At 38.0% G+C, this 144,179-nt stretch overlaps 1 long non-coding RNA gene across 2 annotated transcripts; it reads right to left on the reverse strand.

The window, feature by feature from the left end:
* Positions 1-10,928: 10,928 nt before the first annotated feature.
* LOC147913349 (uncharacterized) lies at positions 10,929-97,321 on the reverse strand. 2 transcript variants are annotated; one of them, XR_015548835.1, is made up of 5 exons: positions 97,039-97,321; positions 41,196-41,247; positions 35,121-35,233; positions 30,796-30,943; positions 10,929-13,650 (listed from the first exon to the last, which is right to left on the reverse strand). It is a non-coding gene; the product is annotated as an uncharacterized LOC147913349 (long non-coding RNA). The 2 variants fall into 2 exon arrangements; XR_015548836.1 differs by lacking the exon at positions 35,121-35,233 and having other exon boundaries at positions 97,039-97,319.
* Positions 97,322-144,179: the final 46,858 nt, after the last annotated feature.

Genomic DNA, 144,179 nt, shown 5'->3' on the forward strand with positions numbered 1-144,179 from the left:
ACATACAGCAACTGGAAGGATGTACGACTATGACATACAACTATCTACTGGGGGTTTGGGGGAAAAAAAAGGAGGAGGATTGGCAATAGATGTTAGCTCAGAGCCGGTCTTCCTCAGCAAAAAGAGGAGGATTAGCACGGATGTTAGCTCAGGGCCGATCTTCCTCACAAAAAATAAAAATAAAAATAATGGCTGGTACTTTATGAAACTGTAACTGCTGGTAGTGAACGTCCACTGAACAAGAACTTTTTTGATTCTCCCTCTGTAAATGTAGACGGCATTTTAAGTCCAAAGGACTATTACTTGCACATCTGTTGGCATCTAGTCAGTTGCTGTTTAAAGTGCTCCCTGCACAAAATGTGCACAGCTGCCAATATTAATTATCTTATAAATTCTCCTGAAACCTGTAAAATAAATGAAGAGCCACTCTCCCTAGTATCATTAGCACCTCATTTCTTCTCCCCTTTACTACCATCCCCACCAACCTTAAGACTGGCTCTGAATCATAAACCATTCTCTTTTCTGTTCAGCTGAGCTCATAAGATCCTCTTTGATCATAAGGACAGGCTAAAGCAAGGCAGAAACATCCTTTTATGAGGCTCCATTAATAGGGAAAAGCTAGATAAATAATCCTTAAAGCTTTCATTTTTTAAAAAAGTGATTCCATGGCATTCTGATCAAAAGGAACAAGATAAGTGGAGAATTCAATTAATTATCATATAAAATCAAGTTATTTCAAAACCCTGGAAAGACTTTCTGTTTTAATATTCCACGATGATTCTATTTAAATATATTGTATTCTCACCTTCTGGAATGACTAAATTCATTTTAAATAGGCATTAACTTTGAAGATCAAAAATGATGAAAAGTTTAACCAATTGGCCTGTCATCATTGATAACAGTCTCCTATCAAACACGTTCTGCTCAACTCACAAGAATATGAGCTCTCAGTTCCAGGTTGTATGAGACAATTCTCAAATTTTGGCAAATCTCTCTTCCAATAGATAGCATTTTCTTTAAAATGGGCCTAGTTATGGGTACATGTCACATAGAGACAATGTCCACTCCAAATGAGACCTACATAAATGAACCTTGAAAGTCCCTCATCCCATAGCAAAGCAATAGGATGCTTTCTTGATCCCCTGATCTGAGAAAAGGAGTGTGTGTTTGTGTGTGTGTGTGTGTGAGAGAGAGAGAGAGAGAGAATGAGGGAGAGAGGAGAAAGAAAAGAGGGAGGAGAGAGAAATTGATTTGGTCTTTGATATGTTTATTCTCCAGTGTTTTACTGTTGTCATTGTGTCATGGATTTTGTATTCAAACATCACCAACACAGTGGCATCCAACATTAGACTTGAGGTGAAATATTGTTATAGATTGTAGGCATCTAATAAATAATTACCTCATCATATTAATGAATGATTCATTCATTCATCCATTCATTCATCCATTCAACAACTAACTTGAGAGCTCACTAAATGACAGCCTTTGGGCACAGAGAGCACAGAGATGAGTGAAACAACATCCCTAACCTTAAAGAATTAATACTCTAGCAGTTGGACAAACAAACCAATTTAAAGAAAAAAAATGCAGGGTCAGACATATAAAACAATGAAAATTTTATATGGTACTGTGAGAGGGAAGGTAACTTTTTCAGAAAAGTTGGCATTTGAGATGAATTGTAGAGAATGATTAGGAGGTAGTCAAACAAGGGTGGGGGGCAAAGGAAGAGCCTGTGTGAACGCAGGGAATGAATAGATGAATGAATTTTTTGGTATTCTTTGGTCAATGGGTATCATACCTCTACCAATGAGAACTGGTGGACTTATAGATCCCTCTTCCCCCAAAAACATAAATAAGAGCTAAGCTGTGATCATATTTATATTTGAAAACAATCAATTAGAAAAATACATTTTGATTTATTTAAAGAATCAATGCCCCTAATTCTAAGAAGATAAATCATTTTTCATCAAAAGTCCAATGACATTTTATTCTGTTGCTGCTACTGAATCGTCTACAACCAAACTCAGACTTTTCAAGAGAGCAAATGGGAAATTGTGCAATGTTTGAGGATACTGTACTATTTTTTTAACATAGACTATTATGTGTTTGAAAAAACATGGACTTAGGTTTAAATCCCACCTTCCCCACATAACAGCTGTGTGACTGAGCAAATTAACTTTTCTGAGACTCAGTTTCCTCATCCAATTTATTAGTGGCAAAGATTCCTTTACTATTTAATAGAGCTGGTAGGAGAATTAAATTAAATAGTGTATGTAAAGGTCCTAATATAGTATCTGGCACTTAGCTCATGTTAACTCTGTTCCCTTTCCCTTTTCTTGGTAATGGGGGTCTGAACAAAGGAAACAAGATAGCCCAGGTCATCATCTTGAAAGTATTGCCCATGTTCAGGCAACGCTAATATTTGCCTAGTTGGCCTCATGTAAGTCAGCCAAGCCTGACTCAGTCTGATCATGTTCCTTTTCACCACTTGGAAAAAAAGTAATATTTAGTTATGGATCTTGGGTGCCAGGAGAGAGCTAGTGCTCACCATTTCGTTTATACAATGGAGAGACACCTGCAGCATAGCTTGTAGAACAGAATAAAAATGTTATAAAAAGTATCTCCCATGGCAGCAAAGACACTTACAGTTAACGAGCTAATAAATATTGTCAAGCAACCTTTCTCTTGCCAAGTATTAAATCATAAAGAGAGGGGGAAGGGAAGGATTAGAACTGCATATTTGCTACAGAGTTCAAATTCTGGGCTTCTTCTGGCTAACTTTTATTACTATTGACCATACTTTAGGCTTGTCAGTCCAGTAAGTCCGCTTATTGCCTGATACTGCAAGTTCTTTAAGGCAGAGACCTCTTTCTTATGGGCTAGCATCTGGTAGAAAGTACAGTTTTCATTTTCTTCTCAGTAATGGCCCTTTACATGTTTGCTTCTCCCACTGCAAGAGCAGAGGATGGGGATTGGTCTTCTCTGCTGCAAATTAGCCATTTTCAGTCTCATTTCCAAGTCTCAATTCTCTGCAGAGATTGATACAAACAATCGTTCTCAATATTTGTCCAAAAAGGCCTGAATTTAGAATTTCCAATCCTGATCTTTCATTCTAAGTATGTAGACTATTCCAATTCCTTTTATTTTTATTTTTTTGTACCACAATTTTATGTATGCATATTAAATACATATACATACAAAACAGCATTACTGAATATAGGTATTCTGACTGTATCAGAGGAACCTTATTTCGTTTGTAATACTATTTTAATATGGGGCATACAGAGAGCATTAAATATTTTCATGTAGAACAAATACTGACCCGTTATGGAGATAGCCGGTTCCTGGAATATGAAGTTAGTAACAAAATACAGTCAGTCATTTTAAGCTAGACTAACGTGAATCAACCATCCTTTCTCACCAATTCTTTTTATTCTGACTGATGTTACAACTTACCATTTCTTCAACTTCTAATGACAGCTAATGTGGTGGTTTAAAAAGATGTTCACAAATTCTTAGACACATCTTCCTTCAAAAGGTGGAGCCTAATTCCCCTCACATTGAGTGTGGGCTGAATTTAGTAATTTCTAATGAACAGAATCTGGTGAAAAATGATGGTTTTAGACTGCCAAGATTAGGTCATAAAAGGCATTGTGACCTCCTCCTTTTGGTTCTCTCTTGGGTTACCCACTTTGGGGAAAATCAGTGCAATGTTGTGAGGATTTTCAAGCAGCCCTATGGAAAGACTCCTCATGGTAAGGAACGTAGACCTCCTGCCAACAGCCATGTGAGGCAGCCAGCTTGGAAGTGGCTCCTCCAGCCCCAATCAAACCTTCAGATGACTGCAATCCTGGCTGACACCTTGTCAGCCAGCTCATTAGAAACCCCGATCCAAAATCACCCAGCTAAGCCACTCCTGAATTTTTGACACAGAAACTGTGAGATAATAAACACTCATTGTATTAAGCCACTAAATTTTGGGGTAATATATTATGCAGCAAACTAGTAGAGGTAGATTATAAGATGGGTTCCTGTAGCTTCTGTGAGGCATAAGAGTCCATTAGCCTTCAGATATTATGTTGATTCCTCTCATGCTTACTTATGGATTGCAGAATCAATTTGCTTTGAACACTTTCATTTTCCCCAAGGAAATGGTGAGTTTCTCTTTATTCTTCTTAGAGTTATTTCAATGCCTATCTCTAAGAAATAGCAGAAAGAGAATTTTATTTGTGAGTTCTGGCCTTCAAATAGATTTCTGGAAAAAAGTGTAGTCCCAAAACAGAGTGTTATTCCTGAGTATGCCCACTCTTCCCTTGCTTATCTTCACTCTCCTCCTCTTCCTTTGGGACCTCCCTTGAGCTCTCCCTCTCAACTCTGAGGTCCTTCCTATGACATAAGGACTAGCTGGGTGGGAGTGCTTGCTGCAAGGAAGGTGCACCTGTGTTGGGGGACAGATACAAGGCAAGAGCAGCCTTGCCTAAGCCTGGAGGAAATGAACTGTCATCTCTAGAATGGAGAGATAAAAACTAGTCATATGGTCTGGGTCACAAGCTAGAGAGCAATAGAAACCTGCCTTCTATTTGGGGTGCAAGCTTAAGATTGGCTAATGGGGAAATAAGCAGTGAGAGAAGAAGGAGGTTTAGGAGGAATTTGGCATCTCCAATGGAAAGTCCTGAATGTCCAATTACCTCTTTCTTGAAAACATGCTATTTCTTCTCTAGTCTTTGGCGAGATCACCGGCCCCTGACTTTCCTCCTATCGAAGTTTCTGAATCTTTACTGTGTCCTCCTCCATTGGTGGATCTCTAAATTTTGGAATGCCCCGGGATTTCATCTTGGACCTTATTTTTCTATGCACTCACCTTAGGTGTCATCATCTTGACCCATGGCTTGAAATAAATCCATATGGCAATGACCTCGGATATACATCTTTGGACTTTCCTCTGGACTCCAGATCTATATATCCAGACATGTCTTTTATATCTCTACTTGGTTGTCTAAAAACCAATCCACTCCACAACAATTCCCATCCCACCACAAATTGGCTTTTTGTTTGCTTGCTTGCTTCATCAACTGCCCAAGCCCCAAATCTGGAAGTTATCCTTGATTCCTCTCTTTCTCTTCACTCCCACATTTAATCCATCAGCAACACCTACTTGAATTTACTTCCAAAGATCACCCTTTTCACTCACCTGGCTTGCTTATTGCATTAGCTTAGTGTGTCTTCTTGCTTCCACTTTCCTCTCAATGGTCCATTTGCCACTCCACAGTGAGCCATAAGCATAAACAATCATTCAAATCATGTCATCCAATTATTTGTTATTACTCTGAGAACAAAATCCGAACTTCTCACTTTGGGTTTATGAAGCCCTCCGTGATCTGCCTTCTGACTTACATACTTCCTCTCACACACGCTTCCTGAGCACACTGCCTTCCTTCTGTTCCTCAAACACATCAGGCATCTTCTTGCTTTAGGACCTTTGCGCTTGCCATGCCCTGTGCTTGAATTCTTTTTTTTTTTTTCTGGATATAGAATAATTTATAATGATGACATAAAAAATTACAGTCACTGGTAATTTTTTCATACCGTGGATGTTTTAAAGTAATTATATGTTGATTAAACCCAATTTAAATTGCATAATACTATATTGAGAAGGAAAGGGTTCTATAAGAACAGTCTCTAGTTGATGGAAGTGGATGTCTTTCATCTTTCCAAATTGTTAATCCAAAATTAAGTTCCCAAGGATACAGCAGTATGGGCCATTAATGATAAACAAGCTGGTGGCTTGACCATCCGAGATCCCACCTTTGACTCTTGGCCTGAGACCCAAGCCAGCCTGTTGATGGGGAGGAGCTACTGCTTCCCTGATGTGAATTACACGGCGCGAGGAAAGCCCATCCAGTGCCTCCCGCCCAACCGCTGATGCCTGGCACAAGATAAGGAAGAGACTAAGCCTTGTCTTTCACAATCAGATGTGAGGTTCAACATACAAATAGCCCAGTACAACATGTCATTTGTTCTCACACTCATTGGTAGCTGTTTTCTTCTTCTTATCAATAGATTGTTAATTCTTGAGAGCAGGGAAGGGAGGAAGGAAGGGAGGGATGGAGGATGGGGCTGCGTTGAGTGCCTACTGTGTACTATGAAATAGGGACTGTGGTTGGCTATCTGAATAGATAACACCCTGAAAAATTCAACCTAAGCTATAAATTCCCTCTTCTTGAGAGGGTTTTTTCTTTGTTTTTTTTTTTTTTAATTTTTTGTTTATTGCAGTAACATTGGTTTATAACATTATAAAAATTTCAGTTGTACATCATTATACTTCTATTTCGGCATAGATTACATCATGTTCACCACCAAAATACTAATTACAACCCATCACCACACACATGTACCGAATTATCCCTTTCACCCACCTCCCTCCCCCCTTCCCCTCTGGTAAACACCAATCCAATCTCTGTCTCTATGTGTTTGTTTATTGTTGTTATTATCTACTACTTAATGAAGGAAATCGTATGGTATTTGACCTTCTCCCTCTGACTTATTTCACTTTGCATTATACCCTCAATGTCCATCCATGTTGTCACAAATGGCTGGATTTCATCGTTTCTTATGGCTGAGTAGTATTCCATTGTGTATATATACCACAGCTTCTTTATCCATTAGTCCCTTGATGGGCACTTAGGTTGCTTCTAAGTCTTGGCTATTGTGAATAACGCTGTAATGAACACAGGGGTGCGTGTACCTTTACAAATTGGTGTTTCAAGTTCTTTGGATAAATAGCCAACAGTGGAATAGCTGGATCATATGGTAGTTCTATCCTTAATTTTTTGAGGAATCTCCATACTGTTTTCCATAGTGGCTGCACCAGTTTGCACTCCCACCAGCAGTGTATGAGAGTTCCCTTCTCTGCACATCCTCTCCAACACATGTTGCTTCCTGTCTTGTTAATTATAGCCATTCTGACAGGCGTGAGGTGATATCTCATTGTAGTTTTCATTTGCATTTCCCTGATAGTTAGTGATTTTGAACATCTTTTCATGTGTCTGTTGGCCATCTGTATATCTTCTTTGGAGAAATGTCTGTTCAGGTCCTTTGCCCATTTTTTAATTGGGTTGGTAGTTTTTTTGTTGTTGAGATGCATGAGTTCTTTATATATTTTGGAGATTAAGTCCTTATCAGATGTATGGTTTGCAAATATCTTCTCTCAATTTTTAGGTTGTCTTTTCGTTTTGTTGACGGTTTCCTTTGCTGTGCAGAGGCTTTTTAGTTTGATGTAGTCCCATTTGTTTATTTTTTCTATTGTTTCTCTTGCCCGGTCAGACATGGTGCTTGAAAATATGTTGCTAAGACCGATGTCTATGAGCGTACTGCCTATGTTTTCTTCTAGAAGTTTCATAGTTTCAGGTCTTACATTCAAGTCTTTAATCCATTTGGAGTTAATTTTTGTGTATGGTGTAAGGTAAGGGTCTACTTTCAGTTTTTTGCATATGGCTATCCTGTTTTCCCAACACCATTTGTTGAAGAGACTTTCTTTTCCCCATTGTATGTTCTTGGCTCCTTTGTCAAAGATTAGCTGTCCATAGATGTGTGGGTTTATTTCTGGGCTTTCGATTCTATTCCATTGATCTGTGTGTCTGTTTTTGTGCCAGTACCATGCTGTTTTCGTTACTATAGCTTTGTAGTATATTTTGAAATCAGGGAGTGTGATACCTCCAGCTTTGTTCTTTTTTCTCAGGATTCCTTTAACTATTCGGGGTCTTTTGTTGTTCCATATAAATTTTAGGATTCTTTGTTCTATTTCTGTGAAAAATGTTGTTGGAACTTTGATAGGGATTGCATTGAATCTATAGATGGCTTTAGGAAGTATGGACATCTTAACTATGTTAATTCTTCCAATCCAAGTGCACGGAATAACTTTCCATTTCTTTGTGTCTTCTTCAATTTCTTTCAGAAATGTTTTATAGTTTTCAGTGTACAGATCTTTCACCTCTTTGGTTAAGTTTATTCCTAGGTATTTTATTCTTTTTGTTGCAATTGTAAATGGGATGGTATTCTTAATTTCTCTTTCTGCTACTTCGTTGTTAATGTACAGAAATGCAACTGATTTTTGTATGTTGATTTTGTATCCTGCAACTTTACCATATTCGTTTATTACTTCTAAAAGTTTTCTGGTGGATTCCTTAGGGTTTTCTATATATAAAATCATGTCATCTGCAAATAGTGACAGTTTCACTTCATCCTTTCCAATTTGGATCCCTTTTATTTCTTTTTCTTGCCTGATTGCTCTGGCTAGGACTTCCAGTACTATGTTAAATAGGAGTGGTGACAGTGGGCATCCTTAGCTGGTTCCTGTTCTTAGAGGGATAGCTTTCAGTTTTTCACTATTGAGGATGATATTAGCTGTGGGTTTGTCATATATGGTCTTTTTTATGTTGAGGTACTTTCCTTCTATACTCATTTTATTCAGAGTTTTTATCATAAATGGATGCTGTATCTTGTCAAATGCTTTCTCTGCATCTATTGAGATGATCATGTGATTTTTATTCTTCATTTTATTAATGTGGTGTATCACGTTGATTGATTTGCGAATGTTAAACCATCCCTGCATACCTGGAATAAATCCCACTTGATCATGGTGTATAATCTTTTTAACGTATTGTTGTATGCGATTTGCTAGTATTTTGTTGAGGATTTTTGCATCGATGTTCATCAGTGATATTGGCCTGTAATTTTCTTTTTTTGTGTTGTCCTTGTCTGGTTTTGGTATCTGGGTAATGTCGGCTTCGTAGAATGAGTTAGGGAGCTTCCCCCCCTCCTCTATTTTTTGGAAGAGTTTGAGAAGGATCGGTATTAAGTCTTCTTTGAATGTTTGGTATAATTCATCGGGGAAGCCGTCTGTTCTGGGACTTTTATTTTTGGGGAGGTTTGTGATTACTGTTTCGATCTCCTTACTGGTGATTGGTCTATTCAAATTCTCTACTTTTTCTTGATCCAGTTTTGGAAGGTTGTATGATTCTAAGAATTTATCCATTTCTTCCAGATTGTAGAATTTGTTGGCATATAGCTTTTCATACTATTCTCTTATAATCTTTTGTATTTCTGAGGTGTCTGTTTAACCTCTCCTCTTTCATTTCTGATTTTACTTATTTGTGCCTTCTCTTTTTTTTTCTTGGTGAGTCTAGCTAAAGGTTTGTCAATTTTGTTGATCTTTTCAAAAAACCAGCTCTTGGTTTTATTAATTTTTCTACTGTTTTTTTTGTCTCTATTTCATTTATTTCTGCTCTGATTTTTATTATTTCCCTTCTTCTACTGATTTTGGGCTTTCTTTGTTCTTCTTTTTCCAGTTCCATTAGGTGCATTGTTAGATTGTTTATTTGAAATTTTTCTTGTTTGTTGAGATAGGCCTGCATCACTATAAACTTCCCTCTTAGAACCGCTTTTACTGTATCCCATAAATTCTGGCATGTCGTATTTTCATTTTCATTTGTCTCCACGTATTTTTTGATTTCTTCTTTGATTTCTTCCTTAACCCAGTCGTTTTTCAGTAGCATTTTGTTTAATCTCCACGTATTTGTGGCTTTTCTGATTTTCTTCCAATAGTTGATTTCTAGTTTCATACCGTTGTGGTCAGAAAAGATGCTTGGTATTATTTCAATCTTAAATTTATGGAGACTTGTTTTGTGGCCTAATATGTGATCAATCCTGGAGAATGTTCCATGTGCATTTGAAAAGAACGTGTATTCTTCGGTTTTTGGATGGAATGCTCTGTATATATCTACTAGGCCCATCTGTTCTAGTGTGTGGTTTAAGGCCATTGTTTCCTTATTGATCTTCTGTTTGGATGATCTATCCATTGGTGTAAGTGGAGTGTTCAAGTCCCCTACTATTATTGTGTTACTGTCTATTTCTGTTTTTATGTCTGTTAATAATTGCTTTATACATTTAGGTGCACCTACATTGGGTGTGTAGATATTTACAAGTGTTATATCCTCTTCTTGGATTGTTCCCTTGATCATTATGTAATGCCCTTCTTTGTCTCTTTTAACAGTTTTTGTTTTAAAGTCTATTTTGTCTGATATAAGTACTGCTACCCCAGCTTTCTTTTCATTGCCATTTGCGTGGAGTATCTTTTTCCATCCCTTCACTTTCAGTTTGTGAGTGTCTTTAGGTCCGAAGTGTGTCTCTTGTATGCACCATATATATGGGTCCTGTTTTTTTATCCAGTCAGCCACCCTATGCCTTTTAATTGGAGCATTTAGTCCATTGATGTTTAAAGTAGCTATTGATAAGTATGTACTTACTGCCATTTTTTAACTTTTTTTTTCTCAGTGTTTTAGTAGTCCTTCTCTGTTCCTTTCTTCTTCTATACAGAATTGATGGTCACTTTAGTTTGACCTCTGTCTGAAAGCTCTACTCTTTAACTCCCCTCCTCCCTCCTTTTATGTTTTTGATATCATATCTAACCTCTTTTTGTGTATTTGTATCCATTACGTTCTTATCATGGAAATAGATAATTTTTCCTATTTGTGGTCTTCTCTTTTCCACTTAAATCAGTCCCTTTAACATTTCTTGTAGCACTGGTTTCTTGGTGACAAACTCCTTTAATTTTTGCTTGTCTGGGAAAATTTTGATCTCTCCTTCCATTTTGAATGATAACCTTGCAGGGTAGAGTATTCTTGGCTGTAAGTTTTTTCCTTTTAGCACTTTAAATATATCATGCCATTCTCTTCTAGCCTGTAAGGTTTCTGCTGAGAAGTCAGCTGATAGCCTTGTGGGGTTTCCTTTGTATGTAACTTGACATTCTCTTGCGGCTTTTAGGATTCTCTCTTTATCTTTAATTCTGGACATTTTGATTATGATGTGTCTTGGTGTGGGCCTCTTTGGGTTTATCTTGTTTGGGGCTCTCTGTGCTTCCTGTACCTGGATGTCTGTTTCCTTCCTTAGGTTAGGGAAGTTTTCATCTATTATTTCTTGAAATAGATTCTCTGCCACCTTGTCTCGCTCTACTCCTTCCGGGACACCTATAACACGGATGTTAGTGTGCTTGATGTTGTCCCAGAGGTCCCTTAGACTGTCCTCACTCTTTTTAATTCTTTTCTCTTTTACCTGTTCACCTTGGGTAATTTCTTCTAGTCTTTTGTCCAGCTCACAGATCTGTTCTTCTGTATCCTCTACTCTGCTTTTGAGTCCCTCTAATGAATTTTTCATTTCCAGTATTGTATTCTTCATTTCTGATTGGTTCTTTTTTATATCTTCCATTTCCTTGTTGACATTCTCACTGAGTTCATCTATTCTTCTCCCCAGATCAGTGAGCATCCTTAACACTCTTAGTTTGAACTCTCTGTCGGGTAGGTTGCTCATTTCTGTTTCACTTAGTTCCTTTTCTGGGTTTTTGTGCTGTTCCCTTACTTGAAATGTATTCCTTTGCCTCCTCATTTTGCCTCTTTCCCTATGCTTGTGTCTACATATTAGGTAGGTCAGCTACGTCTCCTGCTCTTGGATAGGTGACCTTAGGTAAGTGATGCCTTAGGAGGCTTCCAGTGTGCTTCCCTCAGTTCTCAATGTTCCAGGGGTGACTCCTATGTGGGCTACGTGTGTCCTTCTGTTGTGGCCTGTTTGCTCTCCCTGTAGGCACCCAGGGAGGCTGAGTTATGCTCCTGGCCAGCTGTTGTAATGCTCAGCTGCTTGTAGTTGTTGTGGGCCCTTCAGTCTCTTTATCAGGTGTGGGGAGCCCCAGCACTGTTGGCTGCAAGTTCTAATACCACATTTGTGTTGCAGTCTTTCTTTTAAGTGAGTAGGCCCCCAGCATGGCAGGTTGTTAGGCTCAGGGCCTTACAATTGCTGTAAACCTCTAGCCTATTAGGTCTCTTGTCAGCTCTCTGAGGATTGCAGCTGGGTGGGGCTGGCCTCAGGCACAGGACCACCCAATTGTTTCAGGCTTTGGAAGGTGGGGCAAACCCCCTATGTGGGTCTTTGAGAAGCATAAGTCTTCTGCAGCTGACAAGCCCTGCCGCCCACAGGTCCACACACACAGTCAACACAGTCCTGCCCCATGTGCGCACCCCGACCTCCCCAAGCAGACCCAGTCTCTCCATGGTGGGAGCCCCACACACTCCTCCACTGCCCCACACTCTCCACCCACTCCTTGTGCACACCCTGCCCCGCTAAAGTTGGCTCAGTTGCCAGGCTGCAGAGAATCCAGTCACCAATCTATGCAGGCCCACAAGTTGCCTGAGGGTTTGTTGTTGGGTGGGGCCAGTCTCTAGGGTGGGCTGCCTGCCCTGGCTGAGCTGGATTAAATCCGTGCTCTAGCAGGTGGGGCAGACCCTGGGCTAGCAGGCCCCAGGGAGAACTCCAATGGCATCTGTGTCAGCACACCCACACCAGGCCACAACAATGGCCGCCGCCAATGTCCCGGTCCCTGGAGAGGTCTCACCCCTCACCGTGATGCACTCAGGCCTATTAGCTGAGTCTCTTTTCACCACAGCACTGTACACCTTTCTTTCTGGTGATTTTAGGATGCTTTCTGAAGCGGGTGAGTTTGCGCGCAGGCCCTTTAAGAGCCAGTTTTAGTTTCTTTGTGAACCGGGTTTTCTAGGGGTGCTCCCCAATGTTTTAGTAGCAGGCAAAGTCAGATATTATGCCGCTGGTCTCGATTGTGCTGGGTCCACAAAATGCCCACAGCGGGGGCGCTCCCCGGCTCAGGGCCCAGCCCCTCCAGGGAGGCTGCGCACCTGTGAGCTGCTCCCGGCGGCCGTGAAGCTGGCGGCTTGTGAAGGCGGCGTTTTTCTCTCCAGAAGGGAGTCTCTGCCTCTTCCACCTCAGTTAGGATTGTCCGTTGTTGCAGGAGTTCCTCTCATCCAGTTTTCAGTTCTGTCTCAGGGGTAATTTTTCCACGAGTAGTTGTAAATTGGCTGTGTCCACAGGAAGACGTGAGTTCCGAATCTGCCTACGCCGCCATCTTGACTTCCCCTCCCCTGTGCTTGAATTCTCTGCTTCCTGATCTTTACATGTCTGGTTCTTTCCTCACTTCAGTCCTCACCTTTAATACGAATTTCTCAGATTGGTCATTCCCAACCTACTCTCTAAAGTGGCCCATCAGCCTCTCACCACATCACCTAACTTCAGTTCTTTACTTACCTCTATCAAAAGTATCTTGATAATTTCTTTACTTCTTTATTTTATTTTTTGTAATGTTTGTGTTTTTTTTTTTTTTACTTTTATATTGCCTTCACCTAGAACAGTTCCTGGCACAAAGTTAGGGCTCAGTTAATCTCGTGAAATAAATTAATGAATGATGGCCTGTGTTCCTAACATGAGGTTCAAGAATATCCCCAATTCTCCTCACTATTAACTTTTTGGTGAAATTCTTTGACGTCTGGCAGTCAGCAATTTGGAAAGAAGCAAGGGTTTCTGTCTGACTGTGGGGCTGTTTGTGTCCTGAGAACAATACAGTGCCTCGTTTCCTGGAGGGCTTGGTGACAGGGCTGATACAGGAGGCTGCCATATGGCACACTGGTAGGACCTGCCTTGAGAACATACTTTATAGCACTCATTGGAATAAACAGGAAAATTATGGAAAGTGACTGGCTGCAGACGACTTGACATTTTGCCTCGAAGCTCTGAATCAAAAAAAACCAGGCAGAACTGTCGAAAAAGCATACATATTAATTGGCACGTCATACACCTCCCCCGAGTAACACTAATTTGAGAAGGAAAAAATCTTCCAATGTTTTCTAGAGCTGAATATCAAGTACTTTTGCTTTATTATGTACAGCAGGCCAAATTCTCACTATGTACACATCCAAAATCCACACGTGTGTTGCATACATACTAAAACCTGCAGGTTAAGCTAATAGCCACAGCAGAAAAGGTAAATAAGCATATCTCTTATTTATGATTATGTTTACACTTTTAGCTCCCAGGCAACTTAATTACTTGATTTTAATGCATATGCCCTTGTTAGGAGCTCTCAGCACCTGACAAAATTGACTCAGCCTAATGTCTTGATTTTAAAGTATCGCATGTCAAGCAAACAGAATGATGGAAATATTTTAGTCCTCTTTTTTTTTTCTTACACATGAGAACGAGGTTCCAGAGAGGTTACATCACTTCTCTAAAGTTCTGTAAGTCCATAGCTGAGACAAAGTAGAACACATGTTATAGAAATGTAAACACATCTTAATTTACTCATTAACATATTAAAAGTGAAACTCGGAACTCAAGCCAGTAATTTTGAAATTAAAAACATTCAATTTAGTTAATGGAGGGACTTTCTCTACCTCATGTATTAGTTCATTCTGTGACATAGAATTTGACTTACATTCCTATATACATATATCACATATATTGTATCCTGCCTTTTGTCTCTGACCTTGATCTTAAATTTGATAGTTACTAAGTTGCAGTGCTAGTCAAGCCATTCTTTTCTTCCATGACTCGGTTTTCAATCTGAGAAAGAATTAATGAGTGACGGTAAAACATTTAACAGATATAAGAGCCACACGCAGTGATATCTTAATGTAAAGTTTTCCAGGGACTAGTCAAAGTTACAAATGGAAAAATACTTAAGTGGCATATACCTCCCACCCACCTCTCTTGTAGCTCAGTTCCCTAAGGAACACCGACATTATTTACAAAAACTATGAGCTATCAAGATGATATAAAAAATGCCGGGTGGCTTAGGCAGAGGCATTTTAACTATGCAGATGGCTGGAAAGATCAAAGGCTAAATATAAAGTCATTTTTTGAATACTACCAATACATTAGAGAACTTTAATTGCTTAGTCTACCTTTAAAAATTGTAAATGTTCAGTAATAGCTGCTTTGACCAGAAGAAAACAGAAGGAAGAGAGAGGGAGGAAAGGAAAGGAAAAGAAAAGGAAAGAGTCAAAAAAGATTAGGTAGCACTTTTGTGCACCAAGACAATTAAAAAGACGTCTTACAAGAATGAAAAATGAAGAAAAGAGATCAGCTCTTGAAGCTGAAGTAACTGTGATGTCTGGTTTCCAGAAGCTGGACATTAACATTGCCCACTATTGGTGGCAACACCAGAATTTCTAAACAGACCTGACTTAGGAGCAACCATCCAGCTGGAAGAAGCAGCTAGGAGCTTGTCTTGAAGCTACATTTGCATAGTAAGAGCATTACTTTACCTAGGTTGTATCTTTATTTGAGTGGCCTCAGAACACTGATAAAAATTGAGGGGATGGAAGCACCCCTCACACATACACAACTCACCCTTTACCCCCTGATATACTTGTTTATAATGGAGAAACAACAGTTAGTGCAGGAACAAGTGAGCTGAAGAAAGACTCCTACCCTATTACAGATAGAAGGGACCTCAGAGATCATCAAGGCTGTGATCTGAAGGTCATACGAGGAGCCGAACAAAATAGTGATAATTATTGAATCTGAGTGACAGGAACATGGGGGTTTTATTATAGTATTCTCACTAATTTATGTATATTTGAAAATGTTTGTGATAAAAAATGAATGAAAGAGTGAGGGGCTAGAGAGGGTGATGGAGGGAGGGAGGCAAAAATGAAGAGAGAGAAAGGAACGAAGGACGGAAAGGAGAAAGGGATGAAGGAAGGAAGGGAGGAAGGAAGGGATGAAGGGAGGAAAAGAGGAATGGAGGAAGGTAGGTGGGCAAGGTTCAAGTCCTGTGGGAAAAAAACACTGGTAGTCCCCCCGAAACTAAGGATAAAGACTGGCCCCAGCAAAGGACTTCAAACTCCGCACTCTGCACTCACATGTCTAAGTAAAGCCGGGACCCATATTCTGACCCTACCTTTAAAATGAGTCTTTCTCTTTTGCAGAAATTGTCCCACCAACTGCCTCAGCTCTTGAGAACAAGTAGCCCCTTTGGAGAGGTTCAGCAGTGAGAGTCTGGATTTATCCAAAGGCAGAATATCAGATGTGAAGTCAAAATGCCCCATGCGTTCAGTCCTCTGTCAATCTTCTCTGTGCCACTGGAAACGCAAACCCAGCACATCTGCCTCCCAGCTGCACAGCTTCATTATAGACAACCAGATGGGCTCTTATTTTATGGATTCCATTTGCAATCATTGTATGGACTCTTTATTTCTTGAAAATCCTTCACTACTCAGCAGGCCCAGAAATCCATGTCAGCTCTTCATACGCCGAATTAATAACCTGCCTTTTCAGATGCCAAGTTCAGAAAGTGTTTAGAAGGAAAATCAAGGGAACTTGACTTGGTAAGCTGGGGGTGTTGCTTTGGTGGCAAACTGAAATGAGTAGACAGACCAGTCATATTCCAACCCAGGTGTTGTTTTTCTCTCTGCTTCTGGGCACTTGTCTGGCCTCACATAGGCTGCAAAACCACTGGGCATGTTGGTGAGGTCCCTTGAAAGTAATTTTATATAAGGTCCAATCAGTTCACCAAAAGGTTACTAAGAGCCTGCTGGGTGCTGAGTACTGTGTGATATGCTAGAAATAAGATACAAATGACCTCAAGAAGGTCAAAGTCAAGTGGGTAAAATTAAGAAAGAAATCAGAAATGATAACACAGTGTGACCCATGTATTGTTAAGTGCTTACACAGGAGAAATCACAGGGAGGCAGAAAGAAAAGGCTATAAAAAGGACATGGCATTTGAGCTGAGTCTTGAGGGAAGACTAGGAGGGCACCTATTGATGGTAGGGAAAGGAGAGCACTGCAGGAAAAAAGACAGCAGGAACCGAGTCCCTGGACCACACACACCACCCACGGGTGAACCAGTCTTCGGGCAAACATTGTGATGTGCTTTCTATGTTCCTAAGCTGGGTGGGCGTGATGCAAACAGGAATCAGATGTGGTCCCTGCACAGAAGTGCTCACTGTAAAGTCTCTCAGGACTTCTAGAGAGCCTCTCACCTGGAATTGGGCTGGAAGCAGAAGGGGTTCTACTCCTGCCGTGGGCAAGAGTATCTCACGCAAAAGAAAACTGAAGCCTCACAGGGCGTGGATTTGGGAGCTGGAGGAACAGATGGACAAAGTAAGCCTTAGGGACAATTTCCAGGTCAGCAAAATATGGCTCTGTTGGCACTTCCTCATCCCTTTCATTGGCTTCTCCTAGATCCCTTCTTTCCTCAAATCCGCTTCTTGACCACCGATCCCCCACAAACACACACTCGCCAAAGACCTCAGAGCCGACTTTACCCTAGATTACCTTTCTCAGAAATGGCCCTTACTTCAAAACTGTCAACCTTACCCCAAAAGTCTTCCATCCCTTCAACTAGAAGGACCTCAGCCTGATGTTAGACGAAAATGAGCAAAGTGAATAGTAAGATGTGAATGATTGAAATTCTCTCAAATCTCCCTGGGGACTAATTTTCTTTTTCAATAGCACAGTTTAACTCAAATTTCAGGTGGCGTTTCAGGCAGTTTGGAACCGACGTTTTAGGGTGGGGACTTGTTTCAGTGGTCTTCAGAGTCCACAGCCAGAACACTGGTTCCACCACTCACGTACAAACTCGGCCCTGGGAACAAAATGAGGAAACAGCTCTCCTACCTGAGGAGACACCCTCAGCTGTTCTCTCTCTCGGATCTGCTCCACTGCTTCCTGGTCAGCCCTCGGCTGCCCTAGGCTCATTTGTGTCTCTCCATGAAGGGCTGGAGAGCCCATTTGAGAGGGGCTGTGGGAGAGAGCTGCCCCAACGCAAGGTAACCCGTGGTTCTGGGACCCAGGTCTGCCTTAGCCAGTTCCCAACCACTGGAAGCCAGCACATTCAGCCAGGGACTTGTGCAAGCCCAGGGCCCTCAGTCAGAGCAGCTCTGATTTCCCCTCTATTTCACAGCCCCGAACCTTGCTAAATCCCCTACTTCCTTTCTCAGGTGACCAGGCATTCCACAGATGTTTAGGGGAACCTGATCCAGACTCTAGCATCCTCTCTGCTGCCCACCAGGCACAGCTCCTGCCCCTTCTCCTATTCTTATAGACATTTGATCAGGACTTCTTGGAGGCCTTGGGTCCACGGGCCCCCATCAGTTGTGTGCCGAATCCCATATCTTTTTCTGGGACACAGCCCTAACAAAGCCATCTCTGGCTCAAATCCTACCCCAGCTGGGCCTCCCCTGAGTAGAGAATTTATCTTTTGGGAACTGTAGCTCCAGGCCCTCCTCAGAGCCTCAGGTTACATATCCACTGATAAGGCCAGCCTGCGTCCTACAGGTTGGTCCTGTAGAATTGCCACATGGGTGAGTGGCCACTGTGGCCCGTCTGCCAGCAGCAGGGTGTGGTATAAGCCCCATAGCCTCACCACCAGGAAAGGCAGCTTCGAAGGAGACTGTGACCCAAATCCTGCCAAACTGGAGGATCAGGAGTCTGGAATGTTTTCACCTCTTTGTTTCTCCAGTTTCAGGAAAATAGAGAAAAGTAATCTCGAGGGGTGAAGGGAATCTTATCAGCTGAGGAGAACTCAAGGAAATCTCAGCTGTTGTGCAGGCTAATTCGTTTATTTTCTATGCAGTCACCCTTATAGTCCCCACTGGGCTCACGTCCCTTCCCTGTAAACAACTGGCTCTAATTAAACTTGTTCTGTTGGATAAAGGTATATAACCTTGGAGAGTCCGTAAAAAATGGCTTCACTCTGAAGACTTCAAAAAACGCACGGTCCCTTTGTCAGGCATTAGACAAGGTTAATTTATGTCGTTGCTATCTTACTCTGAAGGACTCTAGTTACTTCACATCTGTTCTCTGTCTAATCTTTGTACAAACGTTGTGGTGGTCTTGGCAGCTCGATGCATCTAGTGGTCTCTTAACTGTTTCCTGCCCAAAATGTCCCTGCTTTCAGACTTGATTTTCTCTCCCCCTCTGCCTCCTTAAAGCATTCAGTTTCCTCTCAGACAGTGTCCTGGCTGTTTTGTGTTCTCTGACTCGAGCACGGAGGAACCGTCCTGCTCTCCACACTGGCTGACTTCAAGTAAAGACCAGGAATCCCTACAAGATGAGAAGGCAATTATTGTTTCATTTCAGAATGGAGATAAAAGATGAGATGCAAGGGGCAATTGTGCCAGAAAATATGGATAGTAGACCACTGTTTTCAGTCTGCGGTTGCAATTAGAACTTTTAAAAATTCAGTAGAAAAAAAATATCAGAATATATTACATTAGAGGGGCATTCTTTTGTAAAAGCTTTGCTTTAAGTGTATGTGTATGTTCTGGATCATAATCTAAAATTCACTTCTTCCTATAAGTTGTGGTCAAAATAATTTGAAATTCTGGTGAGTGCATTTGGAGCTGTCTCAGCTCTATGGCTTTACTGTTTTCCACCAATGTGACTGTGAGCAAGTCCAATATCTTCTCTGAGTCTGTTTTCTCATCTGCAAATTGAGAACAATAATATGTGCCCTACCAACCTCACAGGGTTCTTGAGAGGCCCTAATAAGATAAAGCATGTATAAGCTTTATACCAAAGCTTTATACCAATCGAAATCCACCCCAGAGAGCAGAAAGGGCTCCAGGAAGGATCCTCAAGTTTGGCACCAGATGAGAGAAGGGGAATCACAGAAGAAGCCTCAGGCTCAGGCTCGGCTTCAGGTCCTCACACATTGCTTCATTTATTCAACAATATTTATTGGATGCCTATTATGCATCAGGGATGATTTTAGTGGCTGGGGATAAATAGACAAAGTCTTTTCCTTCATGGAGTTTACATTCTAGTGGGGGGAAACAAATGAAAAAACAAAAAAGATAATGTGTGATATGATGTTCATGTCTGTGGGGAATAATTAAATGGTCTACTGGTAGACCAGTGCATCAACTACCAATTTTATCTAAGATCCCATGCAAGTGTTTTTCAGCAAAGTTTCACGGCTAAAACTGTTGGAAATCACTGTGCAACTGTGTTACTTTGGAGTAATGTGCTGTGTAAGGTATCCAAAGACCCTTTTTGCAAAGGATGCCCTTGGAATGTTCTCTTCCTTTAAGAGCTTTCTGGGACAATCAACCATGGGCATCTCTCAGTTATGTCACCATCAGTTTTAATAAAAACAGGCTCTAAATAAATAGGAAGGGCTTCTTGTCTAGAAGAGAAGTAAACATATGGAATTCGTTACCTGAATTAGTAGAGTAAAGCCAAAATACAAACAGGTTCAAGACGGGTTTAGAAAAATACATGGATAATACATGTTTAACGCCATTAAATATTTTTAAGAGACATTATACAAAGTATGAGGAGTCCTAAAAGCCTGAGTGCTCTTGGCTGCTTTATACCAAGCCATCTGCTTACTCATCATCATTGTCAACACTATAGACCTGCTGCCTCGGGACTAAAGTCCCAAGTCACAAGCTTTTGTGGTCATTTTTAGCAGCAAAGATCAAATGTTGGGAAACCAAACTTAAGGTTGAGAAGCCTGGATGCTCATCCTCACTTCCAGTTTTAACAAGTCAGTTCACATTTCTAAATCTCACGTTCTTCTTTGCAAAACTAGTTAGTCTCAGTGACATTTGAGGCGCCACTCAGTAGAGGAGGAAACAAAAACAGAAAAACCTTGATATGAAATTCTATCATGAGATCCTTCCTTCTTTGGGGAGAAACCAGCACTCTGTTGCCATGATGCTTTATGAGGTAACAATGCACTTATGAATTAACTGTCCCCAAAGATCTGACCCTCAGTCTTACACACTCAGAGTCTTGAAATTGTCAGCACATCGAAAGTGAAACTACTTCTCAAAGGCAGTGCACGTTAACCAAACTAACCAGATTTATATATAAAAGAGAAATTCAAATTTTTATTAAAAATGCAAAAAAATCTTTTTTTATTGTCCCATGGTCTAGGACAAGGTCACCAAACTATGGCTTGTGGGCCAGCTCTGCCTGACACCTGTTTTTGTAAATAAAGTTGCATTGGAGCACAGGCAGGGCCATTGGTTTTCGTATTTCATTTCATATTGGCTTTCTGGCCATAGCAGCAGGGCTGCGTAGTCACAACAGAGACGCTATGGCCCACAAAGCCTAAAGTATTTGCAATATTGCCCTTTACAGAAAAAGTTTACCAAGTCCTGGACATGAATATTTTTGTCAATACGATACATTCTCTCCGTGAAAGACTAAAGTAAGCTAGAGTGAGAAATTTGCTTAGTGAGCACGGGAGCAGAATAGGTGGGCTTCCTTGAGTGATATTAAGGAGTAATTCTCAGCTAAGAAAGCATAAGTTAGGGCCAGCCCCGTGGCCTAGCGGTTAAGTGCGCGCTCTCCGCTGCTGGCGGCCCGGGTTCGCATCCTGGGCGCGCACCGACGCACCGCTTCTCCGGCCACACTGAGGCCGCGTCCCACATACAGCAACTAGAAGGATGTGCAGCTATGACATACAACTACCTACTGGGGCTTTAAGGGGAAAAAAAAAAATAAATAAAATCTTTAAAAAAAAAAAAAGGAAGCATAAGATATAGTTTTCTATTACAAAGAGCACCATGCCAGGGAAGCCACAAAATTAAAATCCACAGGACAAGTTTCTTTTTCCTTTGGGCTGTGTTTGAATGGACACTGCCAATATTTGTTTCTTTCTGTCTTTTGGTATTGTGACTCTGTTGCTGAAGATTCCCCATTGGATCAATACTTTATATAGCATGGATGAAATTTGTCATATTTCTTCCCTCCATAGAGCCCACCTCAACACAGTGACACATCTGAATGAAATACAGACATGAGTCCAAAGCCAAGAAGTGTAATATAGATATGGACATGAGGAGCTCTCAAACGGTGGCAAAGGGTGGCTACTCTTGGCAACACAAGGAATTTCTGAAATTAGCTATCTCACCAACGTTATACTTCAAAATATTCTTTCCCCTTCTTCACAATTCCACCTTATGCTAGCTTCCATCTTCAGAGGTTTCCCAATCACACAAATGACTGCCTTTCTCATTTTGAATTTTATTTCTCTCGATATTGCCATCCCTTTTCTTGCGCACATCAGCTTAGCTTCTGTCCTCACAAAGATAGTTATGTTCTTATTCCTCACAAAGATTTCATGGCTAGGCAAGCAAGAAAAAAAAGGAAGAAAAAAAGGAAAGAAAGGTGGTGGGGAGCGAGGGAGAGAGAGGGGGAGAAAAGAACAAGAAAAGAAACAGAGGAAAAGAAAGCTCCTACTTTTTAAATCTTACCCCTGCCATATTTCAATATGTAAATTGTTATGTTTTGAATTGTGTCCTCCCTCAAAAAAGATACATTGAAGTCCTAATGCCAGTACCTCAGAATATGACCTTATTTCAAAATAGAGTTGTTGCAGATATAATTAGTTAAGGCAAGGTCCTACTGGAGAAAGGTGGGCCCCTAATCCAATATAACCAGCGTCCTTATAAGAAGACAGCCATGTGAAGAAAGAGACACACGGGGAGAATGCCAGGTGACAAGGAAGGCAGAGATGAGAATGATGCAATTACAAGCCAATGCAGATCAAAGACTATTGGCAGGTGCCAGAAGCTAGGAAGATCTAAGGAAGGATTCCCCTGCACATTTCAGAGAGAGAATGGCCCTGCTGTCTTCTTGATTTCCTACTTCGGCCTCCAGAACTGTGAGACAATAATTTCTGTTGTTATAAGCCACCCAGTTTGTGGTGTTTTGTTACAGCAGTCCTAGCAAACTAATACATAAATATGTTGAACCAAGTCTTGTAGTTCAGTTCAAGACTGTGTACCTCAATCTATTTCAGGACATTGGTTTTATCGCTGAACCTGTTTCTCTTTTTCCAATTTTTGGAGCACCTCATGTTTAGCGCCACTTACTTCCTACACCTGGGAGGGCAGACATTTAGCTATAAGAATTGTTTATTTCCTGTCTACCTCAATAAATCCTTTTTAGAAAAGTTTTGCACAAAACACTGTGTCTTGTACAAGAGCACATTTACTAAAAAGGTGGAAGTACCTTTTCTTAGACATTTCTAACACAAGTAGTGTTCTCTCTTCTGTGGGCGTGCAGTGGGTTAAGAAACTAAAACACTTGCCACCACCTCCCCAAGGCACTTCTTTTCTATGACTGTGATTCACTGCACTACTCGTTAACCTTAGCGCCTGGAACTGGCCCAGGCTCCACCCCCAAATCAGACACAACCCACATAGATCAAGATCCTTTAAGAAGCATAGCAACTTCGGCAGGTTCTGGCTCCATCACTGGTAAATAATAGTGATGATGATGACAGCAGTCTTTGGCTTTTTAAGCCATAAACTTAGCTTAACAATTTTGATTCATAGCTGGATACAAAATACTGTGTGAATGTTGATTAGCAGGTGGTCCCATCAGGTGGATGAATTGCTTACACTTTCTCCATCGTTATTCACAGTTCATTTTCCCTTCAGAATTTTTAGGTAAGCGCTTGGAGCTCTAACGTTTGGGTTTTAGATTCTGGAAGGAATGCAATGGAATTTTTTGGCACTGTCTGTTGAGTGATTTATGTACTGCTCCCATTGGATAATTTGTTTTAGGCATGTGTGACAGGGCTGGTGCTGGACTTCTGCTTTGGAAACGTTTGTTTCAAATTTGCGTGTACTGGCCCTTCTGGACCCTGCAAGTATGTTTGAATGAAAAAAATCCTTCCCCGAGAGACAGTTACACTACATCCTAGGAAAAAGAGCCTGAGATCCTTTCTCTCCTTTTTTCCATTGGAAAAAAGCATTAAGAAGCAAAGAGTAGGAACACTGATTTTAAGATTGGCAGGGAAAATACCCAGCTAAAATAACTTGGAAATATGTTGGAAATTTCTTTCACGAACATGAGATATGGAGAAAAGATAATTAAAACAAGAATCTCGGAGGCCTCCAGGAAGCGGCAAAGCAGCAAACTCGACTAAAGGCACTTGGTTAGTTTCTCTTGATGATGGGAGATGACAGTGGCTCTTCCACTTCTGAGAGTGAGCATTGCCCTTGCTAAATGGAAAGATAACTGCAGACAATTCACTTCCCAATTACCCTGAAGGTAGCGGTGTTGAAGCATCAGTCCTCTTGGAATAACTCCTATTGGACCATCCTCTAGGACAGTGGCAAACTAGCTAGATTCATAAAGAATAATATCAGTTGCAGTGTCTTAGAATTTAGAGTTGGAAGATGGCGGAGATATTGCACTGGGTTTTAGACAGGTTGTTGAATCTATTCAATGTGCCACCCCTGTCAGTGATTAAGATAACGTCGTCCCAGTCTTTCTCCATAAGTTGGAAACCCAGCAGGCTGAAAGGTCAAGCCCACCTGCAATAATCAGAATACCAGTGCTAACAGAAGTCCCTCCTGGTAGTATGGTTTGTCAACAGGAACCTTGGATTCACACAGAAAAACTGAGTCTGCCTCATTAATAGCTTTCTCAATCTAGGATAACAAGTGATTTTGTAGTGGTCAGTCACCATGCTTGGTGCCATGGGAGACACAAATGTACCCAGATCCATCCCTATAAAGGCAAAGATTAATCTGGGTGCTCCTCAAGAGGGCATTGTATCCATTAAGGTCCATGAGGCAGACAGATGGTGCATTAAAAAGAGTTTAACAAAGAGAGTTTAATGAGGAAACAGGGTTAAGAGAACCATCAGGGATGTTGAAGTGCTAGGGGATGAGCAACACTGAAACCTGTCACTACTCATGAGCCTGAAATGACATAGGGAGAGAGTGGCATCACTGGAGCCTGGAGAGACAGAGCAATGGAAGAGGACACAAGTCCGTTTACCATAGATGATTGAGCCACTGCTGAGCTGCTGTGAGACAGGAAGAGAATAGAGATGAATGCTTGGCCTCTCTCTCTTCCCAATCTGCATTCTTCTCTAGGTGCCATCCTTTAGCCCAAACTCATGGGAAACGCTGGGCAAGGGTGCCCTGGTGTTGCTGTCTGTAGAATGCAGCCCCCTTAGGCACAGAGCAGGATAGAAAAGAGTGGAGAATGGATTTGGGGTTGAGGAGGAGGCAAACAGAAAGTAATTTGAGGCACAGACACCTAAAAATGAAATGTCTCTCTTTTATATAAGGTTGTGACCATAAATTACCTTAGGGTAAATCACTTTTGCTCTGCATAGCGTCACTTGTGTGATTCACTGTCCCTCCCCCATCACATATGCTCATTCTATTAGCTGTGTAAATATAGGGTAAATAGGTATTCCTTGCTGGGAAGAGAGGAAAATAATAAGGAAGCTTACTGTTGCCAGAAATAAATAGAGTTTAAATGAAGCTTGGTATGGAAATGTGGTTTCTGGAGAGGAAATGTACTAATTTACAGATAGGACTAAATGCCTCCTAAAGTGGAGCCAACCAAGAGGATAGGAAGTAGCTGAGCTGGTGACAAAGGCTGAAAACAAGGGCTTTTTTGAGGTTCTTATATGAGAGCTGATTTCTGCATCATGAGTGGCTGATGTAGAAGACACTCCAGATCTAGTCATTCAGAGCCAGCAGTATGCTTGAGGAACAATGGTTGGGTGTGGGAATGTGAATCAGAAAGAGCTGTGATCTTGGTACCTAACACAAGTCACTGCTGGGACCTAGACCAACAAGGGTATCCCAGCAGTAGTGGGCAAATAACTCATCAAACTGGCACAACCTGTCTTCAACCGCAAGCACAAGTGGCTGCAAGAAATAACAGCTGTTGTGCGCTGATCAGAATCTGGTTCTGTCTACCACATGTGCACCACAGGCTGGAGAAGAGGCCCATTGTCTCAGTTTTAAGAAGCCTACTACTCAGACAGGGAGACAAGACTTATACAGAGAAGAACACAAGAAAGTAAACAGGGCTGGCCCCATGGCTTAGCCGTTAAGTGAGCGCGCTCTGCTACTGGCGGCCCGGTTCCAATCCTGGGCGTGCACCGACGCACCGCTTCTGCGGCCATGCTGAGGCCATGTCCCACATACAGCGACTAGAAGAATGTACAGCTATGACATACAGCTATCTACTGGGGCTTTGGGGGGAAAAAAAAAAAAGGAGGAGGATTGGCAGTAGATGTTAGCTCAGAGCCGGTCTTCCTCAGCAAAAAGAGGAGGATTAGCACGGATGTTAGCTCAGGGCTGATCTTCCTCACAAAAAAAAAAAAAGGAAAAAAAGAAAGCAAACAAAATTGGTATTATGTTCCAGAGGAATTCAGGGGGCAGAGAAATTGCTATGGATGATCACAGAAATCTCACGGAGGTTGGGACGGGAACTGAACCCAGGAGGATGAAGACTGTTTAGGGAGGTAGAAGAAAATGTTAGAAGAAAGCCACATTCCAAGCAAAGGTTCTCTAGGTAGAAATGCATAAGGCATGCTGGGAAGATGGTGAATAACTCATCTGTCTGGAGAAGAGTGCGCTAAACGTGCTTGAGCTGGGAGACGTGATAAAAGCAGAGTTTAAAGAAAATTATTCTGGCCGTGGAGTGCCAGTCGGATTGCATTGCAAAGCAACTGGAGGTATGGAGACAAGTTAGGAAACTATTCTAGCTAGGAAACAGTTCAGGCATGAAGTGATAAGGGCTAAGACTAGGGTTACGACAGTGGGAATGGAAGGACAGGGCAGGCTCAAGAGACAGAATGATTAACAGGCCTTGATGACTAATTGAAAGTGGAGAGAGGGCCGAGGAGAGGAGGAACCAATGATGAACATGGGGTTTATAGCCTTAGTGACTCAGAAAATGATGATGTTATAAAGAAATCTGGCAAATTAGTTGGAGGGAGAGAGAAGCTAATAATTTAGCGCAGTAATTATGGTGAATTTAAGGTTTTAGTACATTGTTTGGGATGATATTCATTGGAAATATTCTTCTGCAGACGAATACCTCACCTGAGTTCAAGAGCTCATTAAATGACACTAATTCCGTCATTTTCCCAAACCCAAGACCCAAGAATTATCCTCATCAATTCTTCCTCCATTATTCCCAAAATTAATGTCTCCAAATTCTATTAATTTTACTTTTATTGTCTCTCAAATCTACCCACTTTCCCAATCCCAAACTCTTCACCTTACTTTAGACCACAGTCACCTTTCACCTAGAATTCAGCAATTATTTGCCAAATGGTGTCCTGTCCCAATTCAATCACTTTCCACAAAGAGGTCAGAATGTTCTTTCTAAGTAAAAAATCTGATCCTGCCATCTGCTGGTTATATACCTTTGGTGGCTTCCTTGGGGTAAAGCCTTAACAGAACATAATAGTCTTCTCATAGGTGGCACCTGTTTCATTCTCTGCCCTCATGTTTCATTATTCTGTGTCTCACATGCAATGTCCCAAACAAATTTACATTTTCTTGAATGTGTCATGCTCTCTCTCACTTCCAATCTTGCGCATGACTGCCCCCTCTGTCTGAAATATCTTCCTTCTCTCACGTTGCGTCATTCTTGACAATAAGTGTCAAAATATGCCTCTTTCAGGGAGCCTTTGCTGACATCCCAAGGCTAGTCTGGGTAATTCTTTTTTTGTGTTTCCTCAATGTTTTATTCATCCCTCTATCATAGTTTGTATTACTATGTAGAGTTAATTGGTTATTTACTTATCTGACTCCCACTCTAGATCTATGTGCCTAACTACAAAAAAGTATTTGTTTAATGAATGAATAAATAAAGCAAATAGAAACATGGTTCTGTTGAGTTTTAAATCAATTCAACAAGCTGGCATTGAGTACCTACTATTTGCCATGCCCTACGCTGGGGGTTGGGAACATAATGGTGAATGCACTCCCGCAAACAAGAAATACACAATCTAGTATTATAGAGTCAGTGATAATCAGCAAGCATATTATACAATGAAAGTCTTCAGTAATATTGAAGTGTCAGAAGAGTGCAATGGAAAAAGCTTATACTTTAAACCCAGACTGAGGTTCAAATTCATTCTCCAATCTTTATATGGCCTTGAACAAAAAGCTTAACCTCTTCATCCCCAGTCCTTTCATCTATAATGATGATATAAATCCTATTTTGGATATTATTATGATTAAATAAGGATCCTAGGGTTTCATGCAGTAGATGTTCAATAAATGCTATTTCCTTTCCTTTACAGGTATTGTTGTTGTGTTTGTGCTTTCATTTTTTTGAGACTTAAGACCTCTTCAGACACATCTTGTTAAAACATAACAATGGGCGAGGTGTGGGGATGGGGCAGAATTTAATCACAGAAGGAGGTTCAGATCTTTCCCGAGAGCTTCTGTTAGGGGAAGAAGGAGGGGTTCTCTGGGAAGTGAGGATGATACTGTTGGAGAAGAAAGAAGGGTCCAGAAACTGAGACAGGGAGCCTGAGACTGCTTCTCCAGGTTGCAGTGGACATGCAGAGGAGGGAGAACTGGTACTGATTGGCATGTTTGTCTATGGCTGATATGGGCCTACTCACTTGAAAATCACCGGTAGTTCTAAAGTCCACGGTGTTTTCTAGCCACAGCTGATACAGTTCCATTCACAGCTCTAACACATTTTCTCCTTCCTTCCAACCAGCTCAAAAGGACCTTGATGTGACTGACCTCATCAGTAACAGCAACAGCAGAGCAAGGCTAAAACTGCAGCCATGCCTCTAGCTAACTATACACCTTCACAGTATCTTTTTTTTCCCCCTAATCCACCAGCTATTTTCCTGCCCTTCAATGATCAACAGTTTGAAATCTCCACTAAATTTCACCAGGACAGGGTTTTAACATACTGTTGGGTTATCTCCAGTGAGCAACAGGAGAAAAAACGATAAAATGAGAATAAGAAAAAAAATTTAAAAATAAAAATAAATTGAAAGCAAATGAAGGCAGAAAGAAAGAAGAAAATTGGATCTACTTGCAGATGGCATAAATATTTATGTTGAAAATTCAAAGGAATCTACACGACAACTACTAGAATTAATATGTAAATTTAGCAAGGTTGGAGAATACAAAGTTAATACCCAAATATTAATTGTATTTTTATATGATAGCAGTAAACAATTAGCAAATTAAATTTTAAAAATTATACTTGCTAGAGTACCTAAAAACAAAAAATACTTAGGAATATATTTAACAAAAGACGTGTGAGAATTCCTCATTAAAACTACAGAACATTGCTGAAAGAAATTAAGGAAGAATCACATAAATGGAGAAATAAACCATGTTCATAAGTTTATTGGAAGATCCCAATTCATAGTACATTGGAATTCATAGGTTCATGAAAGATTCAATTGTTAAGATGTCAATTCCACTCAAATTTATCTATGCATCCAAAGCAATTCTACTCAAAATTCAGCAAATGTCAGCAGACATTGTCACTGAAATTGACAAGCTGATTCTAAATTTCCTATGGAAATTTCATGGCTCTAAAATAGCCACAACAATTTTAAAAAAGAAGAACAAGATGGAACTTGATAGTGTAAGAAGAACTTACACTATCTACAAAAATCAAGATAATGTAGTATTAACATAGTATACTATTAACATAAAAATATATTAATTATATAGTAATATATCATTATATAATATATTATTAACATGGTATTAATATAAAGATAGACATAAGAAACAAAAAAACAGAATAGAGTCCAGAAATAGATCCACACGTACATGGCTAATGGTGCTGGAACAATTGGATAGCCATAGGAAAAAAAAAAAAAGAATGTCAACTCAAACTATACACAAAAATTAACTCAAAATGATCACAGACCTAAATGTAAAGCCTAATACTATAAAATTTCTAAAAGAAAGCAATGAAGAAATTCTATTGACCTTGTGTTTTAAAAAGATTTCTTAAACGAAGCAAAAACCATGAGCTATAAAAGAAAACATCAATAAATTAGACTTATCAAAATAAAAATTTTTGCTCTTTGAAAGACATTGTTAAGAAAATGAAAAGATCACCAAAAGAATGTGAAAAATGTTTGCAAAGCATGTATTCAACAAAGAACTTGTATCCAGACTATGTAAAGAACTCTTATAACTCAATAGTAATAAGACAAACAATCCAATAAAAAATGGGTAAAAGATTTGAACAGACACTTCACTAATGACAATATACAAATAAGATGAAAGAGGTAAACCATATTAGTCATCAGGAAAGTGGAAATTAAAATTACAGTGAGATACCACCATGCATACATTAGAGTGACTATAATTAAAAAGATGTCGGCGAGGATGTTGAGCAACTGGAACTCTCATACCTCCCTGGTGGTCATGCAATATGGTTCAATCATCCTGAAAAAAGTGTTGGTTAATTTCTTAAAAAGTTAAACATATGACCTAGACGTTCCACTCCCAAGTATTTACACAAAAGAAGTGAAAACATATGTCCACACAAAGACTTGTACACAAATATGTACAGCAGTTTTATGTACAATAACCCAAAATTGGCAATAATCCATAGCAGTTTTATGCACAATAATCAAAAATTGAAACAATCCAGATGTTCACCAACAGGTAATGGATAAACAAAAAGTGTTGCATCCATGCAATGGAATATTATTCAACAAAGAGAAACAAACTACTAACATACAGAACAAACTGAATGAATGTCAAAATCCTTATGTTGAGTATAAGATGCCAGACATAAGAGTATGATTCCATTTACATAAAAGTCTAGAAAATGCAAAAAAGCTGTGACAAAAAAACAGCTCAGTGTTGACTGGGGCAAACGGTAGAGGGAGAGATGGACGGAAAAGAACCAAGAGGAAATTTTGGAGAGTGATAGAAAAATATTCTCTGTGTTGATTGTGGCAGCAGTTTCACAGGTGTATGCATTGAGTTGTGCACTTTAAATGAGTGCAGTATATTGTACATAAATAATATCTCATTAAGATTGATTTTAAAACAAAGGAAGGCTAGCCCAATACTATGTTTCTATATATAACTACCTCTCTACATATAACTACTAATCTCTGGAATCTGAACTAAAATTTTCTAAATAACATCAGTTCCCTCACCAGTCTCATATGATGAGAGATCCATTCCATGTCAATTTTTCTTTCTTTCTTCTCATACATATCCCTGCATTCCACGCCATCTGCCATTCTACTCGCAAAACAAAGGCCTGAAGGTCTCTTTCAATTAGTGCAAAATATTCAGGCTCTCCTGCAACAACAAAAACAACAGCAACAACATGTGTGTATGGTGTATATGCATCCTTTCCCCCCAAACATCCCTTTATATGGGGGCTATATAGAGAGGCAAGTGATGTAGTTATACGTGAAAACTAAATGCATGAAGAATTGCGAGTGTAACTGTTACTCTGTGGTCATATATAAATCATGCCACTTGGGGGTGGACTATTGAGGAGGAAGTGGACAACCATTTTCAGATCAGCTGAATCAACACCGGTCTACAAGTCTTCGCAGCTGTCCTCCACACTCTCACATCCAGGTCACCTGCACATGGAGGGTCAGCTAACCTAGCTCATTTCCTTCAGTCTAGTATTTTCTTCTGGTGCCGAATCTTAAAGCTGCAATTAGTTAGCCTGATCCTGTAGCTCGCTGTGACCCAAAGCCAGTCACAATAATTCCTCCTGATCCCAAGAAGGTACGTCCAACATCTAGAAAAGCTTTCTGTTATGGTTCTCATACCCCGTCCTATTATTCTGACCAGCTAATGATTGATATTTGTACAGGGTCTGAGTTCTGCTACTCTTAAGAGTCAACAGTATTTGCTGACTCAGAGAAGCCTCACTGCAGTTGAAGCCGGGGCCTTGTTAACCTCTGTCTCCCACTGAAGTCCAGCTGGAGTTGCTTCCGAGCTAGAGCATTGGAATCCTGAAATTTTGTTGAATACGATCATAACATATTTAATTCCTGCCAGTTGCCCTCTGGTCAGAAAGTATAATTAGAGGGTCTGCAGATGGTCTGGCAAGGTTTCTAGAAGCAGTAGAAACCAGCAGCTGACAGCACAGCTATATGAAATTAAAAACTGTTTCAAGATATGAACCATATGTACACACACGAATCCATTAGGAAACATGGTGAGCTCTTTGCGTTATATGGGTATTAGACGGTATGGGAAATGAATAAGGAACAATCAGAGAAATACATTGGAAAGGAAAAGAGAAAAACACAAAACAAAATCTTAACCTAGGATAGTTGGTTCCCAGACTTAGTAGGATACAATTTGGTTAAGAAAACATGGAGAAAACAGATGCAAGACATTTTTTTTTTCACCACACATTCTTAGTTTCAATTGTCAGATCCAATCATGACAGCTAATACTAATTTTATTGTTAAATTATGATTTTTTCTTTCTCCTCAAATACGCAAATTGTTCCAGTTTTTTCCATCTTTTAACTTCATTTTCCAGAAGAGAAAATTGCAAATCTCTACATTATTTAACCTGAACTTGCTTCCAGGACCGCAAAAAATACTCAGGTCCCCAAGTGGGAAAATAAGAGAGATGTTAACCTTAAATGGTTGTTCTCATCAAAGTTAACTTTCCTCCCCACGTGCTATTTTTTTTTTCAATTTATTTAAACTAAAAAAAAAAGCTCACTCATTAAGACGCAAGACTTAAAACTCAAAGGCTGTTCAGGGAGAATGAGTGAAAATGGCAATGCCTCTTTTCTAGAATCCTTAGAAGGTATTAGGTGTCTTGTTTTAAATTAGAGAGAGACTAAATTAGTCTCTTATGACAAGTCAAAAGTCTTTGTTATAGTAGCAAGTGCAGCACTATAGTTTTCATTTTATGAGTGTTACAGATTTGTACAATATTGTAGGAGCAAAGAGAATGATCCTTACACCCACCGAAGAAATTAGTGATAAGAAGTTAGACTAGCGGAGAAATGAAAGATCAAAGGGAATCTTTGAAAAGACAATGAGAGGGGCTGGCCCCATGGTTTAGCGGTTAAGTGCGCACACTCCACTACTGGCGGTCCTGGTTCGGATCCCAGGCGTGCACCCACGCACCACTTGTCCTGCCATGCTGAGGTGGCGTCCCACATACAGCCACTAGAAGGATGTGCAACTATGACATACAACTATCTACTGGGGCTTTGGGGAGAAAAAGGGAAAACAAGGAGGAGGATTGGCAATAGATGTTAGCTCAGGGCCAGTCTTTCTCAGCAAAAAGAGGAGGATTGGCATGGATGTTAGCTCAGGGCTGATCTTCCTCACACACACACAAAAAAAGATGACGAGATATTTGAATGTATTCATGGGGTATGAATTGAAATACATTGGGCTAAATGTTTAAAATCCCTTCACAAAGGATCTTTTAGTATGTTTTTGTTGAACAGACTGAAGGGATTCTATAAAGGGTGTCAAGGAAACCTGTTTACCAGCTGATCGGCTAAAAGTTCATTTAAAAAAATTCAGAATGAGGCCTGTACTATTTGAGACTGTGTGTCTTCAGGTGACCAACACTGGGGTTAAAACTGAGTATATTTTTTATCAGTTTTCTGAATATTGGGGCAATGTAGTGTTCAGTTTTAATGCATACACTTAGCACTTTTAGGGTCAGCCTTCTTCCTGGTTTCATGAGCCATTAGAGAACCTCTCCTTGTAGTTGTGTAAGCTAAGGCGACCCCTTAATAAACCATGGTACGCACTTAGTTTTTACACATTTTCAATGATGTCCCAGATCAGAGACAGATTTCTCTTGTCCCAGTTAGCCCTGACACTGATGGTAAGTATGGGCAGGTCTATGCTAGGCTGCCTGGTCTGCAATTCTAGGCGATGCTGGGCTTTTAGAGTAAGAATTGATCATGCTCTGACCTTCTCTGAGTTCAGAAACAAATCAGTAATAGACACGAGAGGGGTCAAGATGGGAACACTGGGAGTGGCAAAGAATGGTTCCCCCAGCTAGGGAATTGTCAGCAGAAGTTTTCCTTTGGCTCAAGTTAGATTCCAGAAGACATTTCTCTAAGGGAAAGCTAATATTATATGAGAGTTCTGAGAGTGAACTAAATTTTTAAAATACCGTAATCTGAAGCCATCTCTTTAGGGTAGCAAAATTGAAATCCATACCCCAGCCTGTAATCGTTGACTTAAACCATTTTAAAGGACCAACTCACACCTTTTAATACTCCCTGTTCTTATTAGTTATATTCAAAAACACATTTCTCATAGGTTCTTTGCACATTGTTAAATGTGCAAAAAAACGTAGACAAATTTTTCTGAAGTGAGAAGAATTTTCAAAGGCCTTGGGCTTAACTATTCAGTTTACAAAATAAGTGGGTGGGACAGTAGAAGGATGACCTGGGATTCACGGATCACTCTAAAAAAGAAATGCCTTAGAATTTGTTCCCATATTTTTTCTTGAATTTTGGTACCTGACTCTTTTTCACAGTGACATTTTCTATCTTATATCCCAATTTACAGTTCCATTTCTGCCCCTATGTCAATGTCTGACACATAGATGGTATTCAGCAAAGAGTTGTTGAATAAATTATTATTGAACAAACGTCTATTGAATAAATGAATTTTGTACCGTAAAGTAACAAATTAAGCACATAGTCCAAGTTACTGAGAATCAGAAAGAAGAAAACCCACACACCTAGTAAGAGAGTCTTCGGGCAGTGTTTTTTTACAGGACTAATTTTTCACCTTTAAATTTTTTCTTCTTTTATTTTTTCCAGAGATAAAACGGGAGTTCGTTGCTTAATTTTCTTTAGAGAGTTCTCAAGCAGTCTTCCTCCAAAGTCCAACACTTTTCTCAAATAGTCACTACCAACTTCTACACATACCTCAGAGCCTTTTTGAGGAACTAGCATGAAGCTCAAGATCTAAAGACTATAATTCAATTTTACTTAGTTACAATTCAAATTTACTTAGGGCAATTCTAATTATTTACTTAGGTCAGGAAAGTTCAATAGCTACTTGCTCCCTCAGTACCAAAATCTATAGTCTCCCCCTTCTTTACTCACAGGAATTGATGAAGCAGTGTGGAGTTAGAGGATCTGTCACAACTGGGATGTTGGACCAGATACTGCTTAACTACTAGGTACCCGGGATTTTTTTGTTGTTGTTTTTCACTGTTCTATCGTATCACCCAAAGAAGGAAGAGAACTTTGAACACTCTTCCTGAGAATAATTAATGATTGATTTGCTATGCCTGGAATGTGTAGTGGCATAAATTCCAGAGCATGTGACTACCCTTGTCAGTGGGAAAGAGAAAATGTGCAAATCTTTCTCAAGAAAATATCTCTGATTGGATATCCTGCTCAGGATCATGAGTGCTGTTTTGGGTTTAAAGCCTGTTCTGAAATTCAACCCTAAGCAGAAATTCTAATTTAATAGACCAGCAAAGATAAAGACTAAGAAAAAACTACCTTATCAAGTGTGTATTTGTAAAAACTCCACATATCTTTCTTTGCAGGAGTAGTCTTTGGCAATAAGTTTTATTCTGTTCATTAGATTATATGACCTTGGATGAATCAATAACCTGTAAAATAATTCAAAAAGTTGTTTTCAAGATTACATCAATTTAAAGATGTCAGACATTTAGCATTGTGTCTGAAATACCAAGCTATTCATTAAATGCTAGTTTTCTTTCTCTTCTCTCTTCTCCATATGTAGCATTTTAAATGTATTTTGTATGCCAGTTGGAATTTTATATAAGCTTTGGGAAAATACAGTTTAATGTCGGTGCTTTAGGGGCACTGTGAAAGAATTTACCCCCATTACACACCCCATTTACATGGTGAACAAAAGCATATAAAGTTATCTTAAAATCGGGGCCAAAGCTCTTTTGTAGGTCTTGAGGCCAGTTAAGTATTTCCCGCACTGAAACACATTGCTCTGCATCACCTGATCAAAGGGACGAGAGGTTAAAAAGAGTGTGCAGAGCACTTTGAGAATCTTGGGCTGTAGTGACCATCAAAAGAAAATTATCTGTATTACCTTCCTTCTAATGATGTCCTTAAGAATGAAAGTACATTTAGATGGATTCCAACAGAAAAAAAGCCCCTCTGTAAAATGAAGATTCTGCCAGCTCTTCTAAGACTTTTGCGCATATACTCAATGGGATTTTGTGCTATCTACTTGGCATGAAAAAGTGAGGTGAATGAGGGGAAAAAGAAAAAGGATTCTTCAGATTTTTCTCTTTTTTTCTGGGAAGAAAAGGATGTAATTGTGTATTTTTAAAGTTCTAATCATTCTGGCTGAATGATAACATGTTTGAAGGGCTATGTTGGGACCAACATAGATGTCTCTTTGTTTTGGGTCAAGGTTTAACACACAAAGGCCTTCAAAAAATCTGCCTCCTAAAATTGCGAAGTATCCCCCATTCCTCCAGACTGGTCTACAGTGAAGAATCCATCCATGTGTTGATGTCATTCAAAAGGAAAGGATTATCCTAGATGTGACGATTAGGGATGACACTCAGTTGCCTCCACATTTATTTCCAACCACTTCCTTCTTTGCTTACAGAACCTGCTTTCCACCAAGAAGAGTGAAAACACTTGAAATTTGCATTCCAGCCTCCCTTTGGGCCAATGCATGGGCATATGACCCAATTCTGGACAGTGATTTTGAAGAGGAGCTATTCTGGGGGTAGAAATCCCTAGGAAAGATTTTCCCTCCAATTGAAAAGACATGTACGATACAAAACTGCTCTTCCTTCTTTTCTCTGAATGTGGTTGTGTGAAGACATGATATACAGAGATGCACCAGCCGCTTTACAACCATAGGGGCAAACCCAAAGATGCAAGCCAACACAGCCAGGATGTCCCAGTGGAAAGATGATGGGAACACCTGGGTCCTTGATGACCTGATCTTAGCTCCAGACTTCTTGTCAAGTAAATCCATAGATTTCCTTATTGTTTGAGCTCTTTTAATTGAGGTATACTTTACTTACAGCCTAAAGCATTCCAATTGGCATAATAGTTCTTGTCAGAGGGTGAAAAAGTACTCCAATCAAGGCTGATAAAGCTTGAAAAAAGAGGAAGTAAGAGACTTCCCATGCGGTATGACTGAAAAACTACTGAAACACATACCCCTTACCAATTCACATTCTTTATCTAAAATTCCCACCAGAAGAGACTTGATGACGTACATTCATTCTACATTCTACAAACAAACTTTGACTTCCTGGTGTGTGTAGAGTTGTCAGATAAATATTTGTGACATACTCATACTAAAAATTTATTCATCATTTATCTGAAATGCAAATTTAACTGAACATCCTGTGTTTTTATTTGCTAAATCTGGCAACCCTACTATGTATCATGTCCTGAGGCAAGCTCTGGGGCTAAAACACCGTTCCCTAATTCAAAAAACTTATCTCCTTCAAAGACTCTAGGTAATTCTAATGTACAGACTGGGTAGAAACCCATTGCCTTTAGAAACTCTCTGCTTCAACTCCACATTCTACAGACTGTTACCGCACAAATGGGGTTCTCCTACCTGATGCACATGAAAAGAGCCAATTATTACGGCATCAGCTGTTGGGAAAAGAAACGTAGCTTTATTTTGTGAGACTGATCTGCAAGGAGACAAGAGCATATGCTTTCAGATCTGTCTCCCTGATCCAGGGCTTGGGGCACAATTTATGGGAAGAAGGGAAGGGCAGTCTGAACTGGGGAGATAGATGATTGCAGGTAAGGAGAAGAGAAGTAATTGATGATCTGCGCAAGCGTAGTCAAGCTTCTTGGCTCTTCTTAGGACGCATGTTCACCAAATGGCAGCATTACCATGGTCTGAGGGTGGAGATTTTAGTTCCTTGACGTAAAAAAGATCACTTATTGAGCATTCGCAGAGGCCCAGTTGAGGGGTTGGTGGTCTCAACCAGCCTGAACTGGACAAGGGGTCTCAGTTCCTGAAAAAACACTCTTAATTACTGTGTTGATGAGATGGGGTCAGTTGAACTGGTCCTGGAGGGCCCACAATTACAAGCCCAGGAAACGTGAAGAGCCTGTCCAAAAGCACAGAGCTGCTCAAAGGCAAAAGAGGAATCGGATTCTACACTTTAAGAATCTTTTTGGTATACCTCTTTCCAGTTGCCTCTTCCCTCCTGCTCCTGAGGGCTCTTTGTTTTAGGATGAAATAGGAGACTAATATTGTTTGACTTGGTGGAAAGAGGGAAGCTTATGATATAAATGGTCTAATTTCTTTTAAGCACACTTTAGTCACTTTCTTACACAGAAGAGTATTTTGAATAAGAAGAGAAAGATAGAATTATAGAGCAAGAAAATCTTGTCCAAATCCATAGAAACACTTTCTTGAAAAGAAAATTTTCCACATATTCTTTCATATAGGTGATATACGTATATGCATGTATATGTCACATGTACATATATATGTCATGTGTACATTTATATGTCAGATATATATATATAGCTTGTTACAGATAGCTCATATAGGTGACCCATAGCTCAAAGCTACATCATGACTTGCTGTAATTTGCAAGTATGAATGAGGAAGGCTTTTCTTTATTTCTCCTCAAGTATCCTTTGCTAATATTTTGTTCAAGACTGCCAAGTCCCCAGCAATGAGTTTTGCTTAAAATTTTTAAACAAGATCATGGAGAAAATGGGCAGCATTGAATTTAAAGTTCTCTGGATAGGCTGCTATATATCACATTTCCAACTTATAGATCTTCAGGGCAGAAAGCTCAGAGTTTTGTCTAGAAACTTTTCTTTTTTTACCTAATTCAATTCTCTCATTTTGCAGTGTTAGTCCAAATCATGTGATTTTCTCACTAGAGAAGATAGAGATCGGATTAAGTTCATTCTCTGTAGAAGATCTTAATCTGGCATAGTTTGCTTATAAGTCTTCTTTTCTCATGTTTCCTATAAGCCAAATCCAATTATCCTTAATGCAAATAATAAGGCAAATTTCACTTTAATAAAAAGTAATCCCAAAACATATTCCTAGAGCATTAAACTTTATTTAAAAAACAAAAAGAAATTCCAAAATAAATAGGATAAATTCAGATGATCTTTGGAATTCCTTATAGTGGAGTGTGACTCAAAATCTCAGATCTTTAGATCCAGGCATCCTCAACCAGTACATCCATTATGATGTACTGAGTCTTTTAAAGGTCTATCAAGTTGACTATCCAAGTCCAATGACTAGGCATTCTTTCTCATGGAATGTCCAGTTTGGTAGAGAAGCACACTTTACCATATCACAAATAACAACTCTCTATCTGAAACTGCTCTTACCACAGGTAGGGAAAGTCTTTGTGAAAAGCAAAAGAAGCTCCTATTTGAAAAAAAGTTTGAGCATTACAGCTTCAACCTTTCCAATTATTCAGCTTTTTAACTCATTCTCCTCTGCACTACCTCCAAGCTACGTACATTTTAGTTATTTCCAAAATTCAAATCTATTCTCAAAAGACAAGATTTATCATTTCTGAGAAGAGTTAACATTTACTTGATTGCATACATTTTTTTATGCTTGTTGATTTTTAAATGAATCACATTACCTTGTAGTTTCACCTTGTGTAGCTGAGAATATTATCCCATTATAAGAATTTCTGTAATTGAAATGTTAAAAGTACACCCTTAAGACTTCTACCTTCTACAGGATGGTGGATTCTGTCTCACCTGCCTGGGCATGTTGTACCAAGTTGAGTTCATAGTTACGCAAATAACATTCCAAACATTTTTCTCCCACTGAATTAAAAGGGGCAGTTCAAGCTTCCCTCTCTTTCATTGGTTACGAATTCTGACTCAGGGACCTAGAGAGCTCTCCAGTCCTAGAATGGAGCTATTGTTATTCACATGACTTGTGTGAGGGCATAAATCCTCTCTCCTACCTCCCTGCACGATTGCCCCTTAGTCAGCATGATTCAACACTTGAAAACAGGGCAACCTAAGAATGTTCTATTTGAACTTTGATTGATTTCAAAAGAGTGGCATGTCTTAAATGTTGACCATTTACTGATTAACTGAGAAGATAGAATTCCCCCAAACTGTGAAATAAAGTTTGAAGCCAAAAGTTTGACACAGGAAAACTATAGAGAGAAACATATTTTCTTAGGATCCCTGATATATACAAACTTTTTTAACAGATCTTGGCTCTAGATAATGGGATTACTATATACTATGTCTTCCGGTTATTTCTTCTTCCTCTTTTTCTTCTTTCCTAAGACTCCCTGGCCATTGGAAATTAGTCTCTTCCTTATCAGGAATGTCCATACATGAAAATCATAAAATAAAAAGTCTACTATTTCACAGTTGTAAAGTGATCCCTTTGATATCTATTAGGCAATCGTCTCAAGCATGTGATAATAAAAGCATTCAAAGTATGACTCAGGACCAGACATGAGCTGTGCTTACACCTGATGTAAGTATGTCTATTGGAGAGAATATTTCCACCCATGATTCCAAATGGCACCTGTAGACCACTGTATTTTAGTCTGAAGAGTGTGAGCTGCCTACTTGGGAGTGTTCTTTCTTTCTCAAGAGATTAAAGAAATGTAAAAGTGCATCATTCTTTAATACTATAAGAGTGAGTAAAGCTGCACTGGAGGAGGTGGGGATGTGTGGAGGAGATAAATGAGAATATAGGAAAAACAATAGAATAAAACAGAAAAGCCAGTGTTTGTTTAAGGTGAGTGAACACTACTTTCAGTGTACCCAACAAGAAAGTCCTTGCTTTAACTTCAGTTACTTCCTGTCACAAAAATTAATAAGAATTAATAATCATTACAATATTTGTTAATATTACTATCTAAAATCCATCCATCTAAGTGTTCCGTTGCCAAAAGTAACCCCAAGGAGATGACAGAATAAGTAGCCCTCTCTTAGTTAAACCTAAAATTATTTCGGCATTGTCAACCTACCCAGCTTTCTTTCAAAGCCATGTTTAAATCTGTCATTGATATACCTATCTAAGCTCTTTTGGAATTCACTTATCTCACAAAGAGGTTAGGCAATTCAATTGAGAATAAAAATATGTTTAGTTATTTTGATAGAATTTCTCACTGACTTTTTGTTGTTCTGAGAGTATATCCCCTCCATTTGCTATGGCTTAATTATTTTCCTTATAAAGATGATTGCTCTCAAGTGAGGGCTGAACAACACTGTCCCTAGATAGCTTTATGTTGTTGCTACTGTTAGCTGATATTCAAACAAAGGAGACAAAAAACTTTTTCAAAGATAGTGCTGCTATCACTAACTTCCGTTTACTAATATCTTTCTTTAAGTAACTAGTATTTAACTGGTGAATAAATGCCAAGTTAAAACAATTCTGATAAGCTTGTAATGCCATCTAGTGGACAATCCTCAAAATATCTTCCCACGAGCCAGTTTCTTTCTACCCATTAAAATACAGTCTTTACTCTTGAAGCAGTAGCCCGAGTTACTAACCAAGAATTATTAGTTAGTATCAATGAACCCTCAGACAAAGCCACGACAGCATTTCTAACATTGATGCAGTCTTAGAGGAAATTAACTTACCATCTTATGTGTCTTGGGCTCCTCATCTGTTCAATGGATGGAGCCAATGCCACTGGAAAAAAGGAGAGTTGCACAAAGTGGTTATTCACTGCACTAGTTCATTCTCATTAATGATATACTAGGAAGCTCATGCCTACCATCTGGAATACAATAATTCCAGTTATTTGGGAATCACTGGGAAAACTAATCACTCAGTTCTCTTGAACACCATAAGTAATAAATTATATGTATATAACATTTATTTTTACCATATAAAAATTTTACAATTTCATCTAATCCTAACAGTTACTTTGCGAATAGAGTGGAATGAACTCATATTACACCTGAGGAAATTAAAGTTAATGAAAACTAAAAGTGACTTGGTCAAAGTCAGATACCTACAAAAAGCTCAAACTCAATCATAAGTTTTCAAAATCTCAATGACTTTCAATAAGCCAGCAGTATATTAAAACGGAAATACTTCATGACAAAGGAGACCTTTTCTCAGAAATGCAAATGATTGAATATATGCTTATCTATTAACATGATTCACTACTCTAGCAGACATAAAAGGAAAAAATATCTCAACAGATGCTTAAAAAACAATTCATAAAATTCAACTCCCATTGTTAATATTAGAAGTCTCAATAGGCAGTAAAAGGATGCTGCCGTAGCTTGATAAAGATTATATACAAGAATCCTAAAAAAAAAAAATCCCCCCCCCCCAAAAAAAGAATCCTATCACAGTTCTCACACATAATGGTGAAACATTATGATTCTTTCCAGTTACATTCAGTAATAAAGCTAGTATTTCTGCTATTATAACTATTAATTCATCAATGTACTTGAAGCCTGAGGCAATGCAATATGACAAGATAAAGATATAATAGATTCTTTGATTGTTTACCAAGAAAATCCAAAAGAATTACCAAAAAAAAAAAAAGTCAGACCTCATAAAATAGTTATGAAGCAGTGCCAAATACAAGATAAATATACAGAAAGCAATAACTTTCCTATACAATTACAAAATGTAGTAGAAAAAACAATCCCATATACCATAGGAAAAGAAAAACTCTAAAAACACACAAAAAGCAAATAAAATAAGCAAAGCAAATGAATTGAAAATATGTAGGAATAAACCAAATGAGAAATGTTTAAGTCTTATATGAATGGGAGTTGAATTTTATCAAATGCTTTTCTAGCATCTGTTGAAGTAACTATATGTTGTTGTTTGTTTTTATATTTTGGATTTGCTAATGCAAATGTAGGGATGTTATTTGACTATATATAATTTGGAAATGAAATGCCATAAAAATTTGACCAAGAAGAGACTGAGAATAATATTTTGCAACAATTTAGTTCAAATATAATTTCTTCAGAGAAGCCTTCCTTTATATCCCCGTCTTTCTTATATATCTTCATTACTCTTTCCCAATTATTATTCTCATTATTCAGAACATGTATCTTACTGATGAATAAAACATTAATTAGTGTGAGTATTCCATTAATTTTTCAGTTAATTTCTCCTCTTCTATGAGAATATAAAGTTCCATAAGAACATGAACTCTGTTTTTCTTTACCACGCATATGTTTTGGAAAATAATAGGTTTAATGAGTTGAATAAATAAATGAAATTTGTTGAATAAATAAATGAAAATAAATCCACATAGAACAATTACAATTAAGAAGAAACAAAACAACCTCCCAAACATAAGAAAAGACCGTGAACAGGTAATTCCTAGAAGGATGTCAGTCAATAAACCCATGAAAAATTGTCATCTCACTCTAGGAGAGAGAATACTTTTAGATCACTTCGTTTCTTCCCTGGTATCTCATGATCTCAGAAAGAGTAGTGGTCAGGCAAATGCCAATGCAGAAAGGAGTTGATTTATCATGTAAAGAAAGTATCAGTCAGATAAAAAGAGAAATGGAGGCAAATGCCCATCTTTGCCATTCCCATGTGGCAAGGATGGACTAGATTAGAGAGAGGGAAAACAAGCCTCAGAGAAGTGTGTTATGGCTTCCTTAGCCAGCTCAAAACCCAGAAGTCATGATGTTAGTTCAGTTGAAGAGTAAAACAAAAGCACAAGAGCTTTTGTGCTCCACAGTTGATTTAGAAATCTATGTGTGGTGATGATAGGAGTGGGTCAACTGTGATGAGGAGTATTTTCTCACAAGGTAGCCTCATGGCAATATTGCTTGGTCATATCAAAGTTCAAGTAGTTACACAGAGAGAGAGAGAACCGGAGTTACAACACTTGATTTACCCTCTGATCCCATGAGACCAAGAAGTCTCTGGATGTGCTGACATGGTTGTGAAAGGTCACTGATGATGCAGGTTGGGAATCCTGATGGTGTGGTTTGGAGTTGTTGTGGTCAGAAGAGAGTATCACAACACTTCTGGGTTGCAAGGCAGACAACCCAGAATGGAGATCTGTTGGGGATTTCAGAAGACTTTGGGAATATCAAGTGCCAAACAAAGCTGATGTGGGACAGAATCACCTAGGAGGAAGAACAAGCCATGACAAAATCATGAAAACACTATATGCATGCGTGTTTCCGACTTCATCTTCAAACCCAGTCCAGGGGTCAGAACAGGCAGTCCTAAGCAGAGACCAATGAGGATTTAGAAGATAATGCAAGGATCTAAAGACCTTCGTCTCCACTACCATGAAGTCAGGTAAGCTCGTTTCTACCGTATTTATTTATCAGATGCTATCTTGTGTCAGAGAAGAAGGAAAGAGAAGAAATAGTCCGGATAGAGAGGTAAAATTTGAATTGGTCAGATAATTGCCTGAAATTACATTGTCTTAAACCAAAGGATACTGATATACCATTAATTGACAAATTTAAGTTAGATTTCTCCTAAGGAATGTTAAGTCTGTTACAGAAAATAAAAGAGTAAAGATGAGTTACTCTATTACTTTGTATTTCACCTACCAGATTGTCAAAGATGAAAAAGATTGATACTATTTATTGTTGATAAAAATGCAAAGAAACATGTAGTTTAGAATACTTAATTGGAAGTAATGTACATTGACAAAGTGTTTCTGAGGACAGTTTGACACAATCTACCAAAATTTTAAATAGCATGACTTACATCCATCAATTTCATTTGTAGACATCTGTATCTATTAGGATATTTTCAAATTTAATTATTAGAAAACCTATTTAAATTGAATTAAATAATAAGGATAACTTTTGACATAATCAATGAAAAGTCCAAAGGTAGTTCAGGCTTCAGCCAAGGTACAATCAAGACGCTAATATTGTTTCCCTCTGTTACCTTTCTCCAAGTAACAGCTTTCTGTTCAGTCTGGCATCCCTACTCTTCACGAAATGGCTGCAAGCAGAAACCAGGGTTACCAGCTTCCTCATTTACATCTGGGGGCGAGTGTCTCTCCCTACAATGATGAATAAAATTTTTGATCATCACCCTATTTAGACCATCTTAGGCTATAGGTCCAGTCACTTAGTGGAAGAAATGGAGAATCCTAATAGGCTAAGCCAAATTAAAACTCACCCCAAGGGTTAGAGGTAGAGGCAACCCCATCTAATAATTTGACTGCTATAAATAATATATTTGAATATGCACCTACGTGTGAATGGTGAGATGCTATTTTGAGATATTAAGCTATTTTCCCCATTGTTTCTGCACCACATGGTACTTCTTTCCACCCAGGCAACTGGGGAATTTGTCTTCATTGCTACAACAGAGGAGTGATATGACAGAGCACAGACTTCAAAAGAGTAAAATCTTGGCTTTTGGGTTGCAGAAGATTTTTGATAGAACATATGATCAGTCAGAGCAAATTTTTCTCTGAAGTAGGAGAATAAATGTCAAAGAAATGAGGTAAACAGGTTACGTATCAGTTAAGACAGAGCCTCTCACCATATCAGAGACGAAGGGAAGAGGAGAATGGAAATGATAGAAACTCTAGCAATATTTGAGGAATTCAAGGGAAGAGTGGCCGTGGGCTGCTCTCTATGGACCTTCCCAAGTAGGGCTCCTAAGTCAAGGCCACAGAGTTCCCTCTGCTCAAGACGGTGCAGGAGCACTTGAGTAGAAATGCTTGAGTGGTGAAGGGCCTTAGGCAGCCCCACTTCCTTTCTTACTGCAGCCCAAGAGATGTTCAGGAATGGTAGAATGATTCTAAATCTGCTTCTGAGGGATGCAGGAATAGGTAAGAGAGACCCAGATCTGGAAAGCCCTGGCTGTCAGTAAGTGATCCTTATACATAAGGATCAGGTGGAGCCATGAGAATCTCAGAGGATGAAGGCCCTGACAGCTCCCTGTATGTAGTACCTGGGATCCCCTGTGGAACCTAGACACAACCCAAGAAAATGTATCAAGGAGATGTGGATTTACAGAAGATTATATTTCTGCCATAAAAAAAAGACCAATGAAGTTCAGTTATAGAAATATAAAGCTGTATACTTCATGGAGTGAGACTCTCACCTGGTACTTATGCATGTAAATGAATATGCCAATGAATAAATCTCTGGAAAGATAAATGACCGAAAGTTAACAGGGGCAGAGCTGTCTCATATAACTGTGCAGGCACCATTTACATAGACTACTATATTTTTATTTCATATTATTCTATGTTGATGAGAAATAATGTAATATAGAGGTTAAGAGCTCCATCTGTGGAGACAGTCTGGGCAAGTTATTTAACTTTGTACGCTAGTTTCTTCAAATAAATGTAGATAATTATATTAGCTACCTCATGGAGTTGTATGAAAATCAAATAAGTACTTAAAAAGCTCTTTTTTAAATGTCCATCATATGATAAGTGCTCAACACTGCTAATTTTTATTATTTTGCATTTTAATGAAAATATATTTGTGTTATTTATATACTTCTCAGACTCCCTATTCTAGCAGAAAAATATATATGCAAAAGGGGAAATCATGCAAGTAATTGTGATTACAAGTCCTCAAAAGCAAAGAATTTTAGGAATACTTAATACATGTCTGCATTTTTAATTTATTTTTAAATGATTATATAAATTTTAATATAAAATATAAATTATATTTGTATAAGTTTTAATATAAAATTATTTTATAATAAAACTGGAAAGGAAATTAAAAACCCAAAACAGAATATAGAAGATATCAATTCAAAGTAGTATTTAGATAGTATCAAATATATAGCTAGCCCTTACATTGGGAAGACAAGAGTGTGTCAATCATGACAGTTAGATCTGCAGAGGTTAGAGAGAGTTTTAGAAGGTTATAGAATTTGGATTGAGCCTTGAAGGTTAAGTAGAATTTGGATGTGGGGGAAGCAGATTTTATTATTAAAAGAATGTGGTTGGCGAAGAAAGTTCCAGGGGTCCAAATGCCAAAGTCGTGTTTGAGAGAGTAAATGTCAATGGTTATAGTGTAGGTTTTATTTTAGACACTAGCTAGAGTTTAAACTGGAAAAATAGATTGAAATGATCTTGTGATTTTTATCCTTTATTCTGTTAATGTGTTATATCATATTAATTGACTTTCATGAGTTGAACCTTCCTTGAATCTCAGGGACAAATCACACCTGGTCATGGTGTATGATCCTTTTAATGTGCTGTTGGATTTAGTTTGCTAGTATTTTGTTGAGGATTTTTGCATTTATATTCATCAGGGATATTGGCCTGTAGTTTTCTTTTCTTGTGATGTCTTTGTCTGGTTTTGGCATCAGGGAGATGTTGGCATTATAAAATAGATTTGGAAGTGTTCCCTCCTCTTCAACTTTTTGGAAGAGTTTGAGAAAGATTGGTGTTAGTTCTTTAAATGTTTGGTAGAAGCCATCTGATCCTGGGCTTTTCTTTGTTGGAAGGTTTTTGATTACTGATTCAGTCTCCATACTAGTTATAAGTCTGTTCAGACTCTCTGTTTCTTCATGATATAGTCTTGGTAGCTCATATGTTCCTAGGAATTTATCCATTTCTTCTAGGTGATCCAGGTTGTTGGCATGTAATTGTTCATTGTAGTTTCTTATCCTTTTTATTTCTGTGTCATCAGTTGTAATGTCTCTTCTTTTATTCTGATTTTATTTACTTGAATCTTTCTCTTTTTTTCTTAGTCTAGCTAAGGGTTTGTCAATTTTGTTTCTCTTTTCAAAAAACCATCTCTTAATTTCATTGATTTTTCCTATTGTTTTTCTATTTCATTTATTTCTGCTTTTTATCTTTATTATTTCCTTCTTTTGCTGACTTTGTGCTTGGTTTGTTCTTCTTTTTCTAGTTCCTTGAGATGTAAAGTTAGGTTATTTATTTGAGATCATTCTTCTGTTTTAATGTAGGCATTTATTGCTATAAACGTCTTTCTTATTACTGCTTTTGCTGTGTCCTATAAGTTTTGGTATGTTGTGTCTTCATTTTTGTTTGTCTCAAGGCATTTTCTTTTTTCTTTCTAGATTTCTTCTTTGAAGCAATGGTTGTTTAAGAGTTCATTGTTGTATTTCCACATATTTGTGAATTTTTGAGTTTCCCTTCTGTTTCTAATTTCTAGTTTCATACTATTATGGTCAGAAAACACAGTTGATATGATTTCAATCTTCTTAAATTTGTTAAGACTTGTTTTGTGACTTAACATGAGATCTATCCTGGAGAAAGTTCTGTGTGTAATTGAGAAGAATGTGTATTCTGCTGGTACTGGGTGGAATGTCTTGTATATGTCTAATAGGTTCATTTGGTCTATAGTATTATTCAAGTCCTCTGTTTCCATATTGATCTTCTGCCTAGATGTTCTATCTCTTATTGAAAGTGGAGTATTGAAGTCTCTTCCTACCATTGTATTGTTGTCTATTTCTCCCTTCAGTTCTGTCAGTGTTTGCTTTATATATTTAGGTGCTCCTATATTGAGTGTTTATATGTTTAAGGATCGACCCTTTTATCACTATATAATGTTCTTCTTTGTTTCTTGTGACAGTTTTTGACTTAAAATCTACTAGGTCTAGCCACCCCTAATCTTGTTTGGTTACCATTTGCGTGGAATATCTATTTCCATCCCTTCGCTTTCAGCCTATGTGTGCCCTTAAATCTAAAGTGAGTTTCTTGTAGGCAACATATAGTTAGGTCTTGGTTTTTCACCAATTCAGCCATTCTTTGCTTTTCATTGAGGAGTTCAACCCATTTACATTTAAAGTAATTATTAATGGGGAAAAATACATAATTGCCATTTTTTTCAGTTGTTTTCTGTTAGCCTTTTCTCTTTTTCTTTCATGTAACTTCTATGTAGGTACTGTGTGTGTGTGTGTGTGTGTGTGTGTGTGGTGCACGTAAAATATCTTATAGTTATAACAGTCTATTTAAAGCTGATAGCACCTTAAGTTCAATCACGTACAAAAACTCTACACTTTAACTTCTCCCCCTGCACATACAATTTATGTTATTGTTATCACAATTTACATTTGCTGATTTCTCACTAAGGGAATTTGTCCATGATTTGTTGCTGAATCACTATGTTTGTGGGGGGAAGAGGGTCCAGGGCTTCCTGCTTTGCCACTGATGCTGATGTCACTCCAACTCAATTCTCACTTTTATTCAAGTATTTATTTTCTCTTCACCCTGCGTAATATGTCTAAAGTTTTCTTAGAATAGTCTAATGTTTAATATAGTACAATAGAATTTTTAGGCAGCTTTTTGGCTATTAAATTTGTTGCAAATACATCTAAATGGATAAACCCAAGGAACCGGAAGGCAAGAAAAAGTGGAGTAAGTCTGTCTATACATGATATAAATTAGGAGGTCTTGATATGAGGCTTTGTAATAGCCCTTTTTAGGTTTTTCAGGGTCTTAGACAGTGGTGTGATGACTAATGTTTAACAACCAGCTCTCCAATATTGGGAAAATAAATTCTAATCTGTGATGTTTGCTGATTCCTATGGTGCAAATGCTCCCCCCTAGGCTGATTCAAACTACCAACATAATGTCATGGAACGAGGAGTTTGGAAGAGATGCTGTAAAGATATGTGCACAGCTTGCTCTTGAGAACAAGCAGGACCCACCTTCAGCACACTTCAACCTGCCACCCCATTCTTTTTCCTTTTACTCTCTGATTCAACCAGGTAGAAATATATTTCTTTGAGTAAAAGTTTTTCTCTTAATATGTAATTATTGCATATGCTTTTATACATGTACTTATATATGTGTATATTTTTATATTTATTAATAGCAATGGACAACACTTTTATAAAAACACATAATACTTTGCAAAGTCAAATTTATATGTTAATATGCATCTAACCTGTATTTCTCTAGATACTTATTTAGCTAGATAGGTCATGATAAAAAGTTTGTGGCAAGGATATTCTCTTATAAAAAGATAAATTCCTCAGAAAATATTTGTGAGTACCCATCAGCATATAGTAATCAATTGGTTCAAAGGAGAACAGAGAAGAAAGATTCATCTATGTTCATCTTAGGCGAAATTAGCATGGACTGAAAGGCAAGCCACAGAGAAAATGTTTGCAACATCCTCTGTTCTCCATGTATATATTTAATAATAGAATTAAAAGATATTTTAGAATGATCTGTGTCTTTATTCCTCCTCCTTCCTCTCCCCAAAGTCCTGCTATAAAACGGCAGAATAACTCAGTGCATACACATTATTTTCTATTAAAATCAATTCATAATTTTAAATACAAAAAGAAAAGCAAAATAAAAAAGTGAAATGCTAAAGATTATACATTTTTATGTAAAATATGAAACTCCCATTGATTTTTGCCTTTGCCACTAGCCACATCAAATTATATACTAGATTTGTGGTAGAGGGAGGAGAGCTAATACTTCCCAACTTCTCTGCTGTTAGAGGTACTTCTACGGAAAACTTTGAAAAGGACTACAGCAGTAAAACACACATTATTCTACCGTAAATGTTCCATTCTGCTTTTAAGGAATATACCAGTGTAGATGCCCAAAGAAACAGTGGGTCTCTCTTAGTGTTTATTTTCTGTGAAGTTCCTGTGCTTTTGTTCCATTTGATTTTCCGTAGTTGAAGGCTTTGGTGATTTCTGGAGGATTTCATTTGGAGTCATTTTTGTAGAAATAAAAGGGTGCTAGAAGATCTGCCCTTCCTTTGCCTGCTTTAATATTTCCTATCATCTTTCCTATTTTAGGACAAGAAAGCAGCAATTCAAAAAAGCCAACTGACTTGTTCAAGGTCACAGACCCAAATCAGTAGCACAGCTGTGACCAGATGGCAGGCTCTGGATGTTTAGAGAGAAAAAGTTTGCCATCCTCTTGTCACTGGGCATGGGGTGGCATCCCAGACCCAGATGGATGAATAAGTGACTGTCACTGGGACAGCTATTTTAATATATTTGAGCTTCAGTTTCCTCGTGTATAAAGAAGAAAGGACATAGACTACATCATTGGTTTTCAAACTGTGGTGGTGTCTCAGTGACCTCCACTGGGAATGAGAGAAGAAGGGGTTCTAGGCTCTTTGCTCCCAATGCAACCATAGTGGTTCCACTTTTAAGTGTGACGTGTATTAAGGTCAATGATGGATTTTTATTAAAAGAAGAACTGCATATATATACACATACAAAGCGTGTGTGTATGATGTATATATGTGTATATACTGGACCATTACATTTCTTAAATTTTATGATAGTTATTTTTTTCTCTACATTTATTGTTAGAATTATGCCACTTGCTTGCATTTGCTTTCAGGAGGACTTTAACTCCTCCTAATAATAATAACTCTGATGACTATAGTAATATAATTCAATACTTGATGTGAAAGACAAAGAAAAATTATGTTGGCATATCAATTGTAGAAAAAAGAATGACATTATTAGTCTACATGTATGTATCATTATTAAAACCTGCAATAGAAGTGATATGAAATTAAAAAAAATAACTCAAGGAAAGTTCTCATCTGGAGTTTCCCCTTTGTTTAAAAAAAGTGTCCCAGGGCCAGCCCCGTGGCTTAGTGGTTAAGTGTGCGCGCTCAGCTACTGGCGGCCCCGGTTTGGATCCCGGGTGTGCACTGACACACCGCTTCTCTGGCCATGCTGAGGCCACGTCCCACATACAGCAACTAGAAGGGTGTGCAACTATGACGTACAACTATCTACTGGGGCTTTGGGGGAAGAAAAAGGAGGAGGATTGGCAATAGGTGTTAGCTCAGGGCTGATCTTCCTCACAAAAAAAAATAAATAAATAAAAATAAAATTAAAAAAAAAGTGCCCCAATCACAGCACAGCAATGGTGTGTTCCAGACCTCCTCCGTTCCCTTCAAGCCCTTTTCGGACATCGTGACTGAAAGTAAAACATGCAATTGAGGAGAATTTAACTTCCTTTAGAGTTCAATTCTAGTGGGATGAAGGAGCAAGGTCTATAGCAGTCTTCTTCAAGAGCTAAACAACTCAAGGAACATTCTTTGGGGTTTTTAATTTATTCCTATATTTTCTTCTCTTTTTTCTCTTTGCAAATGTTTTTCTGGATTAAAAAAATCACTTGTTTCTCTACTGGATTGTATTCAGTTTTAATCTTTGAGACCAGCCGTCCCTATAAATTAAACAAAAAGTTAATCTTCTTAACAAAAGCATATACTTCTTTGTATATTTAATTTAGTCCATGACAAATTAAAATGGGCATTTCTTCCTCTGCTTGGAATGTTTTCATCTAATACATAGATTATTTGTAAACCTATCTCTGGAATCTTCTTCTCCTTCACTACTGACATTTTATATGCCAGCCAATTCACATTAATGCAAACATGGATGAATCTCTACTCCATCCATCTCTTAATTATTTTGTTTTGACTATTTAAATGATTCCAGTTACTTATAATACATGTCAAAAGCAAATTTTTAGATCTTGGGGGAAAATTAATGGTTAATATGATTATGAGTATAATCTGTAGATCTTGGACACTATTTTAAAGAAAAGGAGTCACCAAAACACTCTTTGCAAATATTTAAAAGACAAATGACGCGTAGGGTGCTCATATTACTAAAAACATCATTATTCTTACAAAGTATACTATAGGACAATGACTAGGACATTACGATGCAATTTCATCAATAATTAATACTAAAGTACTCTTGCTGAGATACAAAGTTAATTTGGAGATGCCTGGAATCATAGATCTCAGATCTAGAAATGAACTTAGAGTCCATTGAATCAATTCCATTATTACAGCTGATTTTATAGTTGAGGACACCGAGGATCAGTTAGGCAACTTTCAAGGGCATGTGGAAATTTACTGGTAGATCTGGGGCAAAGATTCAGGCATATGTTTTTGCTCAAAAGTATTCATGAAAATGAGTAAAAACGATGGGAGCTTTGTGTTACTAATATCTGTGGGAGGAAGGACAGGTAAACTCTGAGCTTTTCCTTCCAATCAGAGTAAAGGACGTAATTATCACTGTCTCCCAGCATTGTTGTGAGGATCATTTGAAGTAACTCTGTGAAAGCACCCTACAAATATAGCAGTGTAACTGGTGGAATACTAAAGCGTGTTTTGATATCTAAAATAGAGCTATTGCTAATGAGCTCTGCAAGAAACCAGAATGTTATGGTGCCCCTATCCAGGAGCACTTTACTTCTTACCAAGATTAAAAATGACTGATATGGATATCCCCTTGGTTCCTCGGGTTGCCTTAAAAACAGGAAATTGGTTCTTTCAAATCAATACTTACTCTAGCCCTAACTATAACTTCAACAGCTGTTTCATGTGTCTTAAATAGAACTAGCTACACCACTGAAATCTGAGCATACTCCATGTGACTGATAGTTTTTTCCTGACACTATAACTGAGCCAGTTGGATAAAGGTTAATTGCTAACTGTGGAGTGCTAATGATACCATATTGATGAAATTACGGGATCACTGATAGAAAAAAGACTCCTAAAGCACTGGAAGCTAGAGGGAACCTCTAAATAATAGGTATTGATTTGTTTCTCTGAAGGCCAAGTAGCACAAACTACTCAGAAAAATAAAAATCATCCAGTTTCCATTCTTTTTATAATTCATGTCTTTGCTTCCAATTTTCTACCTGCCAATAGCCAATTATAATTTTAATAATTGTATGTCAAAATAAGTAGTTTATTCCTTGGAGAAAAAAATACTACAAATTATTTTATTTCCTTTTATTGAGTTTCATCTCGTCTGTTGAGTGTGTGTCATAAAGCATAATAATCAGGCAGCAGCTCCTAAGTCTCATTGCTTTAAGACAAATGAAGCAGCAAAAGAATGATGGATTGAAAGTATTTAAAAACAGTTAACTTCAGAAAATGCCCTATGACCCTTCATTTCCAAGTTAGGCTTCACTCTTGCCTGAATTTGGACCTGGAATTTATCTCTATAGCTTGTCCCATCCGCCAGTAGATCAACCCCACTCACTCTCAGCTGGTGCTTCCCTCCAGTATCACTTTCATTATTGTTAGCACGTATTGACTAAGTACCTCGATCGAGGCTCTGTTGAATTTTATATGCATGTGTCATTTAAATATCTTACTCACCCTAGGAGCTTGGTATTATTATCTCTATTTGATAGTTGAGGAAACTGGAAATCAGGGAGCTTAATAAGTTCCCTTCAGTTTGCAAAGTTGAGAATGTTAGAGCTGGAACTAGACTTCTACATCCATGCAGGCTACCCAGGGCTGCAGCATGGAAAATATTCCTCTTTTCCACTTACCCAGCTCCTTCCCCAGGAATCCCAGATTTTTCAGACTCAGACACTCATTTTCCTATGAAACTTATTTAGTCCGGCAGAGAGATCCGTACCAAGTTCTCTATGTGGTTTTAGTACATATTTTAATTTATGTTTTTAAAATAGTAGACCCAATTGTTTCAATGTTTGGTATCGACTTAGATCATATATTATGTAAGATTGCTCACTTACAGCTAGAAATACACTAAAGGATAATAGAGAAAACAGTGATGATTTGTAGGATCAAAGAGGATGGAATAATTAGTTATAATTTAAGGGAATCAAGGCATTCTTCACAAAGGAGGCAAGGTTTAATCTTTATATATATACATAGATATATATGTATGTATCAAAGGGGTCCAAATCTACTCTATAGTCTAACTTCCAATCACCAGATTTGGAAGATATCAGTAATTATCATTCTGCTAATAGAAGTTTGGAAAAAAACCCAAATTACCTGAATATTCCAAATAAACAAACTAAAAAGTCTACAATGGATTAAAAGATCATTGTAAAAAAAAGCCGTGCTTCACCAATTTATTTTAGACCTGAGACTTCAGTGGTTTAGGGAATCAGGACTGTGGTCTACAGCAATGACTAGATCAGAAAAAACACAAAACAAAAGGCAAAGTTCTCAAGTATAAGGCGTTTCACACATGGAACTTTGCCATAGTGAAATTAGAACAGTAGATAATTATCTATACACACAGCAATCATATACACGCACTATGTAATGAATTCTCTAGTGAGTTTTTACAGTTCTCCCCAGCTGTTCTCAGTTCATCATAGCACTAGAGAGAAGAAAACATTTGCTGCAGTCATGAAAACACAAAATTCCCAAGCTAGATAGGACTTTATTTCTAATCTAGTTTAATGCCATTCTTATATGTGATGAAGGACACGAAGGCCCAGTGAAGTTATCAGTTCCCAGCCACTTAGTGGTTGAGCCAGGAATGCAACTAATCTTTTGGGTTCTAGTTCATGGCCCTTTCAGCTCCACCTTGTTTTTCTCCATCATTTTCTGTCCTCTTGTAGTTCAGAATAGGCATCTGAAACAATGTCATCTCTCTCTTCCCCAAGGGGTCATCTAAGCAAAATGAGTAGGAGATCATAGAAGAACATAAATCTGCTTGCACCATGGGTCAATTTTATTCACTTTTATATTGGTGCTTTATAGCAAAAACAAAAAACACACATGTCTCAAAATGATCTCTGCCTGTAGAAATTGAGAAACCTTTCTAGCGAGTTTCCATAGAAACGGTTTCCAAAAACAAAAAATATGACTCAATTTTGGGTGGTAGGGCTACATGTCTCCTCTTACTTCTTACCAGAGTGTTTGGCCCTCCAGTGGCTGTTCTAAATGCCCTTTTCTTGGGGTTTCAGGTGCCAGTATTGTCACCTTCAGCTTTCTCCTACTTCTGTCACTTCTCAGGTCCTTTAGAATTGTTGGGGAGGAAAAAATTTCTCCTCTACCCTTCTAGGTTCTTCTGGATGGTCTAAGAATTAAATTGACATGGGACAGATTAACAGGATAAAATCAAATTTAATTTCGTACATACAGGGGCTCCATAAGAATATGAGGCCCAAAGACAGTCAGGCAATTGAGGCTTATATGCTACTCAAAGCTAGAGAGAAGGGGTTAGGAGTCTGGAACTTTAAAGGAGAGGAAGAAAATTCACAAGGTGATGGGAAGAGCAAATGTTTGGTAAACAAAGGTTTGCCATGCCATGTAGAGACAAAAGGACACAGAGAGGAACAAGAACAAACAGGCCTTGCCAAGCTTCCCTCAGTTTACCACACCTAGCACATATCTTTGTAGTTATCTCTGGTAATAGCTCTTCTTCCTGGAATAGGCCCTCTATCTAAATTCTTTAGGCAGTTAAGGGGGAGGTAAAAAGAAAAACTTCCTAGGTCTTCTATTTCTTAAAAACAATCAGCCTAAAATAGTCCTCATGCCAAAGAGATACATTTTGGGCTGGCAAATTTTGCTCCCCTACAGAATGAAATTACAAGGGATATAATCAGAGGGAATTTGAGGATCATTTTCTCTGCCCAGCAGTGCAGAAGCCCATGTGAGCCACCTCCCCCTATTAACCTTATCTTATTTTGCTGAATTTATAGGCTGCACTTCTTTAGCTGAATTTTATATTGTTCCCCAGTCAAAGAATCCTCTCAACAGCTAAGATGTACTGGTTCCAAAGGCTGCGTACTGACCCGGCTGAGCATTTCTGAGTACCTTGGGTCACCACTGTGCTTAGAGAATGGCCCCTGGGAACTGCTGAGGTGCTTGTTAGAGAAGCCGATTCCTGGACCCAGCCCAGGTCCACCAAATCAAACTTTGCATTTTTTCAAGTTCCCCAAGTGAGTCTAGTGCACCCTAAATCTAAAGACCCTCTGCTCCAAAGATAGCAAGTGGAGAATTGGGGCAAAATCTGTGAGTAAGCAGATGTTCTAAAACCTCACTACTCAACGTGTGGTCCACAGACCAGTGTCAGCATTACCTAGGAGCTTGTTAGAAAAGCAGAATCTGGGGCGGCCCTGTGGCTTAGCGGTTGAGTGCGCGCGCTCTGCTGCTGGCGGCCCAGGTTCGGATCCTGGGCGTGCACCGACGCACCGCTTCTCCGGCCGTGCTGAGGCCGCGTCCCACATACAGCAGCTAGAAGGATGTGCAACTATGACATACAACTATCTACTGGGGCTTTGGGGGGAAAAATAAATAAATAAAGTTTAAAAAAAAAAAAGAAAAGAAAAGCAGAATCTCCACCCCCCGCCCCAAACCTACTAAATTAGAATCTGCAGTTTAACACGATCCCTAGGTGATTCTCTGCACAATAAAAATTCAGAAGCACTGCTCTAAGAAACTTTTGCCTGAAAAGTTAGGTAGTGAAGGCCAATTTCATTTCTCTTGCTTGAATCACTTCGATAATTACCACTATCTTCCCTTGCCTTTTATAAGATAGATAGAGCTTTAGGCAAAAGATATCTTTGATAAGAGGATTTCAAGAGATGCCAGGTTCCCTAGGGCTGCCTGAGGAACTTTTGTTTTAAGCCATATTCTCAGAGCACGGCTGGCAAAGAAGACAGCCTCCGGCTACTGCAGACAGCTGCTCCAGGAAAGTGAATTTGCCTGCGGAAAGGAAAAGCAATAATCTCCTTGCCCCAAATCCATGAATCTGGTTGAAGGTTGATGAGGTAAAGCTCTACTCTGTTTATTTTCCTGCTTAAGTCACTGAAAGTCTTGAGTAAATTCCGAATATTAATCCCAATTAAAACAGTCATATATAGGTTTAGCTGGTCCACAGTATTGGGAACACAGCTTGTCCAGGCTTCACTCTCCTTCTGTTAAATTGCAATTTCGCTTTATTTTCAGTGAAATCAGTCATTAGCCAACTTGGCCAACTTCATTTCCTTTTAAATACAGCTATTTTCTGTGGTATGCTGGAGATAACTGGATTTCAGGTCAGAAATCCTTGCTTATTTATTGAATTTATTGTGAGGGCTTGAGCAAATCATTTAACCTCCCTAGGTCTTTTGTTTCTTTACTTATAAAATGGGGGTGATAGTGCCTAACACGAGTTTAGTGCTAGGTTTTCATTTATTCTTTTCTTTTTTAGGATAAAGGGAAAGTCTTTTTGAGAGTACATTTGAAAGTTGTAAGGTGTTTCACAAATGTGATTTTTTAAAAATAAAGAATAATTGCATTTAGTTAAACTAAAAAAAAAGACAAAACACAAAAACACTTAACTCATTTCTCCTCCCCAACCCCCCAGATCCACCAACCACCAATATGTTCTCTGTATCTATGAACTTGGTTTTGTTTTTATTTATTTTTTTAGATTCCACATATAAGAGGCTTTTGTCTTTCTGTGTCTGACTTATTTCACTTAGCATAATGCCCTCGAGGACAAATGTGATATTTTTTATGCCAAAGTGATGAGCTTCAAGTCACACCTCACAGATTTCTATTCTTTTTCAAGTATTCCTGGACTCTCTCCTTTTCTGTCTCTTGTGATCCACTAATGTCAAATGTAGATCTAACACTCTTACCCGTGGTGCCCTCCCAGACACCACTTGCATACTCAATTTGCCATCCCTTATCTTCCATCTTCCAACCACACTTCTGTAAGGCAACACCACTAGTGCCAACACAGTCACTGACACTACATTTTGCAAATGAGATCCTTTGAGATGCTAGATCAGATATTTCCCTGAAGTCTAGACACATTCCAGGGAGGCTACTCCATTCATTATTTATGCATGGATCTGCCATTTGGTTGCCCAAGGTTTTTAGGATAAAAGCTTACTTTCCTACCCCCTTTAGATGGTACAGATTAGCAAATCAGAGAAATTCCTGACACCGGTGTAGTCCTTTACATTTTGTACTGGACTGTAACAGGCAAGATCTCATTTTGACTTTTATAGAAAAACCCACGAGATCTGCAGGGTAGGGATGTTTGAACCCATTATGTAAACCTAGATGCAACTTGCCCCAAAGTCACCAAATAATAAATGGCAGATGTGGGTCAAACCCAAATCTTTGAGCTCTGACCATGATCCCTAGATATCTTACAGCATAAATGAGGGCCGGGGGAATTGCAGAGCAGAAAGTGGAGTGCAGCTAGGCACCCCCACCCCTCAGTATTAACTCTTTCCAAATGTACACACACACACACTCACACACACTCGCTCTCTCTCCTCTGGGATCCCAGACTGCTATTTTTATATTGTCATTTTTCCACTTATCACATTTTGTAATCTCTTTTTATGTATTTTTGCTGGTGTCTGAACTCCTGGAGGGAAGGTAATATAGCTTCTCTATATTTGTAGCTCCAGAACCTCCACAATATCTGGCACTTAGTTTCATGCAGTACCTGTTTGTTGGATGAATTTCAAGAGTTCACGTGTATGTATTGAAAACAAAGCAAAGACGCATTATGTTCATGTGCTCTGATAACAGGAGGCCCAAGTTAGAAAGTCCATTTAAATTCATATCAGTCCCCTGTGAGGGGGAGTAGAACACATTACCCCAAAATATGCCACTTTGGCATGTGGATTATTTTGAGCTGAAGACAGCCAAGGCCCAACAGACTCAGAAGACCTGTCTACCTCTCCCTTGACTGCCTGAAAGAATTTAGATGGAGGGCCTGTACCAGGAAAGAGCTAAAACCAAAGATAACTTTATCAGAAAAACTTATCTGTATGGCATGGCAAATGTTTGGTAAACATTTTCCTGTGAATTGTCTTCCTCTCCTTTGAAGCCCCAGACCTCCATCCCCTTCTCTTTAGCTCAGAATGGCATATAAGCCTCAATTGCCTGAACGTTTTTGGGTCTCTTTGGGACTCCCATACATATGAAATTTGTTTTTCTCCTATTAATCTGTCTTATGTCAATTTAATTATTAGACCAGCCAAAGAACCTAGAAAGGAAGAAGGGAAAAGTTTTCTGCTACTATAACTGTATTATAGTTCGACCTGTAGCTTTAACATCCAACATCACCCATCATTAGAAAGGGCATCTACTCATCTAGACATTATATCATAGAGGCTCAGAGCACAGATGAACGCAGATGACCTGGGTTTGAACCTGGCTCCACTAGCCGAGTGTCCTTGAGTAAGTTATCTTGCCTCTCTGTGCCTCAGTTTCCTTACGTGTAAAAGGAGAGGAAATGATATTACTTACTTCTGGTGATTGGGAGAATTAAATGACTTCATATTTATAGAGAATTAAGCACATTAATAAGAGTTTAGTGGTATCATTAGAGCCACCATTTCCCATTTCATTTTGGTATTAGGGCCAACAACTTCCAAACTGGTCTTTCCTTTTTTTTTTTTTTCCCTGAGGAAGATTCACCCTGAGCTAACATCCGTGGCCAATCTTCCTCTGTTTCATATGTGAGCCACCACCACAGCATGGCTGCTGAGGAGTGGTGTAGGTCTGTGCCCAAGCCACCGAAGCAGAGTACACTGAACTTAACCACCAGGCCACCACTGCCGACCCTCATGTTTAACGTTGGATAATACCAAATTCTATCTCTGTTTTATCCCAATGTCATCAAATGATGCCGAATCATCAAATAATTTCACCTACCTATCCAAACACTACACAAATGTTTATTTAGCACCTACTATTGGTGTGGCACTATCCTAGGCTCCACAATTACACTGTCCAATATAGTGTGTCGCCATATAAAGTTACATTTAAATTACGTAAAATTAAATAAAATAAAAAATTCAATTCTTCAGTTGCAGTGGCCATATTTCAAGTACTCAATCACTACATGTGGCTAGCAGCTACAATACTGGATAAGATAGAGAAAATTTCCTTCAGGGTAGAAAGTTCTGTTATATAGAGCTGTACTACAGATACAGAGGTCAGAGCTGACATTGTACTAGGGAAGACAGATAATAAACAAACACATAATAGTTATGAATTAATAAGTTTCTATGAAGAAACACATTGTATTCAGTTACTGAAATATATTGTTAGAAAAATTAATTTTGATATATTATTCCTGAATGAACTGCTATATAATTATATTAGAATTACAACTGGTTTACCAATTACAAAAGTAAAATATGTTTATCGTAGATAATTTAAAAATAAGAAAATTACAAACAGTAAAATAAAAATATACAATAGATTATTTTACAAAAGATTCATACACATATGTATCCTGACTTTTTAATTTCATTTTTTTAGTTTGAGCATTTTACCATGTCATTCTTTAAAATGTTATTTTCAGTTCTACATAATAGTCCAATTTGTGAATATATTGTTATTTATTTTGTCACTGCCTCACTAGAATTTAGATTATTTTAAAATTTATTCTTCTAATACTTAAATAACATCCATATACAAAATTGTTTGCCTATCTTTTTATTATTTCCTCATGAGAAATTCTTAGGGTGTCATTTGTGGAACAAAGTTATTAAACATTTTTAGACTCTCAACTCATATTGAGAAAAGACTTTACAAAATATGAACTTATTTGTCTATATATTTGTTCACCCTTGGCAGCAGTGTATATTTTATTTCCTTTAATACTGAAAAGAAGATATTTTGTTTAAATTTGTATTTGATTAATGGTGAGAATGAACATCACTTCATATATTTATTAACCATTTATATTTCTTCTCCAAATTATTGATTTTAGTTTTATACCAATTTTTCAATTGCAAAATTATATGAGCTCTTGGTATTTTAAGGATATTAATCATTTGTCTTTCTTATTTTTGGCAAATATTTTTCCCAGTTTGTTGAATATCGTAATTGTATTTCAATTTTTTTAATATGCAAAAATTCTGAAACTCTTATGTGGCAAATTTCTTTCATTGCTTTTAAGCTTTGAAAAGCCCCTGTGTTTAGAAGAATGCCTGACATACAATGAATGCTTAATAAATATATGATAAATGAATGGAGGAATGAATTCATGAAATATTTGACCCATACTGGCAAACAATAGCCTCATTCTTTTTCCTACAGATGCAGGTCAAACCTTCCTATCATTTGGATATAACCTGGAACTAGAAGAAAAACTTGGGATTAGTGTTGATTTTCTGATGTCACATACTCCATGTCTGGGGAATTACCACAGCACATTGTCTCCCTGCAAGGAGGCTCGAACAAAGCCCATGATCCTGCATGTTGTGTACATTCAGTCCCTGAAATCACTCTAGATATTTTCCATCCCACAGGATCAATGCTTTTTGGTTCTTGTATTTTTTTCAAGTGATGTCTTCACCCATTATTTAATAAATGTTTAAAATCCACTTCTTCTGAATATCTACCTGGACTCTTCTATCCTCTTTCTTCTACTATAATCTTGAGCACACATGCATGATAAAGAAAGATAATTGAAGGTCAGCGGCATGAGGCATAAAGAAAGAGATAAAATGTTTCCTGCTTCTCAATATTTTATCATGAAATCATAGTGATACAATTTGTATTTGGGAGGAAAGGACATAAATCAGCGTATACATGGGCAAATAAACCTGTGTCCGTTGAACGTCCGTAGAGATGGTGATGTTCATTCAATCATTCATTAGACCCGCTCTCCCATGGTACCACAGATCTTGTTCATAATGAACCACTTGTCATTCTCCAAATGTGCTCTTCCCTCCCATTTTCCTCTTTTTTACACATATAACTCCACAAGCCTGAAATGTCCTGGTCAGCCTTGTGCTTTGCCTGACAAACATTCGTCCTTCAAGTTTCAGTGCAAATGTTGCCTCCTCTGTCAAGTTTTCCTTGATTTACATTAAACTCGGTCTTTACATCTCCTCATTACCACAGTACTGGGTTCATATTTACTTTATAACTTTCAAAGCATTGTTTTTTAATAACTTATTTTTTAATTTTGATATAATTATACATTCACAATAATTTGCAAAGATAGTACAGAGGAATCTCCTGTACCCTTCATCCAGTTTCCCCCACTGGTTATATCTTATATAACTATAGTGTAATATCAACACAGGAAATTGACATTGGTACAATGTACGTTTATAGTTCTATGCTATTTTATCACATCTGTAGACTCATGTAACCACCATGCAGCTAAGTTACATAACTATTCCATCACCACAATGATCTCCCTCATGCTACCCATTTGTAGTCACACCCACCCCCACGATCCTCAACCCCCAGCAACCACTAATTTCTTGTCGATCACTATAATTTTTCATTTTGAAAATGTTATATAAATGGAATTATACAGTATGTGATCTTTTGAGATAGCCTTTTTGTCACTCAACATAATGCCTTTGAAATATTATTGGTATATTAAGGATTGTGTTTGTCATTTTGTTTTTTATTTTCCATTTGTTTTATCTGGGTTTTGTTTCAGTTTCATTTATTTTTTCCTGCATTCATGTGGGTTACTTGAACATTTTTTGAGTTCCATTTTGATTAACTCTAGTGTTTTTAAGTATATCCCTTTGTATAGCCTTTTCAATGACTGCTCTAGGTATTACATTATATAAACACCTTACCATAGTCTACAGCTGTCAACATTTTGCCAGTTTAAATGAAGTGTAGAAACCTTACCTCTCTTTACATCCCCTTATCCTCTCCCATTTATAACATAATTGTCTAAATAATTTCCTCTACATACACTGAGAACCAAATTGGAAAGTGTTAAATTTTTTGTTTCAACCATCAAATGTAATTTGGAAAAGTAAAGAGAAGGAAAGCCTGTTGTATTTATGCATGATTTTACTCTTTCTGTTGTTCTTTCTTCCTTCCTGATGTTTCAAGGTTTCTTCTTTTTTCATTTCCTTTCTGTTTGCAGAACTTCTTTAAGTGGTTATTTGAGGGTAGATGTGCTGGCAACAAATTCTTTTAGTTTTTCTTTACCTGAGAATGTCTTGATTTCCCCTTTATTCCTCAAGGCTGTTTTCACCAGCTATAGAATTCTGGGTTGACGGTTCTTTTCTTTCAGCAATTGAAAACTGTGCTATTTCCTTCTGGCCTCCATGTTTCTGACAGGAAATCGTCTGTTATTCGAATTGTTTTTCTCCTTTAGGTAAGGTGTCATTTCTCTCTGGCTGCTTTCAAGAATTTTCATTGTCTTTAGTTTTCAGAAGTTTGATTATGATGTGTTCTGGTGTGGATTTCTCTGTATGGGGTTCTCTCAGCTTCTTGAATCTGTAGGTTTATGTCTTTTGTCCAATTTGGGAAATTTTCAGCCATCATTTATTTTTTCAGGCCCACTCTCTTTCTCCTCTCTTTCTGGGACATGAATGTTAGATATTTGGTTATAGTCCCGCAGGTCCCTGAGGCTGTGTTCATTTTTTTTTTTTTTCCCAGCCTATTTTCTCTCTGTCATTCAGACTTGGTAATTTCTGTATTCACCTTTGCTGATTCATTCCTCTGTCCACTCCATTTTGCTTTTGAGCCCATCACTTGAGTTTTTTATTTCAGTTATTACATTTCCAATTGGTTATCCTTTATATCTTCAACTTCTGTGCTGAGATTTTTTTTTCCCAAGCATGTTCATAAATGCTCATTAAAGCATTTTTATCATGGCTGCCTTAGAATCCTGGTCAGATAATTATAACATCTGTTTTATCTTGGTGTTGGCATCTGTTGATTGTCTTTCCTCATTCAAGTTGAGATTTTTGTGGTGCTTTGTAAGATGAGTATTTTTTGTTTGAATCTTAGACATTTGGACATTATGTTGTAATACAGTGGTTCTTATTTAAATCTTCTGTTTTAGCAAGCCTCTCCTGAAACCACACCAGCAAGAAAAGGTAGATGCCACTTCATTAGTGCCCAAAGGGGGTTGAAGTCCAGGTTTTCCACTTGGCCTCCATTGACATTGTAGTTGGGGAGAGGCAACTTGTTACTGCTGGGTAGGGGTGAAAGTTTAGATTTCTCACTCTGGGAGGGATAGGAGTGCCTAGTTACTACTCCCCATGTGGCCTCCACTGACATCATGGCAGGGAGAGTCCTTGTTACTACTGATGGTAGTAAAAGTCTCAGCTCCCCACTTGGTCATCTCCGACACCACCCTGGTAGGGGTCAGGGTGAGGGTTGGCTTACAGCAGTCAGGCAAGGGAGTAGTCTAGGCTCCTTATTCAGCCTTGGCTGATTGGGGTGGGATGATGTTAGAGTCAAGTAGAGTTGTCTGCATGTTTTCTGTCTTGCTAGGCTGCCCCTTTGCTTGGACTTTGGCTAGAGAGAGCAGGCTTTTCTTGCTGCTTTTATTTGTCCAAGTTTGTTGGCATTTTGGCTTCTTCAGGCCAGGATACATGAGGCAAAAAGAAAACCCAGGGAACTCACTGCTATATTCTTCCTTGGATCCTGAGGTCCCTAGCCAATATGCCTCTTCTCTCCACCTGTCAGAGTCTTCTTATGCTTGTTTATGTATAACGTTCAAGGATTTTAGTTGTACTTAGTGAGAGGAATAGGGAAAAGTACATTTACTCCATTTTTACACAAGTGGAACTCTTAATTTCTTACTTTAATGCTACTAGATTTTGGACACTTTGATGACAAGAACAATATCTAAGACAGAAACATGCACTCAGGTGATCATCAAAGACACAATAAGTGAAATTGTGTCAACATTGCTACAAAGAAAAGATGATGGCATGCTGCATTGATGTATTTTATTATGGAGAAAAGAAGTTGATGAAGATCTAACAAATAATTAGGAACCCTATTTATTGAGCACCTACTATTTCCTAAACACTATACTCCAGTGTTTTACTTCCATTACCTCACCAATCCTCATGTAACATTGTTTTGTACTTATCACTAAAATCTCTTCCTTGTGAGGAAATGACCTGCTTGAGGTCATAACTTTAGTGGCAAAGTAGGAATTTGAACACAGTCAGCCTGCCTCCTAGACAAAAGGCTAATTGTTGAGCTAAAAAATATCAAAGGCCAACCATGTGTCAGGCATCACGAGAGATGCTAGGAATACAAAAATTAACAAGATGTTTTCATCTTCAAGAACTTCACAATAGAATCGAAAAGAAGAACTTTCAATCTGTGTTTAGTGCAGAGTGAGCTGTTTATGTGCCTATATTCAATTTCTTAAGTGCTTTTCAGTTAAACAATTTGTTATAGTAGTACTTTATTTTACACATACGGAGACATCAATTTACAAGAGTTATGATTATATCAGTTTACTTTGAATCAATAGCATTTCTTTAACTTTCTGTTATGGAAATTATAAACATGTACCAAAGTGGAGAGAATAGTGTAATGAACCCGCGTGTCATTGTCGCCAAGCTGCAACAACATCTAAGCCAATCTTGTCTCATATGTCTCTCCACCTGGTTCCCACCCACCCCAGGCACACATTATTTTGAAGCAAATCTCAGACATCCTATTAGTCCATCTTCAAGTATTCTTTTATCTATCTCTAAAAGATAGTATCTCTTTTTTAAAAAAAATAATCATGAACATAATGCCATTATTACAGACTAAAAACTTAAGCTTTTCTTAATATTCTTAAATTTTCACTTAATTTTCACACATATAATTATCTTATACATTATTATTTTTAAGTGTTTGACTCAGGATTCAAATAAGATCTATAAGTTTCAAGTAATTGAAATGTCTAAGTCTCTTTTAATCTATTAATTGCCCCTCCATCTCTCTTTCTTTCCTTGCAATATTTTGTTGACCAAATAATCTACCAGTTCCATCTCTGTAAAACAGCCTTCTAGGGCCGGCCCCATGGCTTAGCGGTTAAGTGCACGCGCTCTGCTGCTGGCAGCCCGGGTTCGGATCCCCGGCGCCCACCGCTTCTCCGGCCATGCTGGGGCCGCGTCCCACATACAGCAACTGGAAGGATGTGCAGCTATGACATACAACTATCTACTGGGGCTTTGGGGGAAAAAAATAAATAAATAAAATCTTTAAAAAAAAAAATAGCCTTCTTCCTGCGTTTTATGTAAATTGATAGATCTAGACATTTGATCAGAATTAAGTACAATGTTTCTATAAGACTACTTTACTATTTGAAATACATTCTGAATAGGAAAAAGAGCAAAAATGCTTGGTTCTATTTCTTTATTTACTACTTTCAGAATTATAAATTGGATTTCCAGCATACTGCAAAGGTGGCCAATGAGGGCTTTATTTTTTTATTTTTTGAGTATCATATGAACTCATTTAATTTGATGTGTTTTAATTCATTGTGATTATTATTCTTATTGATAGTCAAACTGTCCCGTTTTGGGGCAATGACGACCTATCCAAGTTGGCTCCTAAGTCACTTTTACATGATACTTATAGTCTTTGATAATTTTCTTGCTTTCTAGTATGGCAGGCTATTCCAGGTTCATATTGTGTATTTATGACCTGAGACCTGAAATCTGAATTTTCTCATAGAGTTCGAGTATTTTTTTAGAGGGAAATGACATTTAGAGACCACTATCTGGGCACAAGGGGGTCATTGCTACTAGTTGATCACTATTTCCAGATCTTTTTAGTGCACCAAATTCTGGATTACATCCATATTTATTTTCTCCTGTGCGGAAAATCTTGGTTCACTAACTTAAATACTCATTAGCTTTACCCCATATCACACCCACAAAAGTCTCAGAGAATAATGCCAACACTACCCCTAACAATATGATTGCTGTTTTGGGGGGAAGCAGTTTTTGTGCTTTGTTTTTGTTCATACAGTGGGTTTTCTGTCTCTAGGGATGTACAGTCAAATTACTGTGTTTTTAAGTCACTTGAAAGCTATTATATGTCGTTATGCCATCAACTGAATATACAATTAAGATCAGCTAGTTTTATTTTACTTTGGATTTTTAGGATTTGCTTTTTTATTTAATTTTGATTTATAGTTATGTAAAACATTTAATGGATCCCCAATCAAAGGTATATTCAGAGAAGTCTAGCTTCAGTATCTGCCCCCACCATACTTACTCCTTCTCCTTATGGGTAACCATTTTTTGAAAAGTGTAAGATTTTAAAAATATTTTTTAAAATATAAGCAAATAGTCATATATATTTATATAACTTCCTTCTTAGACAATTGCTTGCCGAATATATACACCTCTCGCTTCCTTGCTTTTTTCATTTAATGCACTGGATGTATTAAGATATACGTCCCTCATCCCTTTTCTCTGCTGTGTAGTATTCTGTTGAATAGTATATTATTGTTATATTCTACCAGGGCAATAAATAGCCTGGTCCATACAGTCTTTTTTGTATTTTGCCAATATATCTTTGGGCTAGACTGCTCAGACAAAGGAAAATTCAATTGCAAATTTGCTAGATATTGACAAAGTACTCTCTATGGATATTGTAACAATTTGCATTCCCAGCAGAAATGTAGTAAAGTGCCTATGTACCCAGAGCCTCCCCAAATGCGTTGGTAAACATTTGGATTTTAGTCAGTCTAATGGGTGAGATATTACATCTCAATGTAGTTTTAATGTGTATATCTTTGAATATGAGCAAGTTTAAGCATTTTTTAAATTTGGCTAAGAGCCATTTGCATGTTTGTTTGTTTTTTTCTGTGAACTGTCTATTCATGCTCTGCTTGTTTTTCTGTCAGGTTCTTGGCTTTTCTAAACTGTTTTTTAAAAAGCTTTTTATATATTAGGGTTATCAACCTATTTTATGTAAAATAAATTGCAAAATTCTTTTTCAAAACAAATATTTATTGAACATTAATGTCAGGACTTTTTGTGTTACAAGCAACAAAAATATGTAACACATACTTGTTAAAAAAAAAAAAAAGAGAGAGGCTGGCCCCATGGTGTAGTGGTTAAGTCTGGCATTCTCTACTTCAGCAGCCTGGATTCTTGAGTTCAGATCCTGGGCATGGACCTACACCACTCGTCAAGTTATATTGGGCAGTGACCCACATACCAAATAGAGGAAGATTGGCACAGATGTTAGCTCAGGGCTAATCTTCCTCAAGCCAAAAAAAAAAGAGGAAGATTGGCAACAGATGTTAGCTCAGAGTAACTCTTACTCACCAAAAAAAAAAAAAAAAAAAAAGAAAGAAAACAGGGCTGTATAACTGAAAAGTCCAGAAGGAGGACTGGCTTCAGACAAGACTCAATTCGTGGGCTCACCCAACAAGCAGTTAACATCACCAAAGACTAATTCTCTCTCTCTCTCCTCTCTGTCTTTCATGCTCCCCTAATAATAGCAAAATGGCTGCAGCAGTTCCAGCCCTCACATCCTCATGGGGTCCCATCCAAGAGAAGTGTAAGTGCCTCTATTGGTAGTTCCAACAGAAAATAAAATTTCCCCCTGCCAAATCCCAGCAAATTTCTCCTTGGTTATCTTTAGCTTGGATTGACTTACACGCCCATTTATGACCATTTGCTATAACAAGAGAAGTAGGATATTGATGAGATGAATTCAATCATGAATATTCTAATGTCTCAACATCTCCACACACAATGACTGAAGCAAGCAATACGCAATGTGCTCTACAAGAGCATGGGACTTGGAGTGATACTCTAGCTTTGAGTTTTTCACATAATTACAGGACCTTGATCAAGCACGTGACTTCTCAGAACCTCAGCGTCTTCATCAGGAAAGAAAATAATGATCATCATCATCGTTATTATTATACAAAACATTTAAAAGGCCCTCGCTATGTGCCAGGCTCTGTCTTAAGTACTTTAAATGTCTTAATTCATTTTGGCTTCACGGCAACCCTTTCAATAAAAACTCTTATTAGATCCATCACATATTTGAGTAAGCTGAGACATAGTGACGTTAGGTAACCTTCCCAAGGCCTCCTAGTTTATAAGGAGAAGAGCTGAGATTTGAACCCAAGCAATCTGACTCCAATTAAATTGTATAAACAGGTGAAATTTCCTAGCATAAAGAAGCTGCTCAATGTATGTTACTATCCCTGAACCTAAATAATAACTATTCTACTTCACAGTGTGGTCATGACACCCTATGAACCTTATCTTAATTCTAAATAAGAGAAAGGCTGTAGAAGTGCTTCATAAAAGCAATTTTCTGTACAAATATAATGTGTAAGTTCTTATTATGATGTTTCCTCCTTTCCTGAATCTCTCTGGACCATTGGCTAAAATATTATATGGATATTCAGTCACTCTCATTTTTCACTAGAGCTTCTATACGTTCAATTAACATAGCTTGTCTTTTGTAAACTCCTCTTCGTGTTAAAACCTTCAGCAGCTCCTCAACTCTTCTTTTTTGCTCATTTTTTCTCTTGCTGCCAACCTTTTCTCTGTGAGGCTTGCATTCCCAGACTTGATGATAATGAGCACGTCCTGACTATATTTGCTCTAGTCGATTACTTTTTTAGATAGTATATGGAAGTTTCAGACCTGGGTTAATAGTTTCAGTAACCTTCCTTAATTTTTTTTCCTCTGAAAATGGTAAAACTTTTCAACGCTTCTGGAAGCCACTACAGCGTTGTATAGGGCTTTAGTTTCCTTAAGTAGGTATGATTTTGAGTGGTTCTGCAATTTTCTTTAGCACAGTTGTTAAGAAATTAGCTCGATAAATATTTATTTAATACATACTACATCATAAATGCCATAAAAGATGCAGATAGAAGATTAGTTTCACATACGTCTCAAAACCATCAGTAGTGAGAGACTTCTAACATTGCTACCAAGCTGTCAGTTCTTGCAAAAGAAACTTGTTCTTCCTGAATTGGTCACTCCCCTGCATCTTCTTTGTTTTACTCATTTTGGATTCTAAAGAGATTGTGTGTGTGTGTGTGACAGAGAGAGAGAGAGAGAGAGAAGCCTACAAATCAGTAGTACAAAACACTTGAAGAATTTGAATGCTAAGAAAGCCATTACAATCAATACTCAAGATACTCAATATAAAATTCATTTTATTGGATAGCTTGATAAAAACTTTAAAACAAGTACATTAAGTCTGTTTAAGGAAATAAAGGTGTACCTGCCATCTTGAAAAGAACATCAAGTTTTGAAAAAACATAAGCAGAAATGAAACAAAATCATGTTGATCAATTGATTTCAAGAATCAATTAGATAACTTGAACATCAAACATATTAATCATGAAAATTTTAAAATTCCAATAGATGAGCTAAATTCTAACTTGGATTCTGTAAAATAGCTAATTAGTGAATTTGGAAAATAGTACTGAGAAGCTTACCCAGAACACAGTCTAGAAAGTCAAAGAAAAAAATATTGAGGAGAAGTTGAGACATGGAAGATGGATTGAGAAGCCTAAATATCAAATGTTTAATAAAAATTGCAGAAGCAAAGAAAGGAAGGAATGGTAGCATGCTACATTTGAAGAATTATTTGCTAAGAATATTCCAGAATATTGATTAAAATACATATACATGGATATAGAGATTTTCTGCTAATGTCCTTTCTACACTTTGTTTTTTCAGTTAAATACATGACATGGGCAAGCAAGGAGGTGAACGTTTACACTAAATTTTTCTTTCAACTATTTTTACATATAGTAGAGACTAAAAAATTGGAAGGTACCTACCCTAGAGGATCTTGAAAATCACTCCTACTCCTGCTCACCTCCTAACTAACTTTTCTCTCACATAGAGCTCCTTATGTTCAAGTAAGCTGCTCCAGAGATTAAAAAAATCATTATCAAGTTAGTCCCTAGGTGATGTTATAATCATAGACAATCATAATTTATACATTTTATATGGTCATTTTAAAAACAATAGAAATCTTCTCTTTTTGACATGGTTGTCAACATAATGAAATAATCTCTGGTGATTGGTAATATCCATTGGCTAAATTGGAAAAGAAAGTCTGACAAATTTTAGGGGAAGAGCTTTACTTTTTTTGGAATGAGAGTTGGAAAACAATGTTATCTTCCACTATAAAAATGAAAGCATCTTTGCTTCAGAAATGGATCTCATTCCCTTTTCTGAAAAATTCTTAGAGGCTAGAAACTCATTGCTGGTAATGTAGTCACAGCAAGCTAGTATGTTGAGTATGTCAGGGTTTTCTTTTGTTCGTTTAGTTTTTTGAGGCTTTTTCCCCTTCTTTTCCCACCTGTCCAGAATCTCCAGAGGCCAATTTGATATATGATGCACATTGCTTACTTTAGCTGAGGACTTCCAGTCAATTTTAGGGAGAATTCTTGCGGGAACCCAGAGGCTTTGCAAACTCTAATGCCTGTGAGATCTCTCCTTTTTGATAAAAACCCAACCATTTCTGTTGGCTGTATGTGTTTGTAGAGCCGTCTGCATAAAGGGTTCTTAACATTGCTGAATTATTGCTGGTAAACTCTGGAAAACAAGCCCACTGAGGGTGTTGTCTGCCAACAGTGTCCCAATCTTCCCTAGTTAGTCATATCCAGAGATTGAGTTGGCCAAGGAGATTCTGGAAAACTCAGAATATCTCTTACTTAAAGAAATGTTTCCCCCATTGTTTGCCAAAGGAATGTCTGCAATGCAAAAGGGAAAAAACAAACAGTGGTCTGTAACTATTAATGGGAGGTCTTAAGCATGTAACAACAAATCAATAATGATTTCTGAAAACTAAATAGTCTCCACCCACTTGGAGATGGCAAATTGTTTCTCCCATGCCAACTCCAATTCACTAGTGGTGACTACCTAGAGTGCTGTGTTAAAAAATGATCCTAATGGGCCAGCCCCAGTGGCCTAGTGGTTAAGTTCAGTGCGCTCCACTTCGGCGGCCCAGGTTCGGCTCCTGGGCGCGGACCTACACCACTCGTCTGTCTGTGGCCGTGTTGTGGTAGTGGCTCACATACAAAAAAAAAAGAGGAAGATTGGCAACAGATGTTAGCTCAGGGTGAATCTTCCTAGCGAAAAGAGAAAAAAAAAAAACATCCTGGAGCTACATGCATGCTCCATGGAAAAGAGTGTGGTCATGCATAAGCAATGTCTGCCATGAGCAAAGAGAGAGGAATAGTGGCCTGTATGTCATGAAGTTACCACTCCTGTGCTGAGGGTTCAATGTTACCAATAATCACTATAGAAACTCACTATGCTGGAAACTTCAGGTCAGGAACTATAAACTTTAGTAGCTCCAAATAAATATATACCAGTCCAAAGAGAGAAGGGAATTTGCTCATTTTAATAGATATCTGTTTGTAGGATGACATTCCTATAATGGTGGTTTTTTAAAAATGAATACTGTTCTTAGTTAATGCTTAATTAATTAAAGAATGAGCTGTATGGGCTCAAACTAACTCAATGTCAGAGTGAGTGTGGCTGACTGCTAATTATCCTCCAAAGTCTGTTTCCCCTTCTATAGTAATAGAATTTTAGCGAGGAATGGCCCGGCTCAACTATACTTTTCATAGCCTCCCTTGTGGCTAGTTGCAGTAATATGACTAATTCCATTTTTTTCCAGTGGAATGTGAATGAAAATTGTATGTGCAAACTCTATATCACTTGCTTCAAAGGGAATTGCTTGTCTCCCACTTCTGCTCTTTCTCCTTCACCTTGGCTGGAATGTCAACTTGGCAGTGACTATGCTTCAACTCTACAATCAAGAGCAACACCTCAGAAGGTGTTAATTAATTAATCAATATAAATGGAACAGGCGTAGGTCCCTGAATGGGTGCATAGAGCAGAGTTGTCCTGCCAACCTGGACCACTCCCCTCTGGACTGTTACTGGACCTTTAGAGAGAAATAAAGGTCTATCTTGTTTGAGCCTCCATATTTTGGGGTCTCTTTATTATAGCAACTTAGCCCAGAGCTAACTCGAGTAGTGATCAACAGGTAGTAGGGTGTGTAAGCAAACGGGCAGGAAGATGGTGACAGGGATATCTATGCCTAGCCAGGTCCCCCTGTGGCTACTGGGGTTCAGGAGCAGGAGGCAAAGCCCTGAAAGATCTTAAAAATAAAAAGGACTATTTTTTGTGATAATACAATTTTCTTTATTAAAAATAATTTAGGGCATCAATAACATATGCAATTGTCATCAACTGAACTATGTCTCCAATATATTTCTATACAATACTTAACATTATTGAACTTAAAGCTATTATGCTATTTGGTTGGCTTTAAATAATAGACAATGATTTGTAATTACTTAAATAAGGCATATGGTTTCATAGCTGCATACTATTCGTAAAACTGATAGAAACATCGGCACTATCACACTTCAGGGGACAAAGCCACAGAAAAAGCCTAAGTCCATCTCCTTCCCTTTCTTTTATTATTCCAAATCAAATAAGATAGAGTCAACACCCAGTATCTTAGTACCATCTCCTAAACCTAAAGACACAAGAAAGGTGTCTCTTAGTTCATCTATAGAAAAAATGTCAGTCAAACCATTCCTCCTCATCGTGTCACTCATCAGTGAGAAGGCAAAGGCACTCAATGCTGTTCAAACAACTATGACTCTGATTTAGGTCTTAGCTGTACTTGTGTTTCCTCTTGTACCATGGAAGTTTGATGGCCGGAGAAAAACTGAGAAATCTGGCTAAAAGAGTTCCGATACCTGCGTAGGGATTAGGACATGGGCTATGAGAATCAGACAGACCTGAGTTCAAAACATAAATTTTCATTTGTAAAGCCGGGAAAATGACTCCTACTTCTTAGACTTTTGTGAAGGTAAATGAGCTACTACACAGAAAGCACTGGCACAGCGCATGGCCCACAGCTGTTTCTCAAAAAAGATGTTCACTCTTTACATAAGCTAGTATTTTAGAATTTGATGGGGTGATTAAAAAAAAAAGGATGAAAAGGACTCAATTCCTGAGCGGTGCTGAGCACAAGTCAAGTAGCTAAGTCAGTACGTTAGGCAAAGAGGACAAGAAAGGGCGCTAGTTTCTTGGTCAGAGTAGGATGAGTGGCGAGGCCGACTTGATGCTGTAAATTATTTTTTAAGTAGTTCTTCCCTGCTTCAGAGCTGGATTGGTCTCAGCTTGGGCATGAATGAAGCCATATGTGGGAGTTAAGACATCCTAACTGTAAAGGTTGCAGATCTCGCAGGGAGCCAAGCATGTTGCTATGTAAATTCTTCTGGAATTCCCATTTTTGCCCATATCTTTATATCCTCCCACCTTACCCACTCAGCCACTTCTACTAGGCCTGCTCTGTGAACTCCAGTTCAAATATCCTTCCCAATCCTGGAGCCTTTTGAGCCAACATGGACCTCTTAGTTAACCAACAAAAAAATTTTGGATGGCACCCTAAATTAACTTTCTCTTCTTTTCCACCTCAAATTCAGTCAAAAACTATCCATAAAGGAATTTCAATGGAAAATATATTTGTTGAGCACTTATTTCTTTGAAAATCTGCTTCTTCTGTTTTTTTTCTTTCAATGACATCATCCATTCTAGATTTTTCCTTCTTTTTTCCCCAACCCTATGATTCTACTTCAAAAATACTTCTTGGACCATCCTCTCTGACACCCTCTAGACCAGGCTTTACAAGAACTTCTTTTCTTCCTGGCTCAAATTCCTCCTTAGTCCAGTTTATTTTATACCTGCCAGATAATTCTTCATAAAATACAGATATGGTCATCTTACTGCTCATCAACTTCCCCCTAAAAAATACTCACATAATTATTCATTTATCTCAGAAGAATATAGTCAAAAGTTTTAAACCTGGATTTCAAAGTCTTGGCAGATTAGCCCCAGCTCCCACTGTTTACTCATAGGATCAACAGAAAGCCAGTTCTCCTGCCTTCAGACTCCAAACAGTGAGAAAACGAGCTAGGTTGACTTCATTTTCTGACCTTCTGGAGAGCTCACTGTAAGTGTATTGCCTAAGACTTCATATGTTACAGTAAGTCCTTCTTTTGTTAGACACAAAATTATAAGAAATCATGGCAGAGATTTCTGCCTTGTATTATGTTAGTAAATGTGCCCAAAGCCTATGAAGAAATTGCGTACTTCCAATAATATTCTCCATGCATTACTGCACAGAGTTATTTTCCTGAGGCTTATAGAAGAGAGTCTTTTATTTGATATTTTCAGTTATAGGGTGTTAAGATATTATTCTGCCACGTTAGCCATATCATATACTGTTTTAAGTTACCCTTTCTGTCTATCAACTTCTCTTATCTTTCTGGCTCCAAATCTTTGTGACCAGTCGCCAACAACAAAATCAAACTGCAGAAAATAAACTAGAGATAAGGTTTACTGACATGGTAATGGGCTCTTCACTGCTTTCCTTGAATTTTCTATTTCAATAATTCTTGCTGCGAGAAATTTCCTTTGGATCCTCAAGTCAGAAAATTCTTTGATGTAAACGGCAACTTACCATATAACATCTAAAAACTAGCAACTTGTTAGCCCCTAATTTTTCCTTTGGATTTTACTGCCTTTCACACATCAGTAATTTTTTATCTTGCGATTACTCTTTGCACTGATGCAGTTAACGTGTATCATTTGCTCTATTATTTGTTCTTATCAATAACTTATTTTACTTAATTGTTTTGAAGGCTCATTAAATTTTCTTTCACCCGATACTATCGTTAACACACTATAAATTGAACCCAAAATGTATGCAGTATTGCACTGCTTGCTGCTCTCTATCAATAGCTTAAATAAATTCATTTAAAATTTTATCTTGAATTTCCCATCCACTTTCACTTCTTATGTCACCTTTACCCCCTTAGGTGGCTAAGGATTGAGATAAGCTATGAAATTGCTGGGGCTGTGTGGTTACAAAAATCTTATGCGGCTGTTCTATTCAATTGAATATATTGGAAGTTGCTTGATATAATGTACAGCCAAGGGAACTAAACTGTGTTATGTTACCTTTCCTCCAGTGTCACCAGTTCTCAGTCCTCCCTAGTAACCCAACAAGAAGGCCCTTGCTACATCTCAAATCCAACATATCCCTCATTGACCTTTCTATCCTCTTCCATTACACATCTGCTCCACCTCCTAGCCTTTCTATTCTTATTAATATCACCCTAAACCCTGGTATCCAGAAGAAAATCACTCCTTAGACTGGCATTCAAACCTATCTTCAATCTAATCACACCTACATTTCCAAACTTATTTCCCATTCTCCTCTTCACATATCATGTACTCCAGCCAAACCAAACCATTAGTTACTCCCACATCTATTGTTCAGTTCTGTGCTCTTGTTGCGCCTTAGGAAGTAATGACGTTCTCTCTCCCCCATTTTTGTCTGTTCAAATCCTCTTCATCCTTAAAAGCTGAGTTCAAATGCCTCATGCAAAACATTGTGTCTTATAATCCTAGAAGTATTCTCTCTTCTCCAACCCCCCCTGGCATTTCACCTGTATTTCGCTGACGTGCATGCCACTTTCTTTTTCAACTTTGGGTGATTTATGAATGTACTTTATTTCTCTTACTAGACGGCAACTTTTTGAGGACCTGATCCATTTATTTATAAAGTCATCTTTTTTCATCCTGCACAATGACTGACAGGTACTTTATACAGAGAAGGGAGGAACTTTCATGCATTTTCTTAATTACTTCTGTAAAAACTCTCTAAGGGCGTACTACTTTTGGCCACTTTACAGATAAGGAAGTGTATCATCAGAGGAGTAACTTGCCCTTAAATGCGTTAAATAGATACTTAACTATATTGAGTAAATGACTGAACAAATAGATCACTTCACATGAGGTTTAGAGGGATTTTATACTAAAGAGAAGATGTGCCTCATCTGCCAAGCAAGTTCACAAGCACAACTGAGAAAGAAGTCTGTTCTTGTTTTGTTTTTGTGAATTGCTTCCATGAAGTGAGTAAGTGAAATTACCATGCTTACCTATGATTTGTTCCTGTGATGAGACAAGTATCACAAATACACCTACTGAGTCAGTAGACATAAAAAGGAGTGTAAATTTACATATGGAGCCAGGTCTCCAGTAATGGTTAGGTATCTCTCTTTTCAGTAACAGTGTTTTGAGTAAGCACTTTTAGTCAGCTGCCAGTCTAGAAAGTAGGCAAACACTTTCTTTTTTCTGGAAAAATGGATGAGTCTTCCTAGTGTGACTTAAGTACCTTTCTGATGATTGCAAATGGGTGAATTGACTGATGGTTGGACTTGAATTCATCTTGATGTATGAGAAATTGATATGCACCATTACACACAGCTTCCTGAGTGTGTATGCCAAACAGGGAAGTTTCCCCACTTTTCCTTTTAAAAAAGAGTTACCTACAATGAGGGAAAAAGCAAAGGGAGCCATTACCTGGCAATGGGAAATGCTCATAGATTCTTTTTTTTTTTTTTTTTGTGAGGAAGATCAGCCCTGAGCTAACATCCATGCTAATCCTCCTCTTTTTGCTGAAGAAGACCAGCTCTGAGCTAACATCTATTGCCAATCTTCCTCCTTTTTTTCCCCCAAAGCCCCTGTAGATAGTTGTATGTCATAGTTGCACATCCTTCTAGTTGCTGTATGTGGGATGCGGCCTCAGCATGGCCGGAGAAGTGGTGCGTCTGTGCGCGCCTGAGATCCGAACCCGGGCCGCCAGTAGCAGAGCGTGCGCACTTAACCACTAAGCCACCGGGCTGGCCCAACTCATAGATTCTTCACAGCTATCCCAGTGAGGAGTGTGGCTGAGAGGATGGCACGTCCTGGTCCTTGGGCTAGAGAATTGTCAAAGCTGGTAGACATCTGTGAGCTCATCTAGTCCAATCCCATCATTTTACCATTGGAGAAACTGATTTTACCCAAGAAATACAGGGACCAGGGCTCCAGTGTTGCCTCAAAGAGCATAAAATGGAAGAAAGTTGAAGAAGCTGTCATGTTAACTGTAAGAGGAAGAGCAGAATGTCAGTCAAGCTCAAACCCAATGTCAAGGATGCGTACATCTCTTCTAGGGCAAACAGCACAAACTTTGCACTGAGAAATACAATAAGTTTTTGGTTCTGCCATTTACTGTATCCCTAAGCGAGGTAGTTTCCTCATTTGTGAAATGTGATTTTTACAGTTATTTCCTTTACAGGGTTGTAATGAGGATTGTAAGAGATGAAGCATTTAGACAGGTCTGGCAGACAGTAAATAATAAATGTTGGTTCTATCTTCAATAAGCTTAAAGTTGAAATTCAAAAAATAAAATTAGGAAATTGAAAGAGAAAAAGAAAGCCAAGATGTGTCTACTTCAATTAGCGGAGGCCTGTAAAGACTCTGAATAATATTTAGTCTCTTGGACAAGTAACAGAGGATATAAAGGAATTAATGTAATATAATTTTTCATTAAGTGTTTAAGACATATGGACAATCCAAGCCTGGCCTTTTTCCCTTTGCCCAGAAAACAATAAAACTTGGAGCATGATCAATCTAATATCTTCAATAGAGTTTCTGGTGTGTGCATACTTTCACGTAACTTTGTCTGAAGGGCTCTCAGTGGAGTCTCTCACCACCTTGATCTAATGGGCAGCAGCTGCCTGGAAACAAGCCTTCCATATTACTACCTTATCAGGCCACAATAAAACATCTCCCCTCATTCTACCCTGGGAAGACTATCTCTTCTTCTTGCTATTTGTAGTGTTGACAGTCCTTTTTAGGGTAGTTTTTTCTACACCAGGTGGTTCTGCCTTTTTAGTGTTTTTCACTGAATAGCGAATTCCTCTCTAAGTTTACTTGAATTTTTGTTTTTTTATGAACAGCACATTTGGATTATCTACTCTCTACTAGACTCCTACTTGGCAGCAATAATGAGAAGCAGCTGTCCGCCCTGGGAACTGGCATAGAGATAGTGGTGTCATCATTATGGTGAAAGCTTGTCATACCCACCTCAATCAGCTCTCTGCTTTCGTCGTTTTGCAGATTTCTGATACAAGCTCCAGATCAATTTTTGTACTGACAGGTACTATTGAGTTTTTTCCTACTGTCCTCCCATTGGATATCTTTCATTAGATATGGGGAAAAGGAGGTAAATGATGTGAGTTTGGTCTTCGTACTTTTGTAATTTTTAGAAAATTCAGCTTTCCACCATATCTATCTATCTATCTATCTATCTATCTATCTATCTATCTATCTATCTACCTACCTACCTACCTATGTATGTTTCTTTCTAACTCAATTGCCAGGATGATTATAATAAATCTCTAAGTCAATCTGATAAAGAAATAATTAATACAGAAAAAAAATTGGAAGAAATGGCAATGGTAATACAAAAAGATCCCAATATCTGATGCCCTTGTGGCTCTAAACTTAAGATATTTTTCTAGATATTTGCTATCCACTACTAGAATTTAAAGTAGAAATGATAATGATCAAAAGTATTGACTCATGGACCTTTTGTTTTCTTCTCTATAAATCTGAGAGTAAAATAAAATTAAACCATTTAGTGGACTCAAAGTTATATATCCTAGTCTTAAGTTCTGAATCTGGCCCTAACTATGTGACCTTGAATTATACACACACATACACACAGCTATGTTTTATATGCATATATACATATATGTATATATGTATGTGTATATATGTGTATAAGAACATGTATATACATAGAGAGAATACATGTACGTGTGTGTATATATATATATCTTAAAAAATATACACCAAAATTTTAATAAGGATATTTTAGACACAAATTGGGATCATTTAAGAAATTCACATATGTGAAATACAAGTAATGCAACAAAGGTAAAAGTAATAAAAATTTTAAATACTATTGAAATAGTTGGATAATTACATGCGTGGCAAAAACTAGCTAGCTATTCATCTAACCTATTCTTCTTCTTCTTGGCCTCAAAGACAGACCCTATTTTCCAGCCTCCTTTGTAATTAGACTTGGCCATGTGACTGAGTTGGGGCTAACAGTATACGAGTGAGGGGAGGTGTACCACTTCCAGGCTTGGCCATAAAATCCTCCCCCATGAATCCTTCATTCTCTTACCCCTTTCAGGGAGGATAGCCAACTTGAAACCACAGGTTGCAGATCCATGAAGCCTGAGTCCTGGCATCACTGCCTGGGAGATGTTGCCTGTCATTTAGAGCACCTGTTTAGGATGACATTGGCAAGAAATAAAGTTCTATTGGGTTAAGCCTGAGATTTGGGGGTTTATCTGTTCAAGCAGCAGAAGTGACAGATGGTAGACTCAAGAGGCAGGTTGCCAAGGTGCTGGAAATGAAATTAGTCTAATTTTAATTGGGAAGAGCCCAATGCTGATGGTTAACTATGAAAACAGGGCTGTATGAGGCCCAGCCAGGGACTGGTCGAAACACAATCTGGTCAAATTAGCAGTGTCAGAAGGGACAAATTCTGAGACCCTTAGAAGAGACCTTTGTCAATCCTATAGGCCAGTAAATTTTCCTGAACCATGGGTGATTATCTCAGAGGATCCTGATTATCCCTTTAAAAAATCTTTGCTCATGGGTATGTCCATTGTGGAAAAATATTCCTGTGAATATTAGATGGAATTTGAATACTCAGAATTATCAAGAATGGCAGGACTCAGACTGTCTCCTTTTACTTGGATTCAATTTTTTATATTTCTGTGAAGCCTTAATCGACCATGGAACTAAAATCCTGCACAGCTACCAGTCAGCCTTTTTACTAACATTCTAAAACCATTGGGAATAAATTTAAAAAAATCCCAGACAACAATTGTAAAAATAAACAATTTCCAAGTTTAAATAGTCTTCACATGCCAACTAATGGTCATAAGTCTAAACAAGAACCTAAGATTAGAAAACAGCCCCTCTCCAAAATAAACTCTTCTAGTTCTGGTTTCTGTGTCGCAATACTGTTGACTGCTATTTCATATTTTCCACCTCATTATTACCAAATGTGAGGCCCACAGAACTTGTATTCATTAAATTCCCAGGAATTTATTTGTTTTATAACTAATTCAACAACTGAGCGTGTAGCCCTTTCCTTCCTCTTTGTCTAAGCTCTTGTATGTTTTAATAACACACGGGTTATTCCCCATGCCAGATTAGTAGAGATTTGACACTTTGGTAGGGGTAAACTAACTCATAAAAATTAAAGTTAAACCCAAGGGAAATACTGGGAGCACAGTCTGGTGCTTCTGGTATGGCTGTCTGATTACTCCACAAACCTACTACCTGATATTGCTCAAACACCACACTATTGCATAGGCACAAAGTGACAGCACTGAAACCAATTGATAACATCAGTGAAAATTGAAGCATGCCAAAGATTCAATTAGTAGTGTAACTAATAACATCCAAATCTGATTTGTTCACTCAAAAATTCGTTGAATTGGAGGATTCCAAATTATTCTAAACATAGCTTAGTATTATTACTGCCATATATATTCTGCCTGCTAAACTCACAACTCCAGTGAGGACGTTGGCAATGAGACCTATCCTGATATTGGGCATCCCTCCAGTCCCCCCTACACACATAGCCAATGCAGCCTTCAGACTTCATTGGACTTTTAAGGTTAAATGTGGGGGGTATATTATTCAGTGTTTTTACTTTTTCTAAATAAATTACTGTCCATCTATATAAAAGAATCCTTCCATTTTATTCTCTAAGAATCAATTTAGTAACAGTGTCTCAAATTGGGAAATGCTTTTTTCTCCATTAAGATACAGGGGCGCTTACTTTTGACTCAGAAGATTGCAATAGGTCCAAACCTTACACTGAACAAATTCTGGATAACTAGTAACTTTTTCTTTTTGATAGTGGTAATGCTTTTTAAAAAACACTCCTAAAAAAAAATTAGACAGTATGGGCCGTTGTAAGCATACAAAAAAGATTTTCCCTTATCTTTTTAAACTCAAAATAAACTTGCCAAAAAATCAGATCTCTAAACAAAAGATGTTGTATATGCAATGTTAATCTCTAAAGCAATCGTCTTGCAAGTTTAACAAATCATTATCTCTTGCCAATATCCCTACTTGTGATTCAAGTTTTCTAAAAAGAAGTTCAGGTTAGAATAGACATCTCACCGAATTACATGATTAAGTGACAAAAATCTCATATCTAAATCAAATAACATCTTGCATTTGCAGAGTTGATCTAGAAGACCTGTCACCTAATATTAGTTCCTTACAGATTTAAAATTACTGTTGCCATAGCAGACACATTTGTACAGGCAGGGGCTCTCTTTTCTGTAAAACTCTCTTAGTTGTAAGAGTTCTTCATTTTGTTCGATACAAATTGTTTTAAATTAATGTATGATAAAAAGACAACTGTATTTTAAGTCTTCTTATCCAACCAAATATGTTCTTATGTTAATACTACAGTTTAAATTTAATGTTGACACAACATATATTATTCTACATGTGTTTTGCTTCTGATTAGGATAAAGTTGTGAAAGACTATTGCTTCCGCCATAAATATCCCTTTGCAATCCCTGTTTATCTTCAACCTGGAATCCAGGTTAAGGTCCACCAAAGAGAAATTTTGCTAGTCTGTGTTAAATGGGATCACACCGGGTTCTCTTACCAACTCGGATTTCACAAATGAGCAGACCGAGGACCATGTTCTTTCCACTATGGAGTAGACTTTAATTCTTAGACATGGATCCTGACTTCAGCATTAGCACTGTCCTTTTATTCCTCAGTATTGTCTGCTTATTCCCTCTTCTTCTGAGTCCTTTGTCTTAGTAGTGTTCAATTTCCAGCATGTAAGCCAAGAGAATCAATCAAGACACAAAAGTAGGCAAGTATTTGGGTTTTTAGGACCTGTGGATACCTGGCTCAGATACAATGCTCTGTGGGCATTTCCTCACCAAATCTCGGTCACTTTTAGTAACATTGGCAAGCTGGGTGGAGCAGTACCACTAACTGTGCACTGGGGACAGATCTGGTGTCCTCCATGCAATTCCTCCCAACGCAGAACCCTGAAGTCTGTTCTCATACTTGAGGGATATGGTTAGTATTAATCTTTTGATAGGAACATATTTCATCTTTTAAATATATAAACTAGCCTTGTTTAACAAATGCAAATACAAAATGAACATCATAAGAATGGGAGTGTTTAAAGTTGAACATCCCCTAAATAGGTCTCTGACATGATATGGGATTTGGGATTCTTTTTAATTTAAATGAAGATGTCAATTCAAGTCTACGTGTGTAAGGATAGGCTCTGTGGCACATACATAGATGACTAATTACCCTCAAAGGTATATAATCTTATGAAAAGTGCCTTCTCTCAGGTCCTATGTAAATGCTAGAATTGACTGAAATAGAGTTTCATATAACTTTTAAAAGTTACATCACGATGTGCCTATATTAGTTTTCTATTGCTAGGTAACAGATTACCACACATTTAGTGGCTTAAAACAAGACCCATTTATTAAGCCACAGTTCTGAAGGTCAGAGTCTAGACACAGCATGGCTAGGCTTTCTGCTCAGGATTTTACATGGCTGAAATCAAAATGTTGGCCGACTGTGTTCTCATCCGGAGCTATGGGTCCTCTTCAAGGTTATTCAGGTTGTTCGCAGAGTTCAGTTCCTTGTGGTTGTAGGACTGAAGTCCTTATTTCCTTGCTGGCTGTCAGCTGGGTGCCACTCTCAGCTCTTAGAGACTGCCCACAATCTTGCAATAAGCAATGGACCCCTTTATCTTCAAAGCCAGCAATGAAGAATCTTCCTGTGTCAAATTTCTCTTGTTTTTTGAATCTCTTTTGCTAAAAAGAGCCCCATCCTTCTTATGTCTCTGATTACATCAGGCCGATAGGGGAAGATCTCCTATTTTAAGGTCAACAGATATGGGACCTTAATTACATTTGCAAAATCCTTTTGCAGCAGCACCCGAGTAGTGTTTGATTGAATAACTGGAAAAAGTGTGTGTACACCAGGATCTTGGAGGTATCATAGAATTCTGCCTACTACAGTGCCAGAATGCAAGTTTTTTAAATAATTTTTTTCTGGAAGAGATTGTTCAATACAAACATTTCCCATCCAACTTTCTTGTATGTTTATATATAGTATTAGCTTTGCATTGCTACCATCATAAATTTCCCCAAACTGGTGACTTAACCATTACAAATATGCTATCTTACAGTTCTGTAGGTCATAAGTGTGAGACAGGTTTTACTGGGTTAAAACTGAGATATGAACAGGGCTGTGTTCCTTTCTTTTTTTTTTTTTTTTTAATTTATTTATTTATTTTCCCCCCAAAGCCCCAGTAGATAGTTGTACGTCACAGTTGCATATCGTTCTAGTTGCTGTATGTGGCACGCGGCGTAAGCATGGCCGGAGAAGCGGTGTGTTGGTGTGCGCCCGGGATCCGAACCTGGGCCGCCAGCAGTGGAGCGTGCACACTTAACCGCTAAGCCATGGGGCCGGCCCGCTGTGTTCCTTTCTAGAAGCCTTTTCCAGTTTCTAGAGGCTGCCGGCATTCCTTGGCTCATGGTCTCCTTCTCCCATCTAAGTTAACAATGGTGGGCTGAGTCCTTCTCATGCTACTGTCTCTCTGGTTGTCTGCACCAGGGAAATGTTTTCTACTTTTAAGGACCCAAGGGATTAGGTTGGGCCCACCTAGATAATCCAAAATAATTTCTTCATCTCAAGATCCTTCACTTAATCAAATCTGCAAAGTCCCTTTTGTCATATAAGGTAACATATTCACAAATTCTAAGGATTAGGGCATGAACATCTTTGGAAGCCATTATTCTGCCTACCACACCTATCTTTCTAAAATAGAGGCCTATGGGCCTCTCAGCCCATCTCATTTCTTCTGTTACTCAAACCATATATTCAAAGATGGAAATATTATGGCTTAGAGAGCATATGATATACCTACCTAATGGACAATTTTTTCTGGAATAGTGGATATTGGGCATTATGTAATGGCATGCATCATAATTGATACAGCACAATAAGCCAGCCAAAGATAAGAAAAATTGTCAGAAGATATAAACTTCCAGTTATAAGATGAATAAGTTCTGAGGAGCTAATATAGAGCATGGTGATTATAGTTAGTAATACCGTATTGTATACTTGAAAGTTACCCAGAGAGTAGATCTTAAATGTCCTCAACACAAAAAAGAAATGGTAATTGTGTAATGTGATGGAGGTGTTAGTTAATGCTATGGTGGTAATCATTTTGCAATATACAAGTGCATCAAATCAACATGTTGTACACCTTCAACTTACACAATATTATATGTCAATTTATCTCAATAAAGCTGGAAAAAAAAAAGAGAGAGAAGATTTGCTTAAGAGGAAGAAAATAAAATTCAATAATATGTGCAAATGAAATTTTGATCTCCAGTTTTTCCTAAAGTGTGTGCTATGGGAATTAAATTACTATGGCTATTAATCGTTGTTACACAAGGAACCATGAGCACAGACATTTGGGAAATGTCAAGTTAAACAAAACTGACGTTTTCTCAGAGTCCTTAATGTGCTAATGTGCGTTGTGAATCTATAAGAGAGCAGCATGTGCACTTATTTTAACAAAAAGAAAAGTTTTTAAAGGACATATCAAACTTTGGGAACTGGCAATGTCCATTTATTTTGCTGCAGCATCCTTCCACTATTGTTTTCAATTGGTCCTTCCTTCCTTATTTCTCTTCTAGCATTTTTCTTTCCTTCCTTCCTTATTTGTTTCTTATCTCCTTTCTTACTTCCCATCTTCATTCCTTCTCTTCTTTTTTTAACCTATAGTCATCCCCTCATATAAATGTGACTTAAAATGCATAGAGTTGCAAAGAAGGCTTGGCCTGGTTAAAATCAGAAATACAAAGAACTGTTGTTTAGAAAGAAAACAGGGGAAAAAATAAGACTGAGTTACAGAGAGGATGATGCTTTTGGAATCTGTACATTTTGATTGTGCTTCCCTGACTTATTAGACACAATAAGACTAAACATTTCCTGAACAAGGATTAGGGATTTATTTCTTTTGCTTTACCCCTCTCCTTTTTAGCTTCATAATCTTTCCAAGCTTTTGTCCATTCAGTCCCAGTTACTCTTGGAGGAGCCTTAACAACCCAAATAAAAATACCACTAACCTATAATATAGGTTCCTTTACATTCTATTACCAGGCAATAAGCTATTCTGATTCATTGAATATTCCAGATAGCTTAATCCTAACCTTAAACATTTGCTTTTCAGTTTAATAGTTTTTGGTACACTATAAAATTTATAACACCATTCATTCATTACTAAGGACATGTTAATTTTTTTTTGATGACACCATTTTGAAACAAAATATCATAATATGATATAAATCAAATATATGTGTAGGGGATGTGGACAAGTGTAAGCGACTCAACACTATACTAAATGGCTCCAAAATATTGTGTTTTCCCATTTGATCCAAGTGTTTTCTCCTTCTATCCCATTTTCTGCTCTGTCACATTGTCTGCTCTTGAGACTATCTACTCTGCTTTGATCACTCTTATTCTATCAGCCCTATTTTAAATATCTTCTGGATCTATTTATTTACTAGACTTTTCCCCTTTCCTTAGCAGCAGATGTAACTCTGTAATGGTCTACTAAAAACCCTAACTTCTGTTCTAATATTCTTTTAATCTGCCACCGTATCTTCCTCTTTTCTTCATAGACACAGCTTACTATATGGGAAATATTACATGCTTTACATATTTTAACTCATGTAACCCACACAATAATCCCTTGGTGAAGACTTTGTCATTAGACTCAGAGGAGTACTTCAACTCACATAGCTTAATAACAAGTGATGTTGGAATTCATATGCAGATATATCTGACTCCAAAGCCAATATGTAGTCTTTCAAGTGATACCAGTGTCTTCCTAACTGTCAAATCCAGCCACCATTTCTTCCCCTTCATCCTTCAGGAGCAGCATTACAATGTAATGTTTTACTTCAGTAAAAATAAATAGATAGATGGGTGATAGAGAGATATACCAACAAAATAACAACAAAAAATGTAAGAATACTGGGCCCAACCCTCTGGCCTAGTGGTTAAGTTCAACATCCTCCACTTTCGTGGCCCAGGTTTGGTTCCCGGGTGTGGACTTACACCCCTTGCCAGTGGCCATGCTATGGTGGTGACCCACATACAGAATAGAGGAAAATTGGAACAGATGTTAGCTCAGGGGGAATCTTCAGCAAACCAAAAGAGGCAGATTGGCAATGGATATTAGCTCAGGGCAAATCTTCCTCAACAAAAAAAGAAGCAAAAAAAATGTATGAATAAGTCTAATAATGTCTATGAAGAAAATTACAACACAATATTAAAACATCTAAAACAAGATCCAAATAAATGAATAGTAATGCAATTTTCACAAACTGGATGATTTTGTGTCAAAAAAATGTCAATTCTCCTTCAAATTAATCTACAAGCTGAGTTAAATTTGAACCAAAGCTCCAACAGATTTTTTTGTGTGGAAAACTAGATAAGGCAACTAAAATTCATATGAAAGAGCAAAGGACCAAGAATAGTCAAGTTAATTTTGATGAAGAACATCATAGGGAGACTTGTCCTATCAGATATGACTACTTTCAATATTTGGTAATGAACACCATGAGGCAAGTATAGACAAAGTGACTAACGGATTAGAACAGAGAGCCCAGAAACAGACCCATGTATATATGACAGAGGTGGGAAATACAAATCTATGGGGAAAAACAGACTGCTTAACAAACAGCTGAAAAAACTGATTATCTGTATAAAAAATTATAGTAGATTTCTATGTCACATCATATACAAAGATCAGTTCCAAGTAGGTTCAACTCCTAAATGTGAAAAGCAAATTTTAAAAATTTTAGAATAATATATATGAGAATATAGTTATGATGTTGGGGTAGGAAAAGGTTTAACAGATAAGACGCACAAAAAAGACCAACTAGAAGGAAAATAATGGTGGCTTAACCATATTAAAAATTTAAGTCTTATGAAGAACAATAAAGTGAAGAAAGAAAAGAATAAAATCCAGAATTTGCCTTGTATACCTAATGTTTATGGACATCTGCCAAATTAAGAATTTTCTTGTGAAATAGAGATGGGTATTGTTATAACCCATACTATAGCTGGGATGTGTTATTTTGGATAATCTTTATTTTTTAATTTATAATTTTTTAAGTGATGGTGCTGTGTATATGAACATGCACATGTATGTGTTTTGTACTTAGCATGTATAGTATTCATAATAAGATTAAGTAAATAAAATATTTGCATAATATTTAATAGTTTGAGAGAAACAATATTTGTGGAGGATTCCATCAAGATATTTAGTCTATTCATCCCTCTGGTAGTCTAAATTTATTCTTGAATTAGGCAGATAAAAAGCCTCCTAACTATAATTTATTGTAATGGATCCCTACAGAGGCACTCTGTGCTTTCTGGAATTCTTATAAGTCAAAACCTGTTATAAGTAGCTCCATGAAGCTCAACAAACAAGTGGGACTCTTTCAATGCAAGTGACAAAATCTTTATGCAATCTGGTTTAAGCAAAAAAGAATTTACTGACTATTTTGCTGAAATGTTTTAAGTAAGTCTGGGTCAAGTATGAGTTTCCCCAAGTTGAGGAGACAGAACTGGGAGTCTGAGCCCTGGGCTAACATCTGTGCCCATCTTCCTCTACTTTAAATGTGGGATGCTGCCACAGCATGGCTTGATAAGCAACACGTAGATCTGTGCCTGTGATCTGAAGCCGTGAATCCCAGGCTGCCGAAGTGGAGTGTGCAAACTTAACCACTATGCCACCGGGCCAGCTCCTAGTTTTTTAGTTTTTTTTAACAATGACTACTCTAAGACATTCTCTGCTCAATAGCCCCAGTATGCTCAAGACCTAACATATAGGGTTTTTTTTCTTTTAATCTTAAAAAAAGTATAATATGAGATACTGTGTGAAATTTTATGGATGCTATGACAAGGTTTAAGAATTTTTAAGGTATTTCATTGCCTAATCTCCATAAGTCTTTGGAAAACTGACAGCAATTATTATTCCTTTGCCAAAGATACCAGTGAATTCAAGCCACTTCTGTTGAGTCATCCAATAGCTCGTCTTCCAGCTTTCCTTATATTCTAAACCAAGCCAGATATTTACCTAATTAATAGATCCAAAAGACATAAGTCTGCTAAACTGAATAGTGCTGATAATTCCTAAAACAAATTATATTTTCTACATTGAAGTTTTCTGATTGAATTTTTTGAAAATCACCTTTTCAAATCATACTTTATAAATAGATTGCAACGGATTCTCTTTCCTTAACATACAATTCTAAGATACTTTTACCTGAAGGTGAGAATTGTATGTGTGTTTCTTTGATTATAAATATTAATCTTTCTGATAAGAATTCAATTCTCCTACATAGCAGTAAAATACTCCTTACAATGAGTTTAATTTAAAATCTATTACCTAACAGCATGTTTGCTGGCAGCCAACATTTTCTCAAAAAGAAGATAATCTCTCATTTAATTGCTTGGAAAAATGGTTATTCACACACATTCTAATTGGAATTTTAATAGCAGTTAACTGACAACTCACCCAAGGAAAACAGATCCAATTCTAGTAATAATTATCCAAGAATAAGAAACATTGGAAACAGGTTTTGAGTCCAATATATACCCTGAGTTTCATCTTTTTGTTAGGTGTTCTAATTAACTTAGGTGGAAGAAATATTGATCAGTAGCAGGTAACCAGAGGAAGAAAAGGAGCATAAACTAATAGTCAGACGAAGTTGAACTTGGATTTGAATCCCAGCTCTCATAAATACTAACCATTTGACCTTGGGGCATAATCTGTAAAATTGTAATAATAAAAATATGTTTTCCTACAAGACCATTGGGCAGATGCTATAGTATGTGGGGTTAGTTCTCAGTAAGCACTCAACCACAGCTATTATTATTAATAAGAATAAAGAAGCTATTTTAGTTTGTAAGAAAAAACACAAAGGTATTACTTTTGGTGATAGGGATTTATTGTGCGAGAAAACAGAAAAATCGTCTCAGCAACTATGAAGTCACTCTGGACTGTGATATATTTAAGATTGGGATATCAGGCCTCATGTAAAACCAAAATAATACCTCAATTTTTTAAGACACAACCTGGGTTCTACAGGCCATCCATTTTTATTGGCATTTATGCTTTTAAAGAGAGAAGATCTGAACTGCTCAATTAGTTACTATCCAATATGGGGCAAGATTTTTGGGCAAAGTTCTTGCCAAGCAATGCCTTTATTTTCCACCTCAGCATGAACACTGATCCCTGGCCTAATCAGTCAAAACCAGAGGATGAGGGATAGGTTCACTGATTGATCATCACACACACTGTGCCATGGCAACTTTAGGCAGAAAGACTGGGAGAGGGCTACTTTCCCCAGAAGAAGGATGTGGGCATGGCCGAAACATAAACCCTCATGGAAATATCTCTAGTACAAAAGTCCAGCTGGAAAATTTACAAATGTGATTACACAGTGTCTAGGAATTGACTATAATCTGTTCACTTGGGCTTCCTCTTCCCACACAGTGGCCTAAAACTCTCTCTAGGAAGTCAGCTGGGGCAATCAGAGGGTCAGCGTATGGGTTTGCCCTCTCTTGGGGACCACTGCCTTGTGCTACCTGATGTCCAATGTCTGAATACTATTGTTTCATATATTTTGTCCTTTTTTTTTTTTAAGTTGTTTTAGTCAAGAGGATAAATCTGGTACCTGTTACTCCATGTTGTCCAAAAGCAGAAGTCAGCCCAGTATAGTTGATGAAAATTTTTTGAAAATATAAAATCTCAAAAGTAGGGGTTGGCGAGGAGGATGCCTGCATGGAGATAGAAATTCTCAAAGGAGGTTAAATTTTAGATAAATTGGTGTTAGACAAATTGGTTTAAGGCAAAACAATGTGTTTCTAAGTTTTCGTTTAAGCTATCATTTTTCTATCTGAAAATGATAGTAGCATCCCAGGAAGCAGTCAGGGGCTAACTAGAACTACAGTTAGACCATGAAAAATGGCAGCCCATCCCCACGGTCGACTGAATGCTGCATTTTTCCAGGTCTCTCTCACGAGGGCCCAAGAGGGAGAAATTGTAGGTGTCACTTTGATGGCAGGCCTCTTAGAATCTTTCATCTGTGAAATGTGTAGATTAGACCAGAGTATAGAAAGGAGAGCGTACTAATAATCCAAAGACATTCAGTGAAGTGAGAGAATTCCATACAGGTAAAAGCTTCTATAAACTTCAACTGTAATTAACTTCAGAGACACAAATCTAGACTACCTTCATCTCCACAGAAAAGCCTAAGGAAATTCTATCGACATTTGGTTTCTAGTGGCAAAATACTAGTAATACTCAACCCCCTTGAAGTGTGCAAACACGTGTCCACAGGTCACAGACCATTGCTTCATTTCCTTCCTGGACAAACAGCTCTGCACAAGAGCCATAGCCTTCACTCAGCCACTATTATTGCAATCACGTAACCAACAATTGCTCTATCAGACCTTGTGCTGCAGGCTGGAGATGCGATTACAACCAAGACATTCCTCACATACTTTTCTCTTCTTCCCAAACCCATGGGGAGGATGGACCTGCCAAGCCTGCCTGATAAGACTAATTCCTAGAGTTTATTGAGAAGAAATTAAGTTCTACGTAATTCAGGTATTTTTTTTGAAAATCTTGCTTAAAAAAAAAAAATAAAAAGCTACCGAACATATACTGTCACCCCCACCACCACCTCCCAACCAGTTTTGAGCAGTCAACTTAGAAATGTTCAATATTTATCCCTGGGCAGTTGCCCAGTACCTGCTCTTACTCCTGGCTGAGCAGTGGTGAGGGTCCTGCTTCAGAGGTGGTTTGCTAAACTCTCTCATCTGGTGTCTTCTTCACTCACCCCCTTTTTTTTTCCTTCCACTCTCAAGGAAACTATGCACATCTTGTGTCCTCTCTATTCATTTAGTTTCTCATCCTACAGAGAAATGAAAACTGTCACATTTAGTTTATTTTTATTTTTATATTAAAATTGCAAATTTATTGTTTTTAATTATTTTGTATAGCAAATATAACTTCACTTACATTTTGGGTTAAATGAGTTTAGTAGATTGCCCCAGTACCCCGAGTTAATGGGAACACCTATCCTAAGTTTCAAAACCCTAATTCACAAATGAACCTTTGTAAGTCAGCCTGTTGCAAGTTGAGGATGTTCTGTGTCTATACATACAACTCTCCTTACATATTTTCTAATTGCTTGCTCCTGTGTCTCATGAATGTGGGGAAGGATGCAGTGTGGTCAGGGCAAGAAGGGAATGAATAGGCATGCCTGAAAGAAACAACACCCTGTAAAGGAGCCTTGTACATTTAAATTCTAAAACTTTGAGCAAAATAATTCAGAGAGAGAGCCTATAAAGGAATGGCCTCCCTCAATGAAACAAATTAGAAAATGCTTAAGGTTTTAGAAGGGAAGAGCTCTAGAAAGATGTCTAGGTGAGAGGAATTACAATTTAAGTAAGCCCTGAGTCTCTCACCTGAGTTTATTTTCCCTCCTGAGCTGTGCTGTTTCATAGTGTGGCCACTAGATACCTGTATTCATTTAAATTAAAATTAAATAAAATTTAGAATTTAGTTCCTCAGTCACACTAACCACATTTCAAATGCTCAGTTAGCCAGTGGTTACTGGCTACCATTTTGGACAGCACAGATTTAGAACATTTCCATTGTCAGAGAAAGTTCTGTTGGACAGCACTGTTCTAGAATTCTCATTTGATTGCCAGCTTCCATGAATTCACCAATTGCCTAAACATGGACAAAAATACTTTTATTTAGCAGAGACAAGAGAATCCTTCAATACTAAGAAAAAAAAAAAAGAAATTATTCTAGACAGGAACAAAGGAATAAAGATAGCCACATTCAAGGTAGAGGTTTCTGATATTCCAAGTAAAGAGAAAAAACTGGAACAGTTTCACAGATCCTGGCTTACTTTCTCACCCTGAAGAGTGAGTCTCATCTTCCTGGGCCCCTCAGCACTAATTTATACCGAAACTATTGTTCTGACTCCTACCTAAGCACAAAAAGTTTAATTTCTTATGGCCTCTGCATTTTTCCTCAGATATCACAGGCAACTGACAAAAAGACCTTACCAGTCATTTTCAAGTTTATCTATCTATCCTGCATGACCTCACCCCCAGTTTTATCTGAATCTTATCGACTGAGATTATTAAAGCTCTAGCCTAGTGATTCTTAATCCTGTTTCAGCTTTAGCCCAACCAAGGACAGCACACTCCCTATGGTAAGAAAGAATCTTTGCAAAGATGACTCTCAACCCATACAGGTGGGACCACCAAAATCTTTGTAAGTAAAACTGTTGTATATTTTCAAAAATTCATCTGAGTAAGTCTGATATGCCTCTCTGGGAGGAAAAACACCCATCTTCATTAAAAATGTCTATTACAAAGTTGCTCACAACAAAACTCTGGCAAGTTCTAACCCATCCCATCATTTCTAGTTAGTTTTTCTCTGGAGCATTTTTTAAGCATACAGTCAGCCCTCCTTATCTGCTGGTTTTGCATCCGCAGATTCAACCAAATGCGGATGGGAAACATTTGGAAAAAAATTCCCTAACTCTAAACAATACAGTATGACAACTATTTACATAGAATTTACACTGTATTAGGTATTATACGTAATCTAGAGATGATTTAAAGCATATGAGAGGATGTGCATAGGTTATATGCAAATTCTATGCTGTTTTATACAAGGGACTTGAGCATCCGTGGATTTTGGTTTGGGAGGTAGGGGTCTTGGAACCAATCTCCTGCAGATGCGAGCGACTACTGTACTCATATAAAAGTTCTGTACTTGCTTGGGCCTGGTCCCATGGCCGAGTGGTTCAAGTTCCGTGCTCTCTGCTGCCGCTGCCTGGGTTTGCGATTCCAATCACGGGAGCTGACCTACCCTACTCACCAGTCGTGATGTACCAACATCCCACATACAAAATAGAGGAAGATTGGCACAGATGTTAGCTCAGGGCTAATTTTCCTAAAGCCAAAAAAAAAAGAGGAGCGTTGGCAATGGATGTTAGCTCAGGGCGAATCATCCTCAAGCAAAAAAAAGAAAAGTTCTGTACTTGCTTATAGAGAATTAGTCTCATACATTGATAATCCCATATGTAATAAAATCACCATATAATTAGTATAACTAGTATTTGTTTTGAAAAATAAAAATCATTTCAGTACTCATACGTGGATAAATAATAAAGCATCTTTCATATATCTCTCCTCTTTCTGAATTCTCTACCTGCATTGAGTTTGCAACCTCCAGCACTTAGACACTACCCTGAATACCAGGCATAAGCCAACAGATACCAAAGGGCTAGATGAGGTAAAGAAAAAATTACCACTTGCCGGCACACAAACCCTAGTCAACACTCTAGTAGTGGATGAGTGGGTCTGGGTCAGCCCAAGGAGAATAATATGAAATTGCTGTTTCTACTAAATTGAGTCAGCTACGATGACAGCATTCCCTTACCAAAGAGGACATGTACTGGTACCAACATGAAGAGAGTGGTGGTACATTATGTTGTAAACTAATATCACTACCAAAGTGCTCGTTGTGTTTTATGGATGCAACTAAAGGAACACACATAAACATACAGTCACCCTTTGAGGTTTGCCATTGACAGGAAGGTAATAAATCTCGACACCACCTTTTTTCCCACATATTAGTCAATGGGAATTAATGAGAAGGATGTCATGTCAAAGAATTTAATATGGGCCAAAGTAACAACAACAACAAAAAAATAGAGTCCGTTTCAAAGCCTCTTTTGGGTATTTAGCTACTTAAGGGTGGCAACAGGTCTATACGGGTCTGTGTCTGGCAGATCAATGAAACAAAACTCTGAAGCCCCATATCTTGCCATCATCTGCAAACACTAGATGGGCACCGGAGATTCTTTTGCATGATAATATAAAGCATTGTTTCCAAAGTGAAGACAATGGATAGGGGATTCTATACAGAAGACAGTGTGTTTTGAAAATGTTTCTCTTAACTTTTTATGGAGTTAGGCTGCACTGTTTCTAAGAATTCTTGTTTGTATTTAGGAGATGTGTATGATTACATACTGCATGATTCCATTCACATAACATTCTCGAAATAACAAAATTGTGATGGAGAATGGATCAACAGTTGCCAAGGATTAGGTTCAGAGGAAAGTGTGACTGCAAAGTGGGAGCACAAGGGAGTTTCTTTGTGGCGATAGAAATTTCATACCTGATTATGGTGGTGGTTGCACAAATCTATACAAGAGATAAAATTTTGTAGAACTATACATAACAAAAGTGCGTACAAGAACTGGTGAAATCCAAATAAGGTCTGTACTTTAGCTAATAGTTTGTATCAGTGTCCTGGTTTTAAAAATTATACTATGGTTTTCTAAGCTGTTATCAATGGGAGACGTTGGGTGAAGCCTACATGGAAACTCTACTTTCTGCCTTTGCAACTTCTATGTAAGTCTGAAACTATTTCCAAAAAAAATTTTAAAGAAAGATAAAAAAAACCCCTAAACCAAAAGTATATAGGAATTTCTTGTATATTCTTGCAAATCTTCTGTCATTTTATGTCATACCAAAATTTAAAAGTTAACATAAAGGATGTTGAGTTACTTATAGACAACCAGGCTCTGGGGCCATGCAACCAGGCATAAAGCCCAAATAATGCCACAGAACTGGCCAAGACATCACTGTGGCTGTCACTGTGAACGACACTGTAGCTTCCAACACTGGCACCACAGACACTGGACACCTACCACTGCCATGGTTGTCCTGGGAGCTGCCTCCACAGATCTGTAACTACCTCTACAGATCCCCGGAAGAGCTTCTGAGTAGTCCTACTTCTTCACAGAAGCAGCTTCTGACTCAGTCTGTGTATTTGATGGATGGTGCGTAGGCATGTGCTATAGCCCTAGCTGAAAGAATGAGGGGAACATGATTAAATAGCATACTTTCATAGTGAAAAGCAGGCTCTGCCTCAAGAGGTGGGTGATTCCCCAAACACAGTGTGGAGGTTCCGAGACCGGGTCATTGAAAAGAATGACAAAGATCTACAAATAATAAATGGAAGCATGGCCTTTCTCACATCATTCTCCTGCTAAGGCCAACTGAGCCAAATTCTTAACCCTACTGAGAGGGTGGTCCTGGAGCTCAGGGTACCCAGTGATGCCAGGAACCCAGGCTACAGCACAGGCTTTCTCAACAGGGATGACTCAGGGTTGGATGTGGCACAAATCTCTTTTCTTTCCCAAATATATTTGAGAAGGCAGTTGATTCTTAGGGGGAAGGAAGCTAATATCTTTGGGTTTGTGTGTATATGAATGCGTGTCAGAGATGCTGAATAGGAAAGTGATTTTCTCACCCTTAGGTAAACACAAATAGAATTTGCAGATCTCCAGCACAGAAAGTCAGACTTAGTTCAACATTTTTTCTTTTGCTGAGTGGATAATTGATAACAGGTATGTTCAGGAAATGGTAAGAAATGAGATGGCCAGAAATTAAAATGTGAAGGAGAGGGAGAGGAGTCAAGATGCTGGCGTAGGCAGACTCTGAACTTACCTCCTCCCGTGGACACAGCCAATGTACAACTACTCGTGGAAAAATCACCCCTGAGACAGAACTGAAACAACGGACAACGGACAATCTTAACTGAGGTGGAAGAGGCAGAGACTCCCTTCTGGAGAGAAAAACGCCGCCTTCACAAGCTGCCAGCTTCACGGCCGCTGGGAGCAGCTCACAGGTACGCAGCCTCCCTGGAGGCGCGGGGCCCTGAGCCGGGGAGCGCCCCCGCTGTGGGCATTTTGTGGACCCAGCACAATCGAGACCAGCGGCATAATATCTGACTGTGCCTGCTGCTAAAGCATTGGGGAGCACCCCCAGAAAACCCGGTTCACAAAGAAACTAAAACTGGCTCTTAAAGGGCCCGCGCGCAAACTCACCCGTTTCAGAAAGCATCCTAAAATCACCAGAAAGAAAGGTGCACAGTGCTGGGGTGAAAAGAGACTCACCTGATAGGCCCTGAGTGCATCTCGGTGAGGGGTGAGACCTCTCCAGGGACTGGGACATTGGCGGCGGCCATTGTTGTGGCCTGGTGTGAGTGTGCTGACACAGATGCCATTGGAGTTCTCCCTGAGGCCTGCTAGCCCAGGGTCTGCTCCACCCGCTAGAGCACCGATTTAATCCAGTTCAGCCAGGGCAGGCAGCCCACCCTAGAGACTGGCCCCACCCAACAACAAGCCCTCAGGCAACTTGTGGGCCTGCATAGATTGGTGACTGGATTCTCTGCAGCCTGGCAACCGAGCCTGCTTTAGCGGGGCAGGGTGTGCACAAGGAGCAGGTGGAGAGTGTGGGGCGGTGGCGGAGTGTGTGGGGCTCCCGCCGTGGAGAGAGTGGGTCCGCTTGGGGAGGTCAGGGTGCGCACACGGGGCAGGACTGTGTTGACTGTGTGTGTGGACCTGTGGGCGGCAGGGCTTGTCAGCTGCAGAAGACTTGTGCTTCTAAAAGACCCACATAGGGGGTTTGCCCCACCTTCCAAAGCCTGAGACAATTGGGTGCTCCTGTGCCTGAGGCCAGCCCCACCCAGCTGCAATCCTCAGAGAGCTGACAAGAGACCTAATAGGCTAAAGGCTTACAGCAATTGTAAGGCCCTGAGCCTAACAACCTGCCATGCTGGGGGCCTACTCACTTAAAAGAAAGACTGCAACACAAATGTGGTATTAGAACTTGCAGCCAACAGTGCTGGGGCTCCCCACACCTGATAAAGAGACTGAAGGGCCCACAACAACTACAAGCAGCTGAGCATTACAACAGCTGGCCAGGAGCATAACTCAGCCTCCCTGGGTGCCTACAGGGAGAGCAAACAGGCCACAATAGAAGGACACACGTAGCCCACATAGGAGTCACCCCTGGAGCATTGAGAACTGAGGGAAGCACACTGGAAGCCTCTTAAGGCATCACTTACCTAAGGTCACCTATCCAAGAGCAGGAGACGTAGCTGACCTACCTAATACATAGACACAAGCACAGGGAAAGAGGCAAAATGAGGAGGCAAAAGAATACATTCCAAGTAAGGGAACAGGACAAAACCCCAGAAAAGAAACTAAGTGAAACAGAAATGAGCAACCTACCTGACAGAGAGTTCAAACTAAGAGTGTTAAGGATGCTCACTGATCTGGGGAGAAGAATAGATGAACTCAGTGAGAATGTCAACAAGGAAATGGAAGATATAAAAAAGAACCAATCAGAAATGAAGAATACAATACTGGAAATGAAAAATTCATTAGAGGGACTCAAAAGCAGAGTAGAGGATACAGAAGAACAGATCTGTGAGCTGGACAAAAGACTAGAAGAAATTACCCAAGGTGAACAGGTAAAAGAGAAAAGAATTAAAAAGAGTGAGGACAGTCTAAGGGACCTCTGGGACAACACCAAGCGCACTAACATCCGTGTTATAGGTGTCCCGGAAGGAGTAGAGCGAGACAAGGGGGCAGAGAATCTATTTCAAGAAATAATAGATGAAAACTTCCCTAACCTAAGGAAGGAAACAGACATCCAGGTACAGGAAGCACAGAGAGCCCCAAACAAGATAAACCCAAAGAGGCCCACACCAAGACACATCATAATCAAAATGTCCAGAATTAAAGATAAAGAGAGAATTCTAAAAGATGCAAGAGAATGTCAGGTTACATACAAAGGAAACCCCATAAGGCTATCAGCTGACTTCTCAGCAGAAACCTTACAGGCTAGAAGAGAATGGCACGATATATTTAAAGTGCTAAAAGGAAAAAACTTACAGCCAAGAATACTCTACCCAGCAAGGTTATCATTCAAAATGGAAGGAGAGATCAAAATTTTCCCAGACAAGCAAAAATTAAAGGAGTTTGTCACCAAGAAACCAGTGCTACAAGAAATGTTAAAGGGACTGATTTAAGGGGAAAAGAGAAGACCACAAATAGGAAAAATTATCTATTTCCATGATAAGAACGTAATGGATACAAATGCACAAAAAAGAGGTTAGATATGACATCAAAAACATAAAAGGAGGGAGGAGGGGAGTGAAAGAGTAGAGCTTTAAGACAGAGGTCAAACTAAAGTGACCATCAATTCTGTATAGAAGAAGAAAGGAACCAAAACATTGAGAAAAAAAAAAAAGTTAAAAAATGGCAGTAAGTACATACTTATCAATAGCTACTTTAAACGTCGATGGACTAAATGCTCCAATTAAAAGGCATAGGGTGGGTGACTGGATAAAAAAACAGGACCCATATATATGCTGCATACAAGAGACACACTTCAGACCTAAAGACACTCACAAACTGAAAGTGAAGGGATGGAAAAAGATACTCCACGCAAATGGCAATGAAAAGAAAGCTGGGGTAGCAGTACTTATATCAGACAAAATAGACTTTAAAACAAAAACTGTTAAAAGAGACAAAGAAGGGCATTACATAATGATCAAGGGAACAATCCAACAAGAGGATATAACACTTGTAAATATCTACGCACCCAATGTAGGTGCACCTAAACATATAAAGCAATTATTAACAGACATAAAAACAGAAATAGACAGTAACACAATAATAGTAGGGGACTTGAACACTCCACTTACACCAATGGATAGATCATCCAAACAGAAGATCAATAAGGAAACAATGGCCTTAGACGACACACTAGAACAGATGGACCTAGTAGATATATACAGAGCATTCCATCCAAAAACCGAAGAATACACGTTCTTTTCAAATGCACATGGAACATTCTCCAGGATGGATCACATATTAGGCCACAAAACAAATCTCTATAAATTTAAGAAGATTGAAATAATACCAAGCATCTTTTCTGACCACAATGCTATGAAACTAGAAATCAACTATAGGAAGAAAATCAGAAAAGCCACAAATATATGGAGATTAAACAAAATGCTACAGAACAACAACTGGGTTAACGAAGAAATCAAAGAAGAAATCAAAAAATACCTGGAGACAAATGAAAATACGACATGCCAGAATTTATGGGATACAGCAAAAGCGGTTCTAAGAGGGAAGTTTATAGCGATACAGGCCTATCTCAACAAACAAGAAAAATCTCAAATAAACAATCTAACAATGCACCTAAAGGAACTGGAAAAAGAAGAACAAACAAAGCCCCAAATCAGTAGAAGAAGGGAAATAATAAAAATCAGAGCAGAAATAAATGAAATAGAGACCAAAAAAACAATAGCAAAAATTAATAAAACCAAGAGCTGGTTCTTTGAAAAGATCAACAAAATTGACAAACCTTTAGCTAGACTCACCAAGAAAAAAAAAGAGAAGGCACAAATAAGTAAAATCAGAAATGAAAGAGGAGAGGTTACAACAGACACCTCAGAGATACAAAAGATTATAAGAGAATACTATGAAAAGCTATATGTCAACCAATTCGACAATCTGGAAGAAATGGATAAATTCTTAGAATCATACAACCTTCCAAAACTGGATCAAGAAGAAGTAGAGAATTTGAATAGACCAATCACCAGTAAGGAGATCGAAACAGTAATCACAAACCTCCCCAAAAATAAAAGTCCAGGACCAGATGGCTTCCCTGGTGAATTATACCAAACATTCAAAGAAGACTTAATACCTATATTTCTCAAACTCTTCCAAAAAATTGAGGAGGGGGGGAAGCTCCCTAACTGATTCTACGAAGCTGACATTACCCTGATACCAAAACCAGACAAGGACAACACAAAAAAAGAAAATTACAGGCCAATATCACTGATGAACATCGATGCAAAAATCCTCAACAAAATACTAGCAAATCGCCTACAACAATACGTTAAAAAGATTATACACCATGATCAAGTGGGATTTATTCCAGGGATGCAGGGATGGTTTAACATTCGCAAATCAATCAATGTAATACACCACATTAATAAAATGAAGAATAAAAATCACATGATCATCTCAATAGATGCAGAGAAAGCATTTGACAAGATACAGCATCCATTTATGATAAAAACTCTGAATAAAATGGGTATAGAAGGAAAGTACCTCAACATAAAAAAGACCATATATGACAAACCCACAGCTAATATCATCCTCAATGGTGAAAAACTGATAGCTATCCCTCTAAGAACAGGAACCAGACAAGGATGCCCACTCTCACCACTCCTATTTAACATAGTACTGGAAGTCCTAGCCAGAGCAATCAGGCAAGAGAAAGAAATAAAAGGGATCCAAATTGGAAAGGAAGAAGTGAAACTGTCACTATATGCAGATGACATGATTTATATATATAGAAAACCCTAAAGAATCCACCAGAAAACTTTTAGAAGTAATAAACGAATATGGTAAAGTTGCAGGATACAAAATCAACATACAGAAATCAGTTGCATTTCTGTACACTAACAATGAAGTAGCAGAAAGAGAAATTAAGAATACCATCCCATTTACAATTGCAACAAAAAGAATAAAATATCTAGGAATAAACTTAACCAAAGAGGTGAAAGAACTGTACACGGAAAACTATAAAACATTGCTGAAAGAAATTGAAGAAGACACAAAGAAATGGAAAGATATTCCGTGCTCTTGGATTGGAAGAATTAACATAGTTAAGATGTCCATACTTCCTAAAGCCATCTATAGATTTAATGCAATCCCTATCAAAGTTCCAACAACATTTTTCACAGAAATAGAACAAAGAATCCTAAAATTTATATGGAACAACAAAAGACCCCGAATAGCCAAAGGAATCCTGAGAAAAAAGAACAAAGCTGGAGGTATCACACTCCCTGATTTCAAAATATACTACAAAGCTATAGTAACCAAAACAGCATGGTACTGGCACAAAAACAGACGCACAGATCAATGGAATAGAATCGAAAACCCAGAAATAAACCCACACATCTATGGACAGCTAATCTTTGACAAAGGAGCCAAGACCATACAATGGAGAAAAGAAAGTCTCTTCAACAAATGGTATTGGGAAAACAGGATAGCCACGTGCAAAAAACTGAAAGTAGACCCTTACCTTACACCATACACAAAAATTAACTCCAAATGGATTAAAGACTTGAATGTAAGACCTGAAACTATGAAACTTCTAGAAGAAAACATAGGCAGTACGCTCTTAGACATCAGTCTTAGCAACATATTTTCAAGCACCATGTCTGACCAGGCAAGAGAAACAATAGAAAAAATAAACAAATGGGACTACATCAAACTAAAAAGCTTCTGCACAGCAAAGGAAACCATCAATAAAACGAAAAGACAACCTAACAATTGGGAGAAGATATTTGCAAACCATACATCTGATAAGGGCTTAATCTCCAAAATATATAAAGAACTCATGCATCTCAACAACAAAAAAACTACCAACCCAATTAAAAAATGGGCAAAGGACCTAAACAGACATTTCTCCAAAGAAGATATACAGATGGCCAAGAGGCACATGAAAAGATGTTCAAAATCACTAACTATCAGGGAAATGCAAATCAAAACTACAATGAGATATCACCTCACGCCCGTCAGAATGGCTATAATTAACAAGACAGGAAGCAACATGTGTTGGAGAGGATGTGCAGAGAAGGGAACTCTCATACACTGCTGGTGGGAGTGCAAACTGGTGCAGCCACTATGGAAAACAGTATGGAGATTCCTCAAAAAAGCAAGGATAGAACTACCATATGATCCAGCTATTCCACTGTTGGGTATTTATCCAAAGACCTTGAAAACACCAATTTGTAAAGGTACATGCACCCCTGTGTTCATTGCAGTGTTATTCACAATAGCCAAGACTTGGAAGCAACCTAAGTGCCCATCAAGGGACGAATGGATAAAGAAGCTGTGGTATATATACACAATGGAATACTACTCAGCCATAAGAAACAATGAAATCCAGCCATTTGTGATAACGTGGATGGACATTGAGGGTATAATGCAAAGTGAAATAAGTCAGAAGGAGAAGGTCTAATACCGTATGATTTCCTTCATTAAGTAGTAGATAATAACAACAATAAACAAACACATAGAGACAGAGATTGGATTGGTGGTTACCAGAGGGGAAAGGGGGAGGGAGGAGGGTGAAAGGGATAATTCGGTACATGTGTGTGGTGATGGGTCGTAATTAGTATTTTGGTGGTGAACATGATGTAATCTATGCAGAAATAGAAGTATAATGATGTACACCTGAAATTTTTACAATGTTATAAACCAATGTTATTGCAATAAACAAAAAATTTAAAAAAAATGTGAAGGAGAAAAAGAAGAAGATGAAACAGTTTAACTAAGAGGCTAAGACTTAAAGAGGCAATAAATAATATTTGTAATGGTAGAATTGAGGCAAAATCATTGAAGAAATAGTGTTTGTTTTGCAAATATAAATGGCCTATATGAAAATTATTCAGGCTTAATAGCATAGAAATGCAAATATAGAAGTTCAAGTCCCACTGAGTTTCACGAGAATCATGCATGCTTTCAGTCAACCATTGATCCCTAATATAAATATAACCTCGCTTGTGCAAATCCTCTAATACTGGAGTATTCAACAATCAATATTTTGTCATTGATCTTTCTAAAATAAATATCTTGAAGAGTTATGGCCTTAATTACTTTACGCAAATACGTGAAAGTCACCAAAATGGTGATAAACCATTACTGCCGTGCACTGTCAAATAATTAATATTATGCCACTGTTTGTCTTGTCCTTCTGAGACTAATGATAGCATCCCATTGTGAAACTAAGGAGAATTTTGATATTAAAGACAAATGTGTTTCTATATTGAGAACATAATTAAATAATACATAAGTCAATTTTCAAATTCATTTAATGTTATAGTAATATCTAGATACATTTTGTCTTTTATTTTAAAATTTCCCAAGAATATTTGCCATAGGGGTTTGCTTCTTCAAATTCTTCTAAAATTGAGTTCTGTTATTGTTAGTGGATTCCAAAGAGAAATAAATCATTATTTAAATTATAGAACTATCAGGCAACACATAAATTTTGACTTGCAAGATACTTTGATTACTTTTTATTTAATGGCCTAAATGAGGATATTCCATCACTTCCTAAAAAGAATATTTAGAGCCACACAACTTTGTGATTATTTAATTTCACTTTTGGGAAAAAAATGTTTGCCAATTGTCAAACATATTAAGTTTCTGTGCAGCCTGCGTACAAAATCAGAAGGTTTTAATAAGAAGCTTGAGGTGTTGCTGAGGAAAGACTCATGGCTAAAGAGAGGACAGGTGGAGTCTAAGAAAGAAGTTGGAATGGGAGTCTGTGGTAAACCATGCTCTGCAAGGCATTCTGGGGTCTCCCAACTAGCCAGTAGAAGAGAAGGGATGACCCAGAGTTTTGGGTGATGGAATTAAAGAACTAATTCAGTGAGTAAGCTGCTTTCCCTGGAGGGGAGGCTGGTACCTAAAACTCTAATCTCCAAGCCTAGAAGCAAGAACTCACTTGACTCTAACACGGGAGGTGAAAGGACATGACGACAGGATGCTTTAAAAAACATCTAGATCCTAAGCCCTAGAGAGTTTCTCAAATATTCATAGAGATGTACCTGGGAATATTCAGCCAGCAGTTTGGGGTCCTGGGGACCAAGTTCCATTCTTGGGCAGAGATAAGAGGGAGGTCAAGAGCATTAGCCAATAAAGCTTAGGTTCAAGGTTGAACTCCTGTCCCAGTGATGAATTGTATTGGAATCTGATAATGATAATTGGGTCCAAATACCCAGCAGCCCAGACACACAAATGCAGTAAAGGAAAGCAGAATTGAGTGAGAAAGAGATCATTTGGGCCTCAGATGGGTACACAGATGCTTGCCTAAGGTATGCCAGGCATGAAACTCTAGATTTTAATATGCCACAAGGGCTGGTTCTTAATGACTCATGAACTGACTGATTTTCATTGCTAGTAAAAAAGGCAGGAATTCGTGATCTAGTACTATTATTCTAGTAATTCATATTAGTTATAAGAGCATTTGAAAAATATAGAAAAACTTTAAAAAGAAAATAAATATCTCATAATTCTACAATACAAAGATGAGACAAACACCATTAAACTTGGTATATATAGTATATATTCTTTTAGTATATTTAATATTCTACACACACACATATACATATACTATTATTGCAAAAATGGGAATATCTATTATATACTCTTCATCAGTGATCACATTATTGTAATTGCTTATTTAGTTGTCTCCCCTGCCAGCAAGGCAGGGACAATATCTTGCTTACTGTCATATTCCTACCACCTAGCATAGTACCTAGCACAGGAAGACAGACGTTAGCTGATAATGCATACTTCTACGGTTTTTTATAAATATGCCAAGTTGCCCTTGTGGCAGTCGTACCAATTTATAAACCCATAAGCAATTATGAGAGGTTCATTTCTCTTCATTCTTAACAAAACTACATCTTATCACTTTTTAAGAATCTTTGCCATTTTGATGGGGTTAATTTTCTCTCCTTTTTCTATATTTGCATTTCTAAGCTATTAAGCTTGAATAATTTTCATATGAGTCATTTGTATTTGCTAAATAAACACTACCCATTCAATGATTTTGCCTCATTTCTGCCTTTGTTAATATTATTTATTGCCTCTTTAAAAACTGAGTTAATCATTTTATTTGTCCCGTCATCAGCCTCCCCAAAAAATGATGACACTTTTCAGGCAGTACCACATTTTTTTGTTCTTTTCTGTTCAATGCTCATGCAGAGCATTGTGTATACTGGGTATCTAATCCGTGTACTGTGCAGGGGATCCTCACTGCCCATGGAGTAAATGATCACAGAGCTTAAAGCAATATCTTGGATAGGAAAATCCCGGGTAAAGGTGACAGAGAGATAGGGATTCAAATCCTGGCTTCTCTACTGACTCACTGAATGACCTTAAACAAGACAATCAACCCCTATGAGCTTCATGTTCCTCATTTAGAAGAAATAATGCCAATTTGTCTTGCAAGATTGCTACTAAGATTAAATAGTATAAAATACGTAAACGCACTGTATAAATGTAGGTTATCGTTATCTTGCTGCTACTATCTCTGAGGATAAGTATTATATCCATCACTTGTTTTGAGACAAATTGGCAGAGCTTCCTTGTCAAGGCTAAAAGCACAACACAAGAGAGATTCGGTGCTGCCCAGGAGAATGTATATGGCTGTCAAAGTTTACACTTTCTAAGGTAGCTAATAAAACTAAATAAGAACTTATTCCACTGACACCTTAATGTCATTCTTAGTCATAACCCAATTTGTTCTACTCGTTTTCCTACAGAAGTGGAAATTTGTACTGCAAAGAAAAGCACATTTGACTTCCTCTCAGGGGTTATTCAAACATAGAGGGCAGTGACTGACGTGAAAAAGAAGGCTAGAGCTGAGGAAAGTACTGAGAAGGAATCCTAAACGAGCTAGAGCAATCATGAGCCTGACTTTCCTGTTTAACATTTAGAGAGCAAAAAAAGAAACTTGAAAAAAATGTCTCTTGTATCCAATCTTCCTCGACAGGCTTTACACAGTTCAGACAACTGCTGTGAAAAATGATTCTTACCCTTGGCTTTCTGACCATTCGGAAAAGTCTGTAATTACCTTGAACAGTAGTGCCTAGTTTGTCAAAATGCTTAACAGCAGATTATGTTTATTTCAGATTCATTTTATGGTGCTTGAATATATGCCTTACAATAATTTTAGAGGAAACGAGTATTCTGAAATCATTCTGTGGTACACATTCCTCCTTATTCAAGATGGGGGGAATCACTGCAAAAAATTCTTGACTAGAGTCAGGAGGGACCATCTAGCTCAGGTTTCCCAAATTATGGTCCTCAGACTTTTAGATTCCTATCAGCTATTTCAATGTTTCAAAATGCAGAGTGGAGATTTTATATTTATATGCCATTAGATTGCCCCCAATGGTCTTAGCAGAACCTGTATATCCACTTAGCACCAGTGACCCCACTTTAATCAGACACTGTTTGGTAGGTAACGCAAAAATGAATAGTTACTACTTTATAAACAAAAATAAAAAATTGGTGAACAAATGACTCAAAATTAGTTCATGACGGCTAAAGGGTTGGGAAAAACAAGTTAGATCATTGACCTAATTTTATGATGAGGAAATTTACACTTGATGTCTCACACTGAGTTAGTGGCCAGCCTGGGATTGGGACGTGGATCTCCTGTCTCCTGATCCAACACTTTTCCCTCCAACCAAAAGTCACTATTTGCATGGAGTTGAAAAGGGGCTGTCTAAACAACAAAATAAATAAAGAAGACCTTCAGTATTTATTTATACATTCAACAGCCAGCTATTGGGCCCCTACTGTGTGCATGCTATGGTCATGCCTGCCTTTGTTGGGAAATACAAAGGCGAGTGAAACAAATTCCCTGCCCTTAAAGAATTTAAGGCCCAAAGTAGATAATGCATTTACGTCAATAAGGAGTGCAAAGAATAAAATGGTAGTTTCTGTCAAAGAGATAAAGATGATGCACTATGGAGGTTAAAGAAAGTATGAGACTTAGACTGTTTTGGTTTCAGGCCAAAAAATGTGCTAACATATGAAAAGGCATGTCCTATCTGAAATGCCCAGTTGTGCCCAATATTGGTCACTTTTCACCCATGAATGCAAATTCTTCTCCTTCCATCATTTTCCTTCAATCTCTGATATGATAACCTTGGGTATTCTTAAATTAAGGCCCAGTTCAAATATCAGTTACATTATGTGTTTTTCCTAATCGTTTCAGTCATAAGCAACCTCTAGAAACTTCTAGAGCATTGAGCATTCCCACTACACACACGACACTTCATTACGTAAAGCCTGATATTGTAGTTATGCATTTATGGGTGCTGTGGTCCTGCCTACCTTTCTGACTTCATGTCTTAGAACCCTATCATATTCTCTTTACATTCAGCCCCAAATAAATAAACAACTTGAGATTCCCAAATATCTCATTTATTTCCCATTTTCTTGCTTTTGTCCCTACTGTTCTTTCTGTCTAGAATGACTTTCTTCTTTGTTTTCTCAGCATTATTTCCTCCAGCAGACCCTTCCTAAGACCCTACCCAATTCCCCAATTCCCCTACCCTGTCAGATGGAGTCTGACAGGAGACAGAGCTGTCTGGAAGGTCACATAAGGGCCAGAAGCCCTGAGACAGATTTCCTCTTACCATTGTCACCATAGGTGAGGTAGAGGATAGGAGGTCATGTCCGACAGGTAAATCCAAAGGTAAAACCAAAATAAATAGAAAACGAGGTGATCACTACAGAGGAGCAGGCAGGTAGGAGGAACCAAGAAACAGAGCAGAAGTGAGTGGTATAAAAAACCTGTAAACCCAAGAGGAGGAATATCAGAGTGAGCAAATAGCAAATACCACGAGGTAAGAGCTTGAAGAGCCCCTGGAAATGGTTCTTCAGTTTTCACTATGAACAGTGTGCTTGAGTTAGAAAAGAAAATGGTATGTGCCCTTTGTATGTCCTTCTTCCAGGATCTCGATTAGGATAACATAATCCTATAGCAATCTTTGGAACTCTAGAGTTTCCCCCAGAGATACTTGGACCACAATCCTCTTCTCAGTATTGGCTAACTTCTGTGGCATGAGAGATACAAGCAGGTATAGGGAACTAGCTGGAAGGAGGCTGTTGCTGCTGTGAACAGGAGGGGTGGGGCTGCCCTGGGGGTGTTTATGAAGTAAACAGTAACAGGCAAAACTTATGGTGTTGAAGTAGGTGGCCAGTGGAGTTTTGGTGATAAATAGAGGTTCTTTGCAAAAATGAATTTAAGCTAGTAAATTAGAAAGATTAGATTTCAATGATGTTAACCTAAAATGTAGAGGGGTTTTGGAGAATCTGTCTCTATATAAACAAGTTGAATCACCTAACATTGCTCTCACAGGATTAACTCAGGAGAATTCCGCCCATTAAGTAAAGTGGGGAAGGATCAAAATGTCCATGATTGAGGAACAACCATCATTGTTAACTGAAGGACATTTCAGTTCAAACCAGAGCTCAATAAGTAATAGTGCATGTAAAAGACACAGCCCTCCAGCTCAATCCATGTCTCACACTAATGGCTCCTCTCACTTTCCCAACACCTGTGATTTCCTCAAGTTAATCTACTGCCAGGCGGTTGATCTGCAGTGTTGATAAACCTGACTGATTGGGTGCAGACATGCAAAACCTCAAATGATTCCCTCTAAAGCCAAACTAGTGCCACTAATGGAGACCAGTGGTCCGGGTAGTCAATGAAGGCAAAACAATCTCTTGGATGAGCAGTCATAGCTATGGATTTGAGAGATTTTGACCCTGCACTCATGTCTATCACCTGTGCCTTGTGTTGACAGAAGAGAAGGAGGTTTCTGTGGCATTGCTTGTATACTTACATCAAAAGCTGAGGATGGGTGGGAATCTGACTATCTACAAAATTTTGTCCAGTTTCCCGGAGGAGAGGCAGATTTGGGAGTGACAGGAAGAGTGAACCCATGTAGGGTGTGGCCAAGCACAGAGATAGGGCATCCCTCATCCAAGTAATTTTCTGTCTTAGCTACATATTAGAATCACTAGGTTGCTGTAAAGAATTCCAACATTCAACCTGCAACTCAGAACAATTGAAATGGAATCTCGCCAGGGACCCAAGCATCAGTACGTTTTAAAACTCCCTAGGTAATTCTACTGTGCAACCAAGGTTGAGGACCACTGTCTTATCCATTTAGTGTATGAAGCTGTGAAGCAGAGTGTTGTGACCTGGAGGGGACATGAAGGTCAAGGCTAGAAAGCAAAGTCTATGTTTGGGGGTCAATTCAAGGTGCTTGTTCCTGAATGAATGCCAAGTCTATCTGGAAAAAAGTAAGCCCAGTGTGAGGTGTAGCAGAGTGGACAAAAGCAATGTGACCTGGAGAATTTCCAAAGATGGAGTGCATTTATGTGTGCTGCTTTTGTATACAGGTGTCACTAGAGCATGTGCAAGTATGCCAGCAGAAGACACCGCCAGACAGTTAGTCCCTCCTTCCTCTCACTTCCCAACACATCTCATGTTTGTTTGTTTACCCTGAGACCCATCATGTTGTATCCTAATTGTTTACATGCCTGTCTTTCTTACTACAAATCCTCATTGACTTACGATGGTGTTACAATCCGATAAACCCATCATAAATTGAAAATATCATACATCAAAAATGCACTTAATATACCTAACCTACCGAACATCACGGCTTAGCTCAGCCTACCTTAAACATGCTCAGAACACTTACATTAGCCTACAGCTGCGCAACATCATCTAACATAAAGTCTATTTTATAATAAAGTGTTGAATATGTCATGTAATTTACTGAACACTGTACTGAAAGTGAAAAACAGAATGGTTGAATAGATACAGAATGGTTTTAAGTGTATCGGTTGTTCACCCTTGTGAACACAGAGCTGATGGGAGCTGGGCTTGCTGCCACTGCTCAGCATGGAGAGAGCATCATATTGCATATCGCTAGCCCAGGAAAAGATCAAAATTCAAAATTTAAAGTACAGTTTCTACCGAACGTGTATTGCTTACAGACCATTGTAAAGTCGAAAAATGATTATGTAAAACCATTGGAAGTCGGGGACCGGCTGTAGACTAAAAGTTTCCTTCTTGAACCGGAGACTGTTGTCTTATTTATTTTTTTAATATCTTTGCCTACCTACAATGTTCCCCAGCTTAATAAATCCTTGTTGAATAAATGAAGTTGTGTCATTATTACTCACGGAGATTTTGCATGCAGTATTGGGAACTCTCTTTCTCCTGTGCCATTTATAAATTAATAAATTTGAAACCCTTAGATCAAGGACACAAACGAAATGACATAAGCATTTCCCATTGAGAAATCTAGAAAATCAAGTAAAATCCTTCCCTTTAAGCAGCTCAGCTCATGTGAGGTAAATACATCTCCTGTATCAGAAGAGGGAGACATTATGTTCAGACTATGCATCCTTTGATGCTGTGCAAATACAAAGGTTAAAGACAAGGCAGGAAGATATTTTAATTCCAATCTATAATTTATAACTAATTTATAGGGAAAAGTTGCATTATTAGAAATGCCTCTAAAAAATTATCTGTTTAAATAAGGTGGCTACGTGGTGTAAAGGAGAGTAACAGAGAGATTATTCCAGGTTCAAATGCTTCCAAGACTTCCTCAGCCATTTTCAAGTTGTACTGGTTTTCTGACAAATAAAACTAATGTGTGTTCATAAAAATAATGACCTGCCTACCTGGTTACTGTTGTTAAATTTAACTACTTTAATAAAAGAGATTGTGTGTATAGAATAAAACTCTGCTATTTCAATCAGCTCAAATTTAGTTTACTTGTTCATTCACTCAATATTTATTGAGAATTCACCATTAGCCATGTCCTTACACCCAGCATACATAAATTCAAATGAGTAGTTACTACACTTTGCCTTAAGTTTTGTTAGATGGGATTCAATGGAAGATTGGCAAAAAAACTAGACTTAGATGGGACCCAATTCAAAAATTAATTCATTCAATCATTCATTCAACAAATATGCACTGAGAACCTACCATAGGCCATGCATTGTATTAAATAATAGGGATACAGCAGTGGATAAGGTAAGCCTGACCCCTGCTTTAATGGAGTTTACAGATTAGTGGGGGGAGAATGAGACAGAAATCAAGTAAAACAACAAACAAATCAATAAATGCAAACTGCAACAAATACAATGAAGGAAAAAAACAGGTATCTGTGAGATAATAAGAGGGGCAGCTAGTTTAGATTGAGTGGTCAAGAAAATACGCTCTGCAGAAGTACAACTTAAACTAAGACCTGAGAATGAAATGGAGCATGTGGGAGAGATGTAGATAGGGCAAGAACGGTTACTTCTAGGGAGTAGAAATGTGGCCAGTCACCCTGACCCTGCAGGACGAGCAGAGAAGGTAGTCTTTTTTTTTTTGTGAGGAAGATCAGCCCTGAGCTAACATTCGTGCTAATCCTCCTCTTTTTGCTGAGGAAGACCGGCTCTGAGCTAACATCTATTGCCAATCCTCCTCCTTTTTGCCCCCAAAGCCCCAGTAGATAGTTGTATGTCATAGTTGCACATCCTGCTAGTTGCTGTATGTGGGACGTGGCCTCAGCATGGCCAGAGGAGCGGTGCGTCGGTGCACCCAGGATCCGAACCCAGTCCACCAGTAGCGGAGCACACGCACTTAACCGCTAAGCCATGGGGCTGGCCCAGAGAAGGTAGTCTTGAGATTTATCATGAACAGGGATTGAGATAGAGATCAGGAATCCAGACCAGTGCAGGGCTGGGTTGTCAAACATAAATCAAGCCATAGAGGCTCTAAGGCAGGGTGGGAGGCCAGCTCAGTTTCAGATTCAGTGAGCTTTTGCTTGATCAGAAACTTGGAACAACGACAAGTCTTTGGTCTTCCTCCAAAGACACCTTCCCAGGATAGTCCCTCCTTGACAAAAGAGACCAAATCTATTAACACTTCCATACCCCCTATACAAATCCCTGCCCAAGCTGACCAAGAGTGTTACATCTTCTCTGCAGATTTGGAGCTCAATTTGGAAACTCAAGTTCCCCGTAGACTGGGAAAAGCTGGTCTTCCAGTTCCATGGACTCTTTCTCATTGATCTTTCTTTGGAGCCCACCATTAACTTTCTCCTTTGGCTCTAAGGCAGAGGCTCTAAGGCATCTTAGGCAGAGGTTCGACAACAGCACACTTGATATAGTCTTGTCAGACTAAAGGAAAATAAATCTCCAAGTGCTGAAATTGCAAAACTCTAAAGCAACACAAATAGTACAAACCCACAGAATGGCATATCAAGTACCTGCGTATTTCAATAGGGTTATTTTAAAGTGTTTTGTACAAATGGGTGACATTGGATGTATTTGTATGAGGAGAAGGAGAAATTTAATGTATTTAAATATACAACTTTTGGCTTAACTAAGCACCGGAGCACATTTTCTCATGCTATATTTAAGCAGTGGGTTTCCATGTTTAAGGAATTATGAATTATTGAAAAGCACTTTGCAAAAATTTGGCAGCAATCCCTGAGCCACAGTCTGAATCAGATTTTTTAACTTCTAACATTTCTTCAGTGTAACCCTCTATGAAAGTAGTGCTCAAGAGACATCAGAACACTAAATGGAGTGAGGATTTTGTAATTAAATAACCAAACCAAGTGAAATGGCAAAATCCAGAAGAAGGAATATCAGACCAGAAGTGAGAAGACCTGTTTCCTGTTTCCAGCTTTACCATTTCAAAGCCGTGTGCCCTTGGGTAGCAATTAATCCCTCTGAGTCTCATTTTTATCAAAGTGGAGAAAACAATGTCTACTCTTTCTAGTCTATTGCCAGGATAATGATGAGAAATGAATGTGTGTGTGTTTGCATACATAGAAACTGTAAAGCATCAAAAATGTAAAGGATAATAACAATGGGGATGCTATGAGGAGAACACTGAAGATATTCTTCCTTTAACATTTTCAGCTTCAGAGATGAATAACCCCCATCATACCTGCTCTCCAGGTGATATTCAGGTGTGACCTCTGGGCATAACAGGTGCCTAATCCTAATTATTTCTCTAGTAAACTATTTCCTGAATTCCACAAAAGTTTGCTTTTCTGGCAATCTCTCTTTATAGCTCCTTTCTTGACCTGTATAAATCCATTTTTGTTCTAGCTCTTGATTTGAAACGTTTTCTGCTGCACCTAAGAATCCCACATTCACCTCAGGCTCCTTGGCGCAGAGGACTTCTCTCCCTGTAGGTGTCCCTCTAGGTGTTTGGACAAATTCTGGGAAGAAGTAGTCCTTCACAAAGTAACAACTTCCTCCAGGTTCTACCACTGAGAAATTCTGTCACTTGTCTCTTGTCCTCTATACTTCCTAAGTTGGAAGTTAGATCTAATCCTTTCAGCCTTTCAGCCATTAGAGGGGAGGGGATTCACACCTGAGCTCCCTGGATGGCTGCCTGCAAGTCTCCTTTACCAGGTGAGAGATGTGCTTTACAGCATGTTATTATTGACAGTTGTTCTCCTTCAAAAATCTTCCATCATTGTTTTGTATTCCCAAATGAAATGAAGGAGATTCAACTGTTGAAGAACTGGTATGTGAAATTTCCTTTGTTAAATGCTTCACATGTGTATTTGTATTTCGTTCTTTTTTGTATGATTTTATCATATTGGTGTCTCATTCCAATATCCTACCACAGATGGAAAGGACTATCCTTGATTTACCCCTACATTAGATGAGGCTATAAAACCTTGAACACTATGACATTCAGATTTATACTCTTCTATATTCATCATTTCTTTCCAAATGAGCACACAAATTCTGCTACTGAATTGTCAGTGTGAGCCTGAGTTTAAAGACAAGAAACTGTGACTGGCCCAAGGTCAGTCACATTCTCACATCCATCACAGAGGCCACTGTGTCCCTGATTATGTCTCACTGTGGTGTCCTAAATATAAAAATACCTGTTCAACTTGAAAGATGTTAGATAGGACCTGTAGGGGATCAGAATCTGCCTCCTCAAGATGTGTTTCTTTGACATGAGGATTATTTTTGGCTGGTTAGTTTTTTAAAAACTGCAAACATGGAAACAGCTCTGAAAACCAAGGAGAAGTTACTGTTTGCACCAGGAAGAAAGGGATGACATTATCTCTAGAAACTCTTATCAATGCGGAAGGGAGGGACTTAAATCTGCATAATAACCTTACTCTTGTTTACTGTACTTTTTCTGGTAATCTCCCATAACTGACTTCCCCACCCCCAACATCCTCCTTTGTCTTTAGCTGAAGATAGTATTTAAGGTGGCGACCTTGGCCATTCTGGCGAGTTGCTCAGTTTTCTTGGGTTTCTCCCAAGTATACATGGTGTAAAGCTTTGTTTGATTTTCTCCTGTTATTCTGTCTCATGTGCATTTAATTCATAGCCCAGCCAGAAGGACCTAGAGGGTAGAGGAATTGTGTTCTTCCCCTACAGACCCAATTCTAAAACCATAATTTTGAAGAAAAGGGGTTTTTTTCTTCATAAACTTCCCCTTTCCCTCTCCCCTCAACTCTCTTCACTTACACATACACTGATTTCATCAATTCTGCTTTTAAAATCAGCAAAATCTCATCCAGAAACAAAATAATGAGTTGAACCCGAATCTTATCAAGACTCTAGATCTCAATTCCAAATTACAGGAAATACAGGGGACTGAAGAACATGTTAAAGGAACCTATAGAGATGTGATCAACAATATCCAATAGTGGGAAAATTCACAGGACAAAAGATCTGATTTCTTAAACAACAACAAATAGCAAGCATAAAAAGTGAGAGATTGAGGGGCCAGCCTGGTGGCATAGTGGCTGGGTTCGTGTGCTCTGCTTTGGAGGCCCAGGTTTCACAGGTTCAGATCCCGGGTACAGACTTATGCACCACTCATCAAATCATGCTGTGGAGGCATCTCGTATACAAAATAGAGGAAGATGGGCATAGATGTTAGCTCAGGGCCAATCTTGAGGAAGGTTGGCCACGGATGTTAGTTCATGGCCAAGGTTCCTCACAAAAAAAGAAAAAGGGAGAGATTGAGGTGAACCCATAGAGTGAAAGAGATTTTAAGAGATGTATCAACCAACTGCAAGGTACAGACTTTATTTATATCCTGATTCAAACAGACTGTTAAAAAAATGTGAGAGAATCAGAGAAATTTGAACACTGTTTGATATTTGATAATATTAAGAAAATAGTAATATTTGAAGGGTGATAATTTTGTGATTATGTTTTTTAAAAGCATCTTTATCCATTGAAGATTCATAGTGTTTTATGTATGGGTGGAATTACACAATGTTTGATATTTGGTTCATACTAACACAGTGGTAGGGTCGAAGTGGTAGGGTTAGAAAGAAAACCAGACTGGCCATTGTGAGATAATAGAAAATATATAAATTGGTCTCTGTCCCTGGTTTATGGCACAGAGCTCCTAAAAACCTTGTAATTTCCTAAGTAATAAGACTACTAGGAGCATCTCTTGTTCTATTATTTGTCTTTGACCCTGATCCTGGCACAGGGCTCCTAAAACTCTTGTAAATTCCTAAGCGATAAGAGCACTAGGAGCATCTTTTGTTTTATTGAGGCTCCTCTGGGTGGGCTCCTGGATAGGGGCTGGTCACCAGAAAGACCAATGATGAGAAGCTTGGAATTTTCAGCTCCACCCCCTATCCTCCAGAGAGGGGAGAAGGGCTAGAAATGGAGCTAATAATCAATCTTGCCTACCTGAAGAAGCTTCCACAAAATCCCAATAGTATGTGGTTCAAGGAGCTTCCAGACTGGCAAATACATCCATATTAGGAGGGTGATGCACCCCAACTCCACAGGGACAGAAGTTTCTACACTCAGGACCCTCCCAGACCTTGCCCTATATATCTCTTTATCTGGCTGTTCATCTGTATCCTTTATCACATCCTTTAATAAACTGGTAAATACAAGTATTTCCCTGAGTTCTGTGAGCTGCTCTAGCAAATTAATCAAACCCAAGGAGGGGGTCATGGAAACCTCCGATCTACAGCCAGTTTGTCAGAAGCACAGGTGATAATTTGGGCTTGCCACTGACATCTGAAGGAGTGGGAGCAATCTTGTGGGACTGAGCCCTTAACCTGTGGTATCTGACACTGTCTCCAGGGAGATAGCGTTAGCACTGAGTTAACTTGTAGACACCCAGCTGGTGTCACAGAGAATTGCTTGGTGTGGGGAAAAACCTCCACATACCTGGTTACCAGAAGTGTTGGAAGTGAAGTGTTCTGTGTGAGTAGTAGAGGAGAAACTCAGGAGAGAAACACAGTAGGGAAGAACTGGGTTTTTCCCATTCAGGTAGGAAAAATCTGAGTTTTTCCATTATAGTCATGATTTGATGGCTGCAATGTTGAAGTCAGATGATGGCACAAGAGAGTTTATTATATTTACCTATATTTTTGTATATATTTGAAATTTTTCACGTTAAAATGTTTTTGAAAGACACCTGAATAATTTGCTAGCCAGACGATTGAATAAACATTCAGCATTTCAAGTGGCTGTGTTGACGTAACGTAGACCTGGTCTGAGTAGGGTATTTGATTTATTCTTTCCCTTATTTACCAAGAGCATAAAAACAAAAAGACCCAGATGTGTAATGCTAATGGAAGCTCTGCATTATCTACATACCACAGAAGTTACTTGCTTTGTGCTACATTACAAAGTCAGTGGAGAATGCATACCATTGTCCTTTGATTTGAGCAGGGAAAGTCCTTTCTTCTCTGTAAGAGGGACTAAGAAAAATGCATCCTAATGATCCACCATTGCTTTGAAGTATTATGGCTTCACTCTTGTTATTCAGGTCCCTGTGAGAAAGTGTGATGGATCCTACATACCACGGGGAGATAAACTACAGCCGGAATTCATTAGAATGCCATCCAAGCAATTGAAATAGAGCTGAGACTGGGAAGAGATATGAGGAGGACTTCAACAGTTTCTGTACCATTTTGTCTTTTAAAAAGTCTGGTTAGAGGAAACTTTAGCATTGTTTGTTCTCAGTATCAGGTATATAGGTATTTGTTACATTTTCCTCCATTTTCCTTTTATGTTTGAATATTTCATTATAAAAATATATAAGGTTTCCCTGAATTTGCTTTTACATGTAGCTTGAGAAGTAGAACAATAAATATAATCAGCACAGTTTTGTACTCTGGAAGCCCAGACAGACTGTTACGTGCATTGTGATTGACAGTACCATGGAGGAGTCTCTTTCTCTTCCTCCTCTCACATCACCCACAGTATTATTTATACTGCCTGAAAAGAAACCAAAGATGTAATCAGATGAACAAGTGTCATGTCTTAAAATGCAAACAGTGTTGCCGAGTTAAGATATTGACTGCCACTCAACTCTTTACATAATAAGACGTGTTCTTTCTATGATCCAGCTCATTCATTTGAAACATGAGGACTATTGACTCTTTAGGAACCACAGAGTCAATTTTCTATTGTTGGGGAAGAAGGAGAATCCCCCTTTGCCCTTTCCCTTAAGGTTCTTATGGCTGGCCAAATAATTACAAGATAGGTTAGCAGGAGAAAATAATACCAAATTTAATAATATGTATACATGGGAGAAACCAGGGAAACTGAGTTTCTCGACAAAATGGCAGAGGTTCTCATCTTAAATACTATCTTCAGCTAAAGACAAAGGAGGATGTTGGGGGTGGGGGGAGTCAGTTATGGGAGATTACCAGAAAAGCACAGTAAACAAGAGTATGCAGATTTAAGTCCTCTTCCTTCTGTACTGAAAAAGAGTTTCCAGAGATAAGATTATCTTCCCCTCTTCCCAGTACAGAGAGGGAGATACCTTTACAAATGAAGATTACCCTTATAAATGTAAATGTTTGTCTGGAAACTCTTTTCGGGGCCACCTAGAGAATGTGGCCAGGGAGAGACAGAATTTTTGATAAGACGGGCTTGGTGCCTTTCCTATTGCAACACCTATTTTACATTACACTACAGCCATCATATGGTAGTGGATCCTTCCTGAAACAGGTCTTCTATCTTAAATTCTTTAGGCAGTTTGAGAGATGTCAAATGTCCATCAGAGAAAATAATCAAGGTAAAGAGACATATTTCAGGGTGGCCAATTTTGATCTCCCACACTATAAATCCGTATGTACACTAACTGTTGCATGTAGACTGAATAAATAGTATGTCTCACAAATCTATGTGTTACCATATTTCAAATATCTATAGATAATGTTGGAATTAATAAAATATGAATTTGTTTAAAACCTAGTGGAATCCAGAATGTCTGTTGGTCATCATATATTTTCTCAATCAATGGATTCATAAAAGTATGAAACCCACCATAAAGGATGTCAAAATTTGGAAATCCCTCCAAATCATACGGGAAGGCTGTACTAACTTCCATTTGTTGGTGACATAATATTCCACAGTATGGATGTACTGCAATTTAGTCAGCCATTGCCACATTGATAAGCTTTCTCTTAGTTTCCAGTTCTTGGCTGCTACAAACAATGGTACAGTAAACATCTTCTGACATATGACCTTCCAAATGAGCACTATTGTTTCTATGAGATAGCGTCCTAAGAGTGGAATTTTAGAGTTAAAGGGGAAGTACATTTTAGGTTTCAATAGATGTTGCTATGTTGCCTTCTAGAAAGGCTTCAAAGATTTGCAATCCCACAAACAATGTACAAGAGAACCCTTGTCCCCATGTCCCCACCAGACATGGGTTTATAGCTGTTTTTTAGTGTTGCCATTCTAATGGATGTAAAGTGATATATCATCATTTTTTTTATTTGAATTTCTCTTACTTCATGTGAATTAGAGTATTTTGCGTATGTTTGTTAACTGTTGGGTTTGTTTTTCTGTGAATTTTTTAATTCAGATCTCTGCATTTTTCTATTGTATTGTTTGCCTTTTTCTTGTAACTCTATAAAAAATCCATGCATTACAGAAATTGCCCCACATCTGACGTTGCCCACTCCCACTCCCACATCTCAAGTCATTCTCTATCATATTAATCTTTTCTATTTCCTTCATAGTAATTACCACTATTTGAAATTATTTTGTCGGTTGTTTGTTTCTTCACTGTCTCTTTCAACAGAATATAAGTTCTTGGCAAGCACAAACTTCTCCTTTTCTCTTCCATGTCTCTATCACCTATGACAGAGTAGGCCCTCAACAATATTTGTTGAATAAATAAATGAATGGTGGGCAAGGAAATTTTCATAGATTTATATAATATAATGCTTGACTCAAGGAACTAGTGATAAATCTCATAATTATGGCAATCATATATCTCAAATTTTCTGGAACCACTTTGATTACTTTGTTCCTTTAATTATACTTGCACTTGTCAGACCATGTGTGTAGGGTTTGATGCATACATATATGTACAAATTATGTGTGAACATACATGAAAAAACAATGAATAATTCTTGAGGGACTGTTAGGAATGGAAACAACACCAACAGTGATAGTAGGAGTTTGCCTTGAAACAAGGAAGAAAGGCATGAAGGCACATAAAATAGCTTAGTAAGGACACAGCAGTGGGAAATCAAGAGGCATTTATGGGTGAGCAATCTCCTGTAATTAAAGAATGTAATGTGTATTTTGAATAGAGAGAAGAGGAAAATGAATTGTGAATAGAAAGGTAGGTGGTGACCAGACTATACAAAACACATGTTAAGCTAAGCAATTTACATACTTTCTTATAGGAAATGTGGAGTCATCACAAGTTTTTCAGCAGGGGGTGCAAAATCAAATTTATGATATAGGAAGAACACTCTGTTGGCAATGCCGTGAATCAATTAGAAGAGGAAGAGAAGTTTTTATTAATAATGGTCCTTCTCACGGTTCTAAAATAACTTGTGCCAAACTAGTCCAAGCATATTTTATGGACAGCATTTTTAATAGAACTAGCAGAGTCAGCACACATTTCCCAAATCAGATGACAGAATAGACACTCTAAATTTTATCCATTAGCTTTTGCTGCCCCAATTTTCTATGCTAAAGAATAAAAATCATATGAGTTGCATTAATTTCCTCAATAAAGTGGATGCTTAAATTGATTGAGAGTTATGCGCATTTTTTGCCAAACTATATCAGCCTTCTCTTCTAATCCAATATTTCTGAAATACTTCTGGGGAATTTTGTGTGCCAAGTACAGTGCTTGACTTATACCTACAAATGAGTTTAAGACTAACTGGTTAGATTAATATTGGGAAATATCATCACCTAGTCTTAGCTTCTCACCTTCGCTACTTAGGATAAATGTATCTGCATGATAAAGTTATGTCTATACTAGGCCACGATACGGGGAGATATTTGTCATCTTCTTTTGTTAGTTTAATAAATCTCAAAAAATACTCTCTGGCATGAATTTTTTAACCTGGACTAGTTATTGATCCACTAAAGTGGTTAATTAGCACATCTCCCTTTGGAGAGATAGTAGTTCTGTCTTCAAGTATTATTTCATTCTTCTTCAATGATTAAAGAATGGTTCCTTTGGCAAAGTGAACCACACTTTATTGAGAGAGCATAGTAGAATTAAAAGGACATGACTTGGGAGTCAGATATTCCTAAATTCAAATCCCTACTGTGCTACTTACTAGTTGAGTAATATTCATTCAATAAATGATTGGGAAACATTTTATGTCAATTATTGGTCTAGACACTAGAGATTGAAAACTCTTCCCATAAGGAGCCAGCAGTCTAGTACGAGAGAGAGACAAGGAACTCAACGTTGTACAATAGAGAATTGTACTAGGGACAATAATGGCACAAAAAAGAAGGTAATTAGAGAAGGTAGCTAAATGAAAAGGCACCCCAGGCCAAAGGAACATAAAGAACAAAAGTGTAAAGGCATGCCTAGGAACGGTATGTTTGGCAGCCCCAAAACAGTGAGGTTTGGCTTATTTATACACAAACCTCTGTGAGAAGAAACAACTTGTCGGTTTTCAACACTGTAATTCCCAGCATCTAAGACAGGACCTGATACGTAGCTGGAAAACAATGGATATTTGAAGAAAAAATATAAGAAGTAAAAGATGTTTTGAAAAGTAGCGAGAGATGAAGCTAGAGAAAAAGGCAGAAGACAGATTAAGGTTGAGTTTGTATTCTAGGCTTGGAAATTTTGATTTTTATTCTGTATCTGAGTATTTTCCAACCTTAGCTAAGAATTGGATTCATCTGAATTCTGGATCACCTGTTAAAAATATAGATTCCAGTCCTCATGACCGAGCCCAAATCTCTAGAAAAGGAGCCTCAAAGTCTGTATTTTAGCTAGTATTCATGTGATTCTAACGATTAAGTGATTGAGGAAATTGGGTGAGGCAAAAGAGTCTGAGGGCCTGAACCAACACAACAGGATTAATAGAGGAAATGAGAAAATGAATATAGTATATGCTAATTAGGTTGATCTGTCAGGCCCCAGTGATCATTGGAGAGTAATAACCAGAGAGGCATCTAAGTTTCTGATTTGGGTCCCTTGGTCAAGTTGTCAAGAAACACAGTAAAGAACGCCAGAAAAAAAAAAAAAAAAACTGGTTTGGAAGAGAAGATAATGAGTTTTAGACGAGTTAAATTTGAAACGCTTATTGTAAAACAGGGGAAAGGTCCAGAAAGAAGAAAAAAATGGAATTGGGTCTTAGAGAAAAGTCTGAGCTTGAGTTATACAATGGGAGATATCAGCATTTAAAAGATCTAATGTCTTAATCTGTTCAGATTATACTAATAATTCATGCTATAAAATTTTGCCATATGACATATCTCCAATGGTGTACCAGCAAATGTTTATCAACTGGCTCTCAGAGATTAGGGGGCGGGGAGCCCTAATTTGTAGCATTTGCCAAATTTTGTGTTGCAAATACAGCCACCATGGCAGATTTAAAGCTACCAAACACATCACTGAACATGAGATTGGGAAGAGATGTGCACAATTGGCTCTCACTAGTCAGTAGAAGCTGGCTCCAGCACATCACATAGTTCCCTTTTGTCCCTCAGAAATTCACTTAACAATTTCCTCTGGGCTAGTCTCCCTAATGAGTCCTTACTCTAGCAAAAAACTTTCCATCCTAGCAATAAACACAATACAATAAAAAAAGAAGTCAAGCTCAGCACATTCAAATAAAGTAATTTCTTCCCAAACATCCCATCTGTTCTTCACAATCCTCCCTAGGTTGCTGCACTCCACTCCGTGCCAGCTGGCACTCCCAAACAGCTGGGTAAAATCATTACTCATTGTCCACATGTATCACAATTCAGTCACATCTGGCTCCTCTTTAACTCTTTGGCTTCTCCAACCTCCATCAAAGGAATTCGCATAAGTGGCCATTCTAGATCCACTGACTTAGGGCCCAAGTTCCAGGATTGTTGGATTCTGACACCTAGCTACTAGCTAGGCTTACAGTTCCTGGATTCCTCTCACCTGTCTCATTCACATTTGCATCTTTATTTTGCTGAGAATGTTCCACATCATTCACTTCTCTCCTACTATGCAGTCTGGCAAAGAAGACTTTGTAATCAGTTCCTGAAGGATGGGAGAGGAGATTGAGATGAGACAAGGAGAGTCCAATAACTGTCTCCACTTGTAATTATGCTTAGAAGGAGACTGGAACTCTCTCTGGCATTATTTGGCGCAATAGTCAGAGATTCACCAAAATCTCATATCACGCTATCTCCACACTGTTTGTCTTTAGGACACAGTGGACAGATTATGATTTGACCTTCCCAATTCCTTTATCTTTACTTGGGTGTTTATTATGTGATAGACTGTAATTTTCTTTTAGCATTTTAAAGATGGCATTCCTTTTTTATTTTTTATCTGATTTGCACCGTTTCTTTTCAGATATCTATTGATTGCGCTGACTCTTTTGAGCTATTGATTCTTTTCAAGTGTCTTTTTTTTTCCTCTAGCTACCTTAAAGTTTTTCTCTTTGTCATTGTTTCCTCAGCCTTATTCTGATGTACCTCTGCCTGGTTTTCCTAGTATTTACACTGCTTGTAGTTCAAAGCACTTCTTGAATCTATGGCTTGATTTCTTCCATTAGTTTTGGGAAATTATCAGCAATTAGCCCTTCAAATATTGCTGCTGTCCTATTATTTTCCTCCTGCCCACGTGTGACTCTACTTATACTTATATAAGACTGTTCTACTCTCCCACGTACTGCTTATGCACTTTTTGGAATTTTCAATGTTTCTTTTTCTCTATGCTTTAGTCTGGATATTTTCCTTCTGACCTTTCTTCCAGTTTATTGACTCACTCTTCAGCCAAATCTAATCTGATATTAAACTCATCTATTCATTCCTAAGCTTCTATTGTTGTATTTTGCAATTTTATAAAGTGTTTATTTAATTTTTTTGTTGATTCCTGTTCTTTCCTGAAATTCTTCATTTTGTCATCTATATTCTTGAACATATTAATCATAGTTATTTTAGCATCTGTATCTGATAACTCTAATAACTGGATCAACTGTAAGTCTGTTTACATTATGTGTTTTGAATTTAGTCATCTCTTTGTTTGCTAAGTAATTTTTTATTGAATGCACATTATTGGCTGCATTTTATTGAAAGACATTGTATCAGGAAAAGATGTAGAAATTGTGGAGGATGTTATCTTCTACCAGAAAGGATTTATGTTAACTTTGGGCAAAAGAGTGGGAACAGCTCATCTTAATCTGATCAGCAAGTGAACTTACTCAAGGCTTGATTTCAGTCTTTGAAATGTCTTTTCTATTTTAGATTCTCTATTACTCCTAGGATGTAGACCTTCAGGAGTTTCAACTGAAAACTTGGTATAAGGGCTCTGAACTCTAAATATTGTCTCTCTAGCACTATGAGACTGAAAAAAATAATCTGCTTAGCTTTGTGGCCTCTCAGCCATTGACCTCTTATGAAAAGAAAAATGCTTTGGTGGGGAAAAAGCAGTGCAGAATATCAGACTCACTCTTCTGTGTTTCTCTTCACTCTGGAGTCTTGGGTCATCAAACCCTTATAATCTCTAAACTCCAACATATGTGTCCCTGCCCCATGAGACCAAGGAAAGTTCTAATCAGCTTCTTTGCCTTTTGTCTACCACTCCCTGGTGAGCTTCTTAGCTTTTTTACCATGTAGTTTATGAATCAACAAATAAGAGGAATAATGACATAAAATTTGGGGTGCCTCAGTAAATTCTCTTCCCTGTGAGATCTCAGCCACTCAAGTCCTGGATGCATTGATAGCTACTGATGCCTTCAAATTGATTTTCTTCTGTGTTTTATCCAGGTTTCCTAGTTGTTCTCTGAGGAAGCGTTGTTTGGCTATAAGCTATTTCATCATAACTAGAAGCAGAAGTCCAGGATAGTGAAATGTAGTTGTATTCTGGATATATATTGAAGGTAAAAACAAAGGACTTGCTCTTGCATATGAAGGGAGGTATGAGAGATGAATTAAAGGATATACTAAGGCCTTTGACCTGAGCTACTGGAAGGACTGACTTGTAATTTATGGATATAGAAAGAGCACATGAGAAGAAGGCTCATCAGGGGAATATCAGGAGTAAATTTTGAGATGGCTGCTAAAAAAATAAAGATAAGATTCCAGTAGGCATTTTGGTATATGATACTGGAGTTCAGAGAAGAGGTACAGTCTGGAGATATAAATTTGGAAATCATGAGCATATGGATGGCATTCAAAACCAAGAGAGTAGGTGAGGTCACCAAATGTAGGAGTGTAGCTAGAAAACAAAAAAGATCTGAAAAGTAAGTCTGGGAACACTAACATTTATGTAGATGTCAGGGAGATAATAAGAGACCAGCAAAGGAAAGTAAAAACTTAAAGCAAGAGAGATTAAAGAAAACCCAGATGAGTGAGATGTCCTGGAATCCAAACGGAGAAACTATTCCAAGGAAAGGATAATAAACAGTATGTCAAATACTACTGAAAGACCAAATAAGACAACTGAAAAGTAACCTTTGGGTTAGCAACATGAGGTCATTGGTGACATTATGAGAGTCATTTCAGTGGAGAGGTGGGAATAAAAGTCTGATTGCAATGAGTTCAAGATAAAATGGGAGAAGAATTTATTTTCTTATCCCAAGTCAGTTATATCAGGGAATTAATTCTTGCTTTTTTTTAATTGGTGTTTCCAGAAAAATATCTCATCTAAAATTCATCTGGTTTCTTGGAACAGATTGACATGATTCAGGTATTCTCAAGTCACTGATTCTTTAAGCATACCTCTTTTAATGTTATCTCCAGGATCTATTTATGGCTAAAGACCTTTTTGCCCTAAAATAGTTAATAATTGTATGTATGATATAAAGATTTTGCATGATCTCCACACTCCCCAAACTATTTTCTGGGCCCTTAAGCAATATTGTACAGTGATGTGAAGAAAGTAACTTCTAGAACATGTACTAAAACAAATACTTGCCCCATGAGGCTCTTCAACAGTTGCCTCTGCTTTCTCAATTCTTGCAACATTTCCATGGACTATTCCAGACAGAATTCAAAGATATCCCTGCAATGAGAATAACATACTCTGAGGAAACATGCACACACAAACTTCACCTTAAATGATATTCTCCATAAACAAACTTCAGAGTAAGGCTCACACAAAAAGAACTCTTGTGAACCTTGGGAAAAGATGGGATATCCTTGCACCTAATAATTCTGACAGATACATCATACTCTTCCCTTCCTCCTCTAGACTGTATTTATTTTCTCAAAAGTAAGAATTAGGGATGGTAAACTCGTTGATTTATTTTCATTTTCACCCTTCTTCAGATATCTCTTGAAATCCCAGAGGACTCCAACACGAAGATAAACTCCCAGAACACCACCAGCATTAACCCTCCTTCTAAACATCTGATTTAGTATTTTGAACCCATTCGGGGTTTGAGGTTATTCTGGAGGTCAGAATGAGAAACTATCTTCATTCCATCTCTAACAACAAAGATGCCATTTTAAGTGATTACTCTCCATCATACTCCCTGTCATTACTCTCCATAATATATGGTATGGTGTATTATTCAGGATATGCTAACTGCTGCTAATTTTTCACCCCCAAAATTGCAGTGACTGAACATTATCAAGTATTTTTCTTGCTGATATAAATTCCAAGGTGGACATTCCTGGTCAGGTGGTTCTCCTGGGCAGCTTTCCTCCAAGCAGCACCTCAGGAACACAGGCTTCCATCTTGTGGCTTCAAGATACCCCTGAAATCTTTAGCCAGCAGATAAAGGGAAGAGAGAATGGTGGTTTGCACAAAGGGTTTTTGGTCAGTCCTGGAAATAGCACGTATCACTTCCACAACATACCACTGACCAAATGTTGGTCGGGTGATTTTAATCTAACTTCAAGGGAAATGGAGAAATGCATTATTCTTGTGTGCTCAGGAAGAGGAAATTTGATTGCTGAGCATTTAGTCAGTCTCTGCCATAGACTTCCTTCTGGCCACCAAATTCTCAGCTCACTCTTTCTTCTGCTTGCAAAGCACACTCATCCTCTCACTAAGAAGAACAACCCAAAGTCACACCCAATCGTTACATCTAGTTCAGAGTTCAGGATCTCCAGATGATGCACAGTCCTTCCATTAGCGCTAGTTATGGCTCCTTGTGTTCTGGTAACCCATAAATTCAAAGGTAAGTTATCTTTCCACTACCACCACATCCACACAGCCAATATGCAGTGGTGGAACAGAGGCACAATGACAGTAGTAAATACTGCCATTTGCAAAGGGAACAAGTGGTAAAAGCCTAGAATTCAATGGTCTATAGCAATACTGAAGTCCTTTTTGGTAGAAAATGTGAAGGATCCCGAAATGGTGGTAGGAAAAGCTGTATGATAAGATTTTTCTTATGTTCTCCAAGAAGAATGTCCCTGTCCATTCTTCTCTGTGGCCCCCGCTCCATCCTCACGTGCCCCACCTTCTCCATTATTCTCTTTGGCCACATGTAAAATGTGGGAGAGGGAGCATGCCCTTTGGGAGCCTTGGAAGTCAGCCTCATACTTATGCAAGTTTGGAGTTCCAGTGGTGGTTTGAAGTCTGAAGTGGTCAAAACTGTTTTTTTTGTTTGTTTGTTTAGTTTGTGGTTTATTTGGAAATAAAAATTCCTCAAAAACTTAATACTTCTGATCAATTTGTTTCCCGGCAGTTGGATGTGCCGGAAACCACATTTAAAAATATTTCCTGGACACAATTCTCAAATATGTTTTATCTCTCTGCTTCTTTGCCACCATCCTAACCTCTCTCAATTTAATAATAGCTACCTTGAGGCTAGAACTTTTGAAAGGGGAACACCCTGTCCTTAAACTGATCTTTTTTTGTGAATCACCTGAAAAGATTTACTGGGCTGTTAGTGCTTAAATTTGTTTTTTTAATTCTATTTCTCACTGTTTAGATTCTATAAACAGGTGACTTTTCAACTCTGCAAAACTGAATCTCCAGACTCTCTCTATTCCCTTTCATTTATGCTTGCAATCTTGCCATTTCTTTCTCGAGCTTTTTCTTGGCCAAACACAGCCCATAAAAACCACACACCACTAGAGTTGTGTTTCTGATTTCTTCTCCTAGAGTTCAATTTCAATAGGCACATGATCTATCTTCCAAGTGTTCACAGGAAAAGGTTTTACCAAATGTCTTGCCACTGCGTAACAAGATTACCATTTTTCCAGCTGCCAGTTTCAGTTTCCTTACTGACCATAGCCAACTGCTAAGCCAATAACATATATTTCAGACTTTTGTTATGAAAGAACCCCACTTCACCATATAAATGTCTGTACTGGAATAGGCTAACTGCTGTAGCAAACAATCCAAAGTCTTATTGGCTTAATGCAATAAGAATATTTTTAAAATTCAAGTCCAATGCAAATATTACTGGTTTAGTGGTTCTCGTGGGTGGTTCCCCCGCAAGCTGTGACTTAGTAACCCAAGTGCTTCTATTTTATGGCTTTGTCATTTTACAAACTCAAGGCAATCCTGGAGTAATCCAGTCAGTGGATGGAGGAGTTGAGAGGAGTATAATGCAGAGGATTTATGACCATGTCTAAAAGTGACATAAGTAAATTCTGTACACATTTCTTTTTCCAGAGCTCAATCACATAGCCCCAACTTAACAGCAAAGAAAACTGGGAAATAAAGTTTTCCCATGTGCCCAGGAACAGGAAATAGGTTTGGTGAGCATTTAACCAGCTTTGGGGTAAATGCAATTAGAACCACAGATTATCCTAATATTGGCAAGTGAAGATTATACAACTCTAAAATATGCAACAGAAACATATGGAAAACAGAGCCTGAACCCTGGAAACGTACCTCATTAATATATTAGCTGAAATGCATCAAGAATTTACTATTTGCCAGGCATTCTTTCAATTTTTTTAGTTATTAAATCATTGGTAGTAAAATAATCTTATGAGGTGATTGCTATTATTATACCCATGGTATGGATGAGGAAACTGGGGCACAAATAAATTAGGAAATTTACCCAAGATCTCACAGCTAGTAAGTGGCAGGAGCAGAATTTGCTCCCAGGCAGCCTGGTTCTAGAGCATAGCCTCACCCATTATACTCGTCAGCCCTTTCTGATTTATTCGTGAACATCTCAGGTAATTAGTTTAATACACTATTGCCTAATGACATATTCCTTCTTCCCCCCCGCCACCCAGAGAGCCACTTTCAGTCTTGTCTGTCCATTTGTCCCCACTGATTCTCTAGGGCTTCCTCTTAATGTATTCCTGTGCTGTCCTATAGCTATGCTGGTGGAAATTTGGGGAATAGAGATTATCATCAGGTCTGTAGAGTGACAAGGGAAGAGGATAAAGGGCAAATACAAGAAATACATTCATTTAAAGGATAGTAAGGAGAAAAAAACAGCCCATAACTAACATTTGCCAGGCCTAGGGCAAGAGTACAAAGGCCCACATTTCATATGTCTAATACTTACAAGTTATAAATTAAACCAACACAATGTTAAATAAAATACACTTCATCCTCCTACCTTGAGAAATATATTATCATAACATCCTAAAATGCCAGATTAAATTTGGAATTCTTGACTCAAAATTCCATATCAGAATGTGGTGCCTTGGGGAGGAGCTGGCTCCTGATGCCCTGCCTTCCTTCTTTTCCCGCTTCCAGATCCATCCTATACCAGAAGGAGCCTCTCAAGCACACAGGTGGATACCATAGTGTGTACATTTGAGCTTTGTCCACACCACTCCAGCAAATAGCCACCCTGTGTCCACCAAGAGGATGATCCAGGGGAAGAGGTCTGGGCTGGAAGCCAGCCTGTGCTGTTTAATTAGGAAATTCTTGGGTCCTAAGGATCTAGAATATGGTCTTGGTAGAGGAGGAACGTAGGTTCTGGGTGGGTACATCCCCTTGGCCCCTCTGAATCCTCACACTCTAGGGAAGGGCACAGCCATGGGAGGGCCAGAGCAGGACTCTCTGAAGAGTTGGACTGAAAGCCTTGATTTTCCCTCTGACCATAAAAGAGCAAGAGGGGTTGGATTTATTCTCCTGCCTCTGGCAGGAGACTTGAATTACAAATAATGCTAAAAGAAGTTCTTCAGGCATAGGAAAATGATACCAGATGAAAATTTAGAACTACACAAAGGAATGAAGAATGTTACAAATGGTAAATATGTGGACAAATGTAAAACATATTTTTCTCATTTTTAATGTCTTTGAAATATAATTGACTATTAAAAGATATATCATGAAAACACTAATCTACAAAAAGCTGGAGCAGCTATGTAAATATCAGACAAAGATTTCAGAACAAAAAATATTGTCAGGAAGAAAGAGAAACATTTCATAATAATAAAGGCACTAATTCAGCTGTAGGACATAACAGTCCTAAACTTTAGGCGCCTAATAACAGAGCTTCAAAATACATAAAAGAAAATTCGTAGAGCTAAAAGGGGAAACAAACAAATCCACAATAATAGAACTGAAAAGGGAAATAAATTCACAGTTGTAGTAGATCGCAATACTCTTTTTTTTTTTTTTTTTTTGGAAAATGCGGGCATTTTATTTTTTTTTATTTTTTTTTATTTTTTGTTTATTGCAGTAACATTAGTTTATAACATTGTAAAAATTTCAGGTGTACATCATTATACTTCTATTTCTGCATAGATTACGTCATGTTCACCACCAAAATACTAATTACAACCCGCAATACTCTTTTATCAATAATTGATAGACAGGTAGATAAAAAATAAGCAAGAATATAAAATACCTGAATAATCATTTCAACCAACTTGACCTAACTGATATTTACAAAATATTCCACATAGCAGCAGAATACACATTCTTTTCCAGTAAACCTGGAACATTCACCAAAAAGAAAAAAAAAAAAACACAACACTATATTCTAGGTCACAAAACAAGTCTCAAAAAATTTAAAAGGATTAAAATCATACAAAGTATGTTCTCTGACCATAACAGAATTAAACTAAAAACCACTTTCTGTTAATGGACAATCCTCAAATAGCATGGAAATTAAATAATACATCTCTAAATAACACATGGGTCAAAAAAAAATCCCAAGGGAAATTAGAAAATTGTTAAGCTCAATGAAAATGCAAATACAATGTATGAAAATTTATGAAATACAGCTAAAGCAGCAGCTAGAGAAAATTTTTAGCTTTGAATGTTTATGTAAGAAAAAATATGTGTCAAATCAATGACCTAAGATTCTAGTTAAAAAAACTAGGAAAAGATATCTCAATGAAATAGAAGAGAGGTCAGAAATAAACCCACATATTTTTGGTCAAGTGATTTTTGACAAAGGTACCAATGTAATTCACTTCAGAAAGGGTAGACTTTTCACCAGATGCAGCTGGAACAACTGGATATCCCTATATCAAAAAAAAAAAATTAACATTGATCCTTAACTCCTACTGAAATGAATCACAGATCTAAATGTCAGACCTAGCACCACAAAACTTCTAGAAGAAAATATAGGAGAAAATCTTGTATCTAGAATGTTTAAGAACTCTTACAAATCAATAAAACAAAGAAAACAACCCAATTTTTTAAATGGACAAAAGATTTGAGCAGACACATCATCAAAGAAGAAGGATAAATGTGCATAGGAAAGGGTGCTCAACTTCATTAGTCATCAGGGAAGTGCAAATTAAAACCACAAAGAGTTACCACTCACTACATAGCCACTAGAATGGCTAAAATCAAAAAGACTGAGTGCTAAGTGCTGGCAACAAAGTGGAAATATGAGAACTCTCATAGATTGCTTAGGAATGCAAAATGGTATGACCATTTTGGAAAGCAGTTTAGCAGTTTCTTAAACATCCACTCACCCTAAGATCCAAATATCCCACTTTTAGATATATACACCAGGAAAACAAAAACTAATGTCCACAGAAGGACTTGTATTCAAATGTTTATAGCAGTTTTATTCAAAATAGCTCAAAACTGGAAATGTGACAAATGTCCATTGCCTAATATTTGGGTAATAACCATATACTATTAAGCCATAGAAAAGAACAAACTACAGATATGAAACAACAAAGATGAATCTCAAAACCACTATGCTAAGTGAAAGAAGCCAGACACAAAAGACTAAATAGTGTATAGTTTCCATGTATACACAGTTAAAACAGACAAACATAAAGAAGATTAATGGTTGCCAAGGACCAAGAGTAGAGGTAGAAGATTGATTCCACAGAGGCACAAGGACATTTTGGGCGTGATGGAAATGCTCTATATCGTGATTATGGTGGTGGTTACATGACTCTATATATCTGTCAAACCTTATCAAATTGTACTCTTATAATCAATAAATGTTAATGTATCTATATTATGTATCAATATAACTGACTTTTTTTAATGTAAAGGTAAAGCCCAGAGCAAAGATCCTTCTTGCCTGAGTCTAAGGGCAGTAATGAAAACAAAAACTAGTAAAGGAAACTAAAAATATGTAATTTGTAAAGTGACTAGAGACCCTGAACATTGTGTTAATAGAAACCTAGGAATAATTACCACCATACACATCAACAACATCTAACATTTAATGAAAATTTCTGTTTTGCATTCCTTTTTTTTCACCTTTTTTTGGTTTTGGTTTTGATTTTTTTTGTTTGTTTTATTAAGGTCATAATAGTTTATAATATTGTGAAATTTCAGTTGCACATTATTATTTGTCAGTAACCATATAAATGTGCCCCTTGACCACTTATGCCCATCTCTGACACCCTTCTCCTCTGGTAACCACTAATCTGTTCTCTTTGTCCATGTGTTAGCTTATCTTCCACATATAAGTGAAATCATACAGTGTTTGTCTTTCTCTGGCTTATTTCACTTAACATAATACCTTCAAGGTCCATCCAGGTTGTTGCAAATGGGACAATTTCGTCTTTTTTTATGGCTAAGTAGTATTCCATTGTATGTATATACCACATCTTCTTTATCCATTCAACAGTCAATGGGCACTTGGGTTGATTCCATGTCTTGGCTATTGTGAATAATGATGCAATGAGCACAGGGGTGCATAAGTCTCTTTGAATTGTTGATTTCAAGTTCTTTGTATAAATATCCAGTAGTGGGATAGTTGAGTCATATGGTATTTCTATTTTTAATATTCTGAGAAATCGTCTGAGAGTGCCCTTTTCTCCACATTCTCCCCAACATTTGTTATTTTTTGTCTTAGTGATTATAGCCATTCTAACGGGTGTAAGGTGATATCTTAACATAGTTTTGATTTGCATTTCCCTGGTGATTAGTGATGTTGAACACCTTTTCATGTGCCTATTGGCCATCTGTATCTCTTCTTTGGAAAATTATTTGTTCATATCCTCTGCCCATTTTTTGATTGGGTTGTTTATTTTTTTGTTGTTGAGTTGTGTGAGTTCTTTATATATTTTGGAGATTAACCCTTGTTGGATATATGATTTGCAAATATTTTATCCCAGTTGCTGGGCTGTCTTTTCATTTTGTTCCTGATTTCCTTTGCCTTGCAGAAGTTCTTTAGCCTGATGAAGTCCCACTTGTTTGTTTTTTCTTTTGTTTCCCTTATCCGAGTAGACCTGGTATTTGAAAAGATCCTTCTAAGAGTGATGTCGAAGAGTGTACTGCCTATATTTTCTTACAGGAGTTTTATGGTTTCACGTCTTACCTTCAAGTCTTTAATCCATTTTGAGTTAATTTTTGTGTATGGCAAAAGATAATGGTCTATTTTCATTCTTTTGCATGTGGCTGTCCAGTTTTCCCAACACCATTTATTGAAGAGACTTTCATTTCTCCATTGTATGTTCTTAGCTCCTTTGTCAAAGATTAGCTGTCCATAGATTTGTACTTTTATTTCTGGGCTTTCAATTCTGTTCCATTGATCTGTGTGTCTGTTTTTGTACCAGTACCATGCTGTGTTAATTACTATAGCTTTGTAGTATATTTTGAAGTCAGAGATTGTGATGCCTCCAGTTTTGTTCTTTTTTCTCAGGATTGCTTTAGCTACTCAGGGTCTTTTGTTGCCCCATATGAATTTTAAGATTCTTTGTTCTATTTCCGTGAAGAATGTCATTGGGATTCTGAATGAGATTTCATTGAATCCATAGATAGCTTTAGGTAGTATGGACATTTTAACTATGTTTATTCTTCCAATCCATGTGCATGGAATATCTTTTCAGTTTTTTGTGTCATCATCGGTTTCTTTCAATAATGTCTTATAGTTTTCATTATATAGGTCTTTCACTTCCTTCGTTAAATTTATTCCTAGATAGTTTATTCTTTTTGTTGCTATTGTAAATGGGATTGTATTCTTGAGTTCTCTTTCCTTTAGTTCATTATTAGAGTATAGAAATGCCACTGATTTTTGCAAGTTGATTTTGTACCCTGCAACTTTGCTGTAGTTGTTGATTATTTCTAATAGTTTTCCAATGGATTCTTTAGGGTTTTCTATAAATAAAATCATGTCATCTGCAAACAGCAAGAGTTTCACTTCTTCATTGCCTATTTGGATACACTTTATTTAATTTTCTTGCCTAATTGCTCTGGCCAAAACCTCCAGTAGTATGTTGAATAAGAGTGATGAAAGTGGGTACCCTTGTCTTGTGCCTGTTCTCAAAGGGATGGCTTTCAGTTTTTCCCCATTGAGTATGATCTTGGCAGTGGGTTTGTCATATATGGCCTTTATTGTGTTGAGGTACTTTCCCTCTATACTCATTTTATTGAGAGTTTTTATCATAAATGGAAGTTAGATCTTGTCAAATGCTTTCTCAGTATCTATTGAGATGATCATGTGGTTTTTATTGCTCATTTTGTTAATGTGGTGTATCACATTGATTGATTTGCAGATGTTGAACCATCCCTGTCTTCCTGGCATGAATCCCACTTGATCATGGTGTATGATCCTTTTAATGTATTGCTGTATTTGGTTTGCCAATATTTTCTTGAAGATTTTTGCATCTATCTTCAGTGATATTGGCCTGTAATTTTCCTTTTTTGTGTGTCCTTGTCTGGCTTTGGGATCAGGGTGATGTTGGCCTCAGAAAATGTGTTAGGAAGTGTTCTGTCTTCTTCAATTTTTTTCGAATAGTTTGAGAAGAATAGGTAGTAAATCTTCTTTGAATGTTTGGTAGAATTCTCCAGAGAAGCCATCTGGCCCTGGACTTTTATTTTTTGGGAGGTTTTTTATTACTATTTCAATCTCTTTACTTATGATTGGTCTATTCAGATTCTCTATTTCTTCTTGATTCAGTTTTGGGAGGTTGTATGAGTGTAAGAATTTATCCATTTCTTCTAGATTGTCCAATTGGTTGGCGTATAGTTTTTCATATTGTTCTTTTATAATCCTTTGCATTTCTGTGCTTTCTGTTGTAATTTCTCCTCTTTCATTTCTGATTTTATTTATTTGAGCCTTCTCTCTTTTTTTCTTGGTGATTCTGGCTAAGGGTTTGTGAATTTTGTTTATCTTCTCAAAGAACCAGCTCTTAGTTTCATTGATCCTGTCTACTGTTTTTTTGGTTTCAATTTCATTTATTTCTGCTCTAATTTTTATTATTTCCCCCCTTCTGCTGACTTAGGGCTTTGTTTGTTCTTCTCTTTCTAATTCTGTTAGGTGTAGTTTAAAATTGCTTATCTGGGATTTTTCTTGTTTGTTAAGGTGGGCCTGTATTGCTATGAATTTCCCTTTTAGGGAAATACAAAGAGGGAAATATGCATTTCTGTCTGGATGATCTACCCATTGATGTAAGTGGGATGTTAAGGTCCCCTACTATCGTTGTGCTGCTGTTACTACCTCCTTTTAGGTTTGTTAACAGTTGCTTTATATACTCTGATGCATATATACTTATATATATATATATATTGGGTGCATATATACTTATAAGTGTTATGTCCTCTTAGTGGAATGCCCCTTGTATTATTATATACTGCCCCTCTTTGTATTTAATTGCCTTTTTATCTTGAAGTCTACTTTGTCTGATATAAGTACGGCAACATCTGCTTTCTTTTGTTTGTCACTAGCTTGGAGTACAGTCTTCCAACCCTTCACTCTGAGCCTGTGTTTATGTTTAGAGCTGAGAAGTGTTTCCTGGAGGCAGCATATTGTTGGGTCTTGTTTTTTAATCCATCCAGTCACTCTGTGTATTTTGATTGGACAATTCAATCCATTTATATTTGGAGTGATTATTGATATATGAGGGCTTAAAGCTGCCAGTTTATCACTTGTTTTCTGGTTGTTCTATACTTCCCTTGTTGCTTGTCCTGTGTATTTTGGACTGCCAATTCAGTTTGATAGTTCTCTATGATGGGTTTCTCAATTTTCTCTTTATCATTTGTATCTCTGTTCCGATTATTTGTTTAGTGGTTACCATGAGGTTTGCATAAAAAATATCGTAGATGAGATAGTCCATTTTCTGATAGTCTCTTATTTCCTTAGTCTAAGCAAGTTCCATCCCTTTCCACTACCCCTTCTAAGTTGTTATCACAATTTATTCCACTTTGTGATGTGAGTTTGTGGTTAAAATGACAAGATTATAGTTATTTTTTATATTTTCATTCCCTTTATCCTCAATGTTATAATTAAGTGTTTGTTTACCTGTTTGGATAGAGAGCCATTTTCTGATTTTGTCTGCCTACTTATCTCTTTGCTCAATGCTTTGTAAGCCCTTTTTTTTCCAGGTATGAGGGCCTTCTTGAGCATTTCTTATGGGGGGGGGGGGTCTTATGTCGATGAACTCCCTCAGCTTTTGTTTATGTGGGAAAGTTTTAATTCTCCATCATATCTGAAGGATATTTTCACTGTATAGAGTATTCTTGGCTGAAAGTTTTTGTCTTCCAGAATTTTGAATGTATCATTCCTCTATCTCCTAGCCTGTAAGGTTTCTGCTGAGAAATCTGCTGAAAGCCTGACAGGGATTCCTTTGTAAGTTATTTTCTTCTGCCTTGCTGCCCTTAATATTTTTTCTTTGTCATTAACTTTTGCCAGTTTTACTAACATATGCCTTGGAGAAGGTCTGTTTGCATTGATGTAATTAGGAGTTCTGTTAGCTCCTTTTACTTGTAATTCCAACTCCTTCCCCAGGTTTGGGAAGATCTCAGCTATTATTTCTTTGGACAAGCTCTCTGCTCTTTTCTCCCTCTGGAATAGCTATAATCCTTAGGTTGCATTTCCTAATTGAGTTGGATATTTCTCAGAGAATTTCTTCATTTCTTTTTAGTCTTAGTTCTTTCTCCTCCTCCATCTGAAGCATTTCTATATTTCTGTCCTCCAAATTGCTAATTCTGTCATCCATAATACCAGCTGTGTTATTCAAGGACTCCAGATTTTTCTTGATCTCATTCATTGTTTTTTTCATCTCCAACATTTATGATTGATTTTTCTTTATAGTTTCAATCTCCTTTGTGAAGAATTCTCTCTGTTCATTAATTTTATTCCTGATTTCATTGAACCATGTTTCTGAATTTTCTTGTAACTCATTGAGTTTTTTTATGATAGCTATTTTGGATTCTGTCATTTAGATTGCAAATTTCTGTGCCTTTAGGATTGATTTCTGGGTGCTTGTCATTTTCCTCCTGGTCTGGAGTATTAATAAACTTCTTCATACTATTTGATGGAGTAGATTTGTGCCTTCGAATAGTGGTAGTATCTGGATAAAGATTCTACCTGCCACCACTGGGAGGCAGGAGCTGTGTATTCTGAGCCTACCACAATCCCTGGTGTCTGTGCCTGTCCTTTGGAATCTACGCCAACAGGGCCTGTCTGCGATTGCCCATTCACCACTACTGCTTTACAAATCTATGCACATGTACTCTGGTGGGGTTCCCTTGCTCTGGCCAACTGGCCAAGCTGGTGTGCTGGGCAAGAGGAGGGGCACTTGCTTTCATGTGCATGATCCTGGGGGTGTTCTCACTCTGCCCTCATTATCTGCCCTCCTGGGATGCTGGTTGATGAAGACACACCCACAATTGCTTAGCCTCCTCTTTGGGGAACTTTCCCATGGCTGGGAGGCAACTTGGAGAGCAAAGATGTTCCATGGAGAGCTGCCCTTCTCCCTCTATTCTCAGAGCCACACATGGGCACACACTCTAGGTCACTGCCAGGGAGGGAGAGGAGAGTCCCTTACTTCCACTTCCTCCCAGGGGATCCAGCTTCTACACCTTCAGATGTATGGCTGCATGGGTCTCTCAGATGTCTATTGTGTTGTGTGAATGTCCTCTGTTGGTTTATGAACGTCCTTTTCATTGTATCTTAGGGGGGAGAGTCTAAGGGAAGAGCTCACTCTGCCATGATGTTGATGTCACCTGTTTTGTATTCCTTTTTGAGAGGATCAGTCAAGTGCAACCACAAGAAAAGATAGAGAAGAGACTCAGGAAAACAAAATTATTATACTCACAGGTCCTAGAAACAGGAAATGTAGCACACCACTCAGTGTCATATGGAAAAACACCAGAATAATCAGGAGGCAGAAGACAGGAGGGGGAGCACTTAAGCCAAGGCCTTTATTGGGGTTTCTGCAGGAAAGGCAAAGAAAGCCAGGTAAACAGTTTAGGTTTCACTGATTTGAATCATTTCGACAGGCTTGGGCTATAGGGGTGGTCTCTAGTTTCCTGGTACCAGGCCCTGGGATAATTAAGGCAGAGGAATATTGCTTTCTGGGGTGCAGGGGCCAGATAGAGGAGTGTGGCTCTGGATTGGTTAGTTTACGTATCAAGGCCATGCTCTTAGCTCGGCCCTCAGGTACCTCTAAGAATTGGCTGACCCAGAGAGGGGCAGGTCTCCACAGCCAGAAAGAGTTTTTTTTTTTAAGATGTTAAAACAGAATAATATGCAGAAATTAAAAATATATATTATCTGTATATATATTTCTTACGTGTCATGAACACTTCTGAATTTCTTGACTTAACTCTTTTAATCTTGATAACAACCCTGGTAGTGAGTCAAGCTCTTTAATGAGGGCACGAGCAGCACTGAATGCTGCACACAAGAAGAGGACCAGAGCGGTCTATGGTTTTGTGCTAATGCAGATGCTTAGCTATTAGAGGGGTGCAGTTGAAACCCAGATTGCCATAGGTTAAGAGTGAACTAGGAGAAGTGAAGGAGCAGAACCAAAGAATATGGACTGCTCCTTCAAGATGTTGGCTGTAAAGAAAACAAGTGATACAGAATTATAGTCAAAGGAAGATTTGTTTTCATAGGTTCTGCGATTTTTAACATTTAACATTTTTAAGATTTTGGAACTGGAAAAGTATAGATATTGAAAATGTAAGTGGTTTGGGTGATACTTGATGAAAAAGGAAAACTTAAGTAAATTACTTTATCTCTTGGAGCCTTATCTATTTCTTAATCTATAAAAACAGTACATATAATCCCAACTACAAAAATTTTGGTGAAGATTAAATGAAATAAAATATAGCACATTTCACACATATTTCAGCAGAAAGTATTGTTTGATAAATGACCATTTCTTCCACCTCCTTTTTCTTTTAATATGATACCTCTACTTGCTCTATGAAGTCAAACCAGCTGCAAAATGTGAACTTGCTATAACGTCATTTTTTCAGGTTTTTCTATTAATTCTTTTAAAAATAGCAGAGACTGAGGGAGCTGGAGAACTTTCAAATAAGTTGTTGAGAACCTGATAGATATCAATGACTACATCCAAATGCTGAATAGGAAATGAAGCATAGGAATAAATGTGATGCCTTTTGGAAATAAAGAAGAAGGAAAATTGAAATAAGAGAACACATTAACCCCTAGGAAAGTATGTTATTGAGTTTGCTATCGGAGCAGAATAACTGGTACTTTTATCTCAGATGAGTTTAGCATTAAACTAAGTAGACCAAATGCTGTAAGTATCCTTGATTGCCTCCATAGGTGGCATTAGCAATGTAAATAAACAAAGCAGATGAACTATGTGGGATTAACTGAACTATAAAAATAGGATAAGAGTGAATACTAGATTTTTATTTTTAACAGTTCAACTACAGTAATAGCCCAGGGACATATAAAGGCAGCCTGGAAATGTCAAAGATGAAAATGTTAATTAGAACATTTGGTTTCTTCTTAAAGTAAGCTGCAGTGTTGTCCCTTTTTTTGACATTTGGAAACCTGAAATTCTTCTCTACCAGTTCACCCTTGACTAATATACTCTTTTGTTTAAAAAAAAAAAAATCAGTGAAGGTAATATTTATTTTTTAGAGTTCAAAGATTATGCCTTTGCTGGGGGTAGGTATCATGGAATCAAGGTTTGTAATTCAACCAGAGGTAAGATCTGTAGAAATATTTGCTTAAAACCCCCTGGAGAATATTCTGTATCCCTCAGAGTAACAAGCAGGAATTAACTTTATTGCTGTCTGTATTATCTGCATTAGCATTTATGTAAGAATGGAGCTAGAGCTGCTAGAATGAAAACCTGCTTCAATGAAGCACAAGGAGGGCACATATCAGAGAATGAGAGTCTGTGCATGAATCTCATGCATAAGCAACATAGACTTACATGATCCTTGCACATAGAAAGCACATATACATACATGTGTGTATGTCTATGTATAGTATGTGCATAAGAATCTTTTGAAGATCTAGCTAAAATGCAGGTTCCAGCTCGACCCAACTCAGGCCCCCACTCTACTCAACTTTATTAGTAGGTCTATGGTTGACGCCAGGAGTATCCATTTTAACTATCACCCCCAAGTGATTTTTATGCAGGTGGTCTGAAACCCATACTTATAAAACTACTGTTGTAGAGTAATTTTTAAGTTACACACAATGAGGGAAAAAATGATACTGTGATTAGTACCTTTATCTAAGCTGCTCTTACTGTAGGCAGAGTAAGGTAACCTAAATGATCTGATTTCTGGACCTCTGGGTTCCTTGAAGTGACAAAGCCATTCTGCAATTAGAGGTCACACTGAATAGGCTCTTTCTCTGTAGAAGTAATGCATTGATTTAAATTCACAGTCAGCGTGAAAATACCCATGCATGCGTAATTTGGCACTTCCTATTTCTTGTGAGCTAGAGATGTAAAGCTATTGGAGATCTTGGCTACTATGTTTCTTGACCTGTTTCATCTCTAGTGACCTTCACCTCAGCTCTACTTTATTATTGCACTCTTATGAGCACATCCTACAGCTTAGCCTCACCCGGAACTGTTGAAACTCTGAAATCTTCCAATTAAATATTCCCGTCAATGACCACTAAGCTCTGTGGACACCTCCACGCTGGGCGTTGCTGAGACCTCTGCTCCTCGGCTCATCTCCCTTTGCCTCACTAGAGTCCTCCTGTCTTTACTTCTGTTCACATTTATTTTGGATTCCATCTTCTCAACAATTTTCTCGGCACTATATGCAACTCCTTTCTTCACCATGTTTCTATCTTTCTTATACCTCAAAAACGCAAACCCTAGATCAAGCCAATTGGCCATTTTCTCAGTGCTCACAGCAGGATATTGGGCTCAGTTAGAGACACCTGAAAAACCATGCAGATGGTTGTTATTACAAATTCATGATTTATAAACTTCAACTGGGTTTTCCAACTTCTCAGAAATCCTTCTTTATTTTATTAGTGCACACTGTCTCCCATTCTCCACCGTAGCTATTTCCAATCTTTGCCACTCTATTCAATCTTCTTGATCCCTCACTCTCAGGGGAAGATTCACATCCTATTTCATAGAGAAAATAGAACTTACCAGTTAAGAACCACTAAACTTTCTATCTCCAAACACATGTGCCTACACCTGCTTCTGTTATAATGGATAAAATATCTCTTTTTCTGTCCCCAGAGAAGCCCACCATTGTGCTCTGAATCTCTTTTCCTTCTCTTATTTCTCAAAGTATCATCTGTGAAATGCCAGCATCATTATCATGTAGTGAGCTTCCTAAGGTACAGAAGTCTCTGTCCAGACTTTCAGAATTACAATCTCCAGATTTGGCATCAAAGAATTGTACATCTTTTAAGTTTTCCGGGTGATATATGTTCTTCCTCAAGTATGAGAATGGCTGACCTCTAGCCTCCTCAGAGACCTACCACATTTATTTCCCCTCATCCCTGGGTCTTCAACATCTTCCATCAATACTTAAGCTTGCATAATTCTCTCATCAACCTTGACTATCTGCTCCCCACCTGCTTAGATTCTTATTTTTCTCTTCTGCTTCATAGACACATTTCTTGAAACATTTGCTTCCTTTCTACAGTTTCTAAATTGACATTCCCTTTTCAATCAACTGCCTCTGCCATCAACACTCCCATATGCTTGAATGAACTACTCTGAAAGTCACTAATCACCTCGTTGCTGAATCCAGGAGGTATGTTTTTGTCATCTTACTTGACCTGTTGGCGGCATTTGACTCAGTTGACCTCCTTCCCTGGACTTCCCTGATGCTATACCAGCTACTCCTTCCCTGTCATAGCTGACTCCTACTCTCTGCCCATCTTTTAAATTAGAGTGCTCAACAGATTTCTTCTCTAGGATTTCTTCCCTTTTAATTTACATGTATGTTCCATCCACTTCCTTGTCTTCAGATATTATATAAACCTGATGAATACCAAATCTATACTCTAAACCCGGTTTCTCTCTTGAGCTCCATTTCCACCCCACGCCCACACATACCCCCAGCTTGTACCTGTTCTATATTCTCTGCTTGAATCATGCTGAGCATCATTTTTGACTCCTGCTCCTCTTTCACCGCCTCATGTGATCAATCATCAAGTTCTATTTATTCTATCTCTCCCAAATCTATTCATTTGTTTTTCTGCATCTCCTCCTACTTCTCTCTTCCCTTCCCTTCCTGAATATTCAGTACAAAAGCTATTAGGTGGGACCAAGGAAAGTAGGCATCAACATCCATGTATGGGAGGGGCAGGGAGCTGCAGTGGCCCAGGGTGTCAGAGCCAGAGTGGGATGAGAACAGAAAGGAATTACCAGCATGGAAAGGGAGAAAACTAGATTGAACTCTGACATATTGGATTAAGAATTGGAGGTACAAATGTGAATTTAGGCATTTTAATATATAAAAATATATAAAGAGGGGCCGGCCTGGTGGCGTAACAGTTAAGTTCGTGCACTCTGCTTCAGGTTCGCGGGTTCGGATTCCAGGTGCTGACCTTCACATCTCTTGTCAAGCCACGCTGTGGCAGCATCCCATATGAAGTAGAGGAAGATGAGCATAGATGTTAGCCCAGGGCCAATCTTCCTCAACAAAAAGAAGAGGATTGGCAATGGATGTTAGTTCTGGGCTAATCTTCCTCACACACAATAAATAATATATACGTATATATAAAATTTTATATATAAAGAATAAATATATATTCTTTATATATATATAAGCATATATATATATAAAGAAATAAATATTGATGTAATGTGTATACACACAGGCTTATGTATATGTGTACCCCTTGGCACTGTTGACTGAGAGGATCTGGGAGCATGATGCAGATGGTTGTATTGTGTTAATGTAGGAAAATGTCCTTGTTTGTAGGAAATACACCTAAAGTGTTCAAGGATGGTGGAACGTTAGACAAGCAACTTATTCTCAAATAGTTCAGGAGAGAAAAAAATTCTTTGTCTGTATTTGGAACTTTTCTGTAAGTTTGAGATTGTTTCAAGATAAAAATAAAACAACAAATTAAAACAACGAGATGCTGCTAAATGCTTATTACAATGGCTAAAATCCAAAGGACTATATATTTTTTTTTAAAAAACCTATCCCCTTTCTGCCAGTAATTAACAGATCTAACAGACAGAAAATCAATAAGGATACAGTTGAACCGAATAGCACCATCGATCAACTGAATCTAATGAACATTTTAGAATACTTCATCCAACAATAGCAGAATACACATTCTTCTTAAGCATGCATGGAACATTTACCAAGGTAGACCACATCTTGGGCCATAAAACACACCTTAACAAATTTAATAGAATAGAAATCGTACAAATTATGCTATCAGATAACACTGGAGTTAAACTAGAACTCAATAACAGAAAGATGTCTGGAAAATCCCACAATATTTGGAAATTAAACAACATACTTTTAAATAATACATGAGTCAAATAAAAGTCTCAAGAGAAATTTTTAAATATTTTGTACTAACTGAAAATGAAAATAAAACATTTAAATTTGTGGAATGCAGCAAAAGCAGTGCTTAGAGGGAAATACACAGCATTGAATACATATATTAGAAAAGAAGACAAATCTAAACTCAATAATC

This window comes from Ceratotherium simum, chromosome 28 (assembly GCF_057802395.1).
Source record: "Ceratotherium simum simum isolate JZ-2026a chromosome 28, ASM5780239v1, whole genome shotgun sequence".
Lineage (NCBI taxonomy): Eukaryota > Metazoa > Chordata > Mammalia > Perissodactyla > Rhinocerotidae > Ceratotherium > Ceratotherium simum.